This window comes from Solanum dulcamara, chromosome 7, assembly GCF_947179165.1.
Source record: "Solanum dulcamara chromosome 7, daSolDulc1.2, whole genome shotgun sequence".
In the NCBI taxonomy this organism is placed as follows: Eukaryota; Viridiplantae; Streptophyta; class Magnoliopsida; order Solanales; family Solanaceae; genus Solanum; species Solanum dulcamara.
The window spans coordinates 15,499,309-15,643,487 of NC_077243.1; the positions used below are offsets into that span (position 1 = coordinate 15,499,309).

Below are 144,179 nucleotides of genomic sequence, written 5' to 3' on the forward strand. Positions count from 1 at the left end.
TACCGTTCACCGTTATAAAAATGGCTCACGTATATTCTTTTCACCTTAAAAAAGTGATTTTTTTTTTAAAAAAAATCATATAGGGGTATATTTTTTTGAGAAAGTAAAAAAATATACCCATACATGGATTTTTTTTCTAGCAAAGTTTAGGGGTATATTTAATCTTTTTTCACATATAAATTATTTTTTGACTTATTTGATTATCATTATTTGAATTTCTTATTTTTATTTCATTTTTTCCATTATTTGGTATAAAAATAAGAGAAATAAAAAGAAAGAAGTGTGAATGAAAAAGGAGAAACAAGTAAGAAAAAAATTTAAAACTATTTTTTTCGTTGTTATTTATAATTTAAAACTAATATTTCTACTGCTATATTGTAATTTAGTTTTTGTATCTGTAAAAAAAAATTGGGGCATGTATAAAATTTTTTACAAAAAAAGTAGTGAAAAATAAATTTGATCATTAAAATAATAAATTCAAATTATACGTTGAATCATGAATTTAAAAAGTCTATAAAAAATATATATATGTGTGTGAGAAGTGTCAAATATATGAAAATTTTTGTTAATAAAAAACTTTTAAAAATGAATTTTTTATTTTTGTTAGAGGAAAATAGTATATATGAGTCATTTGTGTAATAGTAGAGACATATATGAATAACTTTTATAACAAAGATTATATTAACTTTAAATGACAAAGTTGAGGAGCATCCCTTTTACCAAAAATTTATAAATGCTTCTTAACATATAAAAAATATAATAATTCTTTTAAATAAAATATATGTATTAAAATTAATATAAATTTATTTTAACGATCGATTATATAATATAAAAAATCATAAAAAGAATTTCAATTATCCTTTTGTTTAGATGGGAGCAATAAGGGTACTATGAAGTTGGGTACATAACCACCGACAGATATCATACAATACATTATCGAAACGTGTCAGCTTGTCGTAAATGAAAGGCTGAGATTACATCTGATAGATCGTCACAGTAAAAGTAACATGCCATTAGAGGATTACAGCGCAGAACAAGAAACCGCGTATACGTTGCTCCACTATATATATATATAACACGAACAAACACATCCATTTGTACGTATAAGAAGAAGAATATCTGAGTGGCAGTACAGAGAGAGAGAGAGAGGAGCTAGTGCTGGTGCGAGGCAATGGAGTTGTTCTACTATGTGGTGTTTGGGGCTATGGCTGCTGTTGTGGCAGCTCTTGAGCTGGGTGGGAAGAGCAACAAAGATCGTATCACAACTTCTCAGGCTTTCAATTCATTTAAGAATAATTACATTCTTGTTTACTCTCTTATGATGGGTATGTTCCGTTTTGTTTTTGTTTTTTTCGCTTTCAGATCTGGGTTTAAATTTTCTCCTCTAATTGATTCGATTCTGCATTTTCACATTTTGAATTCTTGTATTTACGTGCTCGATCTGATTATCTGAGTGCGGGATTTTGGAATTTGGATGTTGTCTTTTGGATCTGAGACTCGTAATGTTGTCTGTTTTGGTTAATTGGGGATTACGAGTTTGCACTGTTTTAGTGGTTGGATAAAATGGAATCTAATTGGTTGTGCACTCTTGTGTCTTGCGATCTTAATTTGTTTTTGTTAATCTGAATGCTGAATCAGCTTCCAAGTTTTGATAAGTGGCTCAATTTTCTTAATGGTCTTTAGATCTATCTGTGCACGAGTATTTCATTCAATGCTTCCATGTTAATCATACTTACTAGTTCTTCCGTCCCATTTTATGTGACACCCTTGATTTGGCATGGTATTTAAGAAAAAAAGTAAAACTTTTGAAACTTGTAACACAATGATATTTGTGTGATTGCAAATTATTTCAGGACTAAAAGGAAAGGGTGTCACTTTATGGGACAGATGGGGAGTATATAGTATTCACTTCTTGATGAACCTATGCTGCAAGGAATCACTTGATATTTAGCAATTAGATTTAATTGTATAAATGAGCAATAAATGGTCATACTTCCATCTTTTATGATGTGATTTCTCTGCCGCGCTCATCGTATGTGATAAAAGAATTGTAAAAACTTGTTCTGTTTCAAATTCATTTCTAAAAACCAGAGGGAACAATTTAAGATACTTTTCGAGTTTTGGCCAATAGTATTCTTGTTTGTTAGAGTAGTACGTGACTTAAGTTGTATGGATTGATTTCATCATGTGTGGAAGGTGGTGATTCGTTTCTAATGCTCGTGTGTTGTGTGGCAATAGCTGGTGATTGGCTACAGGGTCCATATGTATACTACCTTTACAGCACGTATGGCTTTAGCAAGGGGGATATTGGACAGCTATTCATTGCTGGATTTGGATCTTCCATGCTGTTTGGCACAATCGTTGGATCTCTTGCCGACAAACAGTATGATCTCAGAATCTGTGTTTCAATCATCTTTTATTACCCAAAAGTTTCTAGCTAAATGATCTTCCTTGCCTTTTAAATTTCAGAGGTCGGAAGAGGGCATGTGTAACTTACTGTATCACTTACATACTGAGCTGCATCACCAAGCATTCCCCTCAATACAAGATTCTGATGGTTGGACGTATTTTGGGTGGCATTGCTACATCTCTACTGTTTTCATCATTTGAGTCATGGCTTGTAGCAGAACACTTTAAGGTGCATATCCTTATTATCAAGCTGACTATCAACTGGAGAAGTAGTACAGACTGTTAAGTAGTACACCTTTATGGAATGTTGATCCTGCTATTGTTGTCCTTGAGATACACACTACCACCCTTTGAAAGAGCATAGCAGTTATCTGCTCTTTGTTTTTGGCATATATTAATTTATTGTGTTTTTCAGAATATTTAATATAGTACTTGCGTTCTTCATGCAGAGGGGTTTTGAGTCCCAATGGCTCTCACTTACTTTCTCCAAGGCAATATTTGTTGGAAATGGCCTTGTTGCAATTATTGCTGGATTGTTTGGAAATTTTCTTGTTGATTCATTAAATCTTGGCCCTGTGTCTCCTTTTGATGCTGCTGCCTGCTTTCTTGCCATTGGAATGGCAGTCATATTATCATCATGGTCAGAGAACTACGGAGACCCATCAGAGAGCAAAGACTTGCTCACTCAATTCAAGGGTGCAGCTGTGGCCATTGCTTCAGGTATAGCTGGATATGTGATATATTATGTCTTATTTCACGACACAATTTTCAACCCCCGTGTTGTATGTTGATTCAGTGATTTCCTGCTGATGAGATTCAACATGGATGTGGATTTCCTATATTACCCAATATATCTGTTAAATTTTAGAGTTTCATAGGATGAGGACTTCTAGACTCTGGGAGGGGCATAGGAAAGTGGTTTTGGACAATTATCAGATCAATTACATTCTGGTATATTTAAGTTTTACAAGCACACAATTTTTCTTCACCAGGTTAGCTATTAGGATTTAAAGCTCCAAATTAGATTGGGCTGCTAGAGAAGGCGTAGGTTGCAGCTTTGGGGACTTGTCTCTTGTTCTGTTGTCCTGATACTGCATTCTTTGTGATATATCTGTTTGATATCTCAATTGATGTTTGGTTGAAAAAAGTTTTCCTTATTCAAGCTGTATCTTGCACTGTGTCAGAACTCGTTCTTTGTTTTGTTTGTTTCATTTACTTCTACACTGTCCTTATTTCTTGATGGTTTTTGTGACAGATGAGAAGATTGCATTACTCGGTGCTATACAATCTCTATTTGAAGGTTCCATGTATACATTTGTGTTTCTCTGGACTCCTGCCCTCAGCCCAAATGATGAAGACATTCCCCATGGTTTTATTTTTGCAACTTTCATGTTGGCTTCAATGTTGGGAAGCTCATTTGCAGCTCGCCTTATGGCGAAGAACTCACCTAAAGTTGAGAGCTACATGCAGATTGTTTTTGTCATATCATCTGCAGCTCTCATGCTGCCCATTCTGACAACTGTAAGTAGGAAGTTCCTTTACTCCTGGAATTTTATGACTTGTGGTTTGCCAGTTCTTTAACATCTTTCATTGGACCAGTTCTTGGTACCTCCTTCAAATGTGAAAGGAGGAGGCATCTCCTTTGCTGGAAGTATCCAGCTTCTTGGCTTCTGTACCTTCGAGGCTTGTGTTGGCATCTTCTGGCCATCCATCATGAAGATGAGGTCTCAATACATTCCCGAGGAAGCAAGGAGTACCATAATGAACTTCTTCAGGATTCCCCTCAACCTCTTCGTCTGCATTGTGCTTTACAATGTATGTTACTATTCTTTTGCTCTAAGTAACTTTGGTGTAAATGTTTCTTTTCTTACATTTAATTACCCAAGTAATTATTGTACAGCAAATCATATTTCTCATCAAATTGTAGGTCAACGCTTTCCCCATCACTGTGATGTTTGGCATGTGCTCAATTTTCCTCTTTGTTGCATCCATTTTGCAAAGACGGCTTGCAGCCATTGCAGACAAGCCAAGTATGTACCGAATTCTCCAGATCACTGCTCTCACATGAACCAATCTTTACTTGATTATGATTACTGTGGTGTCACCTTTTCTTTTGCTCTATGTATCTTGGCGAACTATACTGACACAATATTACTGATTGCAGAAGCAGAAGATTGGACAGCAATGAAGGAAAGGGATACTGAGGCTGATCCATTGAACGCATCTTGATTGAGTTAATCAAGGTGAGCAGTCAAATATTCTCTGGAAATTTGTCTGTGAACGTCTATTTATTACCATAATCAGCCATCCGGGTGTAATATTAGTTGAGCTTACAATATTTGAAGAGCAATGACCATGGGATTCATAAATGGAGCTGTTCCTGCCTAGCAGATGAAGAAGAGGTAGATGAGCTAGTGGTGTTATTCTCACTCCCTGGTTGTGTTGGTAGAAGACAAACAACGTTTTCCACTATTTTCGTGCTGCTGGGATAGTGTTATTAGTTACTCTGATTTCCCCCTCTGTTTTTCTTGGCCTTGGATCAAGTGTTAATTGAGGCCTATATTTATGTCATAGTTTTGATCTTTTTGACAATTTACCTCCCAATGTAATAGTGAAAAAGCATAAGTCAATTCTTTTCTAGCAAAGATGCAATTCTTGGGAAAGTTCATTGGTGATTGAGATGTCACGCAAATGGCAGAAATGAGTTTGTTACGGGTTTATTTTTTACAGCATATTTTTTCGCCTGCTCAAGCTTTTCTTGGCCAAAAGAAGACATGCAGTTAGGTAATTAACACCTAGGTTGGTCCAAAATTTTGGGAAATTGAGGTTCAAATATCAACATAGACAATTGCATACACTATGTTGTGGGATAGACGTTGATTCCACTTGAATATACATGAACAGGGGTTTCTGCACTAACAGAAGATGATACACTAGCATAACTCGACTCCAAATGGGGTTACGTTTTCCTCATTTGTACTGTGTAAATGACAAGTATTTCTATTCCTTTCTGTATAAATATAGAGGGGAGGTAAGCATGGGTGGAGTTGGAATATATCTTATGGGTTCAGCCAAATTCGATAGTTTTATGTTATTCTAAATCCTATATAAAGATGAACAATTATTAATTTAGAACTCAATAACTTAAAAAATTTAAAATCCATAACCTATAATTTTCATGTCCCAACTCCCCATCTCTGAGAAAATGATAAATGTATATAAGAGATTGATGCACTCTAGCAAGTTCAAAGTTACATTTGCCAGACTCATTGCTGCAGCATCTAAATCTTGCTCTTATGCATATGTTAATAAAGACATAAATTGATAACTAAACTGGGATAACCTCAAAATTATTGGAGAACAAAATCTAGGTTGAACTTCATATATTAACATTCACAAGTTCAAATTCATACAAAATATATAGAAAAACATTACCATTAAACACAACTGTTTGGATACAGACTAAGTTGGGGCTTAAAATTACTTTCAAAGATTAAATGAATACATCATATTGCATACAAAAACATGGAAATATATTGAAACATTTACCATTACACAAAACAAAGAATTTCAACAAGATACAAACAAACAAAAAATGTTAGCTAATTTCTTCACATTTGCCTAAGCTTTGGTGAGCTAGCGGAGCCATCCAAAATAGTTAAGGTACACGTAAACTGATCAGGATACTACCGTTATTCAAAAAGAAAAGTTCTTTACACCAATCGGCTACGTTTAGCCTGGACAGAAGCAGATTCCAAATCCCCAATGAAGAAAAGGATCTTGTCCAAGATGCTTAAACTTGGTACATCCTCTCTATCATCTTTATAGTCAGCTGATGAATGAGATAAATCTTCCATTTTCGATTTTCTTGAACCTAAATGTCTCTGAATTTCACCCTGGTGTATTAGATAGTAGTCATCTCCTTCCCTTATAATTTTCAATCCCCTGAAGAAACATCCATGTAAAATGTTACTACTACGTTTCTAATACAACAACATACTCAGTGTACTCAGTGGCAAATTAAGGATTTCCATTAAGGGGGTTCAGAAAAGAAAAAAAATATAGTGCTTAAAATTTGAACTTGAAACGTCAAGGTTATTTTTGAACTCCTCAACCAATAAGACAACCTCTAATCTTCTATTCAAGAGGTTCGAAATTAATATATAGACATAAAAATTCTTTAAAATATATATACATTGTACTTTTCCGCCGAGGGGGTTTGGGTGAACCCCCTGGGATAACATCTAGGTTCGCCCCTGAGTGTAGTCCCACAAAGTGGGTCTGTGGAAGGTAGACAAAGTGGGTCTGTGGAAGGTACAGTGCATGCAGATCTCAGGTAGAGAGACTGTTTCCGAGTACTAAGTTTCTAATGCAAAAACTAAAAACATGTATAATTAGTTGAATCTTGGAAAATTTAAGCTTACAATCCATTCCGATCACAACGATCTTGAACCATATAGACATGTTTCCAAGATTTGGAATCAACAGGGGCATAAAAAGTGGCTTGATCTGATCCCCATCTCTCTATGAACAGATCACACCATAAGCTGTTATGTGAACCCAACATTTTCCACCTTCTGCAAACTTCCATTAAAAAACAGAAATATCTTTTCATCAATCAAAGCAAAATATGATAATTCCCCAATTCTTGGAAACAATCTACTCATTTGCATGAAAAAGAATGGAACTTTGACAGAAATCCAATCTTTTAATGCCATTTTCATTTCGAAATCGTTAAGAAATGCATAATTCTCAATCAAAAACCCAATTCTTGGAAACCAAAAAAAGAAAAGACACCTCTTTTCATCAATCAAAGCCCAATTCTTGAAAACCCATTTCACTAATTTGCATGGAGAAAAAATGGAACTTTTGACTTTTCTTGTTAAAAAAGAGAGATCCAATCTTAATGCTTAATTCATGTGAAATTCAGATCATCTCAGTCAAGAAATGCATAATTGGAAAGATACCCAAGTGTTAAAAGAAGTAAACATCCTTCATACATACTGCAAATTTCTTATATGATAACTGAATCAGAAGAAAAAAAACTTACCCAATTGAGCAGTTGCAAGATTACGGTGATCCAAGAGACAGAAAATTCTGAGAAAAAGTTCAGGTGGCAACTTCTCCATCAGAATTTGGGGGGTGGGGGTTATGTACAGGAGAAAGTTGAGAAAAGAAGGATGTGATTAACTTGGTTCAGTTTGTAGAGTGCACTTTACTATTCACCTTTTTGTTTCTTTTTTCTGTGTTGGATTTTTTGTCACGTCCAAATTATTTATTTCTGTACCTTCTGAAGTAAAATATATACGTTGCTTGTACTCGCCAAGTTGTCCTCTCATTTTTTATTATTATTTTTTTTTTTTGGGGGGGGGGGCTCTATGTTGGATTAAACAGGAAACAAAATTTTAAAGCTCTTTTATGATCGAATGATTCATATTGTAAGTTGGTCTAATGTTTTCTTTTTTATCAACCAGTTCTCAAGAATTGTGCATCATCTTTTATACACCAAACCAAATACTGCATAAGAAATAATCTCAGCATAACTAATACACCATATCCACCACTATATTATACACCTTAACAAGTGACCCTAGTTCATAGCCTCATCACTTGTTTGACTGAGCAGAGAAACCACAAACTAAAGACAGCAGTCTGCAGATATTTATGAAACTAAATCCATTGTTCTGAAACTAAATCCATTGTTCAAATATTTATGTACAAAGAGATGCAAGTACAATAGTTTAAGTTGCTTGTGTCTTGGTATACAAATATCATTCCCTTTTTAATATATCACCATTTACGCTCCAGCAAAATTGCTAAAATGTTCCGGCTACAAAGTTGGTACAAAGATTTCAAAGAACAATTACTGGCCTATGAACAAAAATAAAAGGGAAAACTCAAATGTAATAATCATCTATGATCATGTAAAAGCGAGGATAGTGAGGACCGTATCAGGTTTTCCATCCTGTCCCTCAAACTGGATATCGTATTTACCAATGGTTCAGTCAATCTCACTCCGTCCCTAAAGGACGGGTTGCTGTCCTGTAGTATTTGAATTTGCCTCTCCAAATACTTTGTCAGACAAGTACCTGCTATGTTAACTAAGCTAAGAGAAGGGTTTGTGTGCATGAGCTTGGTAACAAGAAATCCTGCTAAAATCTGCTGCCCTGACCTCACAAGCTCCGAGACAAAACAGGGAAAGATCAGTCTTGGGAAAAGATCAACATGATCTTTTGAAATATTCTCACTTTCTGCAGATGCACCACATCCGGAACTTGATAACTGGGACTCTTGGCACTGTCGAGAGAAGTTGCCCACCATATAGCAAATATAAGAGAATGTCGTACCATAGGAAGGTTTGGTGATGATAGTTGATATAATTCCAGAAGATAAAACCAGAAGTAAAAACTCAAGATCCACGCCAATTTTGTCAGATATGCCTTCTTGTTTCAGCTTCTTCTCGACAGAATCCAAGCACTGCAACTGGATTACTTCGTATGGCAACAAGAGCATCAACTTAAGGGCTAGAAAGCAATCTATTTCAAGTGCAATCTGGCTCAAACCTTGAGCATTCTCTTCATCTAGTAATACTTCACCTGGCTTTGCCACTGATTTGTCCAACAATTCCAACATTTTGTTGTACTGGGATATAGTTAGTAGTTTTCTGAATATCTCCATCCAACAGACATGAAGAGGATGAACTGCAAGTTTAGCACCCTTCTTTGGTTCTTCTTCAATAGGTTCTTGGAAGCTTTCCCATCCCTCATCCCAATCATCATTACCCCAACTGTTTCCACCATCAGACACCTCACCAGAATCCTTTTCAATTTCTCCCCTAGTAAAGTGCCCCTCCCATTCTCGGAGCATAGCTAATAATGCTTCAACATGGGAATCAGATTCAGCAAATTTAGATACTCCAAGGAAGCAAGAGACAGTAGATTCCACAGTTGAAAGATCCTCTGGAGTAATCTCTATGCTGGGCGAGATAGTGGAGACCAGCTGTGTAGATTTTAGAGCAATCAAGGTATTTGTGAACTTATTAGATGCATTTATCTTATTTGAAATCCCATCAGTGGCAGCGTTCTCGCAGTTTGCAGTTGCATTATGCAAATTCTCCCAACCTTCCCAAGAGTGAACTTCCACCTGTAGCTTAGACGAAAATCCTTTGCTGCTTTTATCAGTAGCTGCAATAAGTTGCATAAGCTCCAGTATGTAAACTCGAACATGGTTGGGGAGCTGAAAGTTCTCAGAGAACTCTTCCAATCTCTCCCAAACTGCCTGCCTAACACTCTGCAGATTTTCCAAGTCACCATCTAATTTACTCAAAGATGAAAAGTAATAGTGTAGACGCTGATGCTCACAGGATTCGTCAGTCAACTCCTGCAAGATGGTCTTCAAGATACTAAGATAGAGATCTCGAAGATTCTGGATGCTGGCAGCTTCTTTTTTAAAGTCCGCCAGCGATCCAGCTTCATGTGGGAAGTGAGCCATGACTTCATCATATACATCAGCAACGGCTCCAAAGCCACAACCAGCATAAACCATCGCTCTGCAGAAATTGAATATTTCAGCAGCAACATCACCAACAAGAACATAGCCTACATAGCCAATGACTGTAGCCCACCCCTGACTAGATGAAACTTTTTCCCCAGAAACTAGACGTGCAAAGACTTTCAGACAAATCATTATACATTCTAAGCAGAATCTTTCTTCCGAATTCTCAAGGAGTGCAACTTCATGCACATCATTCATCATTCTGAGCCAAGTATCCACAAGCATGGCAAGGCACACCTGCCAACCTGAGCCACAGAGCAGAGACTTGAAAGATCCTTCAGCAGGTAGTATGATGGCTAAGAATTGTTTCAGAATGTCCAGACGAGCAGGATTTGGGACAAATTTTAAGTATTTGCAGCAGGTATTGTAAGTCTGCTCGATCTCACTGATTAAGCAATGAAGACTTTCAGAACTTTGAATATCGACCCCCAGTTTAGCTCTAGCTTCCAACTTTGTCAACAAACTTAAAACATGATGTTTATATACATACTGCCAAGACAAGAGACCATCAGGCACTGGACCATCACAAGCAGAAACTAGGTTCTTGACCATCTTTGCCAATGCCTCAACATTGTTTTCATTGATGTGAGCAGAAATTTCACTGTTGAAGCAATCCAAGTTCAAATCTTGAATCCCAGCAACATTTTTGAAGTTCAGATCCTCAATAAAGGACACCCTGCAACATTCTTCTTCAACAATCTTGGAAAAACGAGCAATACGAATAGAATGAGGATGCATTGGATCCTTTTGTTCATCTTGCTGCAAGTAGCAGTCAGAAAGTAGGCCATATAATAGAGAAAGCCTCTGCTTATCATGTCCATCAACTGCAGCGTAGATCGATGAGGTAATAAATTTTATTGTTTCTGCAGCACAAGAAAGTAGTTCTTCTCTGTGATTTGACACTTCATTTCTAACATCATCAGTGCTCCAAGCATCAGAAACAAAGATAGATCTCAGATAATGCAGCACCACCTAAATAAGATAATAGAAGTAGGAGAAACAGTAAGTTATACGGGGTTTGTAATACAGCTATTAGTAATGCAGGGTTTGTAATGTGGAGCCTTTATCGAGTGTTTAATTTATTGTATTGAAAGTTGGATATACGATGAATAACTTCGTTTTTTTTGATAACCTATCTGATGTATAACTTAAAACTTGTGTTTGGTTTAAAATTGTATAATATTTGGTTTTCTATTTAACCCTTGTACTTCTGTAGGACTTTTTTCTTTCATTTATGGTTAAGAGAATTCTGCATTGCACCAGGAGTGACAATCAACACCAGTGGTCTAGAATTCCCATATTCCATATATCCTGTTGTATAATGTTGTACTGTAAAACAAATTATTCTATAAATTAAACTTTTAAATTAATTTTTAATTCTGAAAAAAAATAGCTAAAAATAAAAGGGTAATGAATTACATTTTAAGATCTTTATTAAAAAAAATAGATCAGCAAAAAGTACGGTGAATAAGAAAGAAAGTGAAGCGGCAATGCATCTGTGTGCAGTGGAACACTGAAACTAACCATGGCATTGGATAACCAAGAATGGAGTTTATTTTGATTGTCAGATCAAATAATCCAACTTTAGCTTAATCAACTTTAGCATTTGGTAACTGTTGATTAGGCTAAAGTTTAGCACAATTTTTTTTTTTCATTTTGGTTCTTCTTTCCAGAAGTATGTTTTCCTCTGAACAGTATGGTCGGGAGAAAATGAGTACAATAACATCAATGTATTTGCCTTTTTATATGGTTTATCCCAGTAGTTAATCCAAGTATTAGTTATTCCACCCTGTATTCGGTATAAAACAATACAGAAACTATCGTATAAGTTATTCAAGTATTATCTGTATAGAAAATGAAAATGGTAACCAAACATTGAAGAATCTAATACAGGTTTTTATACTGTGACTATTTTGCTGATACCCCAAACCAAATGACCCCTTAGTTTTCTAGCATCTTAGAACTTGTAATTTCATTATCTCATTTACGGTTTTGTTCAAGAACAGTGCATACCTTGTTGCAATCTAAGCTATAAGTATTGGCCAACTTCAGTACATCCTTCACACTCTGTTTCTTCTCTGGGGTCATGGACTCAACAAAAGATAAAACGACATTCTCTCTGTAGTCCATGTCCCCGGATAAGAAGAGAGCAGCTTCAACACCAGGGAGAATTTGTTCTAAACTCCTTGAACGGTCTGCAATGCGCTTTTGCTCTTCTAGCTTCAGTTTCCATTCTCTCCAAAATGTAGATTGTGCTTGGTCTATTTGTTCTTTTTCATCTGAATTAGAACACGAGGTTTGAATAGCAATAAGAAAAATGAACATGCAAAGCAAAATACAGAAAGTTCTCCACCTATGGTAAACAGTAATAAGGTAGATCTATAGGTCAAAATTAACAAAATCACCTGAGCAAATCAGTTTATGTTTCTGCTGGAACTTTGTCAGAAGCAAGTCCCTCCTTTGTGCAGGGTCCTCACATTTGATTCCACAATTGTGCAACAAACTGTAAATCATCCCAACATTCATTATGCTGGTTATTTCATTGTAATTCTCTCTTGTTATCAAGTTTCTTTCAATTATCTCCACCCCTGAAAAGGCATCGGCAAGATTTAATAAGAAAGAGCATCCTATGATGTCCTCCTCCTCAGAGACAGGCGACTCCATAATGGACTTAGCAACACAGGCAATCAAACTGTCCTTTGGGGAAAAGCCATTCCTTGCCAACCAGGACAAGATAGTCATCACTGCCTGTGCTCTTAGACTGACATATCGATTCCCTGAAAATGAGCTCGATGTGAATTTCTTATTGTTTTCTGCTTCTTGACTCAGTTCAAGTAACCATGGAAGATACACAGCAGCAAATGACAATAGTTTTCCATTTTCTCTCAAGATGGATGGAATGGTCCAATCACCATCCACCTGTACATCTTTGGCTACCTGAAAGAGTACATCTTCAATCTGCTTAAGTTGTGCTTCCTGGTCAGAACATTTCTTTAAGTCTGTTTTATCTTGGGTACAAGGTGGTTTATAGGACATAGTTGAGTCCTGAACTAAGACATTTTCAGGTTCTGTCCCAGTCAACACCATTAAAGATTCACATTGATCTTGCATATCCAGATCTTTCCATGCATGTAGTAACTCGGCAATTGATTCCCCATCACAGTGGCTCAAAGCAAAACCTAACAGCTGTTTTCTGGAAGAAATATCCATGTTCTCAAGGGCAGGACCTCTTGCCAGTGCTGCACATAAGTCCCAGACCGAACCATGCCCTTTTTTGGCCAAAACAAGACATAGATCAAAAGCCAGTTGGAGATCTCCAACCACTGCAGCTTCTCTTGCAATAGCTTCTTGTACAGCTGATATGTCGTCGTACGAGCTTAACCCAAGAAGTTTGGCTAGTTCAATAATCTCATCGACATTCAGATAAGCTCCACCTTGACTTGTAACAACCAACTTAACTATTTCCATCGGATCTTTAATTTGCCTGAATTGCATTGGCAACAAGGTGACACCAAGGTTGGGAAGTTTAACAGTTACAGCATCAATAATATCAGCCTCCACCCTCACATTTCTGCTAGTTGGAAGGATATTCAAGCATTCTTTAGCCTTCCAAATCTGCAGAATTTAACAGCTTAATACATTGTCATTTCAATTTGCATTGGACTACTTTCGAAGAATATGTGCAACCAGTGTAAAGCATTAGTTCCCGGAACATACTCTGGACACACTTTAACTAAAGCAAGAATGCATCTTTAATTTTTTTATCCATAACAATAATATTTTGGCCAGCTTGTGTGTACCTTGACTATTTCACGGGGTACCTGCTACCTCCCACCAACACAGTTACCGGGTAACTCTGCACACCAAAGCTCATTCCAATGGGAAGAAATCATCAAGGGTTTTTGTCTCTGCTAGTCTGTTAGAATTTGAACCTTGTTCTCCAAAGGTTAAGATACACTACATTGACCACTAAGCCACACACTTGCTTTTTTAATAACCAGAACAGGATGTGCTAAAAAGGAATAAGGTACTAAGTCAGACCCTTATATGTTTATTGACTAGTTGAAGGTCTAGTCTGAACGAGCATGCTTAAAGTCAATACATACAGTAGAACAACCTTTTGAATGCTTTATAAGGGAGAGGAGTGGGAAATTTGAGGTTTGGCAGACCAAATACAACATCCCTTCTCTTATGTAACAAGACAAAAACAAGCAAGCATATCCTTCGTCGTGATTAAGGAAAAGCAGGTTTCATTAAAGACAAAAAAGGCAAAGGTATCCATCAAAGGTGCCATCAATTTCATTCAATCCAAACATCACTTCTTAGGATATAGCGCACCTCCATAACATTTTCAAGTTCTAGCCATAACCAAATCCCTAGAAATTGATTCTAAATAATTCCTTGATATTGGTCAGGGAAACAAAATGCTCTCCAAATACACCAAAAGCTACTGCCACATTTTTTAGCAAAATGAACAATTTTCTTTTTTCCGAAGTGGCAACATTAGAAGAGATTTATTTGTTTCACTAATTCTCAAGAACATGATGCACACAATCAGGAGTAAGAGAAGTCTCGGATAAGGACTTGTTTCAATATCCTTTGGGAAGAGTGAAACATCAGGCAGAATGAATAGCGAGTTCCGGGGGCAGGTTATAGCTTTTGAGCGAGACAACTCATCAACGAGTACCAACTTCTACGGTCTTTGCAACTTTAACATGAGATTATGGAATCATTCCTATGTTAGTATTAGATAAGATTAAAGAACTTACTTCAGAACTAGAAAGACTTGACGCTGAGAAGAAATATTCTCTGGCAGCTTGAATAACAAGGTTTTCTGCTTTATCATTTGCCAAAGACACTGAACCCACACCTTTCAAATAATTCCTCGCAAGTGAAAACTTTCCTGCTTTCAGCAATCCCCTGCAGAACTCCATCAACACATATTCAAGATCTATGAAGCAAAATGCTTTCTCTTGCAAAGACTGCAAGTCAAGCCACATGTTTGTCCAATCATTATCTGATCGTCCAGGCTGTCGGCGAACAAATTTGGATAAGATGAGACGAATTATCTGCTTTACACCCTTTTCATCACAATAAGCCTCCTGGAAAAAGCTGATAGGCTTTGGGACCTGAGAATTACAGGACAATAATTGGAAACTATTATTACCCGGGTTGTGACAAAAAGCAAAGAAGGATTCACTACCACAATCAGTAGTCATTACTACAAGCTACAACATGATCCTTTTGTATAAAAGTTACTAGTTTCTCACCACGTGCGTTGCATTTGTAAAGTAATACCAATATTACAAAATTAATGCTTTGATTAGATAAATTATACATGAAAAATTTAAGTATATGTGAATGATAAGTGAGGACCGTCATCACTTGTTTGTCGATGTCAAGATGATTGATATTGAGGCCATGATAGATTTTGAGCTCATTACACAATAGGTAATGTTGCTACCCCTTGTAAACTCCTCACAACGCCTTCTGGTTGCTGGATATTTAATACAATACCTTTTCAAGATCAAAAAAAATGTACTGGAACTTCATAAATATGAAAACTTTATTGTGCACACAGCAGATCAGTAGTCACGTGGACCTCATCATTAACAGTCTGTACAACAACGAGGGGGTTTTTCATATGAAGCTTAACGGATATTAGCTAATTTTTCTTTTATGTTCGTCCACCTGCTGGTTTTTATATTCCATTGTTTCCCCTCCCAAAAATCAGTGTTCGTTATAGTGTTTTGTATGTCTTGCAGTGTTTAAAACAGTATTTTTGCATTTTGACAAGTTTTCTTAAACAATTGGAAGACTAGATTTACAAGATGACTTGAGATTCAGCTATTTGGTTCGTAACTAAGGGAAAATTAATGTGATGGACTTCATTTGATATTGCAACTTCCACGGATTTGTCTGTAGAAGGCAAATTTAAAGTGTGTAAAAGAAAATCATGCCTATAAAATATTAGTTCGAAGAGAGAAGGCTGTTGCAGGTAACTAGAGCAACATACTAATAAGTGCAATTAACTAAGCTTTTATAATTAAATAGCAATTTTGGTAAGTGATTTTGCACAAATGGATTTTAACCATAGATGTAATGACCAAGGTTCAATTAAGCATGTCAGAGAGGGCCATTAAGGCAGAAGGAAAAATCAAGGTGAGCTTGTGTTTTACATAAACCAAATGATTCTTGAACTAACCTGATGTATAGTCTCTCATATGTTTAACATTCGTCTATTGGACAAGCTGAAATTGAGGCTTAAGATTTTTGGCACGAAGTTTTAGAAAGACAAAAATACATTTGAAAGTTGTAGTCTAAAATAAGTCTTAGATAAAATATGGCTATAAGTCATCTCATTGACCACAAAATGAGAATTTTCATGTTACATTATTTTTAAATATAAAAAGTGGCATTCTTTTAGGACAAACTAAAAGGGAAAGGATGTCACATAAGTTGGTACAGAGTGAACATTATTTTACAGAACTCCTTACTACATCACTTGATATCCACATGCAACGCACAGTTTCAAAAACATACATGTGCAATGCATATGCCAAGAAACTAGTATGTACAAATATATAAATAAGTAGTAAAGCCAGCGTCTTTATGGCACCACAATTTGTTGGGAAGAAAAAAAACACCAGAATCATCAATGACCAACAACAACAACAACAACAACAACAACAACCCAGTGAAATCCCACAACGTGGGGTCTGGGGAGGGTAGAATGTACGCAGACCTTACTCCTACCAAGGTAGGACGGCTGTTTCCGAGAGACCCTCGGCTCAAAAAAGGCATAAAGGGGGTCAGATAAGGTTAAGAAATTCAAAGCGCTATAGGAAAATAAATAACGAAGGCATCACAGATAAAATAGAGTAATCAAAAGTACTGAAAGCAATAAATAGTAACAGAAATAGCAGAAATGATAGTACAAAGAATTGTAATGTGCTAGTGCGCCTATGAATAGGGAAGAATAACGAGACTATGTACTAGCCTTCTACCCTAATGTGGGTCCTCCACAGCCTCCTATCTAAGGTCATGTCCTCGGTAAGCTGTAACTGAGCCATGTCCTGTCTAATCACCTCTCCCCAATACTTCTTCGGCCTACCCCTACCTCTTCTGTAACCATCCATGGCCAACCTCTCACACCTCCTCACTGGGTCATCTGTGTCTCTGCTCTTCACATGCCCAAACCATCTCAGTCGCATTTCCCGCATCTTGTCTTCCATCGAGGCCACTCCTACCTTGTCCCGAATAGCCTCATTTCTAATCCTGTCGCTCCTGGTGTGACCACACATCCATCTCAACATTCTCATCTCGGCAACTTTCATCTTTTGAATGTGAGAGATCTTAACTGGCCAACACTCTGCCCCATACAACATAGCCGGTCTAACCACCACTTTGTAGAACTTGCCCTTAAGTTGTGGTGGGCAACTTAAAGTTTGGCAATAGCAGGGGAAGTTAAGACAATTAGCATGATTTAAACAATCCAAGGTGCATCCAGGCCTGGGGTAACTATGGCTGCTAAACCATTAAAAGGAGTGGAAGCAGCAATTTGTGGAAACGAGGGAATATAGACAATCACCCCAGATGAGAGTGAGAAAACACGTCTCCTTTGAATGAATATGACAAAAGAGGTTCCAGGGAGTACTATTATGACCCAATAGATGCCTGATGACAATTTGGAACAAGAAAACGCCAGATTGCGGAATTTAGCCTAGACGGAACAATACTATCCTGTGGGGGCTAAGAGAAAGAAAATCTGGGTTATACATGATTACTGCATACAAAGGTAAAACCTAACCTGGTAAAGCGCCAATACTCTTCCTGCTTCAATATGACCTTCTGTGAGTCTCAGCCTTTCCTTGAGGCTTGCAGCTTCAGAATCTGTTAAACCACAATTTGGACAATTATTTCTTTTCTTTTTCTGTAAGTAGTAACCTCTAAGGAAAAAAATTAGTAGTGACTTCAGTAAAGTTAAATAATGAATATTCAATTACTCAGCTACCCAATTGATGTCAGTCACAAGCTGTATTACATTGAAAATACAAAGAAAGAGATATGTGAGAGGAGAAACAAACTAGTATGGGACCAATACGACTATGACAATATTAGATTACGAGCTTGCCAAGCATTTAACAGCAGTTTTCATCCGAACCTGAAATTATAAATAGGCAAATGGCAACTTCCACCCCTCCCTAAAAAGAGAGGGGGGAAAAGGAAAAGGAGAGTAAGGGAAAAATTCAATAAGTAATCAAACTTTAAAAATTCTATAAAAATGTTGAATCGAACACAAATAAGAATCAACTAGTTTTTGAAATTCTATTCATTTCATGCAAGCCTGTGACATATTTTTACTTATATGACCCAAAAGAGAAAAGCATAGATGAGAATACATGGAATATCCATCATTACATATTAATCAAAATTTATATTACATGTATCAAGAACTGATTTCAAACAAATCTTAAGACTAGAATTTAATCAACTTTTAGCACCACACCAGCAAAGGAGAGAAGAGGGAGAAAGAAGAGAAAGTGGGAGATTAGCAAAACTGCCACAGGTTGCTAAGATAGTAAATCACAAGAAGACAAAGCAGAAATTTCTTTGTTCTCAAGGTTGGGGGAGGGGGGTGGTAATGACAGGATTATAGCATTTTGTCAAAGGCTTACCACGTGGAAATGGAAGTTTAGACAAAATGGAGGCCATCGTACTCCACCTATCTGTAACAGAGCAAGCGTATATGCACTGAAGAGCACAATCTACAACCTCAGCCTCATTATGGAAAAAGTTATTATTCTGGACCTCTCTGCTACCCTCTTCAATTACAACTGAACACATCTCCAATTTATTATCAGAGGCGATCTCCTTCAGCCATCTGACCACAAATGACTCAGCTGAGTAATCTGTTTTCTCATCTCTGGAAGGCACAGTCAAAGAGTGAAACCTCTTTTTCATGAATGGAATTGCTTTACTATGTAATCTTTTAATAACAGTATCTTCTCTGACCCCAATCAACATCAATTTAAATCTTTCATAATCAGGTAAGCTTTCCCATCTAGTAAGACTCATAGAGAAACTCATTTCGTCATTCTCCTCGGAATAGATTAGCTGGTGTAAGTAAGAAATCTCCTCTAGGAACGGCTGCAATTGAGAAATGCCTTTGCGACAAGCAAAGTCAATCAAGCACATGGAGTTATCGAGTTGCCCACTTAAGGTATCAATATCTCTAGCTCTCTTTTTGTACCAAGACGAGAGTTCACTTACTGAAGGCCATTGAGATCCCAAAAATTGTTTTACGATTGGCTCAGTTCTGATCTGAGTATAGCTCTCATGACTCTCAGGGACTCTGCTGATGATAAAAGTTACCATCTCATCACACTCAACCCAATCTTCTTCCCTCAAAGAAATGCTTGGAGGAGGGGAACTCCCAGGAAGGAGCTGTCCATAAGTCTGCACCGGAAGAGTCTCAGGGATGGCAGCTAAGACATCCAACAATGAGGAAGTTAAGGAGTAAGGATGACGCTTAAAGAGAAGATTTAATGCCCCAATCTTGCCACTTTCTGCAAGTGCAATTGCAGCTTCTTTAATGGGCAAGCTACAAAATTTCTTGTACTCCTGTAAAGAAAACCTGCAAAAGGCTAAGTCATTAAGTTTCAAGTCAGTAGAAACCATTTGAGTACTACTTCTATTTAAAAGCATGACGATTTGTTCTAGTTTCAAAATCAGTAGGACCATTAGAAAAGACAGGATAAGAAGCAAACCTAATGAAATATAGGAAAAGAAACAAAATTAAACATAGAAAAAAAAATACAATTTCACAGTTGGGTCATTGGGCAACAAGCCACTTTATGCCCCTAGAAGAAGCTTATGCTACAGTTTGAAAATGAAAACTTGTCATCTCAACCACAAAATCCAGTTAGATGTGGAAGTCAAAGGCGATGTGGAAGTTTTGGAACCTCATCCCAATTTTGAAGTTTTCAACTTTTGTCACACTTTCAGAAAAGCTAAATAGTTATATAGAAGCTTCATAGACAATAATAAAGAATAGGATGTTTGCTTTGTAATAACAATAAGACTGCTTGTGAGAATCACAACATTCCAATCAGTGTTTCAATATAAACCTTATGAATCGAGAACAAAAACAATTAACATAAGAAGAAGAAAAAAGAACAAGGAGCAACAATATTATCACCTGCCCATGTTTATCCCAAGAAATGTCTCTATCCGGTCTCTGTATTGCAACAATTTAAGTCTTACCACAAGACAATCCCAAACCTTACTATGATCATCAACCTCAGGCTCAGAAAATCTGTAACGGTCAGTTATGCGAAGTCCAAGATCAAGCAAAGCCCTAACTGCGTCTTCAGTTGGTCCAAATCGACCTACACATTCAGAAAGTACGAAAACTTGATCCTTGATATTTGAAAGTAGTGTATTTATCTCATTTACACCCTGGGAGGAGTGCAACCACTGTGCCTTTAGAGCTTCGTCTTTATCTAGCCCATGCTGATCGGCAAACATGAGAGCAGCCTGATACTCTTGTCTGGAGATTAATATATCATACATTTCAGGAATGGATCGTTCAGAAAATGAAACTAAGCTCCATCGGAAATTGGCCCAGTCTAACTTATTATTCATATCACCACGATCACACTCCATAAGATGAAAGCTGTTTGCTCTAATTTCTTTAGTTGATTCATTGTTCTGAATGGATGGTTTTGTCTCTAATAGAAAAAGCTTTCCCGACAAGTGTGGCACTCTCTCTATAAGGGGCAATGAATACACAGTCTGATCCTTCTTACATAGCATAGCACCAGTACATATGTTAATCATAGTGATGTTGCCATTCCTTTCTGCAACAGCAAGTATACCATCAGACCACCAGGCAAAATCTACAACCCCATTCACAAGAATGTTCCCCTTATCTGACTCCTTATTTCCCTGTTGTAATTCATTTCCCTCTCCATAAGAACATTTTGAGAGAGAATGCTGTTCCTCATCAAACTTAAAGGTACTAAAAGATCCTCTTATATCAAGAGTAGCGACAAATCTTCCCTGTGGTGATATTGACACCTTAGGAGAAGTTATATGATCGACATAATCTTTCGGGATAGAAAAGATACCCTCAAACTGAGTAGAAACGAGAACTTCCAGGGCTAAGTTTCCCTTTTTCCGGCAAAGGGAAATACTGTACAATCCTAGAAAAGAAATAATGTCAATGATAAAGAAAAGTAATAAGTAGCTTGCATCAATTCGAAATGTCTGCTAAAACAAAATTAAGAACCAATACATAAATATGTTCAGATATATTTAAGAGACTTTAAGCTACCATTAGTAGTTAGCTGTAAGCTGCCAGCACTGCTAACTATGGAACATAAGCTCAGTTCTGGCTGGTAATCCAGGCAGATCATATCCTGTGGAAACTGCTTCAGCATTGTCCCGCTGCTCGAGGCAAGGGGTGAGAAAACAGATGCACTTGGATCTTGACTGATCTCAATATCATGAATCAACCCATCTGCTGTAATTATAGTGAAGGTACACCTGAAAAAGAGTTATCCACCCAAAATAGATGTACAAGCTAAGTAAATAAGATGAAAAATATGAGAGACAAGAAACCTTCACAAATAATTGAGCTTACAGGCAAGATTTCTTCAAATCAGCATCATCCTGCACCATCAGGCCAACTATTGGTGAAGAACTTTTTATATGACTCTTGGAAATTCTGGTAATTTCCATACCATTAGCTCTGATGAGATAGATTGTGTCACTATGGTCAGCAACACCAAGAACATCATGAGTTTCAGACCAAGCCCCACAATGGAATGAAGTAATGTTTTTGCCTAGATGTACAGAGGCAGTAAATAATAAATAAGTGTAGCAATATGTTTGCATAATCATAAAGAGTAGCACTAGAAACTAATTGTAATTCTAAAAAGTAACTTGACAGTCATTCTAATCCTCCTTGCCACCCTCTTGAACTATTACTGGTGGGGGTTAATCTGAATCCTTAAATTCTAAACCAGAGAAGAAAGGGAAGTCAATAAATTGGTGGCACAGTTCTGTCTGTCTCCACATAAATCAATTGGAATTTCAGAGGAAAGATAACAGCACCAATGGGTAGTAATAGATATCACAGGACACAATGTGTTGGTTCAACGACTAAATAGGATCAAAAGAACAGGAAAAATACTGACAAGCTGCAGGCAGGAAGGCAGTACTGATACATTAAAAACAAAGAGGCCCTTTAACATGTTAAAATATTTGTCCTATTCTTGACGTACTATAAAGGAGGTTATTGCCACCACAGTTTGTTACTTCTATTTTAGGTTCCTGAAACTTACAGATAAATATTCCACAAGGCTTTTGGTAGTCATCATCCTTCTGCAGGATTGTTATCTGATTTCCAGATGCTACAGCAACAAGATCACCCCTTGGGGAAACAAATAAGGATGCATATCTTCTTACTTTTGTTGGATACCCATGCTTTCTCCATCTCTCCTTGAGTTGGGCAATACCTTCAAACATGACAAAAATTGATAATTTTAACTAAAAGGTCTGAACAACAAGTAAAGTAAAACTAATATTCTCTACATACGAAATTGCTTCACCTAACTTCTTTTTACGTCTTTATTTTCTTCTAATTTTACTTCGTCCATTTCCTCAAAAGGAGAACTTCTTATCCTTCAAGAATTTTAAAATACCACTATCTATCTAATTGTAATTTAGATACTTTTTTTATGAAGATCGTAACTTAGATACTATAGTTTCTCAACTAGTTAATGTACCTTTTAAAATGACCGTGGTGTCCGCGCCAGCTTTCGCGCCACCTCGACTAATTCCACGGGATACCTGCCACCTCCCACCAGCAACAGGTACCAGGTAACTCTGTCCATCAAGGCTAAGGCAGATGAAAAAAATCACCTAGTGTTTTTCTGTCTCCACTGAGTTTTGAACCTGAGACCTCAGGATTCTCAACCACTTCATTGACCACTAGGTCACACCCTTGGGTGCTAATGTACTTCTTTTCACCCTATTATTTCAATCTATCTCTTTATTTTTTAAAGGGGGGGGTAAGAAATCTTATACAATAGGCATCAAGAAGATGAAATAAGTACAAACGAGGGAAGGAGGAGTCAGCTTGGTACAAAAAGTGTTGAGCTAAAGCAAAAGAGCTGACAAAATCCAAAAAGCTTATAGTGCAGTCTACAGGGGCTAAATTTTGCCAACTATATGACCATAAAAGACATCTAGCTTTAAGAGTGTGGCAATGAGTTGATAACCCATCAAAGCATCTGTGATTCCATTCCTCCCTGTCCAGACACACCAAAATATACAGGCAGGAATCATCTCCCAGACTTTCCTGATGGATTTGTCAACTTTCATTCTTTTCATTCGAGACCAGCATTCATAGGTTTCTCTGATACTATGTGGCATAGTCCAGCTGAGTCTAAAAATTCAATCTATTCTCTATCAAACTTGAATATGATAACCTATTCTTTCTTCTCGTGAATCTCTGCACTTCTAAACCACATGGAGTTTAACTTGAGGACAAATTGCCTAAATTTCATGTGAATTCAAAACTGAAAGAAATAATTGATTGTTTTTTATGCAAACTAATATGAACCTGCTACACAATGCCTCCAAGCTAATGAGACTGAAACCAAAACAAGATACAAAAGAGAAGCTCATCAGTTAAGCATCTCAGAGATGATACGCACTATAAGCCTACATATATGGATATCACAACAATCAAATAAGATACTCTCAAAAATGCAATGCAGCCTTTTGATAATCTCAAAACTGCAATGCAGTACATCTATGTAGCACTTGTTTGGACATTTACCTATATCCCTTTCGATGTTTAATGTTTCCAATGTTTCATGTCATTCTTAAGTGGTGGTGATGATGAGTGACTTCAATACATAGTGTAAAATAACGAACTTGTAGAGTAACACCATATCTTCTTTTCATTTTTCGATAAATAACCCAATGTATTCTTTTTAAACTAACTATGCATTTCTGTAATCAAATTCCGAAAAGAAGAACGATTCAAACTTCCCTTCGTCTTCATGATCCATACTGAGATTTCTACTTCGACCTAAAACAAAATCTAACTCACACTCTAAAGGTGACTATATCCAGCTAAACAAATATTCAACGAACTAATGAATAAGCCCACATTCGTATAACAAAAAAAAAACTTGCATTTAAATCACATCAATGAATATGAAACTAAAGAAAGCAATCCTTTCTCATCTATCAACATCAAAGTTTCAAATTTGAAAAAATAAATTAGTTTTAGACAAAATTCAGCCAATTTAGTTGTAGCAACTTCACCAAATACCCAATTCGACAAAAATTGAATGTACCTGAGGAAGAAAGGAATCTTGAAAGATAACTGCTTTTGGCGTCTTCATTCAACTAAATCAAACACAAGAGTGTAAGCAATTGAGAAAAAACAAAAAAGAGATTCATCAAAAGAAAGACAAAATTCAAATCAGTGGAAACCTGTTGATGATGTGGAGGATAATTGGAAATATATGGCCTAGAAGCATGATGTCGTGTCTCAAATAGGAATTCTTCGGCAGTTCCTTCCATCTATGCATGTATAAACAACAAAGTTAAACCTCTATGAATTTGTGATCTTCCAGATCCTAAACTCTCATCAGCTTCAACTTCTTTGACCGTCGAATCTCTCAGTCCGAAAATTTGTTTTGGGTTTAATTGGTATGGGATAAATTAATTTAGTGGGTCAGGGTCGGGTCAAAAGAAGGGTTTGGCTAATAACATAGCTCACATAGTATAAAGGCTAATTACCATTTTTTTCTATTTACCGAAATTTCTTAAAAATAAGTTAATCCAGATACATTAATTAGGGTTTTATGTATCACAAGGTGACATTTAAAGCATGATACATTAAACATAAAGATAATTTATGAATCAGAATTAATGTATTCGGAATTACTGAATTAATGTATCCGGATGAAATGAATGGATTTTTTAAATTTTTTGAAATAGATGGGAGTAATGGAAAACATGATAAATAAAGGAGTGTAATTAGGTAATTTTTTCGTAATTAAAAGGAAGAAAGTTTAGCCCAGTATTAAGCCAAGTGACAACGTAGGATAAAGACATGCGGCAGTTTTAAGACAAAAATAGTTAATTAGTTATAATTAGTTATTTTAATATTACTCCCTCTATCCCAAATTAGTTTTCATGTATATTAAAAATAGTTGTCCCAAAATAGTTGTCAAATTAAACAATCAAGAGAGAATTAATTGTATTTTTCCAACTTTACCCTTAGCATTAATTATTCTAGTATTAAAATACACATAAATAAATAAAGATCAAAGAATTAATAAGGGGTATATTAATCAAATAACACTCTTAACTAATTTTTTCTTAAGGGTTGTGCAAAATTTTATCATGACAATTAAAATGAGACGGGGGGTGGTTTACAATTTTACTAGATAAGTAAATAATTCTCTTTCTACGAATATTTGAATGAGCATTCTACCTTTGTTTTTAGCAATAAATTTCATTTAGCTTGGAATCCGTTAAAGTTTCACTTACGAAATCAGACAATAATGTGCTACTTGATAATCTTAGCTTAGAATCAATGGATAGTTTACGAAACCAATTCATAGGAAAATTATACGAATTCATCAACAAACTTTGAATCTTATTCCATATAACATAAGATCTTATGATAATTTTAGATAGTGGAAATAACTTCTTCTTCTATATTAGCCTTCTTATGAATATGATGATGATTTTTTTTATAATGCTCAAACAAATAATATATGTTTGAGATAATTTATAACATAATTATTTTCTTAATACTATATGCGCAGGTAGGAATATTACTTTTATGGGTAAATTACCAAACTACACACATTTTATTATTATATTTGCTAAAAGTCCCAATCCTTTAAAAAAATTACCAAAATCCCTTATTTTTAGTTTTTCCCTTCATCTTTCAGATACATCACTCAAAAAACATTCTCTCTCCTCTAAATCATTTTCTCTCGTTCTCTCTCCATTTTTAAGATCCAAAAATTTAAGAAATTTACTAAGCATATCCCTAATTTCTCGCCTAAAATCACTCACACAAGTTAGAGATTACAATCACTCACACAATTTCTCTCGTGCAGTCAGGACGTTTTCTGCCAGGGGCATAGATCTACAAAAGTATACCTCGTTCACCTAGCTTGCTGCTTTTCATCTTCTTTCTGTATGAGCCTCATTAATGAAAATGTCTTTCTAATTAGTGCCCTACCGGAGGATGAATGGTTCAGAGAAATTGCAAAAGGAGCCATAAACAAGCTCCTAGGTGGTTCTGGATCAGATACATCTGAGATTGATGATGAACACATCATTATACATGATGAGGGGATGTCGAATATGTCGAATGGTTATGTATCAGTTATTCTCATGTATCAGATTCGAATTTAAGAGGAAAGTATATATGTATCAGATACATCTACAACCTATATCAATGTATCAGATGTTACGTATCAACCACAATTCAGTTGAAAACTAATACAACAATCTTCAATGTATCAACCCTTAATCTGTCGAATATGTCGAATGGTTATGTATCAGCTATTCTCATGTATCAGATTCGAATTTAAGAAGAAAGTATATGTATCAAGCTTTACTGCTTCTGATACATCTTCAACCTATATCAATGTATCAGATGTTATGTATCAACCACAATTCAGTTGAAAACTAATACAACAATCTTCAATGTATCAACCCTTAATCTGTCGAATATGTCGAATGGTTATGTATAAGCTATTCTCATGTATCAGATTCGAATTTAAGAAGAAAGTATATGTATCAAGCTTTACTGCTTCTGATACATTTACAACCTATATCAATGTATCAGATGTTATGTATCAACCACAATTCAGTTGAAAACTAATACAACAATCTTCAATGTATCAACCCTTAATCTATCGAATATGTCGAATGGTTATGTATCAGCTATTCTAATGTATCAGATACGAAGAAAGTATATGTATCAAATTCTCATGTATCAAGCTTTACCGCTTTTGATACATTTACAACCTATATCAATGTATCAGATGTTATGTATCAACTCATGTCATAAAGACTCAAAATTAAACCTTGTGCCTAAAAACAGTAACAACATGTCCTCCCTAAAAGTACCTTAACCAAATAAAGACCCTTTGTTTTCAAAGAAACAGAGTTTCATCTCCACCCTTCTTCCTTCTGACACAGAGTTTTCTTATAGACGTTGCAACAAATTTAGTCAAGAATCTAACCCCCAAACCTATATCAATACAAGATCTGATACATCGCTGTTATGCTCTGTTTTTAAAATTTTTCATGTCCCTCATAACTGTTACTCTTTGTATGGATTATTTTCCTTATTTAGCAAAGTAATTGATTGAAACAAGGAATCTTAACTTAAATTATGTTACTATCCATAAATAACTCAACAACATTAATTATTCTACACCCCAAAACGTGATGTATCAGAAGAACCACAAATGTATCAGAAATATGGCAAAAATCAGAGAAATCGGGTAATTTAAGAAAAATGAGGGATAAGTTGTAATTGAACTTTTTCACTATGGGATTTAGGTAAAGTATACTTTTTTTATTAAACAAAGAATCCAGCCAAAATACACTCAAAGTTGGCCTAACAAAGGCCCAACACGGGAAATAAATAAGAAAATCTAGAAGAAGCTAAAGAGACCCAAATGGAAACTAGGGAAAATGAGCTAAAAGAGATCTTTGAGAGTGGAATGAAAGATATGGAATTTATATTTTTTTTTTCTTTTTTTTTTGTTATAAATATTTAATTAGGGGTTAATTATGAAGAGACGTGGTTGATTTGAAATATTTGTAAACTTAGGATAAAAAGTTAAAATATCAAAATTTTTAATAAAACCCTAAATTCTATTCATTTTCTCTATTTTTTAAACTTTCTTTTCTCCTCTCCTCTCTTCTCTTTTCTCCTTTATTCGATTTTCTCTGTTCTCCTTTCCTCTCTTTTCTTTTCTTTTCCCCCATTTTTTTACTCCGATTTAATTGTGAAAATTAATAAAAAAAAATGATGAAAAGAGAAAAGAAGAGAGGAGAGGAAAGAATATGTTGTTTATATAAACATGACTTGTTCAAACAATCAAGAGATGTTGTTTAAACAACCCTAAGTTGTTTAATTCAAACAACATAAGTTGTTTAAACAACCAAAAGTTATTCAGTTCAAACAACCAGAAGATATTTAAACAACCTTAAGTTGTTTAGGTGTTTTTTATGATTTTTTAGTTAAAACAATGATAATATTTTAAATATCAGTTAGTTGTTTGGAGAAATATGAAAATATTTGCTAATTATTTTGGAGATCCAGATATGAAAACATTTGTTAGTTCCTTCTCTTTTTTAAATTAGCATAACCCATTAATACCTAATTATACTAGAGTCCCTTTTACCCAATTTTTAAAACTTGTGTCCTAAATCTTCAAATAGATAACTCAAAAGTCTCTTTTATTTCTATCCCCCTAGAAACTAAGAGCCCGTTTGGATGGGCTATAAGAGCCCGTTTGAATGGGCTTAAAAAAAATAACTTTTATGTATGAAGTGCTTTTAGAACTTTAAAGTGCTGAAAATTATTTTTATAAATAAGCAGTTGAGTGTTTGGATAAAAGTGCTTAAATGAAGAAAATTATGTGAATTTTAGGGTTAAAAGAATAAAAAGGGTAGTTTGAGAATTTAATTAAAATATAAGGGATATAAAAGTAATTTCCATGGTCAAAGAAAATGACTTTAAGCACTTTGAAAAAAAAACAGTTAGGAATCCTAACTTTTCATTTTTGACTGACTTTAAGAACTTTCTGACTTAAAGTTAGCATTAGGAAAACATGTCCAAAAGCTGAAAAGGGGCTTTAAGTTGGTCAAAACCAACTTAAAGCCAATCCAAACGGCTCTAAGTTGATTAAACCAACTTATAAACCCTTTTTTAGCTTTTGAACGTATTTGCCTAATGCTAACTTTAAGCCATAAAGTTTTTAAAGTCAGTCAAAAATGAAAAGTTAGGATTTCTAATTTTTTTTCTAAGTGAGAAATTATTTTTATATCTCTTATATTTTAACTAAATTCCCAAATCATCCATTTTATTCTTTTAACACTAAAATTCAAACACTTATTTTCAACATAAACACTTTTATTCAAACACTCAACTGCTTATTTATAAAAATAAGTTTAAACACTTCAAACTTCTAAAAACGCTTCATACATAAAACTTATTTTTTTAAGCCCATCCAAACATGGTCGTAAGCCATTACTTCCTCGGTGCTCCAAGCAACGGTACTACGACTGAGCAACGCCTCTTTCAGTGCCGGATTTGAGGAATCGAGTTGAAGCCACCTCAATCACGCCAAGCTCCAGTGAAACAATCAGCTAAGCACCCTTCATCATAGATCTGCCATGGAAATAGCTCAAAGAGCTTGGATAGATTTCATCCAAGACACCTATAAGTCTCACAGGCGCCATGAAATCGATTCCAAAGAAGACTTCTTCGGATCTTTGTTTAATTTCCATTCATTTCTATTATAAGGTACCCATATTCCTGTTCAATTCCACTTAGACCTTGTAAATTTTTTTGAATTCGAGTAATTTGTTATTGTTCTTTTCAACAGATTGAGCTTCAAATAAGCTAATACCACTGTTAGAAGAAGAACGGTAACCAACTCCTCTTTTTCCAAAGATTCACAACGCCAATCCTCAACTGGTAAGCTTACTGTTACATGCTTGCTTGTGTAGAATATGATCTGTTGAATAACCCTTGTGCTACTCTATTGGTGTAATGTGATTGCTGGTCGTGTAATGTTGGATCTGCTAATATCATTGTTGATGTGAAATTTTGTACATGTGTGTTTGTGTCTCTATAACTTCTATTTTAACACTTTTGATTCTAAGACTTGGAATTTGCCTTTTATCCATGTTGATAATCCGTCTTCCTTCCGAGGAAATCTCTTGAAAATGATTAATTCTAATTGTACCTGCAAAATGAACATCCAGGTTAGCAAAATAATCAGCTAGTTGGTTCCTTCTCGGTAGACATGCTCCACTCTTATATCACCATAGCTCCTTAGTCGATTGATTTTCTTCACCTCCATACTTATCTCCCATGGAACCTCCTAAATTCCATCTAAAACATTCTTCAATATCAATGAATTAGTCTCCATTACCGCTGCAATACACTGTTCATGAATACAAAATTCTAAACCATTTATTAGAGCTTTCGCTTCAGCCATTAAGCTACTACCATCTAATATCCTACAAGATTTTGCATAAATGAAATTACCAGATGAATCTCGCACACAAAATCCACTAGAACAAGGACCAGAATTACCTTTTGAGGATCCATCTGTATTACATTTCAGAACCCTATCTCAGGTTTTCTCCAACTAATTACCTTAGTAACAATAGATGGAGTATAACCCTCTAAGAATTTAACTAGATTTGTCCAGTCAGAAGGGATGTGAGACAACCAAGAATACCTGTATCGAGTTAAGAACCCAATTTGCTTATTAATTTCCTCTACAACTTTGTAAAAAGACTTCTTCCTTCCATGTTTAAAGGCATTTCTTCTCTTCCACAATTGTCAAATGATAAAAGAAGGAATAGCTTTCAATATAGGCTTACGCTTCGGAGGAGCATTCATATTCTACCAATTATGAATAACTATTTTCAATTGAAACCAGAAATCTGAATTCCCACTGGTCCTACAAAGATTTTCCAAACTTTTTTAGCAAAACAAGATGTTAGGAAGACATGATCTATTGTTTCTGGTCGTGGGATGGAACAACAGTAGCAAGGAGCCTCTTCTACCACTCTAATTCTAATCAAAACTTCCCCAATTGGAAGTCTTTGCCCTATCATTCTTCACAAAAAGAAGGATATCTTAAGGCAAACCTTTGATCCAAACATGAAAATAGTTAGCTTTAATATCTTTCTTTTGTCTTACCTCTTCCCATGCACTACTAACTGTAAACTTACCAATTGGACAACATCTACCAAGGTTTATCCCATTCATTAGTAGACTCTAAGTTAAACATATCATTCTTGCTATGATCAGTAACCTATTGAGGGAATAGTTGATCGCTAATCTCTTCCACAAAAACCTCCAAGTTATTTGTTGGGGGAAGGACATAGTATAGAGCTTCCAATTTTGTCCAATTATCATACCAAACACTGGAGTGACCACATTTAGGTTCCCACCAAATCAACTGATCAAAGTTCTCCCTAACTTCAAGCATATATTTTTCAGAGTTGAGAACCTCCCTTCCATTCTACTATTTGGGGTCTAATTCTCTTGCAGTATTTATTCCACATAAAGTTGGTCCACATGAATTTTTTAGTCCTGAATATCCACCATAACTTTGCAAAGAGAGCTTTGAAAACATAGTGATCTAAAATCAAGACCACCCTCTTTCTTAGAAAAACACATATTGGTCCAAGAGACCCAGTGCTTGTGTATTTCCCCTTCATCGTTACTCCAGAAGAATCTTGCAAATATCTTATGAAGCTCATAGATGACACATTTAGGAGGAGCGATAGCTGATAATAGATAACTAGATAGACTTTGTAAGACATGATAAAATCTTTTCTTTCCAGGCTTGTAACTTGTTCTTCACTTTCTTGATGAGATCAGAGAAATGAGACTTCCTCTTCCATGTATGACCAATAAGACATTCTAGGTAAGTGAAAGGAAATTTTCCTTTGTTGAAACCTGTGACTTCCTCAATCCCTAATTAATTTGTCTGGCAGTTTTATGAAAAACACAGAAGCTTTTCTCCTTATTGAGTTTTTGTCCAGATTGTGTTTCATATTCCCCCAAAGTCTGCATAATCATTTGTAGAGTTGCCTTATCTGAAGAGGAAAAGATGATTGTATCATTAGCATAGGCTAGATGATTCAGATCAGAACTCCATTTAGGCATACCATAACCTTTAAAATTCTCAATAAGGAATGAAGCATTCAGGGCTTTAGATAAAACTTCTGCAGTAAGAATGAACAAAGCTGGAGATAGAGGTCCCTTGTTGAGATTTTAAGCAAATAAAGGAACACACATATAACACCATTATTCATCCGTTCTAATTTATATGAGGTAACTTGATGGGTAGAAAGTTCAAGAAATATGACAAAATTTTGCAAATTTTCAAACTTTTATTAAAAATAAAAAAGAATACAAATTATGATTTTTTTGACAAATAATTGAGATCTGAGTGAACGTTTGCATAAAAGTGTAGATCATTGATGAGGTAACTCTTCGAGCAGGACGCGATAAAGTCCTTTTGGAGATGATGATGTGCTCTGAGGATCATCGAAAATTTTTAGCTGGATGTAAAACATTATGGTTCTAAATAATGTGGTTGTAGATGATCCATAACCATCCGAACTAATTCAACAACAACCCAATCCATATGAAAATAAAGAACCTAAACTAGAACCAAAATCAGTACCAAATGAACCAAATAACTTTTCTATTCCGTATTTGCCTATTTTCTTCGTATTTAGTATCACACTAATAAGATATAGTACCACAATTTCATCACTTTTGCGAAAAGCGTGATCCACACATTTAACCTTTCTCTGGATAGTCTCATAATTAATATATGTGAAAGATTTATGATAATAATCGTATGTGAGTAGGAGATGATTTCAAATAAAAGTTTATGTGAGATTATATCCTTATAAGTTGATTTAATTTTTTAAAAAAATTTGTTCGTTCTTCTGTCTTAATTCTTTAGACAAATATATTGAGAGCTGGAGGCAATTCATAAGTCATCATATCGCCATGAAAATTTGTTTGATAGGATTTATATAGGAACAAATCACAATATTCGATTGAACAATTTTCTGATCTTTGATGATATGTGTTGAATTCAAAAATATATTAATAACTTTTATTTTGATAAGTTATTTCAAAATATCAACCATTTGAAATGTTGGCTACAATCAACTTTAACAAGTTGTTTAAATTTATAAAATAAAATTTGTATTTGTTTGGTCTAAAGGCTAGTATGTTAACCATTTGTTTCAATACACTATATTGATTTTTGTTGTCAAAATTTTTATTGGGATATATAATAATTTGAATAGTTTAATTTAACATTATAAAATATTAGGAAAAAGTTCTAATGTTGCTAACTTCAAAAATTAAAATAAAACTTGATATGGAGATACTGCATTTCTAATGTTAATGACCATACTGAGAAATAATGAAGTTTTAATTAATTAAAAAGATTAAAATAATAAAAAAATTGTTTAGTCGTAACTTGGATATTAAGAAAAAAAATATAAAATATAAAAAAGATTATATAATGCGTTCATATGTATTACTATACAACAAAATTATAAATTTTGTATTAATTTAAAAGACCTAAAAATTATGTTTAATGTGTTTTTAGATCATTTACTGATTTTGTTATTGTATTAAATTTGGGAAATAATAACACGAAACCTTAAAAGAAGATTCTCTTAAAGTTGAAGGGTCTATGCTTGGAAGAAGAGATTTTGCATCGGAGGACTAATGGTAAGACGTTTGTTCGATTATCAGTTTTTTGCTTAGAAAAAATAGCTTATTTCAATGATTTTACCTCGTAAAGTTAAATACGAATCTACTTTGAAGTGCACTCATTTTAATTGTTGATTATACATTCAAACTTAGCAATTTTTGTTATCATGGTGTTTCATCTAACGATGAATCAAATCATGTTATATATATATGAGGGAATTAATCCAATAGTAATGTCATTGAAAATAGATTTTGTTTTATCGCGGTCACAATCCTTTGGGTTCAGGTGGTTTACATGATAACATGTGGAATACTATGATACAAAATATATTAAATATTGTGTATTTTATTACTTAATTTGTTTGTCATATTAACTTGACACAAAATTTATGAATGTAAAGAAAATTTTTAAATTTTGCGGTCATAAATTAAAGATATATCAAATGTACCAAAATATCATTTAATTTTATAGCCTTAACACATATCATGTAAAAAATAAAAATTTAAGAACTGCTAAAAATGAAACAAACACTCTTTTTTAAAACAGATTAAAAATAAAAATAGAACAAAATAAATTGGAACGGAGGGAGTGTTATTTTACATTTTTTAGTATCTCAATTCACATTCATAATTTACAAGTACATTACTTATTGTTAACTATTGCTATTACTTATAATAGATGCTTTATTATAATTTGCTTCATTGCATTTTTATTTACTTTAAAATAAATAATATATCTCATCGACTTTTAAAGCTACCAGTTGTTTTCTTAATATGTGTGCATTGCCCCACAAATTCACTTAATATGAAATGCAAAGAATATATAATATATAGTGTACATGAACTTATGATCTCTCCGCAAAATTAGAAATTTCCTCGGTCTTTGCTTGATTATCGAAGAAGCATTGGAGGAGAGGTTAAGTGTTGTTGACAAGGTTCATAAGTTAGCTTTGGAATTTAACGCCTTATCAGAACCAACTGGTAGAGTGGAAAGATTATTACACCATGCAATTAAAGAGAAATGATTTAGAGGAAAGATTTGAGTTGACGTAAATTGAAGTTCATTACTGAAGAGTTTTGGAAACTCAAATTTTAAAATTCAATTTGTCGTAAATATGAATTTATTTTGAGAAATAATATGTCAAAATAATCGAAATATTGAAAGGATCTTACATCTAAAATTTGGGATTATTTAAAAGATTTGAGTTAGTCGGGATTACAAAAAATTAACTCATTGAGAAAGATAAATTATTACTGTGTATAAATATTACATAAAAATGTATATGATGTATATATATTTCTGATACATAATTATACACTATTTATATAATATTAATATATTTTATATATATGCGACCATCCAATTTATTGCCTGCGGTACATTTAGGTAAGAAACTCTTCAGGCTCATTAATGTTTTCTGACGTAGCAACAGATTGAACAGCCTGTACATCATTGGGGGTTACGTTCACATATTATAATTTAGTAAAAATTATATAAATATATTAAAAGTTAATTACATCATATTTATATTTTTTATCAAATTACAAAATCTCTTAAATTTATAAGATTTCGGATACATCAAGAAATATGTGGATACATAGTTCACGGAATGCAAATGATACATTATTTAATGAGAAGAATATATCCGAGAGGGGAGGAATGTATTCGAAAAGGGATAGAAATGTATTCGATAGATGAGAGATGTATCCAAGAGGGGATAGGGATGTATCCGAGAGAGGATAGTGATGTAACCGAAAAAGAATTTTTATAATTTTTACTTTTTTCAAATAATTGATAATTTTAGAGATTATAGTAAAATAAGATATATATTTAGAATTTTTTTCCTATAATTTATACATCAGTTCTACCATCTCGCAGCGAATAATGGTTATTACTTTTAATTAATTAATGTTTTTAACTTTTATGGTACTAAAGAAGTCATGCATATATATTTATTGTAGCCGGTGATGTGATGACACGGGCAGAAAAAATGTTTTATTAAATTAGGTAAATATCTCAACATCTAATTAAGTGCAGATAAAGCGGTTTTGAGAAAAAAAATTAATCTACTTTTGTCCTTTTAATTGACATAGACCTCAGTTCTATGATAAAATGAGGATACCACGCAAATAACTAAAAATCCTCAGGTTAGCGGTTCCAATCGAGATTGAGAATAGTCGGGATAGCTCAGTTGGTAGAGCAGAGGATTGAAAATCCTCGTGTCACCAGTTCAAATCTGGTTTCTGGTCCCTGATCTCGACATTCAAGTACGAATCCCTTGAGCGCTTCGGTGGCAGATAGCAGCATGGACAAAGCGCTTCAGAAGATAGATTGTTACGAGCTATACTTGGTATTCATGTATCTACTTCAAAAAAAACTTGTCTAAAATTACCTATAGGTGGCAGGGATTGGGTTATTGATGTGAGGTGGATCCAGAAAAGGGGTGGTTCAGTTCAGTAATCCGAAAAAGTTTTCATCTATTTTGTATTTGTAGCATTTTGACGACATGGCCGAGTTCAGTTCAGTAATCCAAAAAAGTTTTCATCTATTTTGTATTTGTAGCATTTTGACGACATGGCCGAGTGGTAAGGCAAAGGACTGCAAATCCTTTTTTTCCCAGTTCAAATCCGGGTGTCGCATGATCAATAAAAAACTTGAAGTAGATAATATTCATATTTTAAAAAAATATATATACATAATTTACCCAATTTTATGAATAAATCACAAATTTATGTGTTCTATTTTTTAACTTATAAAGCCGCCCCTCGTGGTTACCGGTAAGAAAACTATAGCTTCATGATGCAGAGCAAAATGTTTCCAGGGACAGAAAAAGCTAAAGAAATTTAAATATATTGCTCTATTTATTTTAATTTGTCTGTTTAACAAAAAAAAATAGTTTTTTTTTTAAACAGACGTCTTTTTCATAATTTTTTAAAATTTATTCGTCTTACATTTTTTAGCCTTTTAAAAAGAATACTTTTTTTCTTATTTAATAACTCTTTTATCATCTCCACCTAATTTGTCTAAGATTATATAAATATTTTAATAAATTATAATACATATTTTAATTTAGTCTTATTTTCTCTCGGGATTTAGTTTGAGTTGCTGTCTCAGTAGTTACATTCCCACCTAGGTGTAGTTGAAATGTTCCAACCTGCTCCCATTTCATAACACTTCCAAACGTACCCACAGAAGATTTTTTTTTTATGAATTGTTCATTTTAAATATTCAATTTAAATAAGTTGTATCTTGTTCAGACCAATAAATAGAGCTGAGGTTATAATTAAAACCGCTAATCGCCTTCTTAAGCGGAACCTGTAACTTAGATGACATCTCTTTCATCAACCAAGTGCGAAAACACGCAAGTGTGGCCTTCCGTTCATTTACTCTAAGTCTTATTACCGATGCGATGGATTATTTGAAAACCCTTTTCAATACAAACCACAAAATTTTGAAAAAATTCTACCAGTGTATCTAGGTGATATGTATAGTGATATGGCGGCTAATCAAATGACATAGATAACCTTTAATTAGCCCAAATTAGTAACCAGCTGTAAGCATATGATTCGTTTGACAGCCAAGTAATTGAGAAGCAGGTTGGACGGATTCTTTTTAGATTAGGTTATTATATTATTATTATTACTTTACTTAAAGGATTCTTTTTTTTTTTATAATAATAATAATTATTATTAGGGGGTACGGTAGATCTTCCTTTTTGGCTTAACGGATTCTTTTTAGATTAGGTTATTATATTATTATTATTATTACTAATTTAGTATATGTATTTTGTACGTGTGTATCGTATTAATAAAAATAATTATATATAAAAAAATAGATAATACTTTCCATTAAATATTCATGTTAATAAAAATAAATAATGTTATTATTTTCATGTAGTATTTAAATATATTATTGACCTACAAGGATAAGAAAATCAATTCAGTTACTTATATAATATTTATACTTATAAATATATTAATGTTAAGGAAATAGTTTATTTTGTTTGCATTTCATATAATATTTTTTATAGATGACGTTCTAGGTATATGATTTATTTCACGTGCATATTTTATTTTAGTGGGTACATTCTTTTAAAATTTTCATAATTATTACTCTTTTCATTTTAAAGACTATCAAAAGTATATAATAAAGAATATAAATATTGTTTATTTTTATATAAGTCTTCAGTTCCTCTTTATTCAAAATATAGTTTTGATTTTAAAATTCTACATCAGTAAATTAATTGGGAAAATAAATTCTAAGAAATTTCTAAATGTAAAGTTAATTTTCGTTAGCTCTGTGGTGTTTCAAAATTATCGCCCATTCGATTCTTCAAAGTCAAGTAACATTTTAATTGATAAAAAGGAATCCTAAACCTAAAATGAATCTAATAAAAAGGCGTATTCAATTTTAAAAGCAATAGAAGTTAGTTTCTTATTTGAGTTAAAAACAATTTATTAGTATTTATAATAGTAAAATTATTTTGTGATGGATAATTAAGTAATTTAATAAAAAAGATAATTGCTCTAAGTTAATAGACTTGTAATTGATTTTAAAGTCATAATTGTTAGGACTTTTAATATATAATTTCCTTAATTACTAATTCTCATAATATCTCTTTACCATATATTTAAGACTCTTTGATTTTTAAAATATATTTTTCTCTTACCATGTATTTAGGATTTCTTAATTATTAATTATCCTAATGTTTTTTAACATATTTTTTCGTCTTACCATGTATTTTAAGACTCCTTAATTTTTTTTAGAAAATATTTTTTACCATATATTTTAGGACTTTGATTCTTAAATATAATTAAATAATAATTTGAAGAAAATAGTAAATCACAATTTTGTCTATTGTAAATTTTTTCATTAAATGATAAAAAATTCAATCAACATTTATAAGGACCTTCATACTTTTTAACGTAATATAGATATAGATAGATGGATAAATGTTGTCAATCAAACATAAAACACAACGTATTTAGACAAAACTACAATAAATTAGCCCTTTATTTTTCGCAAAGAACTAAAATTATATATTGCTACATGACTAATCCCAACAAATCTAGCCTTTTTAATTCGAAGCACATCCTCCACTGATAATTACACGTACACTGATGAATACAATTATGAATAATATCAATGATACATAATATAATTCTTGATGACATAGACAAAACTAAGGATCTCCGATAGATAATTCATGTGATAAGAAAAAGTTAAATTACTTATAGAAGAATAATGTGTGATGCAGCACTATAATATTTTGAGTCTATATGTTAGATATATTAATTAATTTTGGTTAGTCATTCATTGTACAAGGCATATATTTTGAGTCTATATGTTAGGTTCAATTGATTTTTTAATTCTTATTAAGTAAATAAGATTTATAGGTATTAAAAGACAGAGTCCAACAATGATAACTTCAATATATGCCTTGTACAAAGAATGACTAACCAAAATTAATTAATAAATTCAAGATAAAATATAAGTAGTATCGATTGAAAGCATATATATATATATATATATATATATATATATATGAGACTCCCTACGTTTTCAATGTTGGCGAAGGCGCACGCCAACGTCCAAACAAGCCCTAACTACAGTAGCAGATTTTTGCATATAAGCACATTTAATATCAATAAATAAGAATAAAAATAATCAAATTAATAATTTAACAAATGATAATTTAAAAGTCATATTTATCTGAAATCAAATGCTATAAAAATAAAAAGAAAAAAATTATTCAAAATCAATAGATATCTCTAACACAAAAATTGGAGTCCATAAATATTCTATCATATAAAAAAGAGAGAATTTTACAATTTGATTTCACAAAATAGAGATGTCAGCTGAAAATGTTGGCAAATATATATTTTTTGAAAAAGTTAGGTATTGTAGTTGGGTTAGTTGTATAACAAAAATGGTCATGAAAACGTTGAGAAATTTATATTAATAGGAAAAGTTAAGTATTGTAATTGGGTTATTCGTTTAGTTGCAATTAAGAAAAAGATGTGTATAACGAAATTTTTTAATTGATCATAAAATTCTGAATTTGAAAACTGAATTTATAGAGATTGAAATTTAATTGAATTCAAATTATGATTTGTATTAGGGACTTTCTTTTATAACCAAATAACGAATTCTACGACTGTGACAATTTAATTTTGTTCAATTTTTTGTCCTTATGTATAATTACACAATTTTATTGCCAAAAATAAAGATAGAATCGGACACTTGACATACATAACATAATTAAAATACCTTTCAATATTGTAATATAAACTAAATTTATATTGTAGAATAGACGTTGGAGGAAAGATAATATAATATCATTGAGAACATGACTATTTTTTACTTTTATTTTTTTAATACAATTTTTTTCGTTGGAAAACTTGGAATTTTAATGTGAGGTTTTTTTTTTTGCATGTGCCTATTTTTACTTAACAAAATCTTTTAATAGTAGGAAAAATTAATACTGGTTGAATATTTCTATTAAAGATTAAGTCAAAAAATTAAATAATTGAATTTATTTTTTATGCACTTAAAAAGTTATTAAAAACTTATTAAAGGTAATATTTTCTAATAAGCTAGTATGCATAGATTTGACAAGAAATTGGCATTAGAACTTGGAGATCTTTGCCAATATGGAACCTCATCAGCCATCGATGCCAGGATTAGACATTTGGAGCGTAAAGATTATAATATAAGGGCTCAATATTAAAAAAATTAAGAAAAACTTGGTTTATAATATATCATGATAAAAAAATTGAATAATTAGGCTAATTATTCTCAAAGAAAAGCTCAATAAAGTGATGATTGACTAATAATTACGACCTAACAAGATCTAACCTGCAAATTACTATAGATAATATATCATATAGCAAATCAAATTACTATGATAGTTATTTTTATGTTGACGATGTATATATTATTGAAATCCATTTCAATTAAATTGTTATGCCGCAGTATAAATCACATGATGAAGAATACGAATAATGAAAGTTTAATCTAGGATCCAATTTGAAAGTCCTTTGTATCGGTATTGACATGACATGAAACCACTATCAAATCATTTTGCAACTTGCAAGAAGTATCATATAGTGTGTGTATATATATATATAGTCGAACTTTGGGTGAATTAGTTAGTATACATAAAAGGGAAATTGGACATCAATAAACCACTGAAGATTCTGTTTGTTTCCTTCAGATTCGGTGCTTTAGATTTCCACTAGATATTCCCTTTAATATATTATATAATAAAATAATTATAAAATTAATAATACAGTGGATATCATTGGCAGGGTGGCTCGACAAGCCTAAAAAAAGCAGTAGCTTTAGGTTTTGAGGGATCTCATTTTTTTAAGTAATAATATGTTGTAGATTTTTTATTTTGAAGAATCTAATCAAACACATAATTTGCAGTATCATTAAATTTGTTTTACTAATCTAATAATGTAATTATATGTATATAGATATGAACTACATCAAAGAATCACAATCTATGAATCATACTTTGTCATAGAATAGTTCCAACACTTTTCGTTGAAGAAATCTTCACAAGAATTGGAGAAGAAGAAGGAAGAAGGAACTTTTTATTTATGATTTTAGTGATGAAAAGATGTCTTGTTTCTTTTTCAACAGAAACCTTTTATAAGCCTAAAGGGATGGAACTATTCAAATAGTTGTGTCTTTTCCATTCAAATAGATGTGTCTTTTCCCTTAATATTTGTTAATATATATAATACATAATTATATATTTAATCTCTCATGGATCCGATTGAACGTGGGTGTGACTCATCCAATCTCCTTCATCTCCCACTCACACATAGTAGGTCAACTCTCATTCCTATTCTGTAACTTTCATACATTACGACTAGACCGATTGATCCATGTGGGTGTGACCCGTCCAATCTCCAGTGCATACTTTAAGAGCTTCGTTGCTATACATCTATTAGGAATATACAACATCTTGATCAATGAACTTAGAGTAGATTATAGTATGCAGTATCCTAGATCATTTATCACATTAATATTTCTCATCATCTCTTTTTTCTTAATTTTGAGTTCATCATTATGTACTTGCCTCATAGACAAACATAAAGGACGTCAATGAACACAATTGATGTGATAATATCCAATGATCTCCCTCATCTCATGGATCTCTTAATCCAACGTGATATGCTTTTCTAAAAATGTCCCGCCAGACCGAATCAAACATGACCTCTTGGCAACATATTAAGATATAAAACATCAAATTGAATCTCAAGAATCTAATTAAAGTCATGAGGGTACAATGTGAAAATTACTTATAATTTTCAGGACTTCACACGATAGCAAGTAGAGACTAAACTTGTATCGCCCTTATGGGTCACTGTATGCATACATGGTATGAAACATGCATCACAGTACTAACTCCTTTCCCATGGAGCCTATGTCTTTCATTAACAAATACTGTGCAAATGATAGTTCAGATAACTCATGTCTAACTTTGAGTTCACAAATCTACTCATCATTTTATTCTTCAGAACTCACATCTGGCATTAGAAGCAGACTAACTCATTTTAATCACATATGATCAAATACAATCTAACAAACGACATTCTTATTATAAACTTTCAGCTCTTTATTATCATCACTTTTGATAATAACTAATTTATACTTGTCTCATCTCTACTTGTCACTTAGACAATAGAGGCGATTGTCCGAGCGAATATGCCATTTTTTTTATCTGTTTGACATATTTTTTTATCCTCAGAATTTGATGTACACTACATAAAAAAATGATATATGTACATAAATCAACGAGAATGGAAATTAGGCATAAATTAACATTAACTTCAATAATGTGAATTTACATGAACATGTTTGGGAAAGACAAATATAAATACATTATTATCTACGTAAACCCAATGACTTCACATGTCTCTCATAAGCATCACATGCTATGGGTTTCGTTAAGGGATCTGCTATCATTTGATGTGTAGATATGTATTTCACATTCACTTCTTTTTGTGCTATCATGTCTCTTACAAAATTATACTTTACGTCAATATATTTTGTCTTTTTATGATACTTTAGATCTTTTGTGTAGTCTATTGTAGCCTGACTATCACAACTGATTGTGACAAGCTCAACAACATTGTTATACACACCTAAGTGATCCAGAAAACGCTTAAGCCAAATAACTTCTTGCACAGCAGATGAAAGTGCTACGAATTCAGCTTCCATAGTAGACAAGGCTATGCATGACTGCTTCTTTCTACTCCATGATATGGGGCCATTGTTAAGAAAGAATGCATATCGAGAGATAGATTTTCTTTTATCTAAATCTCTTCCCCAATCAGCATCAGTGTAGCCTTCAAGTTCCAAATCATTTTCTTGATAACATAAGGAATAATCGACTATACATTTGAGATACCTCAATATCCTTTTAACTGCTTTCCAATGTTGTGGTCCTGGGTCGAATTGATATCTGCTAACTAACCCACCGACATAACAAATATCCGGCCTTGTACACATCATAACATATATAAGACTTCCGACTACATTGGCATAAGAAATTTTTCTCATTTGTTCCTTCTCATATGGAGTCTGAGGGCACATCATTCGGTTCAAAGCTTCACTTTTAGAAATTGGAGTGTTTATTGATTTGCAGTCTTGCATATTAAAGCATTCAAGAACTTTCTTAATGTAAGGTTCTTGTGAAGGAGATAACAGTCTCTTCAAACGATCTCTTGAAATCTTAACTCCAAGAACGTATGTTGCTTCACCCATATCTTTCACCTCAAAAGTAGATGATAACCACTCTTTTATTTTCTTTATAAAATCAATGTCACTTGCAGCTATTAGATGTCGTTTACATACAATGAGAAGATCAGAAACTTATCTTTGAATCTTTTGATGTACACACAATGGTCTTCATGACTCATAACAAATCCATACGATATAATTGCATTATGAAAATATAAGTACAATCGTCTAGAAGATTGTTTAAGGCCATAAATCGACCATTGAAGTTAACATACTTTATTTTCTTTGCTTTTTTTCACGAAACTTACAGGTTGTTCCATATAGATTTCTTCTTCTAGTTCCCCATAGAGAAATGCAGTTTTCACATCCATCTGATGCAATTCAAGATCCAACTTAGCAACTATAGCAAAATTAATCTTATTGAAGTAAGCATACAACAATTGAAAACGTTTCTTCATAATCAATTCCTTCCTGTTATGTGTACCCCTTAGCTAATAGGTGAGATTTGAATCTTTCGATACTACCATCTGCCTTACGCTTGACTTTGAGGATCAATTTATTTTTAATAACTTTTCGGTCTATAGGTAGATCAACCAATTTCCACACTTGGCTAGATTTCATTGACTCCATATCTTTATTTATTGCTTTTAACCATTTCTCTTTAGCGGGGCATATCAGAGCCTTGTTTATATTTCTTGTCTCTTTATCATCCAGAGTAACTATAAATGCTTCTCCTTCGATCTCAAATTGACGACGGGGAATTTGTGGACGACTTGTTCATCGAGGTTGGGATTGACAAATTGATCTATCAATTGGTAAGTTACTCCCACTCGAACTAGAAATATCAATAACATTTGATTCAAACGGTGTGTCTGTGGAAATAGAAACTAATCCATTATCATTAAAATGACTCCCACTTAAATTTATTTGAATTTCGGCAATAGAAATGGTCTGGTCCATAGTTTCATAAAGAGATAAGTCTTGACCTATATTGCCTTGCTTAGAAAAATCATTCTCTATGAATGTAACATCACGTGTCTCAATTTCAGTTACAGTGCCACTATTTTGTTCACCTATGAATACATAACCCTTAGATTGTTCAGAGTATCTTATAAAGATACATTTTCTTTCCCTTGGACCTAATTTTTCATATTGAGAAGAAGGATTATGAATGAAAGCAGTACAACCCCAAGGCTTCAAAATGCTCAAATTGGGCTTTCGTTTAGTCCATAACTCATAAGGCGTAGTTGTAACTGATTTTGAAGGGACACGATTAAGAAAAAATGCAGCAATGAGCAAAGCATCACCCAAATAGGTGATTGACAATTTTGTTTGCGCCATCATCGACCTAACTATTTCTAACAAGGTTCTATTTCATCATTCCGCAACACCATTTTGGTATGAAATATAAGGAATAGCTAATTGTCTTTGAATTTCCTTTTCTTCACATAATCGTTTGAACTCATCAGACAAATACTCTCTTCCTCAATCAGTTCTTAGAGCTTTTATTTTTCTATCTAATTGATTCTCAACAAGTTCATAAACTTAATGAAGCAACTTAAAGCTTCAGATATGTGAGAAATCAAATATATATAAATAAATCGAGTAAAATCATCAATAAAAGTGATGAAGTAAATAGCACCATGTCTTGCCCTTACATTCATTGGACCACAAATGTGAGAATGAATTAATTGCAATGGAGTATCAGTTCTTGTGTCTTTCCCAAATGATTTTCTTGTAGTTTTTCTGGCTAGACAAGATTCACAAGTATACAATTCTATTTTATCTATTGTGCCAAGCAAACCTTCCTTAGCTAAGCGGCTCATTCTTTTCTGACCAATATGATTAAGCCTAGCATGCCATGTACTTGCATCATTCTCACAATTAGAAGACGTAAATAGAAAAAAACTAATAGAATTATTATTGGGACCTTGACAAACATCCAATACAAAGAATCGATCATAAAAATAACCAGTTTCATATTTTATCTTGTCCAAATACATAGTCATACCATGTTCATGAAAGAATAAATTAGTCCTAACTTAATCAACATTCGGACAAAGACTAGAGTATGAAAAATTGATGGGGTATATAGCACATCATGTAGGAGCAGAGTTCTGCCACCACGCATTTCAAGTTTTCAGGTACAAATTCCTTTAACATCCTCTCTGTAGTTATTTCCAACATATACCCATTTAGATCCTCGTGGGATTCGTCGGTATCTACGAAAACATCTCTTTCCGTTGCTATATGTTCGGTGGCTCCCAAGTCTACAATCCATATAGAAAGTGACTCAGTTAAAAAAACAGAACAAGAAACATTTACATCACTATGTACATTGTTCATAAGGTCATGCACCTTTTTAGGTTCAGGAAGATCACGAGCAAAGTGTCCCTTGTTCTTACAGTTATAGCACTTAAGCTTAGCCACATTCTTATAAGTCTTTGGAGCAGAAACATTTTTCTCTCCTTGTTGATTAACTTTAGGGTTATTTAAGACTTTCGCATGTTGGAGGGTATTACCATTTTCACGAAGTGTCACAAACACATTTAGAGCTTTAAGGGTTTCATGCTCTTTCAAGACATAATTGGTTTTCATGTTCCATATTTCACAATTATCATGATTAAGCTTATCGCCTTTTTTAATCTTGATAACAATATTTTTTGCATCGGTTGACATATTGATTAAACAAGTATAAAATAACGTGAGACAACTATGTACAAATTATAGTCTAAATTCATATACATAATTGTTCTTAAGATAATTAACTATGTCAATATTCATTTCACATTAGACTCAGATTCGAAAGTTCACTAGGTTTCCAATCATCATCTGAATTCTAATATGTCATAAATCTAACACAATCAATCATCTAAGAACCACTTATCTTAAATCACATAAATTCAAGATTAAATATGCATAAATTCTATAACATATATAGAAACACTCAATAATAATAATTAACACAATAATTAAATTATACTTCATATAAGTCATGTCATATATAAACAATCATTATACAAACTAATTACACATTATCATTATAATATTTCTTTGTGATCAGGAATAGATAAAATAAAATCTATATGCAAGTCCATAGACAATTTATATCTTACAGGCAACCAATGAGAATGACACACATTCTTCTTAACTATCAAGTCAATGTATTTATCCATAAAATGTTGGACCAATGACTTAAATGATCTCGACTTTTTGAGATGTAACTTATGCCAAGATTTGACAATTAAGTTTTTTTAAAAAAACATCGGGCAATGCAAACCGTAAAGCCATGTGTTTCTTTTTCAAGATTAATAAACCCCCAGTTCACACAACTTCTTGAATTAACTTGTTAATTCAAGTTATGTGTCTCACAAATCTTGTAAGATCATCATCTTGAACATTGGATTCTGACGAAAGATTAATCAAATTGTCAATCAAAATTTTCACCCTATCCTTCTGTTGTTTTGTGGAAACTCGTCTGGATGTCCTTATCATTACCATGATTTTCTGTAATACATACAGAAAATGATTAGGACCAATCACATATGAAAAGAATTATACAACAAGTTATATAAAATAAGTCTTACATGTGATTTAAGAAGAAAACTTGATTACGATCTACTCTCAAAGTTTATCATAATTGAATGTCTTTAATTTAAAAAACACAGTCATCCCAACACCCACATAGGAACGAAATTATGAGACTTATACTATAAGATTAATCGATTCCTTCATTAAGAAAAACTTTTCATCAAAACCATTTTCTTAATAAACCAATACAAACAGGTGCAAGAATGAACCAAACTTTCACAAATATTAACTAAAGAATACGCAGCCTGTCACTGATAACAAATATTATGTAATAAAAAATATTTCCAAAACCAATAAGTGAAGAAACTGTTTCCTTCACCAATTATATTTTTTTCGAAAACAAGAGAAATATATTTGGAAATAGCATAATCATACTTCTCCTTTTTTAAAAAAAAAAAATCTCAATGAGAAAAAGAAATTAAAGGACTTTCTAGAAAACAATAGGAAAGAAAAACAAACCCACCTATAATCACTTTCCAAAAAACAATGGGAAAGAAAAGATTTTGACTAGTCTTAAAGTGGTGGATTTTTTTTTTTGTAAGTTACCACCAAACAGTGTTGTGGTACTCGTCATAGAAACAAGAAAAAAAAAATGCACTTTCTTTACATCGGCCACCATTGATGTGGTCTTACTCTTGTTTCAGAATTATTTTTTTAAAAAAAATAGTAACAACCATGACGATATTCATCAAGAAAAAATAACTATGAAACAATAAAACCCTAGTTTTGATACCAATGAAGAATCTAATCAAATACATAATTTGCAGGATCATTGAATTTGTTTCACTAGTCTAATAGTGTAATCATATGTATATAGACACGAACCACATCAAAGAATCACAGTGTATGAATCATACTTTGTCACAGAATAGTTCCAACACTTTTCATAGAAGAAATCTTCGCTTGAACCTTCACTTGAAACTTTACAAGAATTGGAGAAGAAGAAGGAAAAATGAACTTTTTCTTTCTGATTTTAGTGATGAAAAGATGTCTTGTTTCTTTTCAAACAGAAATCTTTTATAAGCCTAAAGGGATGCAAATAGTTGTGCCTTTTCCATTCAAATAGACGTGTCTTTTCCCTTAATATTTGTTAATATATGTAATACATAATTATATATTTAATCTCTCATGAATTCGATTGACCCAGGTGGGTGTGACTCACCCAATCTCCTTCATATTGACCATTATTTATAGAAAATATAAACTATTTATATAAAAAGAAAGAATTATTCAAAGTTTGACAAATCTAGAATATTATATGTGTCAAAAAAGATTAAATGAATTGACTATAATAAATTTTATTAAAATAAAATTAAAATTTAAAATCTTTATTCAAATTTAGCTTTAGGTCCCGACATGTTTGAGTCGCTATTAATAATGGAAATAGCGTTAGAGCTTGTACGCAAACATAAAAGCACTATATAGTATATAGGGAGAATAGATAAGAAGTTATATAAATGATGCTTCCAAGTTTAGGTAAATCTCCACTCACTGCTACTGTATAGAGTTTGACCAAATCTAATCAAGAATTAATTAAATACTATATATAGGAGGCACACATAAAATGTATCACGTGTCATTTTTATATAATAAAACGCATTATTTGTGATTAGTGGATTCCTAGATCTTAAAGTGATAAGTAATATATATTGTTCCCTAGCTAGATCTATATATGGTATAATTAACACTATATGAATTCCTAATAATAATAATGTCCTTTCTTAATATTTTATTTTATAATTATTTTTTTGAATAATTAACACTATATGAATTCCTAATAATAATAATGTCCTTTCTTAATATTTTATTTTATAATTATTTTTTTGAAGTGAGATAAGAAAAATATTTTATATTTTATTTTAACTAATACTAATAATTTATTTAATTTTTTTTAATGTGAAATATTTTGTTCATGTGGAGTGTGATGTGACCATTTTTTTAAAATGAAAGAAAGAGTGTAGTGCACACACCATGATGAGAGTGAAATAAAAGAGAGATGTGTGTTTCTTAAACTAATAAGTGATAGTTTAGGTATACAATTTACACTCTCAATAGTTTAGGTATGAAACTCAAAAAAGGAGAATAGTTTAGATGTGTTTTTGACACTTAATTTTTTTTTTAATGATAAGAAGCAGTGACCCTATTTTCCATCCTGTATTTGCGGATTGTATAATTAAAGTAATACTAATGTCCTTTGTTATGTTTTATTAATTTGTTTGCAGAACCCGTGAACCATTATCTCTTCTACAGTACTACCGCCAGATTCCTTTGCATGCATATAAAGAGAGGCATCGCAGCGACGACATGATTCATTATCCAGAGCTAGCAACAGATTAAATGATGAAGAAGCAGACATGGCGTGATATTGGTTCGGCTCACTAATTTTCTGATTCATAAAACAGAATAGATATGAGCCGAACCAATATCATTCTTGTATTCTTCTTCACAAGTACGTACGAAACAAGTACTCATTTAACTTTCTCTTTCCTGTTAATTTGTAGTTCTATATATTGCTTTAACTGTTAACAGGTTTACTAGATATCCAGCAAAAGGTACGTACTGACGTGTGTGTTTGGTACTATGGAAAATGTTATTTTGGAAAATAAGTGAGTTTTTATTTTTTTATTTTTAGTAAGTAAGCAAGAAAATATCATTCCAATAATATTTATATATTATTTAGTAATACACTATATATATATATATATATATATATATATATATATATATGGAGGTGGCATGGGATTCGGGGTGGTAGGGGTGGGATGGTCAAGGGATGGGGATGGGGGATTGGGTTGGGGAGGACACATTAAACTTGGAATATCGTTTATGAAATTTGTTTTTCTACTTTAAGAATATTTTTTTTAGAGAAAATGTTTTCTAAACATTTTGAATAACCGATCATAAAAAAATTGAAAAACATTTTTCACACCTTCATACCAAACGGGTTATTTTGAAACCAACGACCGTGATCGAGTTCATCAATAATGGGCCTATATCAGTTGCTTGGCTTTCAACACAACAATATTTGTTTTCTTAACATAGGAATGTTTATAATTTTTTTCATGAGAAAATTAATAAATATAAAATTCAAATAAATTAGTATATAACTTCGATAGTTATATGCACAAATTATTATGTTATAGGGTAGTGGTGTTAGTGATATTGGCTTCAGAGTTTGACAGTCGCAGTGGTGATGTTCGTAGACACCAAATCCTCGGCAGGAGTCTCATTTGATAAGTATTAAGGGATTTGAGGTTTCACTAGCAGATCTTGTCGTGTTGCATAAGTCTTCTATCCTAAGTTTCTTTTTAACAGTGGCGGTAGTCGGTACTACTAATTGTTTAGTAGATGAATGTGATGGTGAAGATGATTGATAGTAATAAATGACAATATAATGAACGGTGATAATGATTGTGCAATAGATGATTGCGATAATAGCTAGTGATAGTGAAAAGTGATAATGGTATTGGTGGAAGTTTAATTTGTAGTTGTAGCGATTGTGATTGGTGATAGTGGTTGAGATAATGATGGTCATGGTTGATAGTGATCGTGGTGGTAGTTAACATTTGTCATAATATAATAATTTGTGATGATGGATATGGTTGACAACTTTCATTAATTATAGTGATTGTCGATAGTGTTGTAAGATGGAGGTGATTGGTGGTCAATACATTTTAATAAATTATTATATGTGATGGTAAATATTGTTGGTACGTGAGTGATAACAATGGTAATTAAAGCTTGAACCACTTAAATTTAGATATTTATCAAGTGCAAGTAAATAATGTCTGAAAGTCTTATACTCATCAAGTTTTTTTTCTAAAGAGTGATATACTGATATATTAGTTCTCATCACGACTCTATAAGCCGTGTGAAGTGAGCATTGTATACTTATTTGTATGGGTTATTTATATCAAATTAATGTAACTTATAATAATTAACTAATTTAGTAAAATGAAAATATACAATATTTAACTATAGTTAACAATAATTATATATATTTTAATATATATTAAGTATTTATTAATTTGACGTGCATATTAACTATCATGAATTACTTTAATAGTATGAAAAAATTACAGACCTAAAGGATGATGCAACCTTGTTTAATTAATATGTTCAATTGAACCCAACAATTATAACTATGGATCAATATATGTGAAAAAGTAGTAAAATTCCAACCATCATAAATCATCATTTCAAATGTACAATGAATTTATTAGTAAGAATTTTAAAGTTCTGAAAAAGAGGTGTGCAAAAATCAGTATGACCATCGATAAATCGAATCAAAAGAATGTTATTGATTTATTGGTATAAGGATATTGAGTTAACGGTTTTAAAACGATTTTGTAAATTATTTTATTGGCTATCGATTTTTGATTTTTAAGTTTTAATTAATTGTTAATCGACGACTCAATCAGATTATACTAAAACTACTTTTTTATCCCTAATTATATATATAATAGTGGCTTTAGATTTTAAATACACACCCATTTTTAAATATTTTTTTTTAACATTTTATGGTTGTTGTCTTGGTGTTGTTATTATTTTCCTGAAATCGTTGGCTTGGTCAGACTCTATTCATCAGTGTGAATTGTGCACTGGCCTTATTTTTCTTTTTGATAGATTGCTATATTGTTACTACATTCAACTTTTCTACTTAACCAGAAAGAAGACAATTTTGTTTTAGCAATAACTTATTTGAATTTGTTACCTTCTGCGCACTTGTAATTCATGTAGACTTTTATGTATGAAGGCATTGTATATACGAACAACTGAAAAAGAGAAAAAGTAAAAATAAAATAAAATATGAGATGAGTATTTTTTTATTGGTTAAATCAAAAACTAAATCGTTAAGAACCAAAAATCGATTAATCGAAAATCTATTAACAAATATTTTATTGATTTAATTATCAGTTGAGTGTGTTTAGAGTTTACAAATCGAAATGATAAATCAAACCGATAATACAGAAAAGAAAATGGACCAAACCTATCGATAAGCACCATGGCTTGAATCCATTAAATTAAAACTATTTTTTGAATTCACCTTTGATTAAGGTCCCTTTCAACATGTACCTATCTTCCTGCTGTTCTTGAAATTAGGTAACACTTCAATTCTCTGAATATTTTCTAATTAATTCCTATTCAGCTTGCTTCAAATCAATTACAGATCTCGTTATGTCATTTTTGTTTCATTAGTATATTAATTAGTTTGAACCTCTGCATATAAAAATAATAACAGGTTTATGTAGCAGAGGAAGTTCTTCCTTATCTTGATGATCTGAGTAAAGACAAATTATTCATGATATAAAAAGACCTAAATGACAAAATCCTTGATACCGAATTATATATGTCAAAGGTACCAATATGGGTTGTAGTGGATGATTCAGATTCCTTCATCCTTAATTAGGAATTTTGAATTCTCTTAAGCCTCTAAGAATTAAAAAAACCTGTTAGAAGTATCGCTCTCCAAAGTAAATATTTCAATACACGAATCAAATTTAATTAGATTTCACTATAATTACCGCACACTTGCTTTCTACCCTCTTATTATTAGTACAATTTAAAGGAGTGTAATTATTTTAGATATTTATTATGAAACATTATTTAAAGGAGAGTAATTACTTTGGATATTTATTATGTAATATTGATTAAGCGGAGTATGATACCAACAACGATTGTGGTGGAATGATAAATGCTTTTTTATACTTAATCAACAAGTCTCGGGTTTCCTTATTAATCTATTTTTTCCTAATTTTGCCTTGATATCGGAGATTTGCCGTTCACCTAACGTCCTGATAAGCTGATCTAATGAATAGTGACAAAAAACAACTTTTTCTGATTGCAAGAAGCAAATGAGTAGTACAAATATATAATTTCCAAAATGCTTGATGTTGACCAAAACATTAGTATTGCCGACATTATTATTTGATAGAAGAGATTAGAGATAATATTTTTAAAATAAAATATATAATTATTCTATCTTACGTTTAAAGGAAATAGTAATAATACTATTAAAAAAAATTATCGTACTATATATTATATAAAATGATAAAAAGACAGTAAGGTCATCCTTTTCCTAAAGTGCTACTCTTTAATGTTTAGTCACTTTTCCTGATAGTGTCTTAATTTGTTTCTTTATTTCTTTAACTAACATTTTATTTGCCGAAAGCATATCTTTGACAGATCAATTAGCATTTAGAGGTCGTGTTTGTCCTTCCTCACCACTTTGAATTCGTCAAACTTCATAGCCACCTTATTTTTTTAAAAAATGATATATTGTTCTTTTGTCGATGATTTAAGGTTAACACAGTAGTAATATTTTCTTTTTTCTTTACCATTCGAGTCAGTTTGCAAGCCCAGTGTCTAATTCATTATACAATTTGTTACAGCTTAAAAGTTAAAATCGTTGAATTATTGGACAGCCTGTCCATCAAAGTTGAGATTACATTAAGGGGTTTAAAATTTGAAGGATAGAAAAAAAAAATAGCATTGAAATTGATTTTTATTGACCAATCAGAATACATACAAACTAGTGAGATTCGATATTTAATATACATATATAAATAATTATTTTAACTATGCATAGATAGTATAATTTTTCGTCGAATAGAGTTCGACTGAACCTGAACTCAAGCGGCTCCGCCACTGCTGCTGCTGGTAAGTGGCCTATTTGGAGCCTTTTAATGGGAAAAGGACATGTAGTGTGACACTCAAACAATTAGATGTCCCAGCTTTGAATTATTGTAGTAAAAGGTGTCGACCTTGCTGAACTTTCCCTTTTAACTTGGCTAACTAAGGAGTCTTTTTCTAATAAAATTGATGTTACAGTGAAGATTCGAATGAATAAACAGGGGAATTATGGTGGTTTTAAGGGTGGTAATTTCAGTCCGTTTAAATAGAATGAATTTATTTAACCCATATTTATTTAAATGGACCATTCATATTTTTTAAATGGATAAATATGAATTAATCTATTTCAAAAGCTCATACAAATATGAATAAAGTGATAAAATATGGGTATCCATATAGACCCTTAGATGACCCACTTATAATAAAATTTTCTAATTGCACTAAAAAATTTTAAAGAAAATTGGGGTGGGTGGGGGGCGAAAGCATAAAATTTTTTTTAAAATTTTTTTTAACAAAAATGTAAAATAAATTTGGATGGGAGGAACGGGGGAGGGAGGGTTTGCGTAGGGGGTCCAAGTGGGGAGGGGGCCAAAAAAGAATTCTTTTTGATTTTTTCTAAAAAATTATTGGGGTGATGGAGATAGGGTGTGGGAGAAGATTTTGGTTGGTGAATGGGTGGGTGGGTGAGAGGTGGGGGTAGGGGTTACGGGGTAAAAGAAAATTAAATTTTGTTGTTGAATGAAAAATTAATTGTTTAAAAACTAATAATTTAGGGGTGGATTGAGGGTTGTAGGGGTTAGAGCAATAACAATTTTGCTTTGATTTAATGTTTTTTTTGGCTTTAGAAGCATAAAGTGGGTTAGATGGTTTTACCCAAATCATATTTGACCAAATCTATATTTATCATATTTTTTTAGGAAAAAATTATCAAATTACATACCTTATATTCCTATATTTTCAATTATTCCTTACTATTTGTAAAAATTTCAAAAATCCCTCTTATGATACATAGGAATGATGTTGATACATCGCGATTTGATACATAAGTCTTTTTCATGATACATCGCTAGTTGATACAAACCAAACACAAAATGTATTAGTAAAACATAAGTTTTACTGCTATTTTTGTTGTGTTCATGATATATTAGATGTTATAAACTGATTCATAAGTTTTATTGATATTACAATGTTTGGTTTGTATCAATCAGCGATATATCATGAAAATGACTTATGTATCAAATCGTGATATATCAGCGTCATTCGTATGTATCAGAAATCTGGAAAAAAAGAGGAAATTCGGGTACTTACCAAAAAGTCAGAAAAAATTGTAATTGAATTTTTTCTCTATGAGATTTAAGTAAAATACCCTATTTTATATGGTGGATTGTAATCCAATCCATTTTGGCTCAATCCATATTCAATCCATCCAATCCAATCATTTGTCATCCTTAGGTGGTTTTATGATGGTGTTTAGGTGGTTTGCTAGTGGAAACAGAGGTGGAAAGTTGAGGGGTTACCTTGGTGTGTTGCATGGTGATTTCATGGTGGAGAGGTGGGGCGACAGGGTGAACTGGTGGTGCTCAGCCGCTGTTGCAGTGGTGGACAAACGATGAAGATGTTAGATGGGAAAAATGAGCTAAAAGGGTTATTTGAGAGTGGAATGAAGGATAGGGGATTTCTATTTTATTTTTTTTCTTTTGTTATAAATATTTAATTAGGAGTTAATTAGAAAAAATATGGTTGATTTAAAATATTTGTAAACTTAGGGTAAAAAATTAAAAGATCAAAAGCTTTTAACAAAACCCAAAATTTCATCTATTTTCTCCATTTTCTAAATGCATTTCTTCCTCTTTCTCCGTTCTCCTCTCCTCTCTTCTCTTTTCTTTTCCCCAATTCTTTCACTCCGATTTGACTGTGAAAATTATAAAAAGAATTGATGAAAAGAGAAGAGAAGAGAGGAGATGATATGTTGTTTATATAAACAAGAGTTGTTCAAGCAACCAAGAGATGTTGTTTATACAACCAAAAGTTGTTTAGTTCAAACAACCAGAAGATATTTAAACAACCCTAAGTTATTTAGGTGTTTTTATGATTATTTAGTTAAAACAATGAGAATATTTTAAATATCAGTTAGTTGTTTGGAGAAATATGAAAATATTTGCTAATTGTTTTGGAGATCGAGATATGAAAATATTTGTTAGTTGTTTAGACAAATGTTTAAACATCTGCTAGTTGTTTAAAGGTGATGATGACGTGGAGGAGTGGAGGTTGGGGGATGGGGCTGAGGGGTGGATGAGAGGCACGAAAAAAAAGAGGGGGTCTTTTATAAATTAAAAAAAATTGTGGGTTCTTAAAATGTGTGTCATTATCACTAATTAAAGAAGAGTACCTTTTACTTCATTTTCAAGACTTGTGTTCTATTTTTTTTATTCACTCTCAAAAGTCTTTTTTAATTCACTCCCCCAGGTTAGATGTATCCCAAAAACATATATAATATGTGTATTTATTATACGTTGATTATACATTTATTATACACTTCATATATATCGTATATACAAATTGTATGAGCACTTAATATTTTATAAATAGTGTAAATGTGTTTTATACAATATAGATACATCTTTAGTACTATATAAATACACATTATATACATTTTGAAGTGTACAATAAATGTTTATATAGTGTATAATTTATACATATGTCTTTTTATTTTATGTGGTCATCCGGTCTTTTAGGAAAAAAATCATAAATAGCTAAGACATAATCTTAATTTACTTTCATAGCTGCAATTTGCCTAATTATGTTCAATAGCTTTGCTATAGGTATTTTCGTTTGTATATTTCACATGCATTTAATAATTTATACAATTCGGCTTTCAATTTTTTTTTGAGGAAAATGGACGGTAATTTCGATTGTGAAAAAAGGAAAGCAATCCCTTATATATATACACACACACAAATAAGTAAATTTATACAAATGCTGAAATTATACAAATAAATAGCTGAAACTTATACTTGCTAATAATATACAAATACAAAAAAGTAACTTATGTAATTGTTGAAAGTATATAAACAATGTCTAAAAATTAAGAAAGGCGCAATAAACATTGTTACGCTATATCCATAGAATCGTATGCAACATAATGTGAAATGTATTGATAGAAATACAAATCACAAAAAATATACAAAACAAATTATACAAGTACCTCAATAATGCTGAAATTATACAAATAATAGTTGGAACTTGCTGATAATATACAAATACAAAAGAAGTAATTGTATATAATTGTTAAAATATACAAATAAGGTCTAAAAAGGTATAAAAACTGTAATAAACATTCATATGCTAAATCCATCGAATCGTATACAACATAATGTGAAATGTATTGATAGAAATACAAATCACAAAATATACAAATAAGGTCCAAAAAATTATAAAAACTGCAATAAACATTGATACGCTAAATCCATAGAATCGTATACAACATAATGTGAAATGTATTGGTAGAAATATAAATCACAAAAAGTATACAAAATACCTCGATTTGTTTACCATGATCTTGGTCCATTGACCCAGATTTATCTTCTTCTACTGATTTTTTGACCCATGTCCATTAAGTGTACCCATTTTGGTGCCAGAGTTGCTTCATCTGAGTTTGTGCGAGCTTAAAGCTCGCTAATTCGTGATGGATTTCACTGGAAATGGGGTGTCTAGTGGTTAATAGTGACGAGGGAGAGGAACAAAGATGGTAAGGATGGAAGTCGGTGGTGGTGGTTTGGTTTGTTGTAGTGACTGGTGGTTTGTGGGCTGGTGGTTCGTGGTGCTCGCAGGGTGTGAAGGAAGAAGAAGAACAATTAGGTTGGATGGTAGTGGATGATTTGAGAAGCAAACAATTTTTTTTTTTTGAAATTCGAACTCTGATTGTGATTGAGTAAATTATGGAGAAAAATCAGCAAAAAGATTATGATGAGAGAAATGTTAATTTGTATAATTGGGGACAACGAAAGATATGGTAATCTATGCGGGATATACAAATCCGAAAATGGCCCCAAACAACTCGGATGAAACATTAGTGGCGAGGGATAATTGCTCAAAACTATAAATATAATACATAATTAAGTAGTATATGTTAGCTTAGTTGCATAATAATCCCATATTTTTACCTGAGTTAGTATTACTTCTGTACTTGCCCCTTCTTAATCATAGTGGGAGCTACCGAATCATACCCCAATATAGTATTATTTGTTCTTTTGAAACAATTCAATCATGGACAAATCACTTTGGAACTCAATTAAATTTCCTTTCTCCTCATTGTAATAAGTGCGGGACACGTGTTCTTCAGATATAATTTATCATTTAATCATAATTAAAAAGATATATCATTATTTTAAATTATTATCTAATTGTGCTAAAATAACACGTTCAAGCACATGCATCTGTTTTGAGTAAATTTTATTCGTTGTGCACGTCAACCCCACCAAACGCTAAAGACGTACTCCCTCCTATTCATTTTAATTATCGTGCTTACTAAAAATAGTTGATTTAATGCAATCATTATTTTAGCAAATTAAGTACTTTTTTCTCATTTTATCTTTAGTATTAGTTATTCTTGAGAGTAATAAACATTGATTACTTAGAAATAGAAAACTAAATTCTGAAGAGTACTTGCACATAATGTCACTTCCTTGTTTTTATATAGATTAGTACTACTTATTAAAGATATAAATAAGGCCATAATAGTTTTTAAGAGGAAGATGAAAATAAATATGGAGGGCCTCTAAAAAAAAATTCGAGTTGTGCCATAAATAAATTTGAATTTAGTCGAAATTGAAAAAAAAAGAAATGAGACGAGCAAGTTGGCGGGAGGCCCCGTTGTAGGGGCCAGTCCATTAAATTGAACTTTCAATTCATGGGTCATTGCCGTGTTTATTCTGCCATTTACGTTTACTTGACTTTGCATAGTGACAAATTAAGAGAAAATGCCTCTTTTGTTAATCCTATTTCACTCTTGTGGCAAAGTCAGAATCAAAATTCAGGGAAACAACTGGGAAATTATTAACGGCCGGGGTCAGAATTTGCTTCCTTCAACTGCACATAAATATATAGAGGTACCTTACTGTTCTTAATGATTGCTTCTTTGCAACTTCAACTGATATTCATTGGGTTCTGTATACTATGTAATAGGCAATAGACAACACACACAAGTTTTTCCAGAAATTTGTTCAAAATGTTCGATTGGAACAAACAATAATGTCTGAATGAAATTTACTGGCCCTTCCCCGACCTGGGCTGCCCAATTATCTTGGAAACCAAAGAAATTGTTGCATCTGGTGTTTGTATATTTGTGTCTTCAGTAATTTTTTTATAAGTCAGAGACATTAACTGAGACACTTTCTTTGTTCATAGAAGATATTTTGAAAATTAAACTGGTAAGTAAAAATAAATCTAACAACATCATCTTTGCTGGAATCTAAAATCAAAGTTTTGAGTGCTGAAATTCAACTGTATGAAACACACTTGAAAATTTTGCATTGATGTTGTGAAGATGGAAATTGATGCAGGTATTCCTGTGGGATCTTAACACAGATATTCTATTGTTACATGTTCACCGGAAGGGCTAAAGTTTGGCTATCTAATGAGCTAACATAAAGGAGGATCAAGGGATTTGGCTTTGCTTTTACCTTACTAATTGTGATATCATGCCAGAGGATCCATCCACCAATGTTTTTCTCGTCCCAGCTTCAGAAGTTGTCACTGAGATAACTCGACTTATATTTGAAATAATAGAGGCTGCAAATTCTGTTGTTGTGCAGAAGGAGAACTTCAATAAATTTTCAAAATTCTTGGAGAAGATTGCTTTGGTCCTAAAAGAGTTATCAAAGTCTGAAACTAGTAAAATCAATAACTTAAGTCCTGCTTTTGAGGATCTCAAGTTGGAGATAGAAGTGATCAAACAACTAGCTTTGGATTGCAGAAATAGGAACAAAATCTATCTCCTATTAAATTGTAGGAGAATCGTCAAGTATTTTGAGAGTAGTACGAGGTATATTAGTCGGACTTTGTTGCTAATGACTTCGGAACATCTGAATGTTTTACCAGAAATCACTGACCAGCTTAAAGATCTATGCAAGAACATGCTGGATACTGAGTATGAAATCTCTATTGAGGAGGAAGAAGTTTCGGAGAAAATTGAATCAGGGATACAAGAGAGGAATATTGATAGATCCTATGCAAATGATTTGCTCATTTCTATTGCTAGAGCTGTTGGAATAGCAAATGAGCAGTCAGTGCTGAAGATAGAATTTGGAAAATTCAAGGCAGAAATTGCAAGTAGTGAACAAGGGAAGAACCTGACGGAGACATTACGGATGGAAGAGATCATTCTATTGCTTGGCAAGGCTGACTTGCTTACAACTGCAGAAGAAAAACAGACAAATTATTTGGCTAAAAGAAACTCTTTGGGTAGGCAACCATTAGAACCTTTGCAGTCATTTTATTGCCCAATTACTGGAGATGTCATGGAAGATCCGGTGGAGACTTCTTCTGGGCAGATATTTGAAAGGACAGCGATCGAGAAGTGGTTAGCAGAGGGCAATAAGCTGTGTCCCTTGACAAAAGATCACTTGAAAAAGTCAGATCTTCGGTCCAATAAGACACTGCGTCAGTCAATTGAAGAATGGAAAAACAGAAACATCATGATCACCATTGCTTCACTAAAACTGAAAATTCAAACAAACAATGAGGAAGAAGTGCTTCAATCTTTACAGAAGTTGCTGGAGTTTTGTGTAAGAAGTGAGTTGCAGAGAGAATGGATAGTGATGGAAAATTACGTTCCAGTTACTATAGATCTTCTACGTGTAAATAATACCGAGATAAGAAAGTATGCTTTAATGATACTTTACACTCTCGCAAAGGATAGTGAAGAAGGCAAGGTACTGTTTAGTGTACACATTTCACAATTCTCTTTTACAAATTCTACTCCAGCCAATAATGCATATACATCAATAGCACCATGGCATTTGTTCAAATTTCACTTATATCTCACACAATTTCCACAGATAGATAGTGTTATCAAATGGATACATGTTCTACTAAGTGTTAGACTTTAATAAGAGGAAAACTTTTGGGTTTATTCCAAATGATTTAAATCTATCTTATCTTGTTGTCCTGGCAGGAAAGAATAGGTACAGTAGATAATGCTATTGGGTTGGTGGTGCGATCTCTTGCACGCAAACCTGAAGAAAGCATATTGGCTTTGCAGCTGCTTTTGGAGCTATCCAGAAGTAGTGTAGTTCAGAACTTGATTGGCAGTGTCCAGGGTTGCATCCTTCTACTTGTTACTTTCATGAATAGTGAGGACTCTGTAGCTGCGAAGTATGCAAGTGAGATTTTAGAGAATCTCTCGTTTCTTGATCAGAATGTTATTGAGATGGCAAGATTAAATTATTGTGCACCCTTACTACAGCATCTATGTTCAGGTATATTCTTAACAAACTATCAAATTTTACAGTTGAAAAGGATGACATATTTTAGACCAAAGGTTACTGCATAGTTAGGCTATGATCATTCTTTTTTTGTACTTTCGGATGTTTCTTGGATGTGGTGTATGGTCAAGCAGGCACTTTATCAATGCATCATGATGAACAAACAAACTTATGTGTGACAACTGGAACACACGGTGTTGAGGGTTAAAACAATCCAAAGATACTCTTAACATGGTGTGATATTGTCCATTTTGGGCCAAGCTTGCACTATTTTCCGCAAAAGACCTCACACCATTAAGAGCATGTAACACCTACCTTATATGTCGCTTCTTTTCAACTACCAATGTGGAACTTTGTTAGCATACCCAACACATTGGTCATGTTAGATGATAATAATACTCTTTTCTTGGATCCACTTTAAATCAATACAGCAAGTCCTGAACATTATTTGAGCATTTATGCTCTATTTTAGCTGCAAGTTTACATATAAAGAATAAATTATGTTGTGGACATGGTTTAAGCATTCCTGAACCGTCTCGGAGATTTAGGATGTCTGCCATTCATAGCAATCATAAGGTACCTAACCATTTCGGTTTGATTGGAAGAGAAAGCGTATCCATTTTGGAAATTAGGCTAAATAAAGAACTAATGCAAGAAAGTTAGCACTCTGATATCTTATCCAAAGTTAAGACATCAAAAAGGGTATGGACCAATAAGTTATGTGGGATGGCATGACATGCAATTCTAGAATGAAATCCTAATGTCAGGTAGACGCAACTAGTGACAGATGACTTATGCAATATGAATTTGAAAAGACAGGTTTTATGCTGATCAATGATGGTTGTTTGAATTCGGAACTACTTCCAGAAGCTGCAAACACAGTTCTAAAGGTCTATCTAATTGGTGCAGGAACTGAAAGTAAGCGTATTATCATGGCCAAGACCTTGTCAGACATCCAGTTGAGTGACCATATTAAGTTGTCCCTCACAGAAAAAGGGGCACTGAAGCCACTTCTTGAACTTCTCTCGCATAGCAATACAGAGATGAAAATCATTGCTGTCAAAGCACTTCAAAGCCTTTCAACTGTCCCACAAAATGGTCAGTTGATGATAAAGGAAGGTGTCAGTGACCTGCTATTCGAACTACTATTTTGTCACACCTTGTCAACAGAAATACGGGAAAATGTTGCAGCAACAATTATGCAACTTGCCATATCAAAAAATTCCCAAGGATCAGAGGATGTGCAGGTTTCATTGTTGGAGTCTCATGACGACATCTTTAAACTGTTTTCTCTTGTATCATTGACTGGATCTAATGTGCAACAAAGCATTCTTCGTATCTTTCAAGCAATGTGCCAATCTCCTGCTGGTTCTGATATCCGGACTAAACTGAGACAGGTGTGTAGATCTGATAAAGTATCTTCAATATTTTTGCACAAGCTAGCAGAATTGACTATAAATTGTCACGCTATGGCTTTGTCCATCCCCCAAGACATAAACTTCTAGAAGAACACAATTCCCTCTAAATGTAACTACCTTAAACTGTAAACTTATGATCCTCATTAGGAAAGAGACATTGAAGCTTTGAGTTGTATTATAAGGGAAGTTTAGAATTAAGGGACTACCAAAAGTTTAAACATTATCAAGCTGTTGGAAGCATTTCAGCTCTGATGCTTTAGTTTCTCTTAAGATTTTGCTGTCTAACTTGCTAGTAGGTATAGATCTCCTTTTCATATTAGTTTCATGATTGCTCTCTTTTTCATCTCGTCAGCCCCAGGCTAGTGATTGGAAGTCTTTGAACAAGTGTTTCCTCCTTTACCATCATTTAATTAGATTTCACATTATTGTCAGATTGAAGTTCATATATATAAAAACAATTTGACTTCGGACTTCAACAACTGTCATTTCACTAATTGTTTCATTGTCTAGATTTCTGCAATTAAGGTCCTAGTCTACCTGTGTGAGCTTGATGACCATAAGGTACGGGCTGATGCGGTGAAACTCTTCTATTTATTGGCAAAAGATGGTAATGATGATATACTCTTAGAGCATGTAACCAATACCTGCATTGGGAACTTGGTACGGATCATCAGAACTTCAGAAAATGAAGAAGAGACTGCTGCTGCGTTGGGAATAATCTCCCATCTTCCTCAAGATTGTTCAATGTCCCAGCACCTTCTTGATGCTGGGGCTCTTGATGTCATCTTAGGCTGTCTGCGTGGTAGAAATGACAACGCGTCACTAAGAAATGCAGTTGTAGAGAATGCTGCTGGAGCCCTTTGCCGTTTTACTGTTCCAACAAATCCAGAAATACAAACACAAGTTGCTGAAACCGGTATTATTCCTCTTCTAGTATCCTTACTAGCATCAGGCAGTTGTTTAACCAAAAAAAGTGCAGCTACTTCTTTAAAGCAGTTTTCAGAAAGCTCAAAAAGGCTGAGCAAGCAGCCAGCTAGGAAAAATTGGATGTTAAGTTGCTGTATTGCCTCACCGACACAAAACTGTCCCGTGCACCTAGGATTTTGCAGTGTGGAATCCTCGTTCTGTCTTTTAGAGGCTAATGCTCTCACACCCCTCGGGGAAGTGTTAGATGAGCCAGATCCTGCAGCTGCTGAAGCTTCTTTAGATGCAATCTTGACAATAATTGAAGCTGAACAATTGCAGAATGGTTCTAAGGTACTTTCAGAAGCCAATGTCATCTCTCCAATCATAAAATTATTGAGCTCATCCTCTATCATCTTACAAGAAAAAGCTCTCAAGGCCTTGGAGAGGATATTTCGAATGATAGAATTGAAGCCTAAATATGGGACATCAGCCCAGATGCCACTTGTGGAAATCACTCAGAAAGGAAGAAGTGACATGAAATCTTTAGCTGCTAAAGTTCTCGCTCACTTGAATGTGCTTCCTGAGCAGTCTTCCTTTTTCTAACGGACTTTCAGCATGGGATGAGTAGATCATCTACACTGAAGCATAGCACATTCATGCCATTGGTTTTTCCCTTTTCGTATCTCGAACTGTTTAATACACGCACATTTTAGAATGGGATCTGTCAAATATGAATCCTAGTCTTTCCTATGTAAAGTTTAGTGTTGCCACTAGTCCTGTGCGGACTCATAGTGTAAAAGCAGATTTGAAGATGGATGAGTAATTGTCATGTTCTGTTTCAATGTATCAATTTATTTGGTACTTCTCAAGTCATGACTTGGTCCCTTAGCTTTCCTCTCTCACGTTCGGCCATAAGAGATCATTTCCTCAAATTAAATGGCCATAGGGTGATGTGATGAAATAATAAGAGAAGAATAAAGAAAGTTTGATGTCAAAAAAACGCTAAAACTGATAGTATAAGCCTAAAAAGATTTTGGAATCTTAATGAACTCCTAAATTAACAACTGCAAGTTCAGAAAGAGATTGTACAAGATGTTGCAAAAGACTGATGAGTTCATAAACTAGTATAGAAACTAATAACTTCAAGATATACTGCTACAAGAAATTACAGTATGGCTGGACATCCTTTAACAGGAACTCCTTTAGCCGTGGGGCAAGCAGCCAATGGACATCCATCTATATTATTTCCCCACCAGACGACACTGATATCTTTCGATTGTAATGCAATGAACAACAAGACCGCGATGAAAGCAGTTCCAGCATCCAGGCCACCGGATAAAACATAGTTGTAACGCTCCCACAAGTGAGGCCAACGTCTGTAGACAACATAACCGGAAAGGAAGGCTACAATCAGCCAACTCGTGTAGTTCACCGAGCTTGCTGGAGGCATCATGGCTGTTGAGCCCAGTAGTACTGGCATGTGTATGTGGGCAATCCATTTCTGCTTAGGGAAAATCTTATGTGCCAACCAAACTAATATAGGGGAAATGGCTCCTCCCAGAAAGAACCAATTGACATTGGAGTAAACACCAAGTGATCCAAATATTCTTTTTGGCCCAATGAGCCCCCAGATAACAGAGGCGTCATAGAAAACACGGTCCATTGGACATTGCCACGGGCTGTTGTCTGGTAGCACGGAGGTGTCACAGAGATTTGGCACTGTTTCCATGAGCCACCATGCAGTAATTGTGTATATGATTATTGATATGAATGTGCCCAGCATCTGAAAAGAAAATACAAGTCTAGAATTCAGAAAACAATTCTTTCTTGTCCACACCAAGCATTAGTACAAGAGGACCTAATTACCTGTGCCATAAACATCGCCCTTGGAGGAATTTTCATGTAGTGACCAAGCTTGAAATCATAGACAAAACTAAGAGCTTGGGACATGCTAATGTACCCATACACCTTAAACAACATGTTAGCCACAGGGTAGCCAGGGTATATATACCCCCAAACATACTCTGTGATGATATTAAGACCTGGTTGCTGATTCAAAACAGAAATAATGTCAAAACGACACAAACACGACATACTAATTTCAACATAAAAGAGATTTCAGTTTTCGGGTGATTGAATTACCTGGTTCGTAGTAGCAACTATTATTCCTATGGGTAGAGTGAAACCAAAGGCTATAACAAAAGCTAGCAAGACACCCCACCAAGGTAATTGAAATGTTTCAAGATAATGCTGACAAATAAAGAGGATCAATGCCATGTTTACCACAAGAACAATATGGAACCACCACATAGGAACCTGCTTGTATTTTTTCATTAGCCTTGTATGCACATCTGATTTTTTTCGATGTTCGAATACTTCTCTGAATCCATTCCACACTTCACTGCAAAATATCAAATTTTAGACACCCTTCTAGATGACTTATGATTCTTTCAATCAAGATAACTTATATAGAAGCAAAAAAAAAGAAGAGAACTTAATCACTACTAGTCGTGCAACGATCTCTTAAGGGCTCTAGAATTCAATTATCAGGCGATGCATACCTTCCATGGAAGAGAAAAACGTGCACAAGAATAGCGCCAAGAGCAGAAAATCCAAGACCATATGTCATGGCAAAGAAGGTGCTCAAATGCAACTGACCATATTGATTATAGGCAGCATAATCAAGCTGAAAGTGTGGATCAATGACTCCATCAGTGTTGTATTTCGTCCCATTTCGCGTGTAGAGGTTAGAAGAGAAAATTGGGAAATTCTTGGCGTTGTAAACGTTGTACCAATAAGTGAGTGGAGTCATCAAATACATTACAAGTATAAAACCAACTGCAACATTGGCAGTGGCAAACCATGGACTAGCCAGAGGACTTCCAAGGTACGATGAAATCGTTGTCCAGTCAAATCCTATGGCACCAATCCCAAGTCCATGCATACCAGAACCCAATTGTTGAACAAATATGGATTTGGGAGCAAACCAACAGAGCCAAGAAAATGATGTCAATATCTGGAAAAAGTAACCAGGGAAAATGTAGTATGCAAAGCTGAAAACTAAGGCTATGAGGAAGAACTGTATCCGTGTTGTACCGCCTTTTGATCTGTTCTCCTTTTCGTGCAAAGCCCTGCACAATTATACAATGGCGTACATACTAAGTACCAACTCATGTATAAAATATTTACACAATAAATACTACATACAAGTGAATCTTTAGTATTCAACTTACATACATTAATATTATAAAATATGAGTGTATTTTAACATGTTGTAACATGTTATGTATTATATTTTCCATGTTGTTAGTACCACTTCTAGTGATGGTTACTTGTAATTATCTTTTAGGTATTCTGATAGTTTGTATCAAATTTAAAATCAAATCTATAGATAACCTGATAAAACTAGTAATTAATCTAGTATTACAGGTCAATACATTATAGAATGATGATGTAAAATAAATCAATGCATATATACCTGAATAAGGAGACCTGAACCAAACTGCCTGGCCACCACATCTCTGCTGGCTCAACCAGAAGCTTCCGGAAAATACCAGCCCAACCAAAACCTAACATCTGCCATTTGTAGATATATAAACAATAACAACGACAATATATATCAAATATATTCTCACAAGTGAGATCCGGAGAGTATACTGCTATAAAGAGGGTAAATGAAAGAACGTAGCTTTAGTGACTTGTGTCAATTAGCTAGTAAATTATCAACTCATAAAATATTTCAGACAGGTTATAACTACAAATTTTTAAACAAAGTTAACCAACAAAGACAAGGTTAATGGTTTCTTGATTTAAGATTTACCCGCAGGTGTTCAACCTTTATAGTTTTTAAAGGTTGAATACATTGCATTATTTGAATATGGGTTCATAATTTAATATTTGTTATTCCTTGTGTCTCATTTTATATCATTAAGTTACTAACATGAGAGTCAAATGAGTTTTTCATATTTGTTTTAAATATTTTAAATTATTAATTATTGTGATTTATATTATTTATGCAGTTCATATAAAGTAATATTCAATAAAGTAATAATCTCGCTAAATGAATATTTTTCTCCGGTCCCGACTTGGGCCGGTTATATTAAAGTAATATTCTCGCTAAATGCATTAAATAATAATTAAAAATAAAGTATTAAAGGCACAGAAAAAATATAAAGTAATAATTACTAGAATACATCAAGATTTTATATATATTTAATCAGTCAATAATACTAGACTAATAACTATTTCTTTTTAAAATATGATTCTATAGTTGATTATTTTTTCTTCCCCCAAAATCAAAATTAATCTCATCCTTAACTTTTTGAAAATCAAACACAATTTCGAAAATATTTTGTTCGTATTGTACCAAATAGTTTGACAATATAGTCATTGCTTGAAATGCCTCTTTTGACGATACATGTGGGACATGCTACTATCATCTTGTTCAGGATCATTCCCATCATCATTATTCATTACAACTGAACTAGAAAAGAAAGGTGGGGATAGAAAATTGTTCAAGCTAGCCAGGGCGCGGAAGAGAAGGGCACGCGATGTGGATCAAGTGAAGTGCATTAAGGACGAGCATGGAAAAGTATTGGTAGAGGAGACTCTCATTAAATAGAGATGACAGTCATACTTCCATAAACTCTTGAATGACGAAGGGGACAGAGACTTTGTGTTGGGAGATTTGGAACATACAGGGAGGCGTCACGATTTTGGGTATTGCAGGAGAATTAAGGTTGAGGAGGTTAAGAGTGTTGTTCGTATGATGCGCTGGGGAAGAGCAATCGAACCTGATGAGATTCCTGGGGAATTTTGGAAGAGCGCGAGCTCGGTAGGTTTGGAGTCGCTGATTAGGTTATTTAATGTCATCTTTAAAACGGCAACGATGCCTGAAGAATGGAGGTCGAGCGTAATGATCCCTCTATACAAAAACAAAGGGAATATCCAGAGTTGCAACAACTATAAAGGTATCAAGCTACTAAGTCATACTATGAAAGTGTGGGAAAGAGTGGTGGAGATGAGGGTGAGGAGAGGCGTCTCTATCTCAGAGAACCAATTCAGATTTATGCCGGGACGCTCAACTACAGAAGTCATCCATCTTATGAGCAGACTGTTGAAGCAGTATAGGGAGAGGAAGAGGAAGAGGAACTTGCATATGGTATTCATCGACCTAGAAAAGGTTTACGATAAAGTTCCAAGAGAGAACTATGGAGATGTTTGGAGGCTAAAGGTGTACCTGTGGCATACATTAGGGTGATCAAGGACATGTATGAGGGAGCCAAAACCAGGGTAAGGACAGTAGGAAGGGACTCAGAGCACTTCCCAGTTGTGATGGGGTTGCACCAAGGATCAGCTCTTAGTCTGTTTTTATTTGCCTTGGTGATGGATGGATTGACACAATAAATTCAAGGTGAGGTGTCATGGTGTATGCTTTTTGCGGATGACATAGTCCTGATCGATGAGACTCGTAGCGGAGTTCACACTAAGTTGGAGGTTTAGAGACTTAACTTGGAGTCTAGAGGGTTTAAGCTGAGTAGGACCAAGACAGAGTACTTAAAGTGCAAGTTCAGTGAGACACCTCAGGAGGTTGGCGTGAAAGTTATGCTTGGTGCCCAGGCCATCCAAAAGAGAAGTAGTTTCAAGTATCTTGGGTCTATCATGCAAGGCAGCAGGAAGATTGACGATGATGTCACACATCGTATTGGGACAGGGTGGATAAAATGGAGGCTCACTTCCGGAGTGCTATGTGACAAGAAGGTGCCACCACAACTTAAGGGCAAGTTCTATAAAGTGGTGGTTAGACCGGCTATGTTGTATGGGGCAGAGTGTTGGCCAGTTAAGATATCTCACGTTCAAAAGATGAACGTTGCCGAGATGAGAATATTGAGATGGATGTATGGGCACACCAGGAGCGACAAGATTAGAAATGAGGCTATTCGGGACAAGGTGGGAGTGGCCTCGGTGGAAGACAAGATACGGAAAATGCGACTGAGATGGTTTGGGCATGTGAAGAGGAGAGACACAGATGCCCCAGTGCGGAGGTGTGGAAGGTTGGTCATGGATGGTTACAGAAGAGGTAGGGGTAGGCCGAAGAAGTATTGGGGAGAGGTGATTAGACAGGACATGACGTAGTTACAGCTTACCGAGGACATGACCTTAGATAGGATGATGTGGAGGACCCACATTAGGGTAGAAGGCTAGTACATAGTCTCGTTATTCATCTCTATTCGTAGGCGCATTACAATTTCTTATGCTCTAATTTCTGTTATTTCTGTTAATATCTATTACTTTCTGTACTTTGATTATTCTATTTTATCTATGACGCTTTCGTTATTTGTTTTTCCATATCGCTTTGAATTTCTTAGCCTTATCTGACCTCTTTTTATGCTTTTATGCTATGCTTTTATTGAGCTGAGGGTCTCTCGAAAACAGTCGTCCTACCTTGGTAGGAGTAAGGTCTGCGTACACTCTACCCTCCCCAAACCCCACGTTGTGGGATTTCACTGGGTTGTTGTTGTTGTTGTATTATTCATTACAAATTGAATAATCTCTTCCTCTGTAGGTGATTCCATAACTGTATCATTCTCGTTAGGATAGTTCAAAAGATGTTCAACATCCATCACATTTCATATTCTATATACATGAATACAATTAGAAACATTAAACTTCACTAAATTTGTTTAGCCTTCCTAGATTTAAATAATAAATATACAAAGACTACACTTTTTAGTTTTCTAAATTTAAACTTTTGAAATTCTTAATTCAAATATTTTTTTTCTTTCTTATGGCACATACTGCAAAATACTTCCTAAAATAATAAATATTTACTTATTGATAAATAAATATTTTATGCATTTATCGATAAATTAATAATCTCGATAAATGAATATTTTTTTTCAATCTCAAGCATATGCATTTATAGAGGTTTTACTGTATATGTAAGTTTTATTTTTAAAAAATTGAACACACCAAAGTTAGATAGTTTTATTTAAAAAAACTTTAGTGACTTTTCACACACATATATATATATACTATGTTCAAATGTTTTGATGGGACAAAGGGAGTAAAACTATAGCGAGTAAAATTAGTACTCTCAGAGTTTTAATTTATTTGTTACTATTTGGACAGTCAGAAGCATATTTTCTTTGATCATAATTTTTTTAAATATTTTGAATTGTTAAAATGTGACTTATAATATTTTTTATGTAATTTCTAACTATGTAAATTTTATTTCAAAATAATTAAAGATTCTATATTATCCCAATGCCTCATAACATAAATTAATTTAACCCTCATACCTCAATTAAGCCAAACAAATCGAAACAAATAAAATATTGTTTCTCTATCACACACAAATATATTGAGTTTACTTGAACTCATCAAATATAATAACGGAATCTGCCTCTGAATTGAATATACATTGAATACCAAAAAGCATGTAAAAAAGATTTATTTTTTTATTTTCTAAAACAAAAAACATTAAAAAAAAGTTACCTGAGTTGTGGCCATGATAAGCAAGGCTGGAAAAAAACTAAGTGGCCTCTTATAGTAAAGCTTAACAGAACTCAATATATGTGTAGCATAAACAGTTCCAGCGCCCGCATTAGCGAAAATCGTAATCAACACGTGCTCTTTAATATTAAATCGCCCCGGATTGAGCGTAAACGCCCAATTCGTGCCCTCAAAAAACACCCTCTTTGTTATGATTTTTGCCATGAGGTGCCCAATGGGCACCACAGCAATTTGAACCGCTGTCGATGAAATCATTAGCGGTTGAGTACGATACCAAAAAAACTGATTCACAAAAGATAACAAAATACAAGAAGTGATTCCAAGGAACCACATTCTAAATGTTAATACAGGTGTTGTTGGATCATCAGTTTTTGACACGGTCATTTCAACTTCCTTAATTGGGCACTTTTCATCGTCATTAGCCTCCTCTTTGGACAAATTCATTTCATTAACTTGTATTTCTGCCATTGAAACCTTGTTCTAAAACCCCCCCAAATAAATTAGTTATATAGACTGAAGGATAAGATTAAAAGTTTTGTTCTTAATATAATACGTATTTGGTAAAAATATATAGCTAGGTACAAAATCTTAAGAATTGACCACAAATAGTACTTTTAGGGGAAGAAAATGATGATTTATGAGGTGTGGTGTTAAATTAATTTAAAGCATTTAAGATTATGTGGATTTTTTAAAGTTATTTAAGGTAGAGAATTAACCAATTGAATAGATGAATATTACGTTATTAATTGTGAGATTGATCTTTTAGACAACTGTCAAACAATTAAAATATTTTATTAATTGGAAAATATTTGAATACGAGGGGTTGGGAGTTGGGGGTTTGGGGGTGGGGGATATTACCATGATAAAACGTTGCTTTTAGTAATTCAAGATATTAATTACTATTGTTTTTTCTCTTGTAGTCCATCTATTTTCAACTCGATTCTTTACATTTTTGACAAATTGCCTTCCATTTCTTCTTCATTTTTTTTAAAAAAAAAAACAAATTCCGCTGAATTATTGCTGATGCACTGTTATTACTATCTTATTCTTTGATTTTATTATTACGAAAATGTTTGCTTGCTTCGGTAGTTATCGTATAATTTGTCATTGATACTATTCTTTTCTCTATTATTTTCAACATGACTCCTTCATTATATTTTCTTTTCATACTAATTATGATATGCTTTACTTAAACTGAGGTCCATCAAAAACAATATTTCAACTGTCACAAGATAAGAGATAACACTGCATACAAACCACTCTCCCAAGACTACACTCGTGGAATTACACGTTGATTTACCACAAATCCACAATGATTGAATCAGGGAAGGCACACTTTCACACAAGCATGTTGTTACCTCACTCTGCTTTTATTTTTATTTCCAACATATAAGAGCGCAAAAAGTTTTCCTTTCTTGCTACAAATACGTTTGTTAGATCTTATTTCACAATTTTAAATAATATTTGAAGATTATTCCAAACAAGTGTTTCAAAACTATGTACTGTAAAAAGATTTAAAAAAATTAACTCAAAAACCAATAGCTCGAAAATAGAATCCTGAAACGGTACCTGACAAAAAAAAAAAGAATCCTGAAACGGTATGTAAAACTAGTTGTTTAACAAATCTAAAGATGAATTCAGAAAAATTACCACATGATCATTAACAATGGTATAGTAACACAGCATCTCCCACTTATCATTAAAATTACAATGGTATAAATAACATCCTACGCGGCAGATAAAACTGAAATCATCTGTCATCAATCAGGATACGAAAAATAACAACTCCCGTGTTCAGCAAAGGGCAGCGCAGAAATTGATACGGAAATAAAAGCTAAATGCTAAAACCCTACTACCATTTCTTCCCGTGCAAAGAGAAAAAGCGCCAGTCCTAATGAAACCACCCATTCACAGAGAGATGTCGAACACAAAACTGCAATACTGGCATAACATCTACACATGTAATCTCCAAATTCAAGTTGGTCCTACAGAGAGGGTCGTTCCAAAATTTAGCTCGATCGATGAATTTGTAACATAGCCTTTGGTCATTAGTAATAAAGGTCAACCGCACATAGTCTAGCATATCACCTGTAAAAACGCATAATTCAATGCTTTCCGCGATACCCACTACCTGACCTGGCACCAGGACGGCGAGCAAATTGCAGCCTTAAGTTGGGCGAATCACGGTCATGCTCGTCCAATTTATAACCTGCAAGATTGTCAGATTGAGATATAGTATCTCACGCCACGCACATCATTGACTATTTAGGTACATACGCGCAAACAAGTAATTTAGTGTTCGTTGTCCAAAAACTGGAATGGGACCACTTTAGTTTGCATTGGAATTCATCAAGCCATGCAAACTCAAAAGCATGTCAAAGCTATAAACAGTGCCTTCTGCAAATTTTCTTTTACCTTTAAGGAACTCCAATTCCCTTTCAATTACTAGAAGAAAAAAGTTTAACCTGCAAGTCACTCGAAGAAACAAGATGAAAAACTACAGAAGAGGTGAATATAAATGTCTACTCTCCTTGTTCGAGTCAAGAAAGATGTGAAGATTTATCAAAGAGTGTTTTTAAGTCTTATTTTTAATATTGGTGACTTTGACATGGTCAAATGGAATTACGTGAAAAGTAGACTTGATTAGAGTAATTAAAAACTTTGGGGGTATATTAATATTTCGGAAATTTTGAAAAATCTTCCCTCCCTTTTTAAATTTCAAATTTTAATATTTCCCCCTTCATTATCTTTTTAATCTTTCTTTCTCCTTCTTTCTCTTTTCAGATTTCTCTCCCACTCATCTTCTTCTCTTTTCTTTCTTTCTCTCTTCCTCTATTTTCTTCTTTATAGTCTTTGTTGCCGTCATCATCGCCGCCGACGTTCATCATTTTTTATCACGCTCTTCTTCTTTTTTTACTTTTTGGCCCTTATTTTTACAACTTATTGCAACAGATATCCTATATGGTGTAATAGATGTGCTATTTGTTGTAACAGATAGGAAAAGATACCTATCTGTTGCAGCAGATGACGTCTGCAACAGTTGCAACAGATGACTTTTCTATTGCAACAATTTCAACAATTGTGAGGTGAAGGAGAACGTGGTTATGGCGGCAAAGAAGGTGTTGATGTTGGTGGTAACAACGAATGTGGAGATGGTAGTTGTTGTGGCTGCGACGGTAGAGGAGAAGGAGGTGGCAACAATGGTTGTGGAGGAGGAAGAAGAGGAGGAAGTGGTGGTGGTGGAAGAGGAATAAAAGGAGGAAGTGGTGGTGATGGAGGAATAAGGAGAAGATTTGGTGGTGGTAGAGGTGGTGACGACGACGACGGTGATGGCGGCAGAAGGGCAGGGGATGGCAACGGCAGAAGACAGGGGATGGCGGCGGCAGAAGACAGGGGATGGCGGCGGCAGAAGGGTAAGGTGGGAAGGGGGTAGGGGGGAGGGAGAGGTGGGATGGGAAAGATAGGGTTTTTTATGTAAATAAAAAAACTTGAGGGTTTTAAAATTAGTGTCATTATGACTAATCTTAAAATTGTCACCTCTACTCAATAATTAAGACTTGAGTCACTTTTTTTTAATTTTAAAACTCTTTTGTCACCTTTAATTAAAATTCCCAAGAAAGATGAGAAACCTAATTTCTATTGGCAAAATCATTACATTTTGGGTGTGCTTCAATCAGACTGCAGACTTGCTCCCCACTTACCAAGAGGAAAGGGAAGGAATAAGATGAACAACACCTATCAAATTAGTTGTCTAGGGCTACATATAAAAAAAAGTCATTTTGTCTATGGAATATTCTGTGTTCCACGGGAATGGTGGAGAATCTTTCATGCTAGAAACATAGAAGCTATAAGTCTCAGATGCAGGTAGCCAAATAAAGAGGGCAATCACAAAAGAGTCTATGATCAGATGCATCCAGTGAAAAAAAGCGAGCAAAAACTGTGAAATGATCGTAAAAGTACTACCAGCATTTAAGCTACAGAGTCTAAATTAAAGAGTACTGCATAAGATAAATAATAGTCATGATTTGCACTCTCGACGGGGAAACATGCAAGAGGAAGCTATGTTTCCTGACTTAGAAGCTATGTCAACCTTCCATTTCCTTACAGTAATACAGCCTAACTTCAATGCCAGGTAGTTCTTGATTTTATAGCCATCATTACCCAAGGTCTTATCAACCGGACAACTGTCCACCGCATCCCACACCTCTTCCTACCCAATTGCCCTCTCTAGCCACTCAACTCAGTCTTTCAACTTTTTTATATTGTATCCCTCCGAACTTTGGTTGTACCTCTTTGATAAGTAAGCTCTGATAGAAGACTGACTATACTAAAAGCCTAAAACCAGATCAGTGACAAGATTAATTTTGCTAATGGCGGGTGTGGAAATCTCACCTTCTAAAGTATCCATCGCAGTGGCTGCATGGGCTGGACTCACAAAATCAACAAAGCAAAGAACAAACGGATGTCCTCCTGGCTACATAAGTTGATGGAACAGAGAATTCCTAAGAAAACATCATAACAGAACTACGACTAGAAAGAAATCTACAGTGTGTGTTCTTACATATCGTGATTCTTTGATCACCAGTCTAACTTCTTTGAAACCTACAAATGGTCGAAATATATCTGCAAACTGGAGTCAAGGAAAGAACTAGAATGGTAACTAAAATAGTGAAATGGAGAACACTATAGAAGGATACGTGACACCTCTCTTCGGGTGCAATTAGCAGGCAGCCCTTCCACAAACAATGTACTGCTAGCCTCAGGTGGAAGAGGAACTTCTGGTCTAACACCTCCAAACCCAGTGGCCCTGCTTCTAGCAGCAACTGGCTCTGATCCCACAGTACCCATAACACGTGGACCGTCGATAGGATGACTGGTTACTCCATTATTCATGGATCTTGCAGATTCACCCCCAGCATACGAGGAAGTTTGCTGATAAATTTTGAACAATATGTTAGACTAATTCATCATTAAGGAATTGAGCATAAAAGGACACGAAAATTAACCAAGCATAAACGAACCAAAGATTAAGTACCCCGCTTCGCAAGTATCGTTCATAGGATGTTTCAATAGGATCCGTTTCTCTAATGGCATGATGCCTTCCTTGTACATCATTTTGGCTATGATGGCCAGGCATCTCAGGACCACTTGGAACATCTATGAAGTGACAACATAAAATGATAGTATTATTTCTCAATAGAGAAAAATTAGCAATAACTCAGATAAGTACACTCATAGATAAGCTAATAGGAACACACGTACAGACAAATAAAAAAGTGGTAAGCTAAACTAGGCAAGATGATGTTCAAACATTGTCAGAACCAACACGAGAGAACAGAATGAAAACCAAGACAGCTACTTGGAGAAGATTTGTCCACTTTCCTCTTAATAATTAAAAAAAAAATGTTCAAGGTTTAATCAACTGCTGAGATTAACCACATGGCATATATATAACCATTTTTTATCTGAGGAAACAAAAAGTTCCCGATCATCATCGAATTTAGGCCGACCAATGACAAAAGACCATATCTTTAACTTGCTCCTCTAACTTCTATGAATGACATCCTTACAAATAACATTTCTTTTCAATTGCTAGCACAATTAAATCCTTTTCCACTGGATTCAAAAAAGGGAAATTTACACTGTATGAACAATGTTTTTGTATTTCTTTTCTCTGAAATCTGCGAAAAGATACAAAAATATAAATACGTAGCAAACCAAAGTATAGCTGCGAGTTGTAATCAATGAAACGGTAGCTAACGAGTCCGGACTAATGTTTGCTGTTTTTGAAAGTTTCCCTTCAAAAAACCCTAGCTTTTGTTAATTTAGGGATAGAACAACGATACTAAACAAATTAATAAGTTGAAAGAGCGAAGGGAAGTAGATGTAGGTACCATGATCGGTCCGAGGGCGTTTTGAGGGGACCGGAGGAAGAGATACCGGATGTATCAGGCCGTCGGTGACTCTCCAGTAAGCATCTGCCATTTCAATTTCGAATGAAAAGGAATTAATAACCGAGATTCGATGCTCTAATATCGGATTTTACACTAATTCTATAAATCCATCAAGAATATAACACGTTTGGATTGACTTTAAGTTGGTCAAAATCACTTTTGAATGTGTTTGTGTAATCCTAACTTTAAGCCATCAAGTTCTTAAAGTCAGTCAAAAATGAAAAGTTAGGATTTCTAACTTTTTTCTTTGACCATGAAAATTACTTTAATATCTCTTATATTTTAACTAAATTTTCAAACTACCCTTTTTATTCTTTTAATCCTAAAATTCACATAATTTTCCTTATTTAAGAACTTTTATCCAAACACTCAACTGCTTATTTATAAAAATAACTTTCAGCACTTTAAAGTTCTAAAAGTATTTCATACATAAAAGTTACTTTTTTAAGCCCATCCAAACGGGCTCTTACTAGATTAATATGTATAATTTTAAATTAATGAGCAATGATTTAGATATAAAATATAAAAAAATTAAAAAATAGTTTTAATTTTATTTTTAACGCTTCACTTTATAATTTTTTATTTTAAAAATTTTATATTGTTTTTTTTAAATTTTGTACTATCAAAATAACATCTAATTAATTTTTTATATATATATTTATTATTAATCAACATGAGACACACATACATCTAACTAGTTAATTTAATATTAGCTTCAAGATTAATATAAATAATTTTAAGCCTTTTGCATATATCTAATATAAATAAATGTTTTATATGCGGTAAAATAAACAAAAATAATATCTCTGTGTTTAGGATTAGGTGTAAAGTAGTTCCTGATGAACAGTTTTAATCCATGTCTTTCATTAAAATAGTTGTCACATTCAATTATCGAAAGTTAATTTAATTAATTTTTAAAATTTAAATTAAATTAGATTAAATTAATATTTTAAAATTAGAATTTAATATTTAAAAACTATAAAAATATTATAAAATAAATTAACTTAGCAATTTATTAAAAAAAAGAGATAGTAAGAGAATGAGAGATTTGAGAGGATTGAGAGAATTTCGTGTGTATCTTTTCATTCTGTGCTGCCTTATTTATAGACATAAGATAATAATTGAGAGAGGGGACAATGTGTGAAGAAAAAGGAAAGAAAAAGAAGTTGAGGAAAGAAGAGAAAAAGGAAAAGTATAAGAAGAAAGGGATGTTCAATTTCTTTTACAACACTCCCCTTTGGATGTCCATAAATAAAAAATTTAGTAAAAGAACAAATATATATAGTTATTCTGAACCTTCATAGATTCCGTACATCATTAAAATCTTACTAGGAAAAATCCAGTGAAAAAAAGCCTAATAAAGGAAAAAAAATACACAAATCTGATAATACGTCTTGATTGCTGCCTCATTAAAAACCTTACTAGGAAAATTCAGTGGGATAAAACCATGGTTAAGGAAAAAAGAGTACAGCGCGTATTTTAATCCCCCTGATGAAAATTTCATTTGATATTTTGGAGACGGCGCATTCCAACCTTATACCTTAGCTTATCAAAAGTTGATGTTGGTAATGTCTTTACGAATAAATCTGCAAGATTATCACTTGAATGAACTTATTGTACATCAATAGCGCCATTCTTCTGGAGATCGTGTATGAAGAATAATTTTGGTGAAATATATTTCGTTATGTCTCCTTTTATGAAGTCACCTTTCAATTGAGCTATGCACGCGACATTGTCTTCGAATATAATTGTGGGTACTTTGACATCACTTTCCAGGCCACATCTTTCTTTGATGAACTATATCATCAATCTCAACCACACACATTCTCTACTTGCTTCATGAATTGTTATTATTTCAGCATGATTTGAAGAAGTAACGACAATAGACTACTTTGTAGATCGTCATGATATAGCAGTTCCTCCGTGTGTAAATAAATAGCCTGTTTGAGATCGAGTTTTATGTGAGTCTGATAAATAACCTGCATCTGCATAACCAATAAGATCTGTACAAGTTTTTTTAGTATAAAACAAACGCATATCAATGGTACCTTTTAGGTATCGCAAAATATGTTTGATATTGTTCCAATGCCTTCGCATTGGAGATGAAGTATACCTTGCCAGCAAATTAACACATAATGTTATATCAGGCATGGTTGCGTTAGCAAGGTACATACGTGCACCAATAATACTGAGATATGGTACTTTAGGACCAAGAAGCTCTTCATCCTTTTCTGGAGGTCGAAATGGATCTTTTTCCACTTCAAGTGATCGAACAACCATTGGAGTACTTAATAGATGTGCTTTGTCTATGTAAAATCGTTTTAAGATTTTCTCAATGTAGGCAAATTAGTGGATAAAGACCCCGTCTGCTAAATGTTCAATTTGCAGACCTAGATAAAGTTTTATCTTTCCAAGGTCTTTCATCTCAAATTCTTTCTTTAGATATTCAATCGCCTTTTGGACCTCTTCAATGATTCCAATGAGATTTATGTCATCAACATAAACGGCAAGTATAACAAACTCTGATTCCATTTTCTTAATAAAAACACATAGACAAATGACATTATTTATATAATCTTCATTTATCAAATACTCACTAAGGTGATTATACCACATACGCCCTAATTGTTTCAGACTACATAATAATTTTTGCAATTTGATTAAGTACATGTCCCGAGACTTAGTACATGCTTCAAGCAATTTTAATCTTTCTGAGATTTTCATATAAATTTCATTATCAAGTAAACCATAAATGTGATGTAACTACATTCATTAGATATATTTCAAGATTTTTATGTACAACTAAACTAATGAAATATCGAAAATCTATTCTATGCATAACAGGTGAATATGTTTTTTCATAGTTGACCCCAGGTCTTTGAGAGAATCCTTATGCAACAAGACGTGCCTTGTATCTTACAATTTCATTTCTCTCATTTCGTTTTCGCATAAAAACCCATTTATAGTCAACTGATTTTACACCTTCAGGGGTTTGGACTACAGGTTCAAAAACCTCACGTTTAGCAAGTGAGTCTAATTTTGATTGAATTGTCTTTTGTCATTCTGGCCAATTATATCTACGTCGATATTCTTCAACGGAATTAGGCTCAAGACTTTCACTATCTTGTATGAGGTTAATTGCAATATTGTATGCAAAAATATTATCCACCATAATTTTTGATTGATCTAAATTTATCTCATCACCAGTAGAACTTATTGAAAGTTCTCCATTTACTTGAATTTCGGGTTCATTGATTTCTTCAGTAATATCAGGATTACTTAAATCTTGACCTTCTTCGGGGGTTTCTTTTGTAGTATCATTTTTGTTATTCCTTACGCTTATCTTTCTAGAATTTTTATTCTTTGAATCCAGTAGTCTACCACGCTTTAGGCGTGTTTCAGATTCAGAAGTTATGATACTAGTAGATGATCCTTTTGGGACATCAATCCGGATAGACACATTCACTGCAGGAATATGTGTCTTAGTTATCCATTTCAAATTATTAAATGCATCTGGCATTTAATTTTCTATATTCTGTAAGTGGATGATCTTTTGGACCTCCTGCTCACATGTGCGGATACGTAGATCAAAATGAGATAATGATAAAATCTTTCAGGCAATTTCTCTTGTGGGGTCCTTTTTCTCTCCCCCTAGTGGCGGAACAATTATTTTATCAAATCGATAATCTACAAATCGAGCAGTAAATAAGTCTCCTGTAAACGGTTCAAAGTAGCGAATTATGGAGGGTGAGTCAAACCCAACATATATGCCTATCCTTCGTTGAGGGCCCATTTTTGTACGTTGTGGTGGTGCTACAGGCAAATATACTGCACAACCAAAAATTCGTAGATGGACTATATTTGGCTCATGACTAAATACTAATTGTGACGGAGAGTATTTATTATAATGTGTTGGTTTGAAACGTACAAGTACTGTTGCATGTAAGATAGCATGACCCCAAACGGTAATTGACAATTTTGTTTTCATTAGTAGAGGTCTCGCTATCAATTGTAAGCGCTTAATAAATGACTCTACAAGGCCATTTTGAGTATGAACATGAGCAACAAGATGTTCAATTTTTATCCCAATTGATAAGCAATAATCATCAAAAGCTTGAGATGTAAATTCTCCAGCATTATTAAGGCGAATAACCTTAATTGGATAATCTGGAAATTGCGTCCTTAATCTTATTATTTATATTAAGATCTTCGTAAATGCCAGGTTGCGAGATGATAAGAGGCACATATGAGACCATCTAGATGATACATCTATTAGGACCATAAAATATCCAAACAATCCACTAGCTGAATGAATAAGTCCATATATATCTCCATGTATACGCTCTAAAAAGCTAGGAGATTCAATGCCAACCTTCAGGGTCGATGATCTGGCAATTAATTTGCCTTGATAACAAGCAGCACATGAAAATTCATCATTCGTAAGAATCTTCTAGTTCTTTAACGAATGCCCAATTGAATTTTCAAGAATTCATCTCATCATTATTGATCCAGGATGACCTATTCGATCACGTCATAGCACAAATGTATTTAGATCAGTAAACTTCTGGTTTACGATCATATGTGCTTCAATTGCACTAATTTTTGCATAATATAGGTTAGACGACAAAGTTGGTAATTTTTCCAAAATATATTTCTGGCCTGAGAGACTTTTGGTTATACCAAGGTATTCAATATTCATTTCATATAGTGTTTCAACATGATATCCATTTCTGCGGATATCTTTAAAACTTAACAAATTTCTTGAAGATTTAGAAGAGAATACTGCATCTTCTATAACAATTTTTGTCCCCTTAGACAGAAATATAGTAGCTCTTCTGGTGCCTTCAATCATTTTCGAATTATCAGAAATTGTATTAACATTTGCTTTTCTTCTAAGCAAGTTGAAAAAATATTTCTCGTTTTTAAAAATGACATGAGTTGTTCCACTATCAATTACACAAATATCCTTGTAATTGATCATTGATCCAAACAAAATTTGAGGCATATCCATATTTTTTCTTCAAAAAGAAATAAGGTAAATATTATAATTAATACATGGCTCATTATACAACTTTTATTTATTTACACGGACTAAAAATATCATTTAGTACACACAGATAAAAAGAAAATTATTTAAATATTATTAAGCTTATCAATATTCATATTTTCTTCTGGAAAATTAAAGAAATCAGCTACATCCAGATGCATAGGCTCAATATTATCTTCAGAGATAAATTTTGTCTTTGAATTATTTTTTGCCCTCTTCAAGAATGTCTGATATAGCTGAATCAAACATTTTTGTTATGACCCGTATTTTTAACATTAAAATATTTTGGGGATAACGGTAACAAGTCAAGAAAAAGGCTATGTTTGCTTTTGTTGGATCCAAAAAAATTCTTATGACTAAATTGGAATGTGGAAATATTGGAAAAGTTAAAGGGTAAAATTGGAATTTCACATGTGGAAATACTATAAAAGGTTAAGGGCAAAATTGGAATTTCAACTTGGAAATATTAGAAAAGGTGAGGGGCAAAATGATAATTTCCCCTAGGGGTCTTTATATCATCCTAACTCCTAGAATCTTCAAGAAAATTGAGAGAAGAAGAAAGAGAAAAAACAAAGGAAAACAAAGAAGAGAAATCGGCCAAGGAGGGAAAAAATTCATTCCTTGAAATTTCATCCCTAAAATTATAATTTCTTGGTATTTTTACTAAATCAAGGGTCCTTTATAACATGGTAGATTTATTTTTGAAGATAGAAGGCTTGTTTGGTTGATTTGGAGCTTTGATTAAGTGAAGAAGTTAGAAGGAAAAGGTAAGAATTAATCCAATTTCTTTGTGTTATAAAAGTTTGTTTATGTTGTAGTAAGTAGAGATGTGTAGAATTCATGAAAATATGAAAGTTATATGGTTGGATTTTGACATATGAATAAGTTATGTGTATGTAAGATTGTTGGCAAGAAGACTTGAATTTTTGTGCAGTATTTTAGTAGTAGTTATGATAAAAAATTTATGTTGAAATTGGAAGTTGAATGAATTTATTGAAGTTGGAAATATGGGTTAGGTGATGAAATGGAAAAAATTAAGTTTGTATAATTTGTTAGTTGTTGTTATGATTTTTGGGATATAAATGAAGTTTATATGGTGTAAGTTGGTATTGAAATAGTTTGTAGGAATTATGCCCTTAAAGGATGATTTTATAATATTATGAAAATAAAGTTGTTAAAGTGTGGATTATTGTTGTTGATTATGAAGTTGAAAGAAAAAAAATGAATTATAATAGTTTTGTTGTATTTATGTAATTTTTGGGTGAAATATGGAAATGATGAAGATTTGGTAGCTTACTTGGAATACTTTTTACTTATGTTGGAATGAGTTGAAATTAATTATGAACATGAAATATTCATATTTATTTGGAAATGCAAAGTTTGGTTGAAAGTTGTTACACTAGTTGGAAAAGAAGCCAATTTATGTTATGGTGCATTTTAAATTGATTATTGATGGTATTAGTGTTGTTGTTGGCTTGGTTGTTGATATTGTGGCCGAGTTATAATCTCGGGGTTGTCATATATATAGGGAGATGCTGCCAAAATTTTTGTAGACAAGTATAGGTAGAATTGAATTCTTAAAGTCTTATTAATAGTAATTGATAAATATGACCAATTGTAGATTTTGGAGGAAACGGAAATTGAATTTGGACAAGCGTGAAAATCCGATAAGGTATGTAAAGATTTACCTTTTCTTCTCTTGGCATGTCCTAGGTGTAATAGGTTTGGATACGAGCCTCGGGGATGACTCTACTCTTCGGAATCGGCGATCAAATTTTTTCCTTTTCTATTCAATAGAATTGAATTAAGTATTTATGAATATTTTTGAAAAATTTTTATCTAAACTTCTAGAATTTGCACAAATAGAATCCGACTACCTTGAAACTCTTATAAATAACGTTATGACGTTTAACGCAGTTAAATACGCCACCTCGGTCAACTATTTCGAATTTTTCTTTGTTATTCCGTTTGGCCTATGTTAGGTAGAATTTGAAAGAAACCCTTTGCTACTATTCCGAATATTATGCAATTAATTATTCCGTTAAGTGCCATGGTATATTTTGAAATATGAAGACGATTCCAGCAAAACTATTTTGACATAGACTATCGTGACATTGAGAAGACTTGCACTATTATCATTAATCAAGTCTTTTTATATATGATTTGTTATCGAAATCATGCTATCGAGTCTGTATAAATATTTTAAATTTTAAATTGCATTTAGTTTCTCACTACTCTACTCGTGTATACTGTAACCACTCTTTCACTGAGCCTGAGCCAGGATATGTTTTCGTGCGTATTTCTCAGCATTGCTCGCCGTGTCCCGACGTGAGGGGACAGGTATGACGTGTACATTGAGTGGTGTATATTATGCCACGGACGTATGCTGTGCCATGTACGCATATGTTTGGGGTATGATATGATCCGATATGATATGATTTGATATGGCCATCTGATATAATATGATTCGTTACGGAGATATTCCCTACTCTGGTGTTATGTTGTGCAGTGACGTCGATGATGGGAGGGCGACCATATTTTGTTCACCGAGTCCCATAATGGGGCCGGATATGGCATATGTCTTTGCATATATAATTTGTGATTATGATAAGCATTTTAAAATTCTGAACATTTATTTCATTTTTTGCACCTACTATTCAGATTATGATTTTATTTATTACAGTTCATGCTTTACATATTCGGTACATTTTTCGTACTCACCCCCTTTCTTCGGGGGCTGCGTTACATGCCAGCAGGTACCGAAGTTCAATTTGCTGATTCACCTATTTAGGATATTGATGCGTCGTTGACAGTGCTCCCTTGTTCGGAGCTTGTATTTTGGTACTGACTTTATCTCTATATATTTGGATATGTTGGTCAGGGGTACGACGGGACCTTGTCCCGTCATATGACTATGCTATCATCTGTAGAGGTCTGTTGACAGAGTTATGTTGTGGGTTTTGTATATATGTTTTGGATTTTGTGTGTTTCGTGATGGCCTATCGGCCCTCGTGCCTACATCTATTTTTGTGATCTATTTAGCAATTTTTTCTAATCACTACCTATGTTTATTCGATTAAAATGTTAATTTGGGATAAGGGTACGTTTTGGTGCCCAACTCGGGCACCAGTCACTGTCTACGGGGTTGGATCGTGACAGTTTTGATGACCGACATGTCCGTGACCAATGCCCCATACCTCCACATCTATGACATATACTTTTTGAATTTTTCTTTGATAAAGCTTCTGGCTTTTCACTCTTTTTTTTGTACTGCTGATCATTTCTCGGTGTCAGCCGAGTATCATTATTATTATTTCTTATTCGATCATGACCACGATTACGACCACGACTGGGGCCCCTTTTTCTCGTTGGTTATAATTTACCTGGTTCACTTCAGAGAGTGGCAAAGAACCAACGGGCCAACTATCATGATTTTTCATTAATAGTTCATTGTAACGTTCATCAATTAGAAGATGAGAAAGTAATTAAAAATATTTCTTAAAATCCTTTTTGCGATATTGTTGCTACAGGAGCATATTCGCGGATGGGAATGTGGAGTATGTTTTTTCAAGTTTATCTTGCTTAGTGATTTCTTCTCTGCATAAATTTAACTGAGCTATAATTCTAAACAAGACAAAATTATATTCAGTTATATTTTTGAAATCCATTATCTCAAATTTAGCCAATCATGACGTGTCTGTAGAAGGATGACCAACTTTAGGTGGTCATATCTTTCTTTAAGATTCTTTCACAATTTAAGAGGATCTTTTAATGTAAGGTACTGTAATTTTAATCTCTCGTCAAGATGGTAACAGAGAAATATCATGGCTTTGGCATGGTCTTGACTAGATGCCGTATTGTCATCTTTGATGGTGTCTGTCAGACCCATCGATTCTAGATGTATTTCGACATCTAGTGTCTATGATGAGTAGGCTTTTTTCAGATATGTCAAGAGCAATAAATTCAAGTTTAGAAATATTAGACATTTTAAGAAAATAAAATTCTTACCCTTTTGTTACCTTCTTAAAATATAGCTCAAACCGATGGAGGCTCGTGCTGATAACATGTTATGAAATAAATTAATTTAGCAATTTATTAAGAAAAAAAGATAGTAAGAGAATGAGAAAATTTCTTGTGTTTTTTTTTATTCTGCGCTGCCTTATTTATAGGTAAAAGATAATAATTGAGGGAGGGACAATGAATTAAGAAAAGAAAAGAAAAAGAAGCAGAGGAAAGAAGAGAAAAAGAAAAACTAAAAGAAGAGAGAAAATCTTGAAAGAAAAATCCACTTTCTTTTTCAATTTTTTTTTATAAATTATAATTTTTTTCATTAAAGCAGTTGTCACGTCTCCATCTGGATTGCATTTTCCACCCCTATCCTATCCTCCATCTTTGTCAAAAAGCAATTGCCAAGAAAATTCATCTTCCTTGCACAGCAGAGAAAAAAAACCAATGAGTTTGGTAATCTCTATATAAATATTTAATTGTGTCTACATATAATCAGACTCAAACCTTTTTCTGTTTCTTTCCCTTATATACACACACTCTGTTAATTAATTAATGGCGGACGCTGCTGCATATAATCACCCTTTGTTTAGCTGCAGGATTTGCCAGAATCCAATCGCTCTTCGAGATGATCTTCTCTCTAAACGCTTTGTGGTAATTACTCTAATTTTTTCACTACTAGGAGTACTTTTTACCTATGTTTATTTAAGTAATTCTCCATCGACTTCAATTGATCCATACAACAAGATATACATAGTAGTATGATCTTACAAGTAGAGTCTGAAGAAGGATCAAAAGATTGTTTCTGATAAAATTAAGCCCAAAATCGTCTTTCAAAAATTGTATTTAACTTCAATTTGATCCATGAATTGATAAACATTTTGTCAGGCAAAATCAGGAGGAGCGTATCTTTTTCGTCATGCTATGAATGTAGTTGTGGGGAAAAAGGAAGATAGAAAACTGATGACGGGTACCTTCAGCGTTGCTGATATATTCTGCAGCAAGTGTGGGCAGGAATTGGGTTGGAAGTATGTTAAAGCTTATGATCCTGCACAGAAATACAAAGAAGGCGGTTTCATTATCGAGATTGCCAAAATTCTCAAAGAATATTAATTAATCACTCATTTTATCTACAACTAGTTCTCCATCGTGAATAACAGTGTAAATTAATAAGATTTCTGGTCATGAAAATGAGGTTAAAAACCACTACTTTTAGCTCTTGTGTATTACTCAAGTTGTTGATCTGTAAGAAACAGAGTAAGTTCTTAAGATGGTTTTCACTTGCTTTATGTTAGAAAGGGATCAAAACGTACAAGACAATTACTCCAATAATGATAAGATGATATATAATTTGTGGCCTAGTCAATTTTATTATATGTCTTCTCTTACTTTAAATTAAATGTGGGAATAACTTAACATCTAAAGCAACCTTTGGGAAGTCTGATCAATTATATGTGGACCATGAAGTCTAAGATCCCAAATTTTGCTGATATTATCGTAAAATTTAACCAATACAATAAAATAATCTCATATTTTTATCGTAAAATTGCTATCCTTATCCATTTGATGAAACAACCCATTAGGGGCTCATTTGGTTTACAGAATACGGTATAACTATCTTTATAAAATGTTATATATTACGAAACTAAACACATATTTTGTATTAATATATCTTATATATCTCATTTAATCTAACGACCCATCTATCTATCAAAATTATAAATTCACTAAATAATCTCGTTATAATTTAATCCCCCGTTATAATGTACATATTGTAATCTCGATACAACTTAAGTATTTGCAAACCAAAGGACCTCTATTTAGAATCTCATTTGCTCTTATTGCACGCGATAAAGAGTTGCAATGTTTTGTATTTAAATAAAATTGTTTGAGAAGTAGAGAGTAGGGAGATTGAATTAAAAGAGATTTTTGAGAGTGTAAATAAAAAAAATAGGACACAAGTATTAAAAATGAAATAAAAGAAACTCTTTTTTAATTAGTTATAATGACACATATTTTAAAAACCCACAAGTTTTTTTAATTTATAAAATAACCCCTCTCTTTTTTTTCCTGCCCCTCATCCACCCCCCAGCCCCATCCTCCCCCAACCTCCCCTCCTCCACGTCATCATCACCTCCAAACAACTAGCAGATGTTTAAACATTTATCTAAATAACAAATAAATGTTTTCATATCTCGATCTCCAAAACAATTAGCAAATATTTTCATATTTCTCCAAACAACTAGCTGATATTTAAAATATTCTCATTGTTTTAACTAAAGAATCATAAAAAACACCTAAACAACTTAGAGTTGTTTAAATATCTTCTGGTTGTTTGAACTAAACAACTTAGGGTTGTTTAACCAACATCTCTTGGTTGCTTGAACAACTCATGTTTATATAAACAACATATCCTCTCTTCTCTTTTCATCAATTTTTTTTTACAATTTTCACAATCAAATTGGAGCGAAGAAAAAAATGAGAATGACAACATCCGAAGAAGAAGAAGATGAAAACACAAAAAGTTTGAAAAGAAAGGGAAAAAAGGAGAAGAAAAAAGGTAAAGAAGTTAAGGAAGGAGAAGATGAAGAAAAAAGGAACAAGAATGTTTTAAAAAATGGAGAAAAGAAAAGAGAAGAGAAGAGAAGAGAGGAGAGAAATGGAGGACGGAAGTTTAAAAAAATGGAGTAAGTGAATGGAATTTAGAATTTTATTAAAAGTTTTTGCTCTTTTAATTTTTACCCTAAACTTTTAAATATTCTAATTCAACTCATCTCTTCATAATTAACCTTTAATTAAATATTTATAATAAAAGAAAAAGAAAAAAAATTAGAAATCTCCTATCCTTCATTCCACTCTCAAAGATCTCTTTTACCTCAGGTAGAGAGTAAGTCAATTCTGTAGTTGGATACTTTTAGGAATAAATGTGTATTCGAAAGTATTTTTGAAATTATAAGGTGTAAAATGTGTACCAAATAGTCTAAAAACATAGATATTTTATTTATTTATGCACATCTTTGACATTGCCATCTCACATGTTTTTTGGGGTATTAGACGTGAAAATTTTATTTGACTATGGAGTGACGAAGAGACTTGAATTTAGAACCTTATTATAATTATATTATGAAAAATATGTGACTAACTTATCTAGACTTGTGAACTTTTAAATATAATACTCTTTTATTTACTTAAGTATATATTCAATAAAAAAAGTGTTCAAAATTTTAGGCAGTTTTTTAAAGATGGAACATAATTAAAATTTAAAAGCAACTTAAAAAACTATGATAATCAATAGACACAAAAATATAAAGAAATGTAAAATACAAAAAGGAAACACTTTCAAAGGGGGATCTATCAAATAACATAAAATTATACATTTCACCATTTATAATGGGTTGGTCTATAATATTTGTCTTTTAAATGAGCTGGTCTTTAATCTTTGTTCTTTAACAATCAAATTTATGTCTAGTATGGCGTAAATTCTTTAGAAACTTAAATTATGTCCAAATATAATTTATGAATATTATGATACGAAAATATAAACTTATATCTTACAAAATGTTGTTTGTTAGGAACATAAATTAAAAAGGGAAATTTACATAGATATGCTATATTAAGAAAATACTTACCATCTATTGCAATAACATTTTTTTCACTAAACACTTATAATACATTTTAATACATATTACAGAGAATAATTTATAAAATACACATAATACAAGTTTTATTCATGGATAATACATTTATTACGCACTTTAATACATTTATAATAAATTGTGTCAATTTTTTATCAAACAAGTATAATACATTTTAAAACACTTATAATACATTTAAATTTCATGCATAATTCACTTTTAATAAATAACAGATTTATTATAATATTACTATCTAAATAAACAATCAGTAATTGTTTATTCAAAATACTTACCCAAATATTTTTTTTAATTAAAAACCAACACAAAATAAGTACTACCAAAATGCAAATGAAATGACCCATCAAATAGAGAGCTGGTTGAACGGGCTCACTATTGGGCTTTACTATGGCCCTGACCATTGTAAAAACTCTATTGAGACTCACCTTGAGGCTCGTCCTGAAGCAAGGCTGTAGCAAAACGTCTCAAAATTCAAGTGTGAAATTTAATTATATAAGATTTAAGTCTTGAGTGTCTGACTGTACGCCTTAAGCACGCCCAACGCTCAATGCTCGAGGCTCGCTTAATAGATCTTACACAAATTATGTGTTAAAATCTTTAATTAACATTATTAACCATCGTAATTCTTGAATAAATGAATGATACTTAATAATATTTAATCTATAGAATAAGAATATTGAGAGTAACTCAAGTAACAAATTATAGTATCACATTTTTAGTATTTGGTAACACTATGAAGGTGATTATATATTACGTAACATTTTTTAAAAAATATATTGCGAAATTTTACTTTTTCACTTATCATTGGTCATCATGATTTTGTCATATGTCTCAAAATTATCATATTTTATTTAGTTATTTGAAAGTAATTTTATTTTTATTCATGATGGAGTGATGTTTTTACTATAATACTAGTAAGTTTTATTGATTATTTTCTTTTAGGGGGTAAATTGTATAGTATGATAAGAAATATTTTGAGAAATACCGATTCTTTTATTATTAAAAAGTTAAGATGTTAGATTATTTATACTTGTATAGTCATGTTAGAAGTTTTATTTTCTATGAGTTTCCTTAATTATATTTGTAATTATTTTAAACTATTGATGTATTTTTTTAATTTTGTGTTATTATATTACTATACCATATTGTGAATTAAAAATTTAAAGTCCATAGGGCTTACACCTAGTCCGATACTAAGTAAAACGTCTCGCCTTACGCTCCCGCCTTTTAAAACACTAGTCCTAACCTGTCCATCAAATATATATTCGGCCCAATAAACACTAAGCCCAAAATCAACAGGCGGCAGGGCGGCCATGAAATCGAGTGCTGTACACAATCAGTGTGCTCTCATCTTCCAACAAAATCAACTCAAAACCCCTTGTGAACAGATTACTATATAATATTCAAACAAATAATCAAAATAAAAATAGCTACGTAATTGTTTCGTCTTTATCGCTTCCTGATTTTCATACTGGCAGGTGAGTCCCAAGCAAAGAATAACAACCCTTTACTCAATTTCCTTTTTTCCCCCATTTCTGTTTTTCTCAACAAACATGCTTTTGTTCTTCATTGATGATTTTGAATTTGTTTTTTACAGCTCAGATTCTTGTCATATTTTATTGTTTTAATTCGTAGCTTTCTTTATTTGACTAATATTTTTATCTTGAAATCCTGTGTTTGTCATAGCATCTTAAATTTCTTCTCAGTTTCACCACCAAATCCCGTATAAAAATTTCTATCGACGCCGTGCAGGTTAAACCTATCTGGGTTGTTGTTATCTTTTAGAATAGAATTCTGGGTCGTGAGCATTTTCTCTTTTAAGTTAAATAAATTTGTTTTGTTTTAGCTTGATTGGGTTATGCTCTGGTTTATTGCTTCCATAGTGTAAAGGGCTTACCTTTATTGATTGTCAGGTTTAAATCTTTTCTCTTTGTAGGATTTGGTCATTTGGGTTTCTGTGGTAAGTGATCAGTGAGGAATTTATCATTGGATTTTTGTCGAATGGATGAATTAGTCGGACCTCGCTTGTACAGCTGCTATAAATGTCGAAACAATGTCTCTCTCCACGATGATATAATCTCTAAGGCGTTTCAGGTGATTCATTTTATCTATACCTCATTAACTTACAGTACCTCCTGTTGGTGTTTAGTATATGTATGATTCTTGAAACTTGATGTATGGTGGTTTAAGTCACAGTAATGTTGTCATGAGAACTTCAAAAGCATATTTATTATGCTTGCAATGGCTTGTATTCGAAATTAGTTGGGGTTCGTGTCTATCTCTTATTATTCAGTACTAGTTTTTATTTTTCATTTGTTTGTGATCGGTTCTTTCAGATGAATTTTATTAGCTAATTCCCTCATTTGTCTTGAACTCAAAGTAAAGGACGGGCTTAACTCGTAGTTAAGGAAAACCAAATGAGAAATGAAGAAAAATAAGGTGGAATCAACTCACTCTTATTGATGCTTTTTAACACTTCTCGACTTCAGCCTTAACGGGATGTAATGATTGTTTTCTTTTAGTCCAAGAATTAGTCAAAGCATAAACATTGAGCTGACAATGGGCAAGGAGGGCTATTTCTCTATTGCACTTCAAGAATCAGATGATTCTTAACTAGTTAGTTTTTATTTGTGGTCATCTTGTTTCTGAGCTCGTCCAAAGAAAAGAAATACTATTGCTTTTCAGGGAAGGCATGGCAGAGCTTTTCTGTTTACTCATGTGATGAATATTGTCATTGGGGCTAAAGAAGACAGAACTCTCACGACTGGTCTTCATACTGTTGCTGATGTACTCTGTGGGGATTGCAATGAGGTTTTGGGCTGGAAATATGAACGAGCTTATGAGCCAACGCAGAAGTACAAGGAAGGGAAATTCATACTCGAGAAATCTAAAATCGTTAAAGAGAATTGGTAGTCCAACGCCAATTTCATTATTGATTCTTTATCTTAATACTTAATGTAAGTAATGTTTATCCTATCTATAATATCACTCATTGTACAGAACACGCTGAACTGAAAAATTACAAATGCTCAATTGAAGATTTCTACTTTCTGTTGTTTCATATAACTCATTGGTATGCAACTCTGTTAGTAAACAAATGCTATACTATTGCTTGAAGTTTTTATTATTCACAATTATCTTTAAACAGTAGATAGTTTCCTGAAGAGCCCGTGATACTCTCTGTGGTATAGTTCTGCCATAAATTAGAGCCGATTGTGGACAATCCCTCTAAATGGCAGGTTAGGATGCCAATCTTAAACCAAAAATTCAGGCTTTTGTTTATGTTTACATCAGCTAGTTCTGGTGTCACAAAAAGCAATGACTAAGATGGCAGAGGGTTAGCTGTGTCTATTAAATTTCCTATTATAAGAGCTTGTAGAAGCTCTTGATCCCCACACTTGCAAAGTGACACCTGTTTAAATAATGCCAAGGGCATTAAACTTATTGGCAGTGGATTGTAAAATCACTCTCCCTTAAGTTTGTAGATCCAAGGTAGACTAGTTGGCTCCAGCTGCAGTGTCCCTAAAACTCGGGTGAACAGGTTAGTTGTAGAGAAAGAAGAGGATGAGGAGAAAGAGAGGGTGTATGTGTAGTGCGGAGTGCATCCTTTGTTCCCCTACGGTCAAGCTGGAGCCCTTTAACAGTGTTTTAAGCATGAGGAATTTAAGACAATTGCTTCATCTGTCTTATAAGTAAAGGGTAGAGGGTGAATATCTAATGGCCTTGGATTCAATAATTTATGTATGGCTCATTAGACTACGAGTTTCTCATTTTTGTTAGTGCAACTTCATGTTTGTTGACCTGCTTCAGTCATCTCTTCCTATCCACCAAATAACATTGGTGAACAATGATATGACGAACTTGTCACTCCTTAAAAAGAAAAGATTGCCTTGCTAATACACATTTTGCAAAGTTGTTTCAGTTTATATGCATCTGAATATCTGTTTAACTGATCATTAGGTTCAGTTCTTGCTGCTTCTAGGAACAAAGGAAATACCAGTGATTCTTGAAACTGATAGAGATGCCAAGGGAAAAGCTTGGTTACTATATTAGAAAGAATAACACTAGAAATTCAATATTCCAAATAGAAGATCCTATTTCAGTTTCAACAGTGACTCGTTCAAGATGCATTAGTCTAGTTAGAAACATCTCGACTGACTTACTATGGCACAAAAGAATTTCTTAAAAAACTGGCTTGTTAGTTGAATTACAAAGTAGAGGTAGAAGAGGGAAAATATGGGTCTTCCACTGGCGCAGCAGCATTAGGACTCCTGTGTACCATTGCAATATGTTGCTTAGGAGGAGGGTGATTGTGTTGGCCTCTGTAAGTTTCAATCACCTTGTTTGGATCTCTTTGCGGGACGATCTTCAACTTCATCACACGTAGAGTAGTTCTTCTGAGAAGTCGAACTCATCCCAGTCTCTCTCCATCTCCATTGATCCGCCTCACTCAATTTCTCAGCCAATATTTCTCGTCTTGTGCTCTTGTTCTTCTCTTCCTCCTCTTGTTCTACAATCACCAGTGGGGTGTTTGGAATAGTTTCAGTTTGATTTTCTTGGTTATGGGGTTCATTTCTTGAATTGGTATTCAAGTTCTTGGAAAGACCGATAACTTCATCTAATCCAAAGTAACGCTTGTTTTCCATGGCAAATGAGTCTGTAAAATAATCAACATAATCACTTTCTTCTTGTGAAAGACTTGTGTCTTGTGTGTTGATAACAGAGTTTCCATGAGTAGGATCTTCATGAACACTCTGATTGTCAAGAACAGAGTTGTTCCTCTTTCTGCAACTTCTCACAATTGCCCATAAATACCAGTCATTTTCGTTTTCGTTTACAGCCATTGACAACTTTTTTCAAGGGGAAGGAAGGCTTCATTCATTAATGCGGGAAATCTCAAACCCAAACAGTTCGTTTAAACTACTTAAGTAAGGAAATTTCAAGAATTATAGATTATAGAAACAGAAAATTAATTACATTGTTTTTAAACCCCTTTTAAAATAAAATAAAAATTATATGTACATATATTGGTCAAGTGGTTGGAGGCACCAAGGGCCAATTCTCAAGCACCCAATTAATACTCTCTAATATTGCTCTTAGATTTTAATTTCAGTTAATTCCTAGCCCTAAATAAGTGATACCAACCTTTTGGGATTAAGTTTTAGGATGTGTTTGGCACGAAAGGAAAAAAAATTCAGAAAATGTTTTAAAAAATTTTCTTGTTTCGATTGGTCAAAATTTTTGAAAAATATTATTTTAGGAATCCAAGTTTCTTAAAAAAAGAGGGAGTAAAATGACTTCCATAGTTGAAGTAGCGTAAAATAAATTTTACATGAGATATTTCATATTAATTGTGTCTTTTTTATGTTTCAACACACCTCATTTTTACTCCAACTCCCGTCACCCCTATCTTACATAATATTTATCTAGATTATATATAAATATTTTTATAATAATATGTTTTGGTCATGTACTGAACACATTTTTTACTTATTTTCCTAAAAAAAATGTTTGTTACGGGAAAACAATTATATTTGTTATGGAAAACAATTTACTTACCATCGAACACACGCTTAATCATGTCACTACATAACTTTAGAGACCTCTTTGCCTATAGATATTGCTAAATATATTTAGAATTTTTTTTTGGTAAATATTGTTTGGTCATACAAGTTATCATTAATTGACAAATATTTTTGGCAAACAATTCAAATTTTTAAATACTAGAAAAAGTTAGTATTTGAGCCAAATTTTATTATTTAGAAACTTTTTAAAAATTTAAAACAACTTCAAATTTTTGTATTTTATAAAACACTCGTCTTTATAGTTTTAAATTGAATTTCAATCCTAATTCGTTGGACACAATTTATACAGTTGTATATATATTTTATATAATTTTTATTGAGTTTGGTCTCCAAAGTCACTTTCAATTAGAAATAGTAGTAGTAATTTTTTGGTATACAAATCAATGATATTTTTCTTTTGTTCTCTTCCGTTTACTTGTTTAAGATGCATATTAAGAGCCCGTTTGGATTGGTTTATAAGTTCTTTATAAATTGTTTTCAGCTTTTTAAAGTGTTTGACTAACCAACTTAAAGTTATTTTGTGCTTAAAATAAATCCAATAAATAATTGAATTTGTTTGGATGGACTTATTTTAAGCCGCTTATAAGTTGAAAACAGCTTGTAAGTCAAAAAAAAAATTGGACTGCACCTACTTATTTTTTTTTAATTTATAAGCAGTTTATAATTTATAAGTTACTTAAAAATAATTTCATCCAAACAGGCTCTAATTATGTCTGAGTGAAAAGTCATGATTTTTCACACAACATGTTCATTATCATAGGCAAACTATAGTGGATTTTAGGGGTGTACGTGCGCTCATTAATTTCAAAAAAAAATAAATTCATATATATATAATGTATATACTTTAAAGATTTATCATAAATTTTAAAGAGAACCTAAAACGTATCTATTGGACAGGTGATATGGTTAGCGTGTCGCTTATCACCGACGTGCAAGCTTAATCCAATTGTTTCATTTAATTTTAGTTATACATTAGAATATTAGTTTTATGGGCGTTTAACATTTTCAAATCTGACAGTGTTATGTATATCGCTTCTACTAATCGTATATCAGTTTTTGTGTTACACCTATTGTCTTTAAATTTTAAATTTGCCTTTGCATGCATCTCTTAATAAGTTATTCCAAATATTATTATATATTCGTTTTAAATCTAAAAAAATTATAATCGACAAAAAATTATAAAATAATATAATAATTTAAATATGAAATTAGTAAAATAATGATAACTTAAAATTCTTTTAACCTATTCAGTCATTATGAGACGACTAACATTTGTATGATAAGATGAACTTCCTAAATGAAAAAACAAATATTTTGTTTTTCTTTCTTTTTGTGTTCAATATTCCTGATTTAACTAGTTCAAAGTTGGATCGAGAAATTCACTTTAAGTTTTGCGGTAAAAGATTTCTTTTAAATCAAAATCAACTTTATTTCGTGTGTTTTATTTGTTGACTTAATATAATATAAAATTTAAGAAAATAAAAAAATAATTAAATCATGCAGTTATTAAATTAAAAATACGTGAAATGTGTCCTCCATTCCCTGCATCCTAGGGTTTCGACATTGAATGATTTTTCGTTTTCTTTATGTTCAATCACAGCAACTTATGAAAATATAACTCAATGTTATCTGTTATTCGTTAATCGAAACTTTGATATAGAAGTTAGGTAGTTATATCAGTCTACATCAAGGGAGTTGTAAATGTGGAAATTCTGATAATGATGTTTATCGGAAGTTGGGGAAATGTAGTTGAGATTCATCTTCTGACAAATGTGCTGCAAGGAGTTTAAGCAAATAGAAGTTTTGATTGTTTAAAATCCATTTTGAACTCAGACGAACTCTTATGGAATTGGATTTGGCTTTACGGAGGTCTCGATTAGGTGTTATGTTAGCTCATTAGAACATCATTAAAATGCATAAAATTTGAGCTGAATTTCATTTCCTTACTGATTCTGAAATCTCTTTAGAACTTAGAGTTCTGGAAGGTTGTTGTCTGATTCATTGCGAGAGTAATGTTTTGGCCCATGAGTACAAGGCAATCCCGGTAAAGTTCCCCTATTTATCATTTCTTCTCACCAGAATTTGATCTGATGAATTTCTTCTTCTAATCATGCATCAGTAAGCTGGAAACTATAAGCGTCTTCAAATGATTCTGATATCTGTTCCATGGCATTTTTGCAGCTACTTTTGGTAGTTGGAAAAGAAGCTTATTAGTGTTTTTTTTCTTGATAGTTTACCTTTGGAGATTATTTATGGCCTCAAAATTTACGCTTTCATGAAAATTAGCTCTACAAAATGATGACATGTTTAAACTTGCTTGGAAATAAGCAGGTGTTAATGAACATACTGTCGATTCGAGGGGTACTGGGACAAGGAGCTTGCTTGGATGCTTTAATTGCTATAATGCTGAATTCATCTGCAAATCAGGTGGTAGATATCTTTTCTTTTGACTTATTATTGACAGAAGTGGTATAGAACCAGTTTTTTTTTTTTTTTTACCTGTAATACAAATTTGAAAAGAGTTTGGTATGAGATGTTTTTCTATATTCAGTTAGTATTGAGGAAATCATCCAAAAAAAGTCTTTAATAAGTGGCTGCATCTGGATATGTTTCCCACACTTTCAAAGTGACACCTGTAGAATGCCAAGGGCATTAAACTTATTGGCAGTGGATTGTGAAATCACTCTCCCTTAAGTTTATAGATCCAAGATAGACTAGTTGGCTCCAGCTGCAGTGTCCCTAAAACTCGGGTGAACAGGTCAGTTGTAGAGAGGATGAGGAGGAAGAGAGGGTGTACGTTTAGTGCGGGGTGCATCCTTTGTTCCTCTATGTTCAAGCCGGGAACCCTTTAAGATTGTTTTAAGCATGGGGAATTTAAGACGATTGCTTCATCTAAGTAGAGGGTGGAGGGTGAATATCTAATGGCCTTGGATTCAATAACAGGTCGAGTTTACATATGGCGCATTACACTACGAGTTTCTCATTTTTGTTAGTGCAACTTTTGCAACTTCATGTTTGTTGACCTTCTTCAGTCCTCTTCTTATCCACCAAATAACATTGGTGAGCAATGATACGACAACTTGTCACTCCTTAAAATGAAAAGATGTTCTAAATCATATAGCTGTGCATTGACAAAACATAGAACAACATTACCTCGCTATTACACGAATTGCAAAGTTGTTTCAACTTATATGCATCTGAATATCTGTTTAACTGATCATTAGCTTCAGTTCTTGCTGCTTCTAGGAACAAAGGAAATACCAGTGATTCTTGAAAATGATAGAGATGCCAAGGGAAAAGCTTGATTACTATATTAGAAAGTAATAACACTAGAAATTCAAAATTCCAAATAGAAGATCCTATTTCAGTTTCAACAGTGACTAGTTCAAGATGCAGTAGTCTAGTTAGAAACAATCCCGACTGACTTTCTATGGCACAAAAGAATTTCTCTCGTAAAAAACTGGCTTGTTAGTTGAGTAACAAAGTAGAGGTAGAAGAGGGAAAAGGTGGGTCTTCCACTCGAGCAGCAGCATTAGGGCTCCTGTGTACCATTGCAATGTGTTGGTTAGGAGGAGGGTGATTGTGTTGGCCTCTGTAAGTTACAATCACCTTGTTTGGATCTGTTGAGCTTTTCTGAACATGTCTCCTTGCTGGACAATCTTCAGCTTCATTACACCTATAGTAGCTCTTCAGAAAAGTCGAACCACCAGTTTGCTTCATCCCATACTTTCTCCATCTCCATTGATCCGCCTCACTCAATTTCTCAGCCAATACTTCATATCTTTCCGTGCTCTTCCCGCGGTAACAAAACGCCTTGCCTGCCTCAATACTTGAACTTTGCATCGAGTATCTCGCCTTCTTGTTTTTCTTCTTCTCCTCATGTTCTACAACCACCAGTGGTGTGTTTGGAATAGTTTCAGTTTGGTTTTCTTGGTTGTGGGGTTCAATTCTTGAATTGGTAGTCACGTTCATGGAAAGACCGATAACTTCATCTAACCCAAAATAATGCATATTTTCCGTGACGAACGAGTCAGTAAAATCACCAACACAATCACTTTCTTCTTGGAAAAGAGTTGTGTTTTGTGTGTTATTAACAGAGTTTCCATGAGTAGGATCCTCATGAACACCGTGATTGTCGAGAACAGAGGTATTATTAACGTTGATATCATCATGAACAGAGTTGTTCATGCTGCCGCAACTTCTCACAACTGCCCATAAATCCCAGTCGTTTTCGTTTTCAGCCATTGAAAGCCTTGTTCAAGAGGAAGGCTTCATTAATTAATGAAGGATTCTCTCTCTGTATATATGGATTTAGTTTTCATTGAAAACTTTCTTCTAGGGGAAGGCTTCATTAATGCAGGATTCTATATATATGAATTTTAGTTTCATTGAAAAAGGGAGTTTAAACAAACTCTTTGGGTCCGCGGCGAAGAGATTTATTACAGATTCCATTCTTGAACTATTTATGTAAGGAAATTGAAGATTATGGAAACAAATTTAGAATCAATAACATTTAAAACTTTAAAATCAATATTTTTTACCTTGTACTAATTTTACTTTTGGTAAAACAGAAGAAATAAAAATATTAAAGAAAGATGTTTACTTTTATTATTTAAATAGATATAACATTTATTATAATGTCAATTATTATTTGTTAATAATTTTATTCTTCTTTTATATAATTTTGTTGATTGGCGTGAGACAAGTGTAAAACACGTATACTAAACTAGTAATATTAAAAAATGTAAGAGGTCAAAGGGGCAATATATATGAAAAAAATATTTGAGTATATAGGTTAAAATTTCTCCTAAATTATCATCATTTTGCTAGTATGTACCTAAATTGTTTGGTGTTCACGAAACTATCATGAATTCATTATTTTAAATAAATCATTTTAAAGATATCCACGCAGTCTCAACAGTTTATTTAAATTATTCTATCACATATTCGATTGGAATTGTTTTAATCTAAAAAAAAAGTGATAGTCGAAAGAATTATAAGAACATGTAATATTTAAGTATGAAAATTCAAAAAATAATATTGATCTTGAAATTTTCAACCTATTCACTCATTACAAGACGAGTAGCATTGTGTGATAAAGTTTGAAATAATTAAATCAATTATGTCGATTTATTAAATAAAGGGCAAAAGGGCAGTCCGGTGCACTAAAGCTCTCGCTATGCGCGGAGTCCGGAAAAGGACCTGACCACATGGGTCTATTGTACGCAGCCTTACCTTGCATTTCTGTCAGATGCTGTTTCCAAGGCTTGAATCAATCAATATAAAGTAGATTTTTTTAGTTTTGATTTTAGCTGATTTTTTTGATTTTTGATAATTACATCGCGATTAAAAAAGAAATCAAATTGAAGAGGTTACTCTATTAATCTTGTGATATAATGTTGCACTTGAAGTTTTCAATTGAAGAGACATCTGATACCATTGGCAATTAGGTGAATGATTATATTGTTTAATTGCAGAAACTTGCATAAATAAAAACGAAAAAAATAAGATGTAATTGCATCTTCTAGACATGTTAGAGAAAATATAGAAATAACTCATCAAAAGACACAACACATGTCAATTGTTTTTAGTCATATTACAAACTCAATTATAAAATAATATATCTAAACATTGAAAGCTATAAACTAATTTTAAAATTTTTTACAAAGTAGATTATTATTAATTTACTTTGTGTATAAAAAAATTAAAATTATATATGTATATTGTCGGTTTGATTTGATTTTTTTCTATTAATACCAAACTAAAAAAAAAATCGGTTTTTTTTTCCAACATCAAATCAAACCACAAATTATTATGTTTAATCGGTTTTGTTTGATCGTCAATTCGATTTGACTTATACGCCCGAAAGTGAAGTTACTCAAATATAATTAGTTCAAATTGTTATGAAAAAATTGTTTATATTTTGGGGTAACTTACTTTTTTATAAAAGTCAATTATATTTCAAAACGTTTAATTAAAATGATAGTGTACTTATAAGTTATAACATCATCACAAGTCCTTGGTAGTTTTATTTAAGGGAAAAGGGCTAAAAATATTTCTAACCTATTGAAAATGGATTAAAAATATCTATTTTTCAATTTTTTAGTTCAAAAATATCCCTAACGTATTGAAAAAATGACTCAAAAATATCCCCCTCCTTCTACCTTTTGATCTAAAAATTATCCTCCACCTTTATTTTTGGTTCAAAGATACCTCCTCCTTCCATCTTTTGATTTAAAATTACTTTCAAACCAAATTCAATTGAATTGATTTTTTTACTGATTAGTTAATTTTTTTATTTGCTCTAAGAGACTTTTCTTCCTTTTAATTTAATTTTTAGTATCCACAAACTTCAAATTCTAGTTTTGCCTCGTGTCACGAGGCTCCAAAGGTTCGTCTTTTAGGTGTACAATCTTTTTTTATGAAATTTTTCTTTTTGGAGATGAGAAAATAACGTCTTGTCTTTTTTTTTTTACTTTTATTTATTTATAAAATTTTATTGTGCTATTTTAATAATATGAGTAAGAATTTAAAGAATTTTGTTCTTCATTTTTACACAATAAATTTCTTATTTTATTTAATGTTAGACTTAAATATTTTGAGATAAGCTGATAGTAGGAATTTGAATAAATAAAAAATTATATTTTAGAACAAATAAAAAAATTAACTAATAAATAAAAGAATTCAATTCAATTAAATTTGGTTTGAGAGTAATTTTAAATAAAAAGATGAAAGAAGGGGTATTTTTGAACCAAAAAAAACATGAAGGGTATTTTTAGATCAAAAGGTGAAAAAAAATATTTTTGAGTCATTTCTAATAAATTAGAAATATTTTTAGATCAAAAGATGAAAAACGGATATTTTTGAGCCATTTTCAGATTGAGTGTATTCTTACTTCTTAGCCCTGTTCCCCTTATTTAACGAAGAAAACGTAATTATTTCCTGCTGGATTGATGGATCGTTACAAATATCACAAAAATAGTAAGATATAAAAAGAAGGAAAAAACGGCGGAAATTCTATTTCTCCTCTTAACGCCGAGCTGGAAAAAGCGGTGACGACACCGGAGCGAAGAGATGTATCTAAAAGCTCCGTTTTGGAGCAAAGATTCGAACTCTGAATCTGAGACGGAATCTCCGTCGGCGGTGGCGGAGCTAATAAGCTCGCTTGAAAGACAGAGACTATACAGGGAGGTGACACTCGCACTCCGCACAGGACTCAGTGATGTACGTGCTGAGTTCTCCTTCCTTCGTATTCGTGGCCTCCGCGTCATTCTCAAGTTTCTCCGATCCGTTGCCGAGTCCGATACTACTATCAACCTCTTCTGTCACAGCCAATCCATTCCCGATCTTCAAGGTTTCCTCCATTCTCTGCACCTTAGGGTTTCGACATTGAATGATTTTTCGTTTTATTTCTGTTCGATTACACCAACATATGAAAATATAACTGAATGTTATCTCCGATTGGTTAGTCGAAACTTTGATATAGAAGTTAGTTATATCAGTCGACATCAGGGGAGTTGTGAATGTGGAAATTCTGATAATGATGGTAATCGGAAGTTGGGGAAATGTATTTGAGGTTTATCTTCTGACAAATGTGCTGCAAGGAGTTTAGGCAAAATGAAGTTTTGCTCGTTTAAAATCCATTTATACCTCAGACGAACTCTTATGGAATTGGATTTGGCTTCACGGAGGGGCTCAATTAGGTGTTATGTCAGATCATTAGAAGATCATTAAAATGCATAAAATTTGAGCTGAATTTCATTTTCTTACTACAATATTTTGTATCAACTCTGAAGCTTTCTAAAGGTATTATTGTCATAAGTAGTTTAAGCTTCAAACTTTTTTTAAAGATTATATGAACAGCTGTATAATATGGTTACAAACAAATGTTTGGTATCTTCTCTAGATGGAATGCCAGTTCTGTATTGATGAAAATTTAGGTGTAAGTATTTAACTGATAACTTGGTATTTGCATGTAAAGGTAATCTGTTCAATTACTATTTTATTCCACTTGAAAGAATTCAAATGATGTTGTCTTTTGACTTGTTCACATTCGACAAGAATCTGAGACTTCAGTTGAATACGGATGAGGCCACAACAGTTGTGAAATGCAGCAACAACTTATTAATCTGGAATTTTAGGTGCAGTGACACCTATTCCGTTCATAAAAACTTATATTCTCATTGATGCTTATTCTGTGATTTTCTGGGGTGAAACCTTCCAGTTTCTGTTGAATGGTTGAAACTTACATCAGAAAATCTTCCCGTTTTGAGATTACTTTGCTTAATTTAGAAATGGATCAGGTTATTGACTGTGAGCTATGCAACAGTGGTTCCAGTTCTTTTCAGACATTCCTTGAGAGGTACAGAGGACCAGAGTGTTACCAGTCTAGACCACATATTTACTGTGGAACCTATGGAAATAACTAGCCCGTCAACTGATTCTGAAGTTTCTCTAGCACTAAGAGTTCTGGAAGGTTGTTGTCTGATTCATTGCGACAGTAATGTTTTGGCCCATCAGTACAAGGCAATTCCGGTAAAGTTCCCCTTTTCGTCATATCTTCTCACCAGAATTTGATCTGATGACTTTTTTCTTCTAATCATGGCTCTCACTAAGCTGGATACTGTAAGCGTCTTCAAATGATTCTGAAATTATCTGTTCCATGGCATTTTTGTGGCTACTTTTGGTAGTTGGAAAAAAGGCTTAGCTATTCTCTCTTTTTTTGTTGTTGATAATTCAACTTTGGAGATTATTTATGCCCTCAAAATTTACGCTTTCATGAATATAAGCACTTCAAAATGATGACATGTTTAACTTGGTTGGAAATAAGCAGGTGTTGATGAACATACTGTCGACTCGAGGGGTACTGGGACAAGGAGCCTGCTTGGATGCTTTAATTGCTATAATGCTGGATTCATCTGCCAATCAGGCGGTAGATATCTTTTCTTGACTTGTTATTGACAGAAGTGGTCTCGAACCAGATTATTTTCCCCTGTAATACTCATTTGAAAAGAGTTTGGTATGTGAGATATTTCTCTATATTCAGTTAGTGTTGAGGAAATCATCCAAAGAAGTGTTCAATAATGACCACATATGGATATGTTTCCTCATTTCACTGAAGGGTACAAGATTAAAAATACTTGTGGTTTTAAAGAAGTAGCTTAAATTCAAGATTTATGCAGTTCCATATTTATTTTATCCTTAGATGATCTGTACCTTGTTTATTTCATTGGTTCCTTCCCTTAGTAATTAAGCCCATATTGGTTCCTTTCCTTTAGTAATTGATCCACTGACTGGTGATGTACTAGGATTTCGAGGCTTGCAATGGCATTGAGGAAGTTGCCATACTGATTAGAGACAAACAAGTAGATGAAAAATTGAGGTATTTCATCTCTCTGAGCTCAATTTTTTTTTGCATTACAACATAAAAGCTCTTGCAATATGCATGCTATTTAAGTTTCTTTTCCTTCAAGATCATCCTGCATACTAGTTCTAGTGTTTCCACCCCTCCCTTTTTTCCTCATGAAGTTGGAGCTGATACTCCCTCCTCTCGGTCTCTCGGGTGATTTAGAAAATATTTTGGTGGTGTATGCCGGACACCTAGGAAAGTGTGATAGTGCCATTTTAGTCGAGGGAAAAAAAAGAAGCAAAACCGTGTCATAAAGGCATGAATTGGCTTAGTGCCTGTTTGGCTGAACTTATTTCAGCTTATAAGCTGCTTTAAATAAGTTAAGTCAAACAGACCCATTTATTTTTTTTGGCTTATTTTAAGTACAAAATGGCTTTAAATTGGTCAAAAAAACTGAAAACATCTTATAAGCAACTTGTAAGCCAATCCAAACGAGCTCTTAGCCACTTTGCTTGAATTGTTCTGAGAATTATTAATTTCTCCAGGCTCAAGTGTGGAGAGTTTCTACTGCTTCTCATTGGACATGTAAACGGGAGGGAGAGGCCTCCCATGGCAACAATTCATGAAGACATAAGGCGATTTCTTGGTGAGAAATCTGCATCATTGATATGGGCAGCTAGTCAATTTGGTTCAACTCTTGATCCAGAACAGAGATTGACAGCTTTGCAAATTCAAGCTCGTAGAGTATTGGAGTCAATAGACCTTTATTGACAGTTAAGTTTCAGCATTTTTTGTCCTCCGTGTGGTGTATCCTTGCGACAAGGATCGACTACTAGGCTATCCAGAAGCTACAATAGGAAGATCAGTTAATTCTGGCGACATTACAATATCACAATGTGAATTATTGTAAATTGTTTGTTCTATACAAAAGTACAATGCTCTCTAGTTTTCTCCTCTCATTTGTAATGTCAATATATTTAATATTTCATATATTTCATTTGTTCTATGATGGGATGTATCACATGCTACAAATACATGTATCTCACCTTTATCTTCAAGCCAACTACATCCAGGATTTTTGTGCATTTTCCTCTCATTGATGAGTCGTCTTATTTTGGCGAGATCACCCCATCTGCCTACAGAAGCATGAAAATTTGCTACCATGACATGGTTCCCCATGTTTCCTGGTTCTAGCTCGATGAGCTTGTTTGCTGCAATTTCACCTACCTCAAGATTCCCATGTATAACACAGCCTCCAAGCAAAGCACCCCAGATCACTGTATCAGGATCCAAAGGCATCTCGTTAACGATCTTCAATGCTTCATTTATCTTACCTGTTCGACTTAAAAGGTCAACCATGCATGTGTAGTGTTTTAATGTTGGTTTTACATTATAAGATCTCATCAGATTGAAGAATTCAAGCCCAGTCTCTACTAGTCCTGCATGGACACATGAAGAAAGAGCTGACAAGAAGGTTATATTGTCTGGTAAGAATCCATTGTCTAGTATTCTGCGGAAGAATGCAATTCCTTCCTCCCCATATCCGTGCATAGCATATGCTGTAAGCATTGCATTCTCCGTGACCAAGTTATACTTTTTAATGTTATCATAAGCCAGTCTAGTTTGCTTGACACATCCACATTTTGCATACATGTCCACAACAGCCGATCCTATGTAGGTGTTTGAGTCATATCCACACCTAATTGCATAAGCATGAATCTGTTTTCCACGGTCAAGAGTCGCTAACCTTGAGCAGGCGGGTAATACTGTTCCAATCGTGTAAATATCAGGTCTCAAACCTGAGGATTGGATGTCCGAAAACAACTGCAGAGCTGACTCGTTATGGGCATTCTCAACATGGCCAGCAATAATACTGTTCCAGGTGTAGATATTTGGATCAAATCCATCTGCCTTCATCTTCTCAAGAGTGCATTCAACACTAACCATGTCGTCAGAGCGAGCATAGCCAGATATCAAAACATTCCATGTTGATATATCCCTCTCATTTACCTCATCAAAAGCTTTCTGAGCAGCACCAACATCCAGACACTTGCTATACAATTCTACAAGTGCCCCACCAACAAAAGGATCTATTTGCAAACCCCTAGCAATTGCATACGAATGTATCTCCTTCCCACGTCGTAACAAACTCATATCAGCACAAGCAGCAAGGGCACTGCCAAGTGTGAACGAATCTGCTTCAATTTCTTCCTTCCATCTTACCTGGTGAAACACATTCAAAGCTTCATTGAACATAAAGTTGTTTACATAACCTGAAATCATTGAATTCCATGAAATTACATCTTTACACTTCCCTTCACGTTCCATTTGATAAAACAGCTCTTGAGCCTTTGAAATTTCTCCATTCTCAAAGTATCCCACTAACATGGTGTTATAAGAGACATCATTTTTCATCGAATACATTGAAAATACTAGGAGGGCATTCTCCATATCCCCACACCTCCTATAAACATCAATTAAGCCATTAACAACGAAAGAGTTAGACATCAATTCATGTCTGGTGAGATATCCATGAATTTCTTTCCCCAAATTTAGCATTTGCAATCTACCACAAGCAGGAAGTACACTCGCCAATGTTTGGGCATTTGGCTGGAATCCAGCAGCTTGCATTTTGTAGAGATATTCAATAACCTCTTCGTCGTGTCCATTCTGTGAAAATCCACCAATCAAAGCACTCCAAGAAATAAAATTTGGAGTAAAATGGTCCTCAGCAGACATCTTATTAAAAACTTCAACAGCTTCAGTTAACATTCCATTGGCAGCAAAAGCAGTAATTACTGAATTCCAAGAAACACAATCCCTCTTCAACATTTTGCTCAAAATCACTTTTGCATTATCCAAACTCCCACATTTGCCATACATATCAATCAAAGCATTGCCCACGTAAACGTTCGATGCAAATCCGTACTTTATCACTGTACCATGTAATTGCTTTCCCAATTCAACGCCACCATAACCACAACAAATCTTGAGCACCGCCGAAAACAAGAAAAACTCCAACTCAAACTCCTCAAATCGCACCTGCCCAAAACACTCAAAAGCTTCCTCAAAAAGCCCATTACTTAAATAGACATTAAGAATAGCTGTCCACGAATATAAATTTCTTTCACGCATTTTGTCAAACAGTTGAACTGCGTCATCAAAACAACCACATTTCCCGTACATCTGAAGCAACTTAGTTTCAACAAACTCGTGTCCGTGAAACCCATTTTTTAGTGCTTGTGCGTGGACTTGTTTACCCAGCTTAGGGGATTTGCAGGAATCAAGAACTGAAGCATAGGTGCTTGAACTTATAAGGTCGTCCAAAGGAGAGAAATGGGTCGGCGGTGGGAAATCACGTCGCCGAGGTGGATTTGCTTTCTTGACGGAAAGCTTAGAAGCTCTGAAATCAAAGGTATCATTGGGTGCCTGTAATGGGAGGGGCTGAGCTATGGGTTCAAACAGGGAGACCATTTGGAGCATAATGTGAGACGGGGATATTCAAAGTTCACATTTACAGAGTTGGAAAAAGAACATGAAATTTCAGAAATGACAAATGTATTAAGCTTAATAACTCTTTACAGGTATAGTTTTCTTAATTACTCTCTATAGCTATATTTATATTTATTATGGTCATTAACATTATTATACAAATTATGTTTTTTTATTTGTATATCTTGTTGTATTATATAAATTGGGTTTTTAAAGAAATTTGTATAATCATTATATATTTGCTTCCAAATTTATATATTCACTTTCAGATTTGTATATTCGCTTTCAGATTTACTTTAGAGATTTATATATGAGCCCCAAATTTGTATAATAGCAAATTTCATTAAATTATATCCAATTTATGTAATTAATTAAAATTATACCCTTGTCGCATAATTATAATAGTAATATTTACCAATTCACATAATCTTTCTGAAAAAGAAAAGGAATTTTACACAAAATAGCCCAATGATGTCTAAAATAAGAAATAATCCTAATGGTTGATCATTTTAACAAATTATGAATTCTTTTTACATATTCTTCTTAATATTAAATAACACATAAAGTAATAATAGTCAAAGTTAAAATTCTAAGCATTATTAATAAAATTAATTTAGTAAAATACGCTCTAAGCAAAACTCTCTTAAAATATGCGTCAAGTTAATAAGAGTCAATTAAGATGAGACAAAGGGAGTATTTTTATCTTTTGCAATGTGTGTGTATATATATATACAATTATCATGTATTTGGTATATATTTGTGAATACACTGGGCAACAAAGCAAAATTTCACATAGTACTTTATTGGGACATCGCCATTTAACTTAAAGAGGGTGTTTGAATAGGTTTATTTTTAGATTTTTTGGCTTTTAAGCATTTTTAGTTTTTCAAGCTATTTGGCAAGGACACAAAGTATTTTTTTTTTATGTTAAGCTTAATAAATACTAAAAAAAAAAGGCAAAAACCAAAAGTCAAAAATTAAAAATAGATAGCTATTTATTTTTGCCTTTTAAATTTGACTTTTAAGCCACTTAAAAAAACCTTATTCAACTATCCCATACCCATTTTGATTTTTATTTTTTGCATGTGTACTCATTTCGGCAACTTTAGACATTGCGCTGTCTCAAGTTTCATATAATCGAAATCCTTGCATTTTTATTTAAGTTCGACCTAAAATGCCTGAACTTCAACTACGAGAGACTTCAGTCATTTTAACTGAAATTAGATTTAATCAAAATGACTCCCTCCGTTTCAATTTGTTCGATGTTGATGACAAAATTTAAAAATGGAAAGAAAATTTTTTGAATCTTCTAATTTTAAACTAAAAATATATTGAATGTATCAAAATATCTTTTAATTTTATTATTTTAGACATATTACGTGAAAAAAGATATTTTTTTAAAAAAAATATTAAAAAAAGTAAGATAAACAAATCTAAATTGACAGATTAATTAACTTTTTGATACCACATGTGTAAAGTTGTATGAAGTGTATACACATAGGGAGTACCAAAAATGCCACCAAAATTGTATTTGGGCACTTCCCTATGCAGTAAACAATTATGGTTAAATAAATAATAATAATAATAATATATTAAATGAAATTTCATAAATAAAATTTTAAAATAATAACCTTATCCTACATTGTGAATTTAAAAAAATTGTTCCTGATATATCATCAGCTTTAAGTGATGCAAACAAATAATGATTAAGTGAGTAAGAATCTTTTTTTAGCTTGTTGAATAAAAATGTTAAAGATCCTAAAAAGAAAAAGTAAAATAGATATTTTTGGGGGCATTTGATTGAAAAAATGACGAAGTTTGTAAAGTAATTGGAAATGACATTATTTTAGTGTGGAGATAAAATCTTGATAAAATTATCCTCAACTAAAACACGAAAAAAAAAATTGTTATAAAGAAAAGACTATAAAGTAAATGCATTAGAGAAAAATATATAGAGAGAGACTGATATCTTATTCAACTTTAAATTGATGTACAAATAAACTGAAATGACTTCCTATTTATAGAAGAATTGAAGCGGCTGATAAAATTGCTTTTAAGAACGTGTTTGAAGAGCTGCTTGTAAGTTGCTTATAGGGAACCTACTTGCAGAGCTGTTTGTAAACTTCTTATAGGAATCTGCGTAAGGAATCTACTTGTAGAGCTACTTAGAAGTTGCTTAAGGAACTTGTTTGCAGAGCTGCTTATAGGAGTAATAAATGAATATCCACAATTAAGTGTATTCATAACACTTCTAACATGTTATGATGGATTTAAAATTTTTGCATATAAAATGTTATGGTCATATTGTAAGGTATGGAACTTGACTTCTACATCGTTAAATAAGAAGCTTATATGGGCTTATATAGCCTTGTATTCTTCCACTTTAATAATTAGCTTTTGAGATGTAGTTTTCTTTGCTTTGTATCAGTGATATCAGAGCCACTTATTACCCTTTAGACGCAGTGTGCCGTGCAGGTGTTTGGGCAAATGACTCGAAAAGGGTTACATTGAAAGAGCTATCTACTTGTCGTAGAGTGAAAGTTACCAAGTGTGAAACATTTTCATTGGACTCCCTTAGGAACTTTGTCATATGCTTTTTGTAGGTCAATAAACACCATATATGTAAGTCCATTTTCCTTTTTCTATGCTGCTCCATCAATCTCTTTATGAGATTTATGGCTTTTATATTTCGTACGCTTCGACATGAATTCAAATTGATTCTCGTTAATAAACACATTCCTCCTCTTCCCCATCCTCATATATCCCTCTCGATCTTTAATACTCTCATAATATAGCTTAGCAGCTTTGATACCCTTATAATCTAATCAAAATCGCTACATGAGAGAGAATCTTGTTCAACAATAAAAATAGTATCTGCATGACCTATAAATTACCAATTTGAATTGTAAAATTAGGTATTAATATTTGCAATTAAAATCTATACATCTTTTAAAATAACTCTTTTCTGAACTGTACGTAAACGCGAGATATTTCATACAATCGAACTGCTCATTTTTAACCTTATTAAGGCGCTAGATATATAATATAATCTCTTCTATATCTTCCTTTTCATGTGATTCGATAGTACTTCAGTTGAACGACAAAAATATCGGTCATAAATTTTTATTCACACGTTGTCTCATTTTTAACCAATATGCAACAACTTTTTTCTCCTTATCCTTTGTTTTTGTATGTATAAAAAAATAAAATTTTGAAAATTCTATCAACACACAAAAATGAAACGCAAAAAATACACTCTTTATATGGTTTATTTATTCATTGTGATAAATATTTGAAGCTACGTACGTAGTAAAATGACTGCACTAACTATCCGTAGCCTATCTTCACGTACAAAAAAAAAACACCAAATTTTCATAGCTAAACAACAAATATTTCATGCTAATTCCATTTAAACGACAATTTATAAGAAAATAGCTATTTAGCTATGAGTTACCCTATAATAATAGCTAATTCCGTATTTTCTAGTAATTTAATATGATTAATTGACTTGCTTTCCAGTAGATTAATTTCCTACCAAGACGGCAAAACCATTGATTTCTTGCACGTAAGTATATATATATATATATATATATATATAACTGACTGACAAAGATATCTAAGATTAGATTTGAAGAAAACGACATTCTTGTCCTGCCCAACAAAAATAGTTACACATTGATAAAATTTTACGAGTGTCATATGGGTACAATCACTAATGTATGTTTTCTTGTAGGTTTTCTAGATGTAATAATTAGTACAGGTAAAAAGTAGTCACATGCAAATATATTTACAATGACAAGGATATTAATTAACCACCACATACTAAGATACTAATTATTCCCTCCCTTTAATTTAATTAGGTGTTGTAATTTTAATTGGTACCAAGTTTAAGAAATTGGGAAATTAAATATATTTAAATCTTGTAATTTTAAATAAGTTGTGATAAATTTCAAATTAAGATTAAATATAAAATAATAACATTATTTTTTTAACACATTAGGATTAAAGAAATTAGTAGGACACATAAATTTAAATATATAGTAATATTAAATATTTTATTCAAAAATTAGGGGTCGAAAAATGGGGAGGGGATTATGGGTAGTCGAACCCTTATCGTTAAAATAAAAGTTCAGATAGTGAAACAAATTGAGCTATTAAGATTTCTGATAATATTAATCATGGTCATCAAGTTGATCATGAGATAAGGTGGAATATCTCAAATTAAGTTTGAGTTAAATTTATATTTTGTTTAGTTGATGATAAAATTTTATACATAAAATGCTACCTTCAACCAAATAAAAAATAAATTTAATCTCAATAAGTATCCATTACTGAAACCGCGCTTCCACGGGGAAGGGGGGGATGAAATATACAGGCGACCTTTTTCTTTCTTTTTTTGGTTTTTTTACTTGCTCGGTGGATGTGGGAGCCCATGGAATCCCAACTAAATTTGAATTTCACATTGCAGGGATCATTAGAGGCAACACATTAAACAAAAAAAAATTCATAAGACTTAAATCCGAGACATCTGATTAAGATGAAACAGTCTTACCAATGTACCATAATTTATGTCGGTAAATATATAGGCGACTTGCCATTGTGTGATGTGTTTGCTTCAAAAATTTTGAAGTAAAATTAAAATCCCAATCAATTTTCCTTTTCAATATTGCAGAAGTCCAGCTTTAACCAAGCAACAAGAGAATAATTACTTCCTCCGTTTTAAAAAGAATGACTTTCTATTCTTTTTAATTTGTTTCAAAAAGAACGATTCTTTTCCTTTTCTGTTAAACTTTAATTTCAACTTTTCACGTGACATGTTTTTTTCGGGCCACAAGATTAAAGAATATTTTGGTACATTTGCCATAACTTTAGTTTAGGACCACAAGATGAAAAAATCTTTTTTTTAAAACTCCGTGTCAAGTCAAACTACATCATTGTTTTTGAAACGGAAAGAATAAAATAACTTCAAATTGAAAGAACTTTCCAGAACAAATTTTGAGAAAAACGAACTTTCGAGAAAATTACGGAGAAGATGTCTTCAGATGCACCACACCAAACATTACAAATAAATAATGAAGAAATGTGCATCCAATGACACCCCACTATAATCCATAAAGAAAGGCTGTTTGTTGAACATAATTGACTACTAGTAGTACTAATTTATTTTCTGGCATTGTTACCAAGAGAATGTTTTTAAGTAGGTCCCATTCAGAAATTATTTTATTTTTAAAAAATACAATTATGCATTGCACTCAACACCCCTTGTTTTATTTTATTACTACAACATTAATTTTTTTCTAGGTGCATGGTGTATATAATATGGTCACAAAGATAATTGAGTAAAGAATGTGACACAAAAAGTAAAGTTATACAGCTCAAACATATCATCCATGCAAACATATACCATCATTAGATCGACTAAATGCTTCCATTAATAGATTGCAAAATTTTCTATGCCAAACTAGTTCATTTTTTCATTTTTCTTTCAAGGAAACTTATCTAAAAAGTGTGTTAGCATGTGATAAAAGTATGTTATCATGTGTTACCTAGCTAGTTGGCTCTACTTGTATTAGGTTGCTATCTAATAGAAGTAGAATATCCTACTTTTAATGAAACATGAGCAAAAGGTGATTGGAATAATGTGAGATACAAAATTAAGATTATAGAGTTGGAAAGAAATGACAATCCTCAGCAATATGACCTGTCGACAAACTCGAAAGTAAGCATCCTGGATCGGACGAATGGTTGGATGAGGATAGTTAGAAGAGCTTGAATAATTGGCATAAAGATACTTCGTGATAGCTTAGCTGATTTGAATGGTGGTCATTCAGTATTCCGGATGACTCAGGATCGACGATCCCATTCAATGTCTTTGGAGACGTACGAGTCAAGTACGTCGCATAAAACTTGTCTAATGCGATTTACATCTCTATATGATTTGCTGGCTATCACACAATAAGAGGTTCATCCAGAACACACAATGTGCTCACCCAAAAGAAAGAAACTCTGAAAGAAATTATAGCAGCTATCAGAACAAATCAGGCTATCTATCAATCAATTTGAAAATAGCACGCTCATCAACCTATAGTCAAACTGAAAATTGCAGCCGAAATTTGCGCTTCGATGGCGGATAGAAGCATGGGCAAAGCACTTTGCTGCACAAGCAGCCGGAATTCAAAAAAAATAAAATTGGTAGAAAGAATTTACTTAGCCATGATGATTTTTTGACAAGTTTAACACAAGGCATAATTGTTTGGCACGCCTGATGGGATAGCAATTTCATGAGATAGAATGAAAAATTCTCTTATTTTGTATTTGGTTTTGATAGAATAAAGGATAACAATATCATGAGATGCACTGAATGATTAACTATTATAGAACGTGAGATAATGTCATGAAATATCCCGACCCTTAAAGATATATTTATCAATTCCATCTAACATATATTTTATAAAAAGATAATCACATACTTGAGCACAAGACAGATATATAGTGTATTTCACGAATTCACATAAACTCGATATATTTACATATGCTAAAAATATTTAACTAATTTCAGTCATTACAATACATTAACTTGAATTTATAGTATGAACTCATACATTTCAAATCTTTCCTCTGCTTCAACATAATATCAAAGCTGATAATACATTCTGAGTTCAAATTTCATCATCACCCAAAAAGTTAAATATAAATTGGAAGTGTATTTTTTATTTTTTTAATCATCTTAAGAGAATTAAGACAATGGTAACTGTATGCTCTCAAGAAACCCAAAGGGAAAGATCCAGCTAATTTTACAAATAAAACACACACAATTCAAAGTTTGTGCAAACAAAAGAGAATTAACAGTTCCATAGCACAAACAAATGGATTGTTTAAATTAAAAAAAAAAAAACATACATATATATATCCTATCTGTTAGTAGTAGTAATACTAGTAGAAGTTCTGATAATACTGGAAATTAAACCAACTAAATATGTCACTCATCCTGTGAAAATTACTTTAAAAAAAACACAAATTAAATTAAAATAACACCACCTTTTATAATTTCCATTTTTTTTTACCAGGATGATCCGCCGCCTCCTCCCAACATTCCATTCCAAAATCCATTAGATTGATCAGCTGCTTGCCCTCTATTTTCTTCAAACTGATCAACCGTTGAAACATTTATCTTCAAATCATCCATAGGAAAAAACAATTTTGCCTCTTGATGATCACTTCCTTGTAAACTCCCATACCCATTTTCAAACCCATCCAAACAAAAATTTATACCATTACTGGGCTTCAAATCATGTAAATTAGGAAGCCCAGTAGTTGATGATGTGTACAAATTATTCGGCATAAATGAAGATGCCGAATTAACTGATGGGTGGATCAAGGGTAACGCCATAAAATCAGAAAAGTTACTGAAATTGCCAGCAGCAGTACTAGTAGTAGTACTGGGTATTGGATTATAAGTTAAATTGAGGTCGTTAGGATTTGCCAGATCTGTAAGTAATTTTTTGGATGATGATATTGATGTCGATGTTGATGAAGACTTATTGTTGTTGCTGTTGCTGCTGTTATTGTTAGATCTTTTGTTTTTTCTGGAACCGCCACCAACTGGAACATTCCTTAAAGAACCCCCTTCAGTCCAGTACCTTCTACATGTCTTGCAAAAATACCTTGGCTGAGAGAGACTATAATTATTGTAATAACAGAATTTTGTGTTTGTTGAATTACACCTTGGACAATTTATTGCTTGTTCCTTTTGTGGCCTTGGTTTTCTTTGATCCAACTTTGATGAGGTTTCTTCAACACCTTTCACTATTCCTATGTCCTGATGCACACATATAGAGATGAAATTTAAAAAGTTTTTCTTTAAAAAAAAGACAAAGAAAAAATGATACAAGCAAGTAAAAACAAATGAAACTGGCTTTTGAGGCAACTTTATTGGAAGGTGGAGAGACAAAAGAAAAAGATGATATGTGAAAGATCAACATCAAAAGAATGCATGGCAACTAATTAATTGGGCTAGAAAAAATTGTAAACCCTAGTTAAAAAAATTAAAGATGTTAATTATATGGTATGATGATAGAGTGGAATTAGAACATGGTAAAGTTTTAATTTACCTGTGGCCACTGAGAAGTAGTATCCATTTTGAACAAAGGCAGAAATAGTGGAGACGAAAAAATAAAGGCAAATGAGAAAGAAGAGTCTTCAGGCAGATGATGAAAACAACCCACTTTTCTAACACATGAAACTGGTCCTAAAGCTACAAGAGAAAAAAGCTACTTAAAGATGTACATCCCTTTGGCGGTTCCATATATGTTAGCTACTGAGTAGAATAACACCCGTAAAAATTGAATTTTTTTCATTTTTAATTGAACCATATCATAAAAAACTTGAAATGAAATTTTTTGATGCTAGCAGGTTTTTTTCCAAGGAGAAAATGATTTTCTTTATTTGTAAATAAAAGTAATTTAACTCTTTCATACAATTATTTTACTTTAATGATTATTTTGTATGTACTTGTTTGACTTCTTAGCTAGTACCTAGGCATTACTCCCACTAATTTATAATGACTAGACTTTTAAGGTTTTCCCAAATAATCACTATAATTAATTTAATTAAATTTTTTAGTTATAATTTATATATTTATAGGCTATAGTTACAATTTAAGTCGTTTTATTTGTATAATTTACGTATTTATATAATTTGTGGATAATTGAGCTATTTTTACATAAATTCAAAATAATGAATTTATACAAACACAGACATCTGAACTTTCAACGATTATACAAATTATATTATACAAAATTACATTATACAAATTTCGAATTATACAAACTCAGACCATAATTAATGTTAAATGTTAGTGGCATATTATAAATTAATTAAATTATAACTATGTTAATTAATTAATTAATATATATCTGCTTATTCGCATAATTTTCCATCAAAATAAAAATTACTTAATAACATCAAATGAGATATTAAAGGACTTAATAATAATATAGCTGTGCGAAGCACGATAATTAACTATAAATTGACTACTTGTTTAAGAGGGAGACTAATTACGGAACATGTAACACTTTAAATCATCATTTTCCAAATTTGGATTGTATTGGGAAGTACAATTTAATTCCACTTCAAAGTTATCCGATCTGGTAGTAGTTACTTGAACATATGCTTCGATAAATCTGCACTTATAATATTTCTAGTAAAAAAAATGTGTCACATAAATTTTAAACGAAGGAAATTATTTTTATGGAGATAATTGTCAAAATCTCATCAATTGCTAAACAAATGTTAAGCTATAAGTATTGGAGTGTATTTTGACCTAGCATGGACAACAACACCAATAGCATAGAAATTGTGCAGAAGAAAGTCAGAAATTAAGCACAAGTCCAAAAAGAATACCACTACTATTTACTGTAAAGAAACTGTGTAGAAGAAAGTGATAAAGAAAATGTGTAGAAAAATAGTTGAAAACTTGTCAAATCTTATTTATTATTTTAAGCGGTAAAGCCAAATACTAACTATTTGCGACATTGTGCAATAAGAAAGTAGGAACACTACTCTTTCCAGTGGCGAATTAATTTGTATTATAAAATATAATTTTTTTATTCATTTCTTATTAAATTACTTCATCGAAAAAATACATAGTAAAATGTAGATTCTCATTGATATAGTAATGTTTTCTTTAAAAAATTATATGATAATATATTTTTTATCGATTCAATTAAAATATATAGCTATAAAATATTTTTAATGAGTAAATAATATTTTTAAGTAGCATTCGAAATTAAATCATCATTGACGGCAACACTACTATTCTTGTTCTACTATATATTTATTTCTTTAGAGGAATATTATATAGTTTGGTGAGTGGACAAGAAGAAGACAAATTAAACCCATATGAAGAATTAACTATGAATGGGGGTAACACTGCTTGCCATTTGGATAACAAATTAATTAAAGCAAAAGTTCCTTTAATTTGTCGACTTTATAGTATTACAATTTGACAGCAGATTCAGTTCACAATTGTCAAAATTTACTTTTTAACGTCCCTCTCTCCCATAAGTAACTCTTTGGTTATTTTATTTTGATTAAAACTATCAAACATACCTCTAAAATATATTCGATATTTGCTTTCTTATGTATATATAAAAACATATCGTTGGTGGAATGAAATTGGTTTTTGCTATATATGTTAATGTGTACTATTTGAGTACTAAAATGTGTTGTTGAGAATGAAATTAGAGTGTTGTAAAAGTTTTTATGATGGAGAAATAAAAGGTATAGTGACATTGGAATAACTTTATAAGAGCAGTATTTATCTTTATATTAAGTGTGGTAGTTCATATTGTCCATGTCAAAATTTGGCCCTATATTATACATGGTGATTTAAAATGTTGAGGGGATCGTATAAGTGTAACTTATATGAATTTTATAGTGTTAAGAGTTAATTACATTATTTCTCTATTCTTTTTTAAATTACAAAAAAAAAATGTATGCATTTTGGATACATTACTAGACTTTCGGATACATCAGCAGACATCTGGATATATAGGAGATAGATGTATCAGAGAGGGGAGGGATGTATCAGAGAAGGGATAGAGATGTATTAAAGAAAGGGTAAGACATCTGGATACATAAGCAAAAGATATATTCGAAAGGGAAGGAATGTATTAGAGAGAAGGTGTATTCGAGAGGGAATTTTTCAATATTTTTTTAAATGATAGAAATTTTTTGAGATTATGATAAATTAAAATGTGTATTTAAGTAATTTTTCTTTAATTAATGGTGTAAATTTGGGTTATTTGACTAATGGTAATATTAACAGGACACTTTTAAAATGGAGGATAATATAATTTTATATTAAATATATCATGTAAAAAATTAAAATTAAAAAATTATTAATTATTTTTTAAAATAAATTAAAAATAATAAATCAAATAAATTGAAATGAACGTAAAAATAAGAAGGGTAAAAGTTTGATTAATATTCTCTCCCAGCATAATTTTCTTGTGAAAACTTTAATTAATGTTGACTCCGTAGTTGGTAAAAGAATCTCAGTTATGTAAAAGACAACAAATGATGTAAGACAAAAACGCAGAGAGGAACAGTTTCCCTAAACTATTCTCTTCTGACTAAGAGCCCGTTTGGATTGGCTTTAAGTTGGTCAAAACCAACTTAAAGCCCCTTTTCAGCTTTTGGACGTGTTTGCCTAATGCTAACTTTAAGCCAGAAAGTTCTTAAAGTCAGTCAAAAATGAAAAGTTAGGATTCCTAACTTTTTTTTTTCTAAGTGCTTAAAGTCATTTTCTTTGATCATGGAAATTACTTTTATATCCCTTATATTTTAACTAAATCCCCAAACTACCTTTTTTATTCTTTTAACCTAAAATTCACATAATTTTTCTCATTTAATCACTTTTATCCAAACACTCAACTGCTTATTTATAAAAATAACTTTCAGCACTTTAAAGTTCTAAAAGCACTTCATACATAAAAGTTACTTTTTTTAAGCCCATCCAAACGGGCTCTAAATCTTCACTTGCTGATAAGAGGTTACTGTTTGGCTTCAAAAGTTTTTATTTTACACCACTCCATGTATTGTATGCGTCAAAAATTTTAAATATCGTATCAAGTGAAATGGTATAATATAAAATATAATGAGGGAGTAACTAATAAATCTTATTTTAACCTTTGATCTATCTTTTCATAATACGTCTACCCGACAAAATACAATACAATTTAGTTTAATTAAGGATCTAATTCCAAATCAAAAACTAGCTCAAAATAAAAAATTGTTAAGTGTTATAAAAAATTAAAAGAGATATAATATAATATGATAAACAGGAAACAACCATCCGAACAAGTTTTTTTGGTTCTGTACAGAATTTATAACAAAAATGAATAATATTATAGAAAAAATGATTGAAAAGTTTTTTACATAATTTTAATTTAGAACCATAAAATTTAAATATATTTTTACTTTTTAAAATTTCATGTCAAATTAAATTAGATCATTTTTTTTAGGCATAATACATAAATTGACCTTAAAATTTGACTTTAAATTTTAAGTATGACCTACAACTTTCATAATACATAAGTAGACACTTTAACTATTCATTTTTTTTTTAAAAAAAAACACGCGAAACCAATAGCCTTATTGCGTGATATACAAACACTCCCACATAAGTTTTTTAGCCACTCAATAGCTGCCACGTAATTACAAACTTCACATATATTTTATAGGTAAAAAAACAAAAAAAATAAAGGAAATAATAAAAAATCCTGCCCCCGCCCCCTTACCACTAGCCCAGCTCAGCCCACTCACTCTGCGCCTCCCACCCCTCCCCAAGCCCACCCCCACCCCCGAAAAAAAATTATGTTTTGAAAAAAAGTTTTGAATATGTTTTTTTTCTTTTGCATTACCCCACCCCAGCACACCATGCTCCCCTCCCAAAAAAATAATTTTATCTTGAAATAAAAATTTTGATTTTTTTTTGTTTTTTTGCACCATCCCATCCCCAACTCCACTCAACCCCCCTCTCCTGTCAAAATTAATTTTGTTTTGAAAAATGAGTTTTGAATTTTTTAAATGTTTTTTTTTGATGTTTTACCACCCACCCTGCCCCCAACCCCACGCCTTCCCCAAAAAACACAAATAACAACCTTAGACATATATGTATTCATTGGGGGTAGAGTTGTCATTTTCGCTTGTTTTTTTATTATTGTGAGCCTCGGAAATTATACCTGATACGGCATTATGTCAGATTAGATTCGGATATTTTTTTTATTTAAGAAATGGATAGTTAAAATATCTACTTATTGTATTATAAAAGTTGAAGGTCATATTTTAAATTTGAAGCTAAATTTATGAGCCAATTTATGTTGTTTTTTTTTAAAATGGAGAAAGTATATCATGATCTATACTATGAGAAAAAACAACCGCCATAGACTAATATTAATCAAAAACCTAGAAGCTTAAAGTCATGGCTCTTGCCTCGGCACAAAGTTAATTCAAATGTTATCTTATTGAAGGAGTATTAAGACAAATTTAAATTTTGATTTCGCCAAACACGCAGCAATAGGAATAAGCAAGAGAGAAATGAGGAGCCAATAGCAGAACGAAAGGTGGAGAAGAAGTGGCGGAAGAATATTTAGAATTGCGAGAGGCGAAAATAAAGCTTATGATGATGGCCATTGTCGCAGAAGAGGAATCAAGGCAGGCGGTGCTGATTTGACGGTGGGCTGTGGCTCCGAATCCATCCATCATCATCATACATGGGGCGGGGCGACAACTCATGGTGCGTCCCACGTCACTCGAACCTTCCTTGTCTCATTTTTACTTTTAACTTGTCACTTTTTTCAGTGGGGAAAAAAAAATTGATGTCAATGAAAATCTATTTTTTTTTTCTTTACGATCGTTGATATTTGATGTCCACTAATTCGACTAAGGATTTGTTTACGGAAATTATAATTTAAAATTAAATTGATGTAAAGTTCAAATTCTATTTGAATATGTAATTTAAAATAAATTTGAATTGCATTTTTGTTACATAAACATGAAAATTGGACAAGTTATCAAAATTATTAAAAAATATTAAATTCTGATACAATCTTTAACAAATCAGAATATTTAAACAAGATATTTGAATGTGTTACATTGATAAATTACATGTCTCTATATTTTTTTTATAAATAAATAGTTATGATTATAAACTTTCAAATAAATATAATTTTATAAAAATTCACTAGTCAATAATAGTAATGACTAATTATTATTTTATTTAATATAATTATTTCACATAGTACGAACAATCTTTTCATGTTGAATATAAATCGTTTTTTGAAACATTTAAAAAATGGATCTTTTTTGACAAAATATAAACTTATGGTCAAATTTTATGTTTCAAAAAATTAAATCATGCTTTTTATAGAATTTAAAATTTAAAATCATGGTCTCAAATTATATATCCAAATATTGATATAAAGTTATAACATGTCCAAAGGCAAATTAAGTTTTGCATCCATTTTTACATTAGAGAGTGGATGTAATGGAAATCCACTGTCCACAAAATTTAAAATCTTATATGAGGGTCTGTCCTAAGAAACCTAAAGTAATATTTATTATTTTTGATTTTCTACTATCCATATTAATGTTCGATCATTTTGGAATTGCACAGGGTAAAAATCTCATTTAAGAAGTACTACTTCCTATTATTTTTTTTATTTTTTTTTCATACTCAAGGTTCGAACCTAAACAAACTCATCTATTGCACCTTGGTGATTAAAGTAATAATTAACACGCTTTCACTTCTATATCATGAATAAAATCTTTTTGGAGTCTAGTAGGTTGAAATATTAAAGAGTAATTAAGTTGACTTGCACATTATGGGAAAGAAATATACTAGACAAATATGAATTGTACATTTTTTATGATCTTGATCAAGAAAGCCGTGTCCTTTACTATTTGTTCCTTTTTTAAAAATAAATTTTTTTAGAAGAACGATGTAATAAGTGGACTGAATTGAATTACGTTTATTTATTAACAAGTTTGTTACTTGAAGTTTCCCACTTTCTTCCATTGCTGTTGATAGTGCTTTCCATCTCGTTACTATAATATCCCATCATAAGTCACTTTATGTTTCTAGTGCTTTTTGACGATGTAGCAAACAAAACATAAAATAAAGCCCACGCTTAAAGATACTTAAATCTTCTGTGTCCAATTATTTGTGTGCATAGTGCCCTTACTCAATCAATATCAAACAAAGGTAATTTATGTTCTCCACTCTACTATTCTTAATGGAGTCATTTAAGTCCGTACATTACGGTCATTAAGCACAATACTTCTGCAATTTTTTTGTACAAGTCAAATACTGCTCTTTTTTGGTGGGACAAAGAAATTTTGTAGCCATTTCATTTTTCTTTCCTTTAACTTCATAAGAAGAATAAGACAAACCTAAATGACTTTTACTAAACCGGCCCAAAAGTGATGTAGAAGTCATTTTCTTGATGCCTTCATGCATAGAAGAGGACGCAAATTAAAAAGCACTAAAAACTTACAGGAAGCAATATGGCATATAATTAAAGCAACTTTAGGCCAATTGCAGTTCTTTCATGTAAGCTAGTATGGTTCAGATACATAAAATATCAGCAGATTAAATTAAGAACCGCTGGCATTTCCTGGACCAGATGACGAATAAACTAAAGATAACAATATTGTCATAGCAAAGTGTCGAATAGGGGGTGTGCTCAATCAGTTTACCAAGTTCATGGCCATTTCATTCGTTCAGTTTGCAGACATCGGCAAACTTTTGCACAGCATTGCGGTATTGAGTCCCCTGCAACAGCATCATGAAACAGTAAAACAGATCAATCAGGCTAGAGACTAATATACTCTTTATTGATGCCATTGTTTAGATATACATATATATATACATTGAGTCAATGCACTGATCTAATGTGAACTTGTAATTTAGAACTCTAGGGGAGTGAAAACATTCTCTTAGTTTCTCAAAATAGAAATATATCTCTATTGTTGTAATTAATGAAAACAGAAAGAAGAAGTTCCATGGACTTTGAAAGCAGTTGCTGATGGCGAAAGGTTTCCCTTTCTTCGCATTATTGAAATTCCTTATTAGCATAAGAACCTTTTGGGGGAGGGGGAGGAAGGGGGGCATCGGCGAAATCCCTGGTGCCCTTCTGGTTCTAGTTGGAGCAAAGGTTCACAACTCTAGGGAGCATTGGCCTGCTCCTCTATTTTTCCTCCCAATTTAAATACAAGGCTTTGTCGGCAGTAGGATTTGAACCTGGGATGTGCACCTAACTCAAACATCAAGTGCCGCATCCTGAAGACTAAACCAAAGCCTAGGACTGAAGTAAAAGCTATCCATTCCATTCTGAATCTACAGTTCTGTTTACCATGAACCAGTTAATTCACAACAGACCCAAACCAAACTACCACCTAAGGTAGTAGTAATCATTGAAATAGATCAAACCCCGCATGTCTCAGAAGGTACTATTCAGCTTATAGCAGGAGAGTCGCATGTACAGGGGAATGAGGAACACTGTAACAAGAAGATGCAATGCTGAGGGAGGATATGAAGTATGGAAGCTGGTGCGAGGGTTCCATAAACCTCGGGTGGAGATGCGAGGGACTTGACTTGATTATTGTAGGAGAGGGCTGCAGGTTGAGAATATTTTTCTGTCTTTCAATATTTGGCAGTTGATGGCTTTAGCCAAGAGGGACTGTTCACAAGCATCAACACTACATTGATGTTTTGGCTGCTAATGATGTTAGAAGCCCAGCAAAAGCATCTTTTATTGTTTCTTAAAGTTCTCAACGTTTCTACTTTCCATAAAAATATCACCTGTTTTCACCACATAAAAAAGAACACGATCTGGGGAAAAAATATAAAAGTTTTTAATATTGTTGGTGCGCTATAGGATTCTTCTAGAGCAGCAATATCATTTAGAAAGGCACAAGGAGACACAGAAATCCAATTGAGCATCCGCACAACTAAGATGAGGACATAGGAAAAAGGAAAATGGCAATGGCATAGCAGCAGGCCAGCAGCAGAGTGGTGTCTATCTCAGGCTCAGTATGGGACTCTGCTGTTCTGGTATATACTATATTTACATCATAGTGATGATGTGATAAGGTAATAAACTAGAAACTGATATTGGGCTGATAACCACACGCCGATATCAGATCCCACATTGTGTTATCTTCTCACAACAATGAAATGGACAAATATAATTTGGATTATGGCTTTCAATTTCTTAAACCAATATTGTTACCTCAACGAATTAACCTCTGTTGAAGAATGAAAAAAGTTCCAAATCGATGGTTAATGAGATGGGTGGTATCCTTATAAGGCTTGGACAATCCTCCTTCGTGTGACCTAACTTTTGGGGTGTGAGTTAGTCCCAAAACGTAATTTAACATGGTATCAGAGTGATGAGTCGGGGATTTTGACTCATTACCTCTTTTCTTATGATTTTGTATTGTTAATCTAGAGTTTGAGGCTAATTATCCTTTGAATATTGATGTTTCAGGCATATTTTGGATAGCAAGGAGTTTTGATGGAAAAGAATGAAAATTGAGGCAAAATGGGAGCTTAAACAAGGAATTAAAGATTGGCAGCACATTGTTCTCCGCGAACGCGGTCAACTGACCCACGAATGTGGGGCTCTAGTCAACAAAGAGTCGTGAACGAGGGTCAAATCTTCAGCGAATGCGGAGACCCAGTCTGCAAAGGACTCCGAACGCGGTCAACTCATCCGCAAACGCGGACAGGCCTCCGCGAACGCGAAGAAGAATTTTGTCAGGCATCAGGGGCAGTTCTAGGAATTCACATTTTAATACCTAATCACAATATACACTCATGCACAACCATGATGCTTGGATATTTCTGAACTTGGACATAGCTTTGAGAGCAACTTTCCACAACAAACACCATTAGAGTGAAGATTGAATGCTTGATTTGTAACTATTTTTCATTCTTTCTTCAACTCTTTGCTTTATAATGCTTAAATTCTAGGTGTAGTTGCGAATTGGTGATTTGAATTTTGTGTTAGAGATAAACAATTTGTGGGTTGTCGATTTTCATCTTGTGCTTTTGTAATTAGTTGAATACTTTCTCATTTATGAATTGGGTTTTTGATTATCTAATAAATTTCATGTTTTAATTGCTTTCCTAATGGATTTGATCACTCCTTGGACTTGCCAATTTACTTTGATTGAGCTTGAGAGAGACAATTGAGGTTGGGAAAAGTTTATTGGTGCATAATTTGAGGTGTAGCAACTCATGTATCGGATTTTAGCTAGAGATAGTAAATCCATATACTGCCTATAATTGGATCAATTGTGTTGTCATTTAACTAGGTTCGAGAGAAATGGTTGAGAAATATTTGCTTATGTTCGAGAAAAGTAGGTGGATAATTTAGATTCCAAGACATATATGATTTTACCCATGACTAATTGAGATTGTATGAAGCTCATATGCAATGGATCGTATAGGTGTTGATTGATTTCCCATTACCAAATCCCATTGGTATCATTGCTTGAAAAGGCTTTGGTCCTTGTTCTCTCTTATCCCCCTATCCTAAATTGTTACCGGTATCTTTATATTATAATGGTATCTTTTATTTCAGATTCAAACTAGTAGCTAGTAATTTTTTATTTCTTCAATAGCCTACGCATTGTTCCTTGTGGGATTCGACCCTAACCTTATACGTTGGGTTTATATTGCTAGCGACCGCCTACACTTCGAATCATAAGGGTGTAGTTGAGCGTCATCACAGAGCAGTATCCATCTCACCCGATGTTGGGCCCCCAAATTAAATTGTCCACGCTTCAAATGTCCAATCCTGGACGTGAAGTGGGGGTTGAAGAATGAAAAAAGTCTCACGTTGGTGGTTAATGAGATGGATGGTCTCCTTATAAGGCTTGAACAATCCTCTTCCCTTTGAGCTGGATCTGGCTTTTGAGGTATGAGTTAGGCCCAAAGTCAAATTTAACAAGTAATGAGATACAATGTGACCTAAAAAAGATCTATCTGGAGAAGGCCTTTCATGGAAAATTAATGATATTATGTAATTCCTTTTATCTTCATAAAATTCTGACGAGGATGGTGATAGGGCCAGCTTGTGCACGCGCACGCACCCAGTCAATCCATCAAGCAGCCTGCTACAACTCATAAATGCAGGTGCCTATAACCGTATGCACCAAGGCTCAGAAAATGGACTCACACTTAATTTTGAAGCTAGGATCCAAACCTGGGGTCTACGAGTTTTTATTCCTATGACTTGACCACTCATCCATCCCATTGGAGACATGATCCAACCAGTCTAAAGATCAGATGGAATCCAATTCACCACAGTGCCAAACTTTATAACTGTGACAATATTCTTGATAGATTATGGAGAACTCTTTTTTCCACTTGCATGTGCACCTCATCTGAAAAAGAAAACATTGCAGGGTGCACGTATCTGTTTCCACTACAAACAAAAAGAACCTACAGACCCAGAACTTTGCACAGCTAAGAAACGTCACACATAAGCACAGAGTTCATTATGTAAACAAGGTTGATGGTAGCATAAAACATGAAAATTCCTCAACATACAAATCGTGACCCAAGCCACAACAAATTAAATTCCATTTGTACATATCTCTATTTCTTTGTATTAGGGAGGCGGAGGGAAATAATATCTGCAACATACACAGTCAAACAAAATCTGATGGACTAAATAGAAACTGAAAGCCTACCTCCCAGTACAGTTGCTTGCAATCCATGCATTGCCAAAATTCCAAATTCTTGTTAAACAAGCAGTTTGGAATCACCTGAAATCCCTTAGCTGCTTCAACAGCTTCTTCTGTTGTCAGAGGTTTTTGGATGAACTTACCATTGCATTTTGTGCACCTCGACATCAACTGGTCCTCAGAAATTTTCAATTGAAAAGTTTCTATTACCTGTAGATATGCAAGGTAATATTGGCATGAGCAGGAGGTTGACAAACTGTCAAAGCAAAATTTTCAATACCGTTCACTTGCACTCCTGCCCCCCATCCCCCTTCCTTTCCCTCACATTTTATTCATCCATTCAAAACATTTTTATGTCCAACTGCAAGCTCTACAATTTGAAGGCATTCATTTTACCTCAACCAATTGATCATTCTTTAGAAGACTCTTCACCCGGTATATCTGATTTTTTAAGAGATAATCATGTCTCAAGAGTTTGGCATCTCGTGTTAAGAGTACTCTCTTCTCTTTACAGGCTTGTTCGATTAAATCCCTGAAGAAAAACAAATCAGAAAAGATATCACAACACCATCTAGGGAAAACAGATGGCTATTGAGTTTCCACTTAGAATCAACAAGGTCAAGAATCAAAAATCATTCAAAACCTCGATTCAGGCTTTTTTGAATAAGGAATAGCAGCATCAACGCCAACACATCTTAAATGTTTTGCCAATCCTTCAACCTGAAAGATTACCACAACTACCAATAACAACCACAAAAAGAAGAAAAAAGTGCCATACTTTTCCCTCTCTCAAAGAAAGAGAAAGAGGAGAAATCTCCACGTTAATGCAAGAGAGGGTATTAAAGAAGCATAGGCGTATCAGTTTTACAGAAAAGCAATATTTGTAACTAAAATATGGTATCTCACCATCACATCACATAGAAACTTAGGACACCCATCCCCACCGGAGGTCACATCCCAGGGTGGTGGACCTTGCCATTCTTCACCACCTTCTGTTGGACTGCGCGTGTTTACTACTCTACCAGATGATTTCTTTGCTTTCTTTCTCGCAACCTTTGGTATTCTATCAGATTCACTTAACAAAATTTTATCACCATACTTCCTGACAATTTGTAAAAGCACATAATCCATCTGATTAGCTTGATCTGGTGAAAGTGCAGTAACCTCTTCATCTGATATAAGGACTGTTTTACAAAAATCAGGCGGGATAGCTTGGACCATCTCTAAAGCTTCACCAAATTTGATACCACACAGTTTGTTAGAGTTTTGTTGTGTGTCAAATACCTGTTTCAAACCAAGATCCAGCTGAGACAACTGGAGACCAGTTACACTTGTGACAGAACTCCCTGAAATGGACAGGTTACTAAATGTAAATAGGACAAACAAGACAGAGATAGGGCAGTAAAAAGGGGGGTTTTGTTGCCTGTGTGATAGTCTATAGCTCCTGCTTGCTGACGGGACATAACTCGCCTTTCCATTTACTGTTTATTCTAGGGCATCCCAGGTCGGAAATTTAGAAATGAAAAATAATTGGACATCTGCTTCTTTCAGATGAAGGGGCATACTTCATTAGTTCCCCACCACTACCACCACCACCACCACCACCACCACAAGCGCACTCATACTCAAGACACCTAACTTTCTAGACAGAACTATATTTTCTATCAAGGAAGTTGGTTACTGGTGTATTAGAGCTGCTTCATGGATGTTGCAACACGTGGGCATGCACACTATCAGAAGATGAGAAAAGTACTTCACCAACCTTCTGTCACAACCTTAGCCTTGAAGACTTCAAAGATATGAATCAAACAATAAGCATCAACTGCAGCGTATTGCATTTGGTCTTCTGTCAGAGGACGCTCTGACCAATCACTGCATTGGAGTTCCTGCACTCAAGGTGCAAAAAAGTAAAACAAATGGAGTATTTTAAAAAAATTAAAATAAATTCATATTTATGTTCCTGAGTAACAAAATGCCAACATCAGCTTGTATACCTTTGATAGAGAGATCCCTAACACTTCCTGGCAAACTGTTGCCAAGCTCTTTGTTTGCTTTGATAATCTTCTCCCTGATTGTCTGGGTTGCAGGTTGTTGTATATACTTGTAATATCTAAAAAAGGTTCCACCTAGTCACCAATTATTAGCTAGTATATGACAAGCATTAACCACACAAAACAAAAATCAGTCCTATAAAAAGGTAATGAAACATAGTGTGCGCGGTATATAGAGTGTGTTGATTGAACCAAAATTGCTTCAAGAGCAAAAAAGTCCAAGTACTTTAGCAAATCACAAATATTAACTGCAGCAACGACATATTGATAAAACCAACAATTCTTTTACATCTAGGACAGTTATTAAAAAGTAAAAGCCAGATAAATTTTAATCAAGTTGATGACATTCTTTAAGCAACCAAGCATAAGCAACCTAGAGCATATACCGGGCGCGGGGTGGTTAAGAGGTCTTTCATTGAGCTACCACTTAGTTCTTGCATAGTTAGCTTAAGTTGTGTTGACCAGTATATATCTCTAAACAAAATTATGCAACTTAATCAATATCATGAAATTGCGGATCATTTCGTAATTTGAAGTCATATCTGAAAACAATAAGCAATATAAACATAAAAGTTTCGACCATTGTACTGCAATACGGATAAGCATTTCTTCAGAAGACAGAGAAGCAAAACTAACCCTGTCAAAACCAGGTTCGCAGCCATGAGCGCAGAAAGTAGAAGATAAATACACCAAATCCTGTTTGAATCTGAATCCCAATTTCAGTATATTCGGCGAGACAAATGCATCCCTGATGAGCTGGTAAATTGATTGTAATGGAATCGACGCTAGGTCAATTAAGAAGACTGGCGATTCCACCAACGAGCTGTCGGCACCGGCGAGCTGACAAGCGATTTGGAGAAGCGAGACGGTGGGGAAAGTGGACTGATGGGTTCGAATGGGCTTCCATTCGGCGTCGAGTCCGATGACTGATGAGTGAGTCAATGCCCGAGTCAGATAGTTGAACTCGGACGAGTCAGGTAATGAGACCAGGTGAATGGACTCCATGGGTTCGGAGAAGTCCGTCTCTTGATGATCGTTACGTAGATACCCATATCCTTCTCATCTAATGGGAATATTTTATTTTAAAAAAAAAAATTGCGGCTATATTTTAATTAAATTTTTGTATTTATAAAAAAATAATTGGGTCATCTATAATAAATTTTACAAGAAAATTAGTGAAAACATAAATTTGACCGTTTAAATAATAAATTCAAGTTAGTCGTCAAATAAAAAAAGTTTAAAAAATATTTGTGAGAATGATCAAATATAATCCTACATGGATTATTTTTAATAAAAAATATTAATTTAAAATTATTTTTTTCCACTTCCGTTGGAGGAAAAGGGTACTTGTGAGTTATTTATATAACATTAATGTATATATAAGTCACTTTCATAACGAAAGATATATAAACTCTAAATAACAAAATTTAACGGTATATCAAACCCTTTTCACTAGTTAATATTATGAAATTTGATGTTCAATATTAAAATATTGAATATTATATCTACATAAATAGTAATTACATTCACATTCACAATTACCTATATATTAGACAATAACATAAATGTAAAGGGCTTATATTTGTTATGCTTTTTACCCCTAAGGTTCTTTTGGGGTTTTTTAAATAAATCGAGTTAAAATTTGGAAAAATTACACAACTAACCTAACATTTAGTAGTTAATTATGCTTTATAACTATAGTTTAAATTTATTATGAAAAAAGGTTATAATTTAAGAAAATGGCTATAAGTTGGGTCCCACATTTTGTATCAGATTGTGTAGTATACTTTTTCTCCTTTTATACAAATCAACACACACTCTTTCTTATCACACCCACCTAATTTGCTTCTAAAATCTCTTAATTCCCTCTAAATCACTCAACCGAATTAAAATTTAATATTTGAAAATTTTATTCATCCCTTTAATCTTGCATAAATCAAATACAAGTAACCTTCATTCAGTTTTTTTTTTTTTGAACTTTCATCCGTTTTTAGTTTTTGTTATTTGTATAATTTGTTTCATTTTCCCCCATTATTTCATATTTTTTTCAGCCATAATCTTGAAATCTCACTATAATCATCATACACATTCAAATCATGGAGGAACAATCTCCATCAAAGAGAATTACTAGAGATAACTCTCCATCATCTTCAATCTTCCGGTAAAATCAGATCTACCATATTTTTCTTTGGGTCTAACTCAAAATTTCAAAAAAAAATTGTAAGATTTCTTACTAAATCTAGAGTTATTGAAGAAATTAGATCTAATGAAGAGTCTAGATCTATAAATTTGAGGTATTTGTGAAAAAATTGCAAGTTTTTTGCTAAATCTAGAGTTATTGGAGAAATTAGATCCAATGAAGAATATAGATCTAAAAATTTGAGGTATTTGTATATATTTTCTTGTGATATGTATTTGTATCAATAAATTCGATATTTTGTTGTATATGACTCTTTGAATTTGTTTGTATCCATGTTTATTGTTATGAATGTAATTGTATAAAATTTGATTTGTATATTTACATAATTTTTAACCCACATGTGAATTTTGAAGGTTCATATTTATATATTACCAGCAATTCTACACTCCAAATATTATTTTTATATATAATTTCAGCATTTGCATAGTTTATCTGTTTGTATGTTTCAATCAATTGTACAGATATACAAATATTTATATAGCAATTCATATTATTGAATAATTTATGCAATTGTACATGTTAATGATGTTTATTCAAGGAGTTGAATTTATCGTCAAATGACCCATAGCATACATTGTTGTATACAATTCAATAAGAACAAAAAAAATAATTTAAACCAAAAAATGATAAGTCTTCATATATATACAAATACTAGAATACATACACAAATTATGTATTCAATCGATATACATCCACAAATTATGTGTTAATTATATATATCATCATAACTCCAGTAATCAATTTATACAAATACATAGCAAACACATTTTCGGTACATATACAAATTATATAATCAATCTATATATATCCAGTAACTCCAGTAGTCAATTGATACAAATACAAATCAAAAAGAAATCTTGATACATATACAAATTATGTAATCAATCGATAAATCTCCAGTAACTATAGTAATTGAAAATTCAAATAATCAATCTATACACATACAAGTCATATATGATAAGAAATTATAATCAGATACAATAAGCGTGATTTATGAGAATATTTTTTGTTTTAATAACCAAAATTATCTCCTATTTTCATTAATAAAATTGAAGACCAATTTGTATAACTTATTAAATTCCAGTGAGATATACAAACAAAAATTGGCATAACAAATAAAATTATAGCTATAAAACGTAATTAGTAAACCGTAGCTAAGGAGGCTCTATTGTGTTTCATCAATTAGCTATTTATGAAAATTCCCCAATCATTTTTTTATTGCCACGCTCCAAGAGGGTACCTTAGATGTGGTCGGCATTCAAAAACCATTTCTGGCTCCCAAGAGAACCACTTGGCTGGTCACACATTTGTTCATTTATTCAATCAGCGAAAAACTTAAAATAAACAAACAAATAGGTAGGCAAATCCGATCAATGATCTAACTCAAGAAAGAAAGGTCATAGGCCAACATATCAAACTTCAATATATGTTATGAGAATAGTCTAACAATAACAATTTAAGGAATAGAAATACTCAATCAACTTATCTCTATCTAGTCTGTGAAGCATCTATCACTACTATCTAAATGGTGTCAATGACAAGTTCATGGTTACCTCAAATCAGAATGAAAGACTAAACTTAAAGCAAGAATAACATATATGGTATCCTCCAAATGTAGGGGAGGACTCACCAATAAGCTGAGTGTGAACCGATCCTCAACGGTGCGCCTGTTGATGATCTTTAAAACCTATCTTCGTATCATTAAATGGTGTAAGTCTAAATGGACGTCAGTATGTGAAATATACGAGTATGTAATATAGCAGAATAAAACATGCGTAACATAGAATAACATCAATTCAAGTAACTCAATCAAGATTAACGAACTCAATCAGGATGTCATAAGTCTAAAGCAAGAGTAAGGTTTAAACAAAGACCAATCATATACAATCATATCCAATCCAATCCAATTAGAGTACTATCAAGACCTATACGAGAGTTTCTCTTATCCGACAATAATCACTTATGAGCCAGTGATCATATAACAAGCTCATTATTGTTGCCATACCGTCCAATACTTTGCTAGTGTAAAGGAAGAATCAATCAATCATGGATCCAATAGTCAATCAAGTCCTATTATGTCAGGATAATAAAATAGGAAAATATCCAACTTGACAGTTCAATCCTCTCATACGTTTGGTTACGTAGTTATTGAGTTTGAGTTATTATTTACTCTTATCCAATTCGGTGCTCGAGATTCCTCTCAAGACTCAATTCTCATAAGACAATCAATCTCAATCAAACTAATCGATAAGTCTCATATGGACTTTTATCAGTTCATCAGTTCTATCCAATCAATCCTTTCAACCAACCAATTATCCAATCATTCCCAATCATTTAAGTGTAGTTGGGACAATTATTTATGATAACATTCAGTTGAGACCATTCATTTTGGTTCAATTATAAATATGGAAAGGACTATCAAGTTTTATCAAGACTATCATTATGCTCACATCTCAATCATAATCATGCATTCACAAGTTCAAAGCTCTAGACTCAATCATTAGGCATATACATCTAATATTAGTCAAAATACTATTAAGGTTTATGAAATAATTAGTTTAAATCATTTGTTCAAAAAATAAGTTGTAGAAAATTTCAATTACGCAATATTATGTATAATAAGTTAAATCTAGGAAATTCTCAAGAAACACAATCATGGGGACTCAATTCATTCGCAAATCAACATATCACAATCACGGGGCATATGAAAGAACAAGGTTCATACTTTAGTTTAGCCTTACATACCTGAAATAAAGGCAAACAATCAAACTGGTAAGATTCTGGCTTGAAATCCTTGAACCCTATCCCTATCTCCTATCCTTAGCCCTAGTTTCTTTTGCTTGAATACGTAAAATGTCTAAGGAATGAGTTTAGAAATCCTTATAAGGTCTAAAGTGACCTATATTAGTCATGGGTTAAGTATAAGAGGGATGGAAAAAAAATCGAAATGCCCCTCATTGAAATTGAAAAACGTACGAAAAAATACACATAAATCGTATTCGCATGAATGATGAAAATGGTAAATCGCATTTGTAAAGTGCGATCTATGGCCAAATTTATTTTTTTGGTCAGATTTTTGGGAAATTGTAGGGTGGGGGGAGAAAGTACGCGGTGCGGACTGGTCGCGCACCCTTCTAGAAATGCAATTTTGTCCAAAAGAATTATCTTTTGATCCGGTTGGCCTAAAATTCAATCGAAATCACTCCCCATACAATTTTCACCCTAATCAATATTCCGGCCTCATATTGGCCAAAAAAGTTAGGAATGGTACGTTATACGTGCGTGCTATCCTCTAGGGGTATTTTGGTAATTTCTAGGGTATAACAATATCTCTCCATTGGGATCATTCATCCTCGAATGATAAGTAAGCTAGGAAATTGCACAAGGCACGAGTGCAAATCAAAAACTCAGATACTCAAACACTCAAACAATCAATCCATCATTACTCGGACTTAAGAATACTCATCATATACTTAAACTCAGAAGAATATCAACTCTAAGATAGGAAAAGTGAATACTACCATCAATATCATCATTGAAAGGCACAAATGCAATGCAAGAACTCAAAGACTCAAACTAGTGAATGACTCACTCAATTACTCAAACTCAAGAAGGTATTGTCTCAGATATTGGAATAGGAACATTACCTTCAACATTGACACTGAAACAAAAAAATGAAAGGAGGGCTATAAAATCCAACGTTTTCATCAAAATTTCTCATAACTTCGGGAAAGAGGCTTATAAGCCTGATATAAGAGTATGACCATGTCACGCCCCGAGAGGGTACCCTAGGCGTGGCCGGCACTCAGAAACCATTTCTGGCTTCCGAAAGAACCACTTGGTCTCATTACTCATTTGTTCATCAGCGGAAGACTTAATAATACTAATATGGGCTTGTCATAATCAAAGGAAAAATAGATAATTCTTAGAAGAAGTAGTTTCTAAGGAGAACTACTCCGATTACATCATCAAACTCTGTCTATGAAGCCTCTAATACTCTTAGATGGTGCCAATGACATGTCCATGGCTACCTTAAAAGAAACATCACACTCAACAATAATAAAAGGATAAGGAGTTCCTTCGAATACAAGAAGGACTCACCAAATAGCTGAAAAGAAATGATCTTCAACGATGCGCCTGTTGAGGATCTCTAACACCTGTATCTGCATCATAAAACGATGCAGGTCGAATGACGTCAGTACGTGGAATGTACGAGTATGTAAAATGGCAGGAAGATAAGGACAGATATCAATAAACTCCTCTCGAGAAAACTCAGCTCAAAACTCAACATTATCTCAACATCAATATGTAATGCACGTTTAAAATATAAAAATAATAGTAATAAACAATGCTTACTCAGTTGGGAGTTTCTCTAACCGACAACCATCACTTATGAGCTAGCGATGATACAACGAAGCGATGTCGTTGCCATATCCATCCAATACCTTGCCAGGGTAAAGAACATCACCATCTTGGATCCATTCATCAAAGTCCTCTTTTTGGGACTTAAGAGGCATAGCCTCCATCCTACGCTGGCTACGTAGTTCTGGGGTTTGAGTAAATTAAACTCTTACCCAACTCGGTGCTCAATACTACTCCCAAAATATGTGCTCATATTAAACTCATCATCTAGTCGCATTGGACTTTAATTTAAATCATCAAACTCATCTCATTTCATGTTCATCAATCATTATACTTCCAAAAACATCATTTTCATCTCATCAAAACATCTTGCTCAAAATATCATTTTCTCAAATTCATTCAAATTCAACTCTTTTGCTCTTTCAAAACTCAATAAAATATATATATAGTATTAATTCATATAACTCTCTTTTTATCAATAAAAATAATAAAAAGCCAACATCTTTACTCAAAACATGTGTAAAAATATTCATGAAATATCAAATCAATTAGGATTCATGGGAAAGTAGCCATGAACAATAATTCCAATAATATGAGAGATAAGAATAATAATAATATTAATGCATAATATATCAAACTCAATAGAAGAAGAATTATTTCATTTAGAATTCAAGATTTGGATAAAACTAAACTATAACTCAATTATAATGAATTTAAATATTGGGCGCATGGACGAACTCAATCCAATGCTATGAAAGCCTTACATACCTTAAATCCGAAGGTTTACTCCGAATTGGAATACTCTTGGATCCTTAGCCTTTTCTTCTTGCCGGAGCGTTTTGTGTACTACCCGGAGTATAAGAATAATCGGAGTAGTATTTTTATACTGCTAAAACTAAAACTATATTTGAGAAGAAGTATATAGAGAGAAGAAATGCTTAAGAAAGCTTGATGAATAAAATGAGGAAATAAGATGGGTATTTATAGGTGGGAAAGAGGGACCTAACAATAAATAAAATAATTATAAAGAAAAATCTGAAAATTTAATGGAATATATTGATGTCATGGATGATGTTAAATGGAGGACAATTTATGTCATGCATGATGTCAAATGCATCTATATGTTTCCATGGTAGGTAAGATGAGTTCTTTTTAACAGAATACTCGTTTTCAAAGCTGCGTTTGAATAAGATAAATTCCTTATTAGGATTTGGTGTCTTCATAAGAATTGTAGATATGGAAGTCTAGTTTCATATCGTTTAAGAATCATAGGCTACATTACCTACCCTCCTCATAATCTGATAAGGACCAATGTAGCGGGGACTAAGCTTCCCTTTCTTTCCAAATCTCATCACACCCTTCATGGGTGAAACTTTCAAGTATACCCAATCGTACACTTTGAACTCCAAATCTCTTCTTCTAACATCAGTGTAGGATTTTTGGCGACTTTGAGCAGTCCTCAACCTCTCTTGTATGGTTTTCACCTTCTCCATAGCTTGGTGAACCAAGTCTGGTCCAATCAACTCAGCTTCACCAACTTCAAACCAACCAATTGGTGATCTACATCTCCTCCCATACAGAGCTTCATAAGGATCCATTTGAATACTCGAATGGAAACTATTATTGTATGCAAACTCAATAAGAGGTAAATGATCATCCCAATTACCTTTGAAGTCAATGACACAGGCTCTTAACATATCCTCCAAAGTCTGTATCGTACGCTCTGCCTGGCCATCTGTTTGCGGATGAAAAGCAGTACTAAGGTTCACTCTTGAACCCAAGCCCTTCTGAAATGACTTCCAAAACTGAGCAGTAAATTGAGCTCCCCTATCAGAGATGATAGACAAAGGAACTCCATGCAGTCTAACAATCTCTCTAAGATACAGTTTGGCATAATCCTCTGCAGTGTTCGTAGTCTTAACCGGCAAGAAATGGGCCGATTTGGTCATCCTATCCACAATCACCCAAATAGAGTCATGTTGTTTGCGGGTTCGTGGTAAACCGGTAATGAAGTCCATATTGATCATTTCCCACTTCCATTCCGGTATCTCTATATTCTGAGCCACTCCACAAGGCCTTTGGTGCTCAACTTTAACTTGTTGGCAATTTGGGCACTTAGACACAAACTCTACTATATCTCTCTTCAAGCACTATCATAAACTCATCCCCTTTTCTTCATAACACTCATCTCAAATTCAAGCTTAGGGTCTAGTACTAACACGTATATTACACACTATTCGCATACTATATTTACTTATAACTACTAGGTGAAATTAAGAAACCTTCACATACTAAGACCTCATGATAAGTAATCGATCCTTGTCTCACTATTTGTCTAATTACAATCTATCACCTCATCTCCTTTCATAGCCTAAGTACTATTTACCCATTCATTACACCTTATTGCCTGTTTATATTCATTTCTCTCTAAATAACATGGGGCTCTCTCTTCAAAATTATAAGCCTAGATTAGATCTATCATCTCATGACTATTCCTCTCTTCCGTTCAACACCTATACTAGGTCTTTACTAATGCAAAGACACCTTAACATAAAACTCATCTCTTGGTTCGAGTATGTTCTAACTCATTCTAACTAACAACTCTTCCTCCACCTCCTATCATGAAAGTTAGACAATACTTATTACAATTTAGTCAAAACCAAAAAGTACTTTACTTATGACCCTATTTAGTTTCTTCTCCTCTAACTCCATTTTTCTAGAACTAGGATAATTCTACTAATTATAGCTTACAATACCTCAAATCACATTCTTTCGGATGGTAACACTAAGAAATTTGAGACATAACTTCTCTCTCAAAGATAACATATGAAGCAAGGTTTGAGGAAGGGAGTCTGGGAGTATATCTTGCTTTGGCTCAATGCACAATTCAAGTGAATAAGAGTGCATTATTTTGAATCAATAGACTTAAGCACACTAATCAACTTCTCTCGCTCCTGGTGTCGTCTCTTTACTCTCTGAATACTTTACCTGAAAGTAAATTATCAATAAGATGAGATTTACTTTCTAACCATCTTGAATATGAGGGGTAATCGGATGGATTTAAGCAATGCATGAATTAGAAGGAAACTTTTATAAGGTTAAACTCTACCGCACTAACTCAGAATATGAAAGAAGTGAAATAATTCCTAATGTCTTATAGCTTCCTGATTATAAGTGTTGTGTACAACACACCCAAAATCAAGACTCTACTAGACACGACTTTATAAATACCCTAGGACTCTTGAACTCTGTGCTCTAGTACTAAGTTTTTCACCCTCTGGGAGGGTACCCTAGACGTGGCCGACACTCAAAAACCATTACTCGCTCCCAAGCGAACCACTTGGCCTGGTCACACATCCTTTCATTCATTCAATTAGAAAAAGACTTAAAACAAAGACTTAAAATAAATAGACAAATAGGTGGGTAGATCTGATCAACAATCTAACTCAAGGAAGAAAGGATGTAGACCAACAAATCAAAGTCCATCTATGTCATGAGAATAGTCTGGAAAAAATAATTTAAGGAATAGAAATACTCAATCAACCCATCTCTATCAAGTCTATAAAGCCTCTATCACCAATGATAGGTTCATGACTATCTCAAATTAGAATAAAATACTAAATTCAAAGCAATAATAACATAAGTGATATCCTCCGAATGTAGGGAAAGACTCACCAATAAGCTAAGTGTGAATCGATCCTCAACGGTGCACCAGTTGATAATCTTTAAACCTTGTCTCTACATCGTTAAATGATGAAGGTCCAAATGGACATCAGTATGTAGAATGTATGTGTATGTAATATGGCAGAGTCAAACATGCATAAGGTAGAATAACATAAACTCAAGTAACTCAATCAAGATATCATAAGTCTAAAACAAGAGTAAGGGTTAGATAGAGACCAATTATATACAATACAATCCAATCAGATCCAATCAGAGTACTATCATGACCTATATAAAAGTTTCTCTTATCCGACAATAATCACTTATAAGCCAGTGATCGTACAACAAGCTTGTTGTTGTTGCTACAACCGTCAAATACTTTGTAAGGATAAATGATGAATCAACCAATCATGGATCCAATAATCAATCAAGTTCTATCATGCCAGAATAATAAAATAAAATAGGAAAATATTTGACTTATGATTCAATCCTCTCTTACATTTGGCTACATAGTTATTGAGTTAAAGTTATTACTTACTCTTACCCAATTCGGTGCTCGATACTCCTCTCAAGACTCAATGCTCATAAGACAATCAATCCCAATCAAACCAATCAATAAGTCTCACATGGACTTTGATCAATTCATCAATTCTATCCAATCAATTATCCAATCATTCCCAATCATTTAAGAGTAGTTGGGACAATCATTTATGACAAAATTCAGTTGAGACCATTTAATTTGGTTCAATTATAAATATGGAAAGGACTATCATGTTTTATCAAACTATTATCATGCTCACATCCCAATCACAATCATGCATTCATAAGTTCAAAGCTCTAAATTCAATCCTTAGACATGTATATCCAATATTAGTCAAAATACTATTAGCGTTTATGAAATAATTAGTTTAAGTAATTTATTCAAGAAACAAGTTTGTAGAAAACATCAATTATGCAATATTATGTAAAATATGTCAAATTTAAGGAAATTGTCAAGAAACACAATCATGGAGACTCAATTCATTCACAAATCAACATATCACAATCATGGATCACATGGAAGAGCAAGGTCCATGCTATAGTTTAGCCTTACTTACCTGGGATAAATACAAGTAATTAAACTGGCAAGATTTTGACTTGAAATCCTTGATCCTATCCCTTTCTCCTCTTTTTAGCCCTATTTAATTTTGCTTGAATGTGTAAATAATCTAAGAAATGGATTTAGAAACCCTTATAAGATCGAAAATGACCTATATTAGTCATGGGTTAAGTATAGGAGAGGTAGGAAAAAGATCGGAATACCCCTCACTAAAACTGAAAAACTTACGAAAAAAATACACATAAATCGCATTCCACGAATGCATTTTATGAAGAAATGGGTAAATCACATTTGTGAGGTGCGATTTATGGCCAAATTTGGTTTTTGGTCAGATTTTGGGAAAAAAGGCACTGTGGGGGAGTAAGTCCGCGACTGGTCGCGCACCCTTCTAGAAATGCAATTTTGCCTCGAAAAATTATCTTTTGACCCAGTTGGCCTAAAATTCAATCGAGATCACTTCTCCACATGATTTTTCTCCGTAATCGATATTTTGTCCTTGGATTGGCCAAAAAAGTTAAGGATGATACGTATCCTCTAGGGGTATTTTGATAATTTCTGAGGTATAACATCTATAGTACGTAATAATTGATTTGTATAATAACTAATTTATTTTAATGATGTTGAACTTTTATTTATATTATTTAGTCGAGTTCATTGTTCATGACATACTTAGGTGTCCATTACACGATAAATTTTAAAAATATTGAGGATTTGAAGTTATTTATCAGCTTTGAAGTTACGTTTGCAGTTTAAAATATATATTGAAGTGTATTTTATCAAAAATTATAGTTTTTATTATAATTTTTGGTTCTATATTCTCAGATTGGTAAGATTTCTTATCGTTCCTTTTTGTTTCGTCATTCACTTGGCTCTTAAAGGGTCATTTGGTGTGAAGGATATCATATAGTCTCGAAATTAAATTATAGTGTCATTTAATTTGTTGGTTGGTTGGCAAGTTCAGAATAACTTATTCCAAAATTAATATTAGTATCGGGATAAGTTATCATTCTTTTGGGTGAAATAGTAATCTTGAAATAACTTATACGGGGATGAAATAGAGAAAATAACAAAAATATTCCTTTAAACACTTTTTCTACATCACTTTTCACATTGATGTATATTCACATTATTTTTAATACCATGTATCATAACATTTACAATCTTCACTGCTCTTTATTTTATGATTAGTTTTTATATTTTTAATTAAAAAATTAGACTATACAAATATAATTCTTATGTTTATTTATATTTTGATTTCTCTACTACCAAATTATATATTTTTTATTATATATTTTTTTTAGTCACTTGAAAGCTTGTATTTTATATTTCAATTAAAATGAAAACTTCAATATTTTACAATTTAAGAGTGATATGTGCTTTAATAAAGTGATATAAATAGCAAATCCTCTTTTACTTTAACAAATTTAAGATAAAAGTTTTATTTTTGAGCTAAATAAGATGAATATTTTATTTTTAAATACATATGGTATCATCATGGAAATGCACACACACAAATATTTAAGCTAATTAAGATGAAACTTTTATTTTTAAGAATGAATAACTTAAACTTGCAAAGAAAATATAAAAACCTAAATAAAGTGAGGGTATTTTTGTAAATAAAACTATTTGTTCTTAAATTTTATGGATTGCATATTATTTTGAATACAACAAATCAAACAATCAATAAGACATAATCTCAGCATAACTTATTCCATCATAACTAATTTAAATATAATTTATCTCATCATAACTAATCTTATCATAACTTTTATTCAAATCAAACGAATTATAGCAAATCAAATTTTGATTTGGTGCTTATATAGATTTATAAGAAATCAAATACAACAAAATATTTTAAACATTAGTTGCTATTTTTTAATATATGAGAATATATGTATGTGAAAAATTAAGGAACCTATGCTATATGAAATAAAATAGATGTCTATTTTTTATATTAGGAGAATAATTTATTGAGGACCCTACAATATATGTGCAAGAAAAAGTCAAAAAGGGTAGGCAGAAAAAGGGAAATGGAAAGGAAAAGAAAGGTTGCAGAAAAGTAAAAGTAAAGGCGGTTGGCAACCAACCTTTCTTTACTTATTTTCAACACGAAAATGAATAAACTTTTCCCTTTACGCGTTTTTTATGCTACTATAAATAGAGAACCTCTTGCCATCATTTAGGTTCCCCCCAAAAGTGAGAAAAAAATATAAAGAGAGTTATACACCAAGATAAATATTGTAGTTTTGAATGTTCTTTTTAGTGAGTTATTCCTTTTATAAGAGATGAGTGTTAATTGTTATTTTCTTCTTATATTTAAAAGCAGTATATTTTCATATTTTATTAGTAAAATCCTTCTACTCCATGATTTTTTATCTCTATCTATTTGAGGGGTTTTCATGTAAAATTTTTGTCCAATTTATTTTCATTATTTTTATCATATCAAACTTTAGTTGTGGTGCTTCCTCCCCAACAGTGGTATCAGAGCCCTCAGTTATTGTGTTTAATTTATGCGAAGGTACTATTTGTGAATAGTAATTTTTTGTGAATAGTAAAATTTGGTGAAAAGTACTATTCATATAAATAGTAAATTTTGGTGACGGTACATTTTTTCACGATTATTCGCAAAAATATTCAGAAATAATCTAGAAAGGTGTGAAGCAATTAACAATGTCGAGTACAATAAAATTTGATGTTGAGAAATTCAATAAGACTAATTTCTCATTGTGAAAAATAAAAATAAGAACGATATTGAGAAAAGACAATTGCTTAGCCGCAATTGAAGGCAGAGCCACAGACTTTGCTAATGATAGCAAGTGGAATGACATAGACAGCAACGGAGTTGCTGATTTACACTTGACACTAGCTGATCAAGTGTTGTTTAGTGTGGCTGAAAAACGGACAGCGAAGAAAATATGAGATACTCTTACGGGGTTGTACAAGGCCAAGTCTTTGCATAATAAAATCTTCTTAAAAAAAGATTGTATACTCTTTGAATGACAAAATCCATGTCAGTTACTGAACACATCAACACTTTGAATACTTTGTTTTCACAACTTACAACAATGGGTTGCAAAATAGAGGGGACTAAAAGTGTGGAGCTGCTACTTCAAAGTATGTCTGACTCGTATGATCAACTCATCATCAACCTGACGAACAATAGAAACAGTCTAGTTTTTGATGAAATTGTAGTTGCCGTCTTAGAAGAAGAAAATCGGCACAAAAATAAGGAAGACAGACAAGCAAGTTCGCAGCAAGCTGAAGCTTTGATGATGGTCAGAGGAAGAACAACGGAATGTGGCCCAAGTGAAAGTCACAATTATGGTAGATCTTAATCAAGAAGTAAGAAGAATATCAAGTGTTACAACTGTGGCAAGAAAGGGCACTTCAGGAAAGATTATCGGTTTAAGAATAAGAGTGAACACTTTGAGCCATCAAATGCTCAAGGGAACGTTGCATATACCTCGAATGATGGCGATATTTTATGTAGTGAAGCAATATCAAAGAATGAAGGCAGAAAACGTTTCACTAATGTCTGGATCATGGACACAGGAGCAACATAGCACATGACTTCCCAGAGAGAATGGTTCCATCAATATAATCCTATCTCTGGAGGGTCTATGTTC

General features: G+C 33.0%; 13 protein-coding genes, 2 long non-coding RNA genes and 1 other non-coding gene across 28 annotated transcripts; 8 read left to right on the plus strand and 8 right to left on the minus strand.

The window, feature by feature from the left end:
* The first annotated feature begins 1,088 nt into the window (after positions 1–1,088).
* On the plus strand, positions 1,089–5,141 carry LOC129894083 (uncharacterized). The gene is made up of 8 exons (XM_055969596.1): positions 1,089–1,325; positions 2,239–2,383; positions 2,470–2,638; positions 2,859–3,129; positions 3,665–3,930; positions 4,009–4,224; positions 4,337–4,439; positions 4,574–5,141. Exons 1-8 carry the CDS (start codon positions 1,172–1,174, stop codon positions 4,636–4,638), a joined length of 1,389 nt encoding a protein of 462 aa, XP_055825571.1. The 5' UTR covers positions 1,089–1,171; the 3' UTR covers positions 4,639–5,141.
* Positions 5,142–5,889: 748 nt separating this feature from the next.
* Positions 5,890–7,747, minus strand: LOC129894473 (uncharacterized). The gene is made up of 3 exons (XM_055970181.1): positions 7,460–7,747; positions 6,834–6,993; positions 5,890–6,354 (listed from the first exon to the last, which is right to left on the minus strand). The coding sequence occupies exons 1-3, from the start codon at positions 7,536–7,538 to the stop codon at positions 6,123–6,125; spliced, it is 471 nt and encodes a 156-aa protein (XP_055826156.1). The 5' UTR covers positions 7,539–7,747; the 3' UTR covers positions 5,890–6,122.
* A 239-nt stretch (positions 7,748–7,986) lies between these two features.
* LOC129894472 (MAG2-interacting protein 2) lies at positions 7,987–24,690 on the minus strand. The gene is made up of 12 exons (XM_055970180.1): positions 24,481–24,690; positions 24,342–24,393; positions 22,314–22,487; positions 21,611–21,812; positions 21,302–21,513; positions 20,165–21,170; positions 18,642–19,600; positions 17,774–17,856; positions 14,733–15,092; positions 12,369–13,578; positions 11,977–12,242; positions 7,987–10,935 (listed from the first exon to the last, which is right to left on the minus strand). The coding sequence occupies exons 1-12, from the start codon at positions 24,568–24,570 to the stop codon at positions 8,320–8,322; spliced, it is 7,230 nt and encodes a 2,409-aa protein (XP_055826155.1). The 5' UTR covers positions 24,571–24,690; the 3' UTR covers positions 7,987–8,319.
* A 4,564-nt stretch (positions 24,691–29,254) lies between these two features.
* On the plus strand, positions 29,255–36,075 carry LOC129896314 (uncharacterized). Of its 8 annotated transcripts, none has more exons than XR_008767945.1 (4): positions 29,255–29,560; positions 29,643–29,734; positions 33,481–33,544; positions 35,675–36,075. It is a non-coding gene; the product is annotated as an uncharacterized LOC129896314 (long non-coding RNA). The 8 variants fall into 8 exon arrangements; XR_008767947.1 differs by having other exon boundaries at positions 33,484–33,544; XR_008767946.1 differs by having other exon boundaries at positions 33,496–33,544.
* TRNAF-GAA (transfer RNA phenylalanine (anticodon GAA)) lies at positions 35,704–35,776 on the plus strand. The gene has a single exon. It is a non-coding gene; the product is annotated as a tRNA-Phe (tRNA).
* Positions 36,076–58,443: 22,368 nt separating the features above from the next.
* LOC129894121 (U-box domain-containing protein 43-like) lies at positions 58,444–64,164 on the plus strand. Of its 2 annotated transcripts, none has more exons than XM_055969651.1 (5): positions 58,444–58,618; positions 59,056–60,442; positions 60,685–60,988; positions 61,904–62,391; positions 62,923–64,164. In XM_055969651.1, the coding sequence occupies exons 2-5, from the start codon at positions 59,210–59,212 to the stop codon at positions 63,919–63,921; spliced, it is 3,024 nt and encodes a 1,007-aa protein (XP_055825626.1). In that variant the 5' UTR covers positions 58,444–58,618; positions 59,056–59,209; the 3' UTR covers positions 63,922–64,164. The 2 variants fall into 2 exon arrangements, with proteins under 2 accessions (XP_055825626.1, XP_055825625.1); XM_055969650.1 differs by having other exon boundaries at positions 59,072–60,442.
* A 263-nt stretch (positions 64,165–64,427) lies between these two features.
* LOC129895824 (oligopeptide transporter 6-like) lies at positions 64,428–71,301 on the minus strand. Its single transcript, XM_055971598.1, has 6 exons — positions 70,816–71,301; positions 66,797–66,894; positions 65,880–66,449; positions 65,461–65,719; positions 65,185–65,367; positions 64,428–65,101 (listed from the first exon to the last, which is right to left on the minus strand). The coding sequence occupies exons 1-6, from the start codon at positions 71,299–71,301 to the stop codon at positions 64,484–64,486; spliced, it is 2,214 nt and encodes a 737-aa protein (XP_055827573.1). The 3' UTR covers positions 64,428–64,483.
* Positions 71,302–72,469: 1,168 nt separating this feature from the next.
* LOC129895680 (RNA-binding protein 2-like) lies at positions 72,470–76,902 on the minus strand. 2 transcript variants are annotated; one of them, XM_055971417.1, is made up of 7 exons: positions 76,728–76,902; positions 75,869–75,990; positions 75,531–75,765; positions 75,395–75,456; positions 75,226–75,307; positions 72,922–73,042; positions 72,470–72,818 (listed from the first exon to the last, which is right to left on the minus strand). In XM_055971417.1, exons 1-6 carry the CDS (start codon positions 76,816–76,818, stop codon positions 72,939–72,941), a joined length of 696 nt encoding a protein of 231 aa, XP_055827392.1. In that variant the 5' UTR covers positions 76,819–76,902; the 3' UTR covers positions 72,470–72,818; positions 72,922–72,938. The 2 variants fall into 2 exon arrangements, with proteins under 2 accessions (XP_055827392.1, XP_055827393.1); XM_055971418.1 differs by having other exon boundaries at positions 72,470–73,042.
* Positions 76,903–82,392: 5,490 nt separating this feature from the next.
* On the plus strand, positions 82,393–85,796 carry LOC129896022 (uncharacterized). 3 transcript variants are annotated; one of them, XR_008767898.1, is made up of 3 exons: positions 82,393–82,601; positions 83,456–83,506; positions 84,588–85,796. It is a non-coding gene; the product is annotated as an uncharacterized LOC129896022 (long non-coding RNA). The 3 variants fall into 3 exon arrangements; XR_008767896.1 differs by having other exon boundaries at positions 84,591–85,796; XR_008767897.1 differs by lacking the exon at positions 84,588–85,796 and adding an exon at positions 84,142–84,581.
* A 417-nt stretch (positions 85,797–86,213) lies between these two features.
* On the plus strand, positions 86,214–87,200 carry LOC129894975 (protein yippee-like At4g27740). Its single transcript, XM_055970579.1, has 2 exons — positions 86,214–86,493; positions 86,728–87,200. The coding sequence occupies exons 1-2, from the start codon at positions 86,395–86,397 to the stop codon at positions 86,950–86,952; spliced, it is 324 nt and encodes a 107-aa protein (XP_055826554.1). The 5' UTR covers positions 86,214–86,394; the 3' UTR covers positions 86,953–87,200.
* Positions 87,201–90,803: 3,603 nt separating this feature from the next.
* LOC129896286 (protein yippee-like At4g27745) lies at positions 90,804–92,549 on the plus strand. Its single transcript, XM_055972144.1, has 3 exons — positions 90,804–90,970; positions 91,429–91,586; positions 92,178–92,549. Exons 2-3 carry the CDS (start codon positions 91,494–91,496, stop codon positions 92,403–92,405), a joined length of 321 nt encoding a protein of 106 aa, XP_055828119.1. The 5' UTR covers positions 90,804–90,970; positions 91,429–91,493; the 3' UTR covers positions 92,406–92,549.
* A 5,996-nt stretch (positions 92,550–98,545) lies between these two features.
* Positions 98,546–99,322, minus strand: LOC129894548 (WRKY transcription factor 22-like). The gene has a single exon (XM_055970248.1). It carries the CDS (start codon positions 99,320–99,322, stop codon positions 98,546–98,548), a length of 777 nt encoding a protein of 258 aa, XP_055826223.1.
* A 2,694-nt stretch (positions 99,323–102,016) lies between these two features.
* Positions 102,017–105,416, plus strand: LOC129896284 (uncharacterized). The gene is made up of 5 exons (XM_055972141.1): positions 102,017–102,431; positions 103,407–103,612; positions 103,911–104,009; positions 104,386–104,459; positions 104,972–105,416. The coding sequence occupies exons 1-5, from the start codon at positions 102,152–102,154 to the stop codon at positions 105,195–105,197; spliced, it is 885 nt and encodes a 294-aa protein (XP_055828116.1). The 5' UTR covers positions 102,017–102,151; the 3' UTR covers positions 105,198–105,416.
* On the minus strand, positions 105,369–107,999 carry LOC129896282 (pentatricopeptide repeat-containing protein At2g13600-like). Its single transcript, XM_055972140.1, has one exon. The coding sequence runs from the start codon at positions 107,907–107,909 to the stop codon at positions 105,369–105,371; it is 2,541 nt and encodes an 846-aa protein (XP_055828115.1). The 5' UTR covers positions 107,910–107,999.
* Positions 108,000–113,429: 5,430 nt separating this feature from the next.
* Positions 113,430–116,189, minus strand: LOC129896285 (dof zinc finger protein DOF4.6-like). 2 transcript variants are annotated; one of them, XM_055972143.1, is made up of 3 exons: positions 116,030–116,189; positions 114,957–115,737; positions 113,430–113,924 (listed from the first exon to the last, which is right to left on the minus strand). In XM_055972143.1, the coding sequence occupies exons 1-2, from the start codon at positions 116,054–116,056 to the stop codon at positions 114,979–114,981; spliced, it is 786 nt and encodes a 261-aa protein (XP_055828118.1). In that variant the 5' UTR covers positions 116,057–116,189; the 3' UTR covers positions 113,430–113,924; positions 114,957–114,978. The 2 variants fall into 2 exon arrangements, with proteins under 2 accessions (XP_055828118.1, XP_055828117.1); XM_055972142.1 differs by lacking the exon at positions 113,430–113,924 and having other exon boundaries at positions 114,711–115,737.
* A 6,784-nt stretch (positions 116,190–122,973) lies between these two features.
* On the minus strand, positions 122,974–130,287 carry LOC129894304 (uncharacterized). The gene is made up of 8 exons (XM_055969926.1): positions 129,866–130,287; positions 129,173–129,304; positions 128,941–129,064; positions 128,085–128,524; positions 127,822–127,898; positions 127,575–127,710; positions 127,185–127,388; positions 122,974–123,255 (listed from the first exon to the last, which is right to left on the minus strand). Exons 1-8 carry the CDS (start codon positions 130,232–130,234, stop codon positions 123,196–123,198), a joined length of 1,542 nt encoding a protein of 513 aa, XP_055825901.1. The 5' UTR covers positions 130,235–130,287; the 3' UTR covers positions 122,974–123,195.
* Positions 130,288–144,179: the final 13,892 nt, after the last annotated feature.

Coding starts and splice junctions, on each gene's coding strand:
- LOC129894083 (XM_055969596.1), top strand. CDS start 1,172: ATGGAGTTGTTCTACTATGTGGTGTTTGGGGCTATGGCTGCTGTTGTG. Junction 3,931..4,008: donor TGCTGCCCATTCTGACAACT/GTAAGTAGGAAG, acceptor TCATTGGACCAG/TTCTTGGTACCTCCTTCAAA. Junction 4,440..4,573: donor AGCCATTGCAGACAAGCCAA/GTATGTACCGAA, acceptor TACTGATTGCAG/AAGCAGAAGATTGGACAGCA.
- LOC129894473 (XM_055970181.1), bottom strand. CDS start 7,538: ATGGAGAAGTTGCCACCTGAACTTTTTCTCAGAATTTTCTGTCTCTTG. Junction 6,994..7,459: donor TCTTGCAACTGCTCAATTGG/GTAAGTTTTTTT, acceptor TTTTAATGGAAG/TTTGCAGAAGGTGGAAAATG. Junction 6,355..6,833: donor CGTTGTGATCGGAATGGATT/GTAAGCTTAAAT, acceptor ATGTTTCTTCAG/GGGATTGAAAATTATAAGGG.
- LOC129894472 (XM_055970180.1), bottom strand. CDS start 24,570: ATGGAAGGAACTGCCGAAGAATTCCTATTTGAGACACGACATCATGCT. Junction 19,601..20,164: donor CTTGGGATAAACATGGGCAG/GTGATAATATTG, acceptor AGCCTTTTGCAG/GTTTTCTTTACAGGAGTACA. Junction 13,579..14,732: donor CAAGTCTTTCTAGTTCTGAA/GTAAGTTCTTTA, acceptor TAAATTCTGCAG/ATTTGGAAGGCTAAAGAATG.
- LOC129894121 (XM_055969651.1), top strand. CDS start 59,210: ATGCCAGAGGATCCATCCACCAATGTTTTTCTCGTCCCAGCTTCAGAA. Junction 60,443..60,684: donor AGGATAGTGAAGAAGGCAAG/GTACTGTTTAGT, acceptor TTGTCCTGGCAG/GAAAGAATAGGTACAGTAGA. Junction 62,392..62,922: donor TCCGGACTAAACTGAGACAG/GTGTGTAGATCT, acceptor TTCATTGTCTAG/ATTTCTGCAATTAAGGTCCT.
- LOC129895824 (XM_055971598.1), bottom strand. CDS start 71,301: ATGGCAGAAATACAAGTTAATGAAATGAATTTGTCCAAAGAGGAGGCT. Junction 66,895..70,815: donor TTATCATGGCCACAACTCAG/GTAACTTTTTTT, acceptor TACAAATGGCAG/ATGTTAGGTTTTGGTTGGGC. Junction 66,450..66,796: donor GTTCAGGTCTCCTTATTCAG/GTATATATGCAT, acceptor ATAATTGTGCAG/GGCTTTGCACGAAAAGGAGA.
- LOC129895680 (XM_055971417.1), bottom strand. CDS start 76,818: ATGGCAGATGCTTACTGGAGAGTCACCGACGGCCTGATACATCCGGTA. Junction 75,457..75,530: donor CACCCGAAGAGAGGTGTCAC/GTATCCTTCTAT, acceptor TCCAGTTTGCAG/ATATATTTCGACCATTTGTA. Junction 73,043..75,225: donor TGCGATGGATACTTTAGAAG/GTGAGATTTCCA, acceptor ACAATCTTGCAG/GTTATAAATTGGACGAGCAT.
- LOC129894975 (XM_055970579.1), top strand. CDS start 86,395: ATGGCGGACGCTGCTGCATATAATCACCCTTTGTTTAGCTGCAGGATT. Junction 86,494..86,727: donor TTCTCTCTAAACGCTTTGTG/GTAATTACTCTA, acceptor ACATTTTGTCAG/GCAAAATCAGGAGGAGCGTA.
- LOC129896286 (XM_055972144.1), top strand. CDS start 91,494: ATGGATGAATTAGTCGGACCTCGCTTGTACAGCTGCTATAAATGTCGA. Junction 91,587..92,177: donor TAATCTCTAAGGCGTTTCAG/GTGATTCATTTT, acceptor ATTGCTTTTCAG/GGAAGGCATGGCAGAGCTTT.
- LOC129894548 (XM_055970248.1), bottom strand. CDS start 99,322: ATGGCTGAAAACGAAAACGACTGGGATTTATGGGCAGTTGTGAGAAGT.
- LOC129896284 (XM_055972141.1), top strand. CDS start 102,152: ATGTATCTAAAAGCTCCGTTTTGGAGCAAAGATTCGAACTCTGAATCT. Junction 102,432..103,406: donor ATCCATTCCCGATCTTCAAG/GTTTCCTCCATT, acceptor GCTATGCAACAG/TGGTTCCAGTTCTTTTCAGA. Junction 103,613..103,910: donor ATCAGTACAAGGCAATTCCG/GTAAAGTTCCCC, acceptor GGAAATAAGCAG/GTGTTGATGAACATACTGTC.
- LOC129896282 (XM_055972140.1), bottom strand. CDS start 107,909: ATGCTCCAAATGGTCTCCCTGTTTGAACCCATAGCTCAGCCCCTCCCA.
- LOC129896285 (XM_055972143.1), bottom strand. CDS start 116,056: ATGGATACTACTTCTCAGTGGCCACAG. Junction 115,738..116,029: donor CTACTTCTCAGTGGCCACAG/GTAAATTAAAAC, acceptor TGTGTGCATCAG/GACATAGGAATAGTGAAAGG.
- LOC129894304 (XM_055969926.1), bottom strand. CDS start 130,234: ATGGAGTCCATTCACCTGGTCTCATTACCTGACTCGTCCGAGTTCAAC. Junction 129,065..129,172: donor TAGGGATCTCTCTATCAAAG/GTATACAAGCTG, acceptor CCTTGAGTGCAG/GAACTCCAATGCAGTGATTG. Junction 127,899..128,084: donor AGTTTCTATGTGATGTGATG/GTGAGATACCAT, acceptor GTAATCTTTCAG/GTTGAAGGATTGGCAAAACA.